Raw genomic sequence first — 124995 nt, forward strand, 5'->3', positions numbered from 1 at the left:
TGAGGTCTCCCCACAGTCTCCTCTTCTCCAGGCTGAACAGACCAAGTGACCTCAGCTTCTCCTCATACAGCTTCCCCTCAAGGCCCTTCACCATCTTTGTTGCACTCCTTTGGATGCTCTCTAGTACTTTAGTATCTTTCTTATATTGTGCTGACCAAGACTTTGGCTAATTTGGAATGACCACTATGAAGTTATAGCAGATTTCTGTATATGTAGAAAATACCAATTACATCCACATCAGCTGCAACACAACTTATTCCCAGGTTGCTGTCCATCCTCTTAGCTGGATGAAGCAAAGAAATAGAATACGTGTTCACACAAGGCTTCAGTCTGATGCATATGTAAAAGGGCATTAAATGTCCACAAGGCAACACTAATCCCGAGCATCCGCGGCTTGCAAAACGGTATCTGCGTCCTTTAAGAGGTCATGCTGCAATGAAGGTTGCAAACTTTTTCAGCTGGATTATACTTTCAAATTGCAAGTGATTCACAAATCAATAGCAGAGAAGTCAATGACTCCAAAAGCTTACAGACATGAGCTGAGAGGAAACAATTGCTTTGACAGGGGCTCCACAGATGTATTGGGTTCGAGTAGGAAGATTTTGGCAGCAGGAGGGGTCCAGGTGCGGCTTCTGTGAGAAGCTGCTTAAAGCTTCCTCCATGTCTGATAGAGCCAATGCCAGCTGGCTCCAAGACAGACCCACAGCTGGCCAGGGCTCAGTCACTCAGGAATGGTGGTGAGACCTTTGGGACAATGTGTTTAAGGGGGGGGAGGGGGCAGAAAGGAAGGGTCTGGAAATGTGGAACAGCAGCTGGAGGAGAGGAGTGAGAGCATGTGAGAGAAACAGTGGCAGAGAGGATGAGGACGAGGTGTTCCAGGTGCCAGAGCTGAGGCTCCCCTGCAACCCATGGTACAGAGCATGGAGGTCCACAGTGGAGCAGAGATCCACCTGCAGCCTCTGGAGGACCCCACGCCAGAGCAGGTTGATACCTGAAGGAGGCTGTGACCCCATGGAAAGCCCACGTTGGAGCAGGCCCCTGGCAGGACCTGTGGCCCCATGGAGAGAGGAGCCCATGTGGAACAGGTTTGCTGGCAGGACTTGTGACCCTGCAGGGGACCAGCACTGGAGCAGCCTGTTCCTGAAGGACTGTACCCCATGGAAGGGACCCACTCTGAAGAAGTTTGTGAAGAACTGCAGCCTATGGGAAGGACTCACACTGGAGGAGTTTGTGGAGGACTGTCTCTCATGGGAGAGACCCCACGCTGAAACAGGAGCAGAGTGTGAGTGTGTCCCTGAAAAAGGAGTGGCAGAGACAACCTGTGATGAACTGACTGCAATCCTCATTCCCTGTCCTCCTGCTGGGATGGAGAAGGGAGAGAAAACTGGGGGTGAAGTTGAGCCCGGGAGAACTGAGGGTGTGGAAAGTTGTTTTATTTCTCATTATCCTATTTGGAATTTGAATAGCAATAAATTAAATTGATTTCCCCGAGTCAAGTATGTTTTGCCCATGATGGCAATCAGTGAGTGATTTCTCCCTGTCCTTATCTCAACCTGTGAACATTTTGTCATATTTTCACACCCCTGTCCAGGTGAGGAGGGGAGTGACAGAGCAGCTTCGGTGGGCCCCTGGTGTCCAGTCAGGGTTAACCAACCACAGTGAGCATTTGCTGAAAGCAGAATGGTGAGACCAGGAATCATGGAGTCCATTACAGCACCTGCAGGAAAGCACTCCCATTCATTTCACCCAACTCAATCCTTCTTTCTGTTTAGTAGCGGTATCTGGCTCCAACCTTGATTTTTTTTTTTTACCTTTCATCCCCACACATCCTGCTCAGTCAGCAGGACACCATTTAAGCCTTTGTTTGCCCAGTCTTGGTCCTCCCTCCTATCATCTCCTCGCTTCTCTTAGTCCCCTCTACTTTCTTTTCTCTCTCCATGACAACCCTGATCCCACAGGTTTCCTTATCCCATACCACCTTGGCTGTAGTGTTACTGCAGTGAGTGACATGGTTCTTTTTTCCTCCTGGAGGTGCATGGGGTGGCTGATTTAGGACATGGACGAGACAGTTCCTTGCTGTCAACTGCGGCACTGTGCCCTGCCCAGCAGAGAACAACTGGAATCAAGAATTGCAGAAAGAGTCTCTTGAAACAACTCTGGTCAGACTGCATTTAGTCACTCTGTGGGACACGGGGCATTCAGGGCCTGATCACTGGTAAAAGCTCTGAGGGAATGCAGATTGCTCAAACTGGTAACACTTTGCAGTTCTGAGTCTCATAAAAGCCTAGGGTAGAAGAAATCGGGACATTTTAGCTGCTCAAAGGAAAGAATATTCCTACTGCCTGTTTTTTTGCAAATATTTATAAACTGGTGCAGAAACTAAAGGGAACAGTGAAAAACATGCTAGTGCAGAAGCCATGCCTTTTCCTCCTATTTTTTCCCACCTCTATTTTAAGTCCTAATCCAAAATATGAAGGCAAGAAGGCATTTCAGCAGAAGGGCTTCCAGTTCTGGAATAAGGACAAAACAAAGTGTTTTCTCCTACTCAGTCTTAGGAACAGATCAGATATTTTTGCTGTAGGTTTTGATGCAACACAAACATAAATCAGCCTGGCAGAACAAAACTGATGGGGGAAAAATTTAGTCCAAAGAGGAAAAGTAGCAAAGGAAAGAGGAAAGTGGTGCGTAGCAGGAAGTGCTGGCCAGCTTTTGCATTAGGAAGTACTGTTAACCCCTTCTACATTTGTAGTACATGTATCAAATGTGACATTAGCATGAATAACACACAAAGGTTCATCTACTTAACTCATTGCTTTGGGAATTGAATTTAGATCTCAAGTCTGCAAAGTTTTGCATAAGCCTTGACGCCTGCGCAGCTCTCTGTTGACTCAATGAGGCTGTGGAGACCTGTCTGCCCAAACCACCTACAGGCTGAAAACCCCATCAAAGGCAACATGTTACAGGTGGAGGGAGGAAATTTCAGACTGCACTTCTATTGTTGGGCAAACGTATCCCTCCAAAGGAACCTTGAAAAGTCAAGGGTCAAGTGGGAACTCACGCTCTAGAAAACTAAAACCTGGGCCAAGGTAGTGATATGTGAAGAGAAGGAAAAGATCTATGACTAACTGACAGAAAACACCCAAAAAGCTAGTTCACAGGGGCCCAGGCTTTTGTCAGAGTGCCTGACATTTTGCCTACTTGGAAGGAAATTAATTAGAGGAGAATGAAGAGCATATGTTGTCAAGTGGGTGTAAATCAAACTAAGCAAACAAAGGAGTACAGGGAGAACTCAAGCTGACATCAAGGCTGAGACAAGAAAAGGCTGGAAGAAGCAACAGCCACAGAGGCTTTTAGATGGACATATTTCCTTCAAATCTGCTTGTATTTCCACATGTTGATGAAAAGCTGGGAGAAAGGTAGCAGCAACCAATGTACCTGAGAAGGGACATTTCTAGCACAATACTCTCAAGTCGGTTGCAGTGTTCAGGATTACTTACCTGGTCCCAACTGGTGCTGCTTGTACAAACACATATGGCCTCTCAAGAGTGGAACACTGCATCACACATTCGAAGTCCTGTGAGTAGCTATGCCTAAAAAAGCGGTCTTGCTTTAGTACTAAGGAAAAGCACACAAGGCCTCGTTTAAAACCATTTTCAATTCAGCTTATTCCTCAGTTACTCTATAAAGCCCAAAGTGCTTTTTCTCATTGTTCTTTATAGCCTTCCCAGATCTTCTAGCCACAAACACGTCATTTATTTAAGCCACACATAAACAATCACGATTTACGTCAACTTTTCATTCAATGGAAAGCACATGAAAGAACTACTTTCCTTCTGTGTGTTACTTGCCTGCAAGGGCTGGAGCATGCCTTTCCAAATTCCTGGTGGTAACCCCAAGCAGTTGTCAAAGCTTGTTCCATATTTGGCATTTTAAGAACTTCCCATGAGTTTTTTCCATTACGGAATCATTCAGTCACTGTTTGGCACCTCTCTGTACCAGATGACAAGTGAAAGAACTTTATGACCTCAGAAAAAGGCAGACCCTTAACTGGACTTGATGTCAACCTCTTGTCAGAGTGCAAGACACATCTATGGCAGTTGCCATACAAACCTGTACAACACCCAAGTGAATGGAGTTGTAATTCAGTTTGCTATTCTGCAAGTGAATAATCATAAGGAGTCACCATCTCAATGACGAGAAAACCTGTGCCAAGATGGTTAAAAGCTGAATCAACAAAAACAGTCATATGAAACCAGTTAAAAAAAACTTTGCTGCAGTATACAGAAATAAATAAAACACCACTCCTTCTGCTTTTTAAAATCAGGGTTGGTCTCAGGCAGGAACATGCAGTACACTTGTCTCCCTGGCAGCATGCCCTGTAACAGAAGTAATTGAAATTCTCCAAAATCCCCTCCTCCCATCTAAGACCTGGCAAGGAATAAACACAATATTGATTACTGTATCTGAGGACTGGCTTACAGGCCTCCCTGCCCAGTGTGATTCAGAGACCTGCAGTAGCCATTCTAAGATTAGCAGACCATTCTCTAAAGAGCAAGCCTTCCTGATCTCTCTTCTGACAGGGTGAGCACTCCTCCCTGCACCACTGGTGCAAACCAGCTCAAATCAGTGTTATTCCAGGGAGTGCCCTACAACAGTCTCAGCTCAGATGTAGCACACCCTGACCTGATAACCCTCAACACCTTGTCCTTGCTAAGCGAAATCCTCACAGCAAATAGGCACCACAGCAGCTGGATAAGCATGGCCACCACACCACCACACACCTGGTGAAGAACAGGCTCTTTAGCAGCCAACCTAAAATGTTAAAGATTCAAACTACCTATTAGCATAATTCTAATTATTACCAAGAACACAACATGCATGCCAAAAAGATGTTCAGAATTTATGACTTTCTCAATAATTCTCTCACTTCGGTCTTCATTATTTCCTGGTGTCATCCAGCATTAGAGTCAAAGGCAACTCAAAAAACCCTCTGAAATAAATATGGATGACAAATAGAGGTCAGTGCACATGGCTTTCAAGTACCAAAACTGCATTAAAATGCATGGAAAATGTCTGATGATGGGTTAGGATGGGCTGTGACTTCATTGACAGTCTAGGGAAAGATGGAGTACTAACAATAACACAGACAATAATTTTAAATGTTTTCTGAATTTTGGTTGGGCTTTTAGGCTCTGTTGCCACAGATACCAAATATCATCATGTGACACAATGCAGGATTATGACAATGGAGCCCTCTTCTTGCTCAAGGTCTTTCAAATTCTGTAAGTTTGCAGTATTTCTGAAAATTATCCATTCTTCTGCTCTTGTGGGCCTTTCAAAGTACTTCACCTAAAAACTACAAGCTGATTTCGAATGTTTGTGTCTTCAAAGAAGGGAAATACAGTCATTAAAGAATATAACATAAAAATGCTCAGTACTTCAGTGTTTGGCAAGATGCACCCTTAAAGGAGTTAACAAAATGAAGATAATACCATGCTATGTATGTCTGAGAAATAAAGTTTATTTTCCCAAGTAAAAGCAATAGGAGAATTTCAGAATATTTTGACACAGTATCAAGACGTTGCCTCAGATTTTTGGACATTAGTAACTATTGCTCTGAAATTCATTAAATTGTAAATTCAAGGGAAAAAAACATCTACCTTGTTATAAAGCTGCATTTATACAGATAGATAACTTCTCATTGTTACAGCAAAAATCCAACCAGAGTCTTGTTAACAAGACATGGATATACATGCATATACATGCATATAGCATGACTAATTTATAAAATTCAGCTGAAGAGTTGCCAGCTTTACAAGCCATAAATCATTATGATCAAATGAAAACTACAAACCAAAGCAGACTTACAGTAGGAATGTGCATAAAAACAATCTTATTAGTTATGATATCACAGGAATAGAACACTGGAAAGCAAAGTTAGTTTTAAAAATCTGTATTATAATTACAGCAAGTATGATTAATTTAGTAATAACTGTAACTTTGTGTAAACACCAAGAATCACATTTACCCAGAAATCTCAAGGGAAACACACAAAACATAACTGGGCAAAAAGAACAATAGGTAACTGCACACCAGTTGTTTACAAGGCCTATGACAAGGAGGATGCAAGTGGTAGAGAAAGACACTTAAGTTTTATTAGGTGGGGAAGTAGAATTGGTTACATTCTGGAAAATGAAAGAAACATTCTCTTTTATCCTTTCAAGGAAAGGATCAGCAAGAGTCTGATGTTGCCCAGAGAAATGCTTCCACTGCATCAACTGTGACATGGAAAGTGGTTTCTTTGAACTAGGCTTCCCATGGTTTTGTTCAAGCTGGCAGCTTCTAGATATGGGAGGCTCTTCTGAGGAAGTATCTGAAAAAAATGATGCAGTAGACTAATCAGAGAAAACTAGGACAGAAAATTTCAGTGTGAATCAATAAGACAGTTGGTGATAACAAATGAGCACATATAATCATTCTGTATCAACAAAACCCAAACATATATCCACAGTAAGAGGGGGAAGGCTGTTTCTTGCTCAGTGATTGAGGTTATCAAAATCACCATATGCTAGCATAAAGACAAATCCTTTTATACATGGATGGGAAAGAAAATATCTTATCTGGCAATTTCCTTTCTTCTGTCTTCCTAATTCTGTGACATTTGGCCTGCTCCCATTCTTTAAGTAAATCTGAATCTAGATGTATGTTGCAGCAAAATTCACTCTAGTTTCAATTTCTTCCCAGAGGAATCACTCCAGCCAGCTAAGTATAGTTTGAGTAGCAGTTTAATTGACTCAGCACACTAGATCTGTACACTCTGTACATCCAGATTATGCCAAGTTGTTCAGTATACACAATACTGTATATCACAGTAAGGAAAAGACTATTGCTGTGAAGCACAGAGAGATTAATTCATTTTTAACGTAGGATCCTAAAGCTCCAAATAGTATCAGGTCATTGCAGTGCACATCACACATTGATGGTTTTATGATTCATCTGATGCATGGGATACATGAAGAAATAATTTTGTATGGAAAAAAATTGCATCATTACTGTTACTGGTTTAAAACTTGTCACCAAATATTTTCATAGCAGTATTATGTGCTTTTTAGGAAAGACCAGTGATGTGAGCAGCATGACTCAGAGTATTCCTGAGTTTTTTACAGTTTCTGAGAGCCCATAAAGACTCATATACACAAAACTTTCCTTTTGACTGACATATGACATTTGAAGTACATTTGAAATATATTTTTTTACTGGCCAGATGAAAATTTAGAATGGATGCATTTACAGACTCTGCATTCCTAACTCCTAAAGTACCCTATGATCAAGTAAAACAATAGGCTTACAGCTTTGTAGCTGATCTGAAGGCCAGCAGAATAGCAAGCAACCCATCAGTATGATCCATGCACAGGAAATTTCCTCCTTTCAAGTTTTCTAAAGAAGACCCTAGTGTGAATGGACCACAGGAGATGATGGTTGTGAGACCTGTATTACATTGTTTGGCTCCTTTTTAGTTTATCTTTTGAATCATACTTGCTAGATATGGAGGAGACAAATCAGTGAAATTCTTGGCTTGTCTGTGCAGCAGAATCTACCCCCAATAACCTGGAATCTGGTTCCTTGATGCACTAATTTGACAGTTTTCTGTTCTAAGGAAAGGCAAAGAGACCTTTGCAGAGGTATCTGCATTCTGGGGTGATCAAACATGAGACCATGACTCAGAACAATTTGACTGGGGAGGCAGTGAGACAGCTTGTCCTCTGCTCTTTAGGAAACCAAACCTTCCCCTCACTCAATCATTACCACCACTTAAGTCTAATAATGGCCTTCAGGCTTTTCCTTGATTTACTGCCAAAGGGTTTTGTTCACTGGGACCAGGACCTACCCTTGAAAAAGTCACAGAATCCAAGAGGCCAATGTTGTGGTTGAATTGATAGAACCAATGTGTGTTCAAAGCATAAGGTAAGAAGTCAAGATGTTAAGACAATTGCAAGCTGCTAAATAAAAATATAAGCACCAGTGTTCATCACAGCAGAAACACAAATATTCTCTGGATTTCTGCACTCCAGGAGCCACACCTGCCTCACTGCATACAACTGGGAAAATGTGGCTAACATTTAACACAAAAGGTGCCTTTCCCACACAGATCCTGTAATAGTACCTAAGTGGAGGATGGCAAATTTACAAGATTACTTATGCAGAAACAGAATGTCTAATTTTTCAATCATTAAAGAAAGATACAAAGATGATTTAATCAGCATATGGAGCAAAAATAAAGAAGATAATCAAATTCTTATGGCTACAGAAGCCCTGTGCTATCACTAGCCATGTCCTCCCCATTTTGGGTAGATTAATATGAGAAAGAAGCACAAGTCTAACCTATTACCTGGGAACATGCAAACCATCAAGCAAAATAGTAGTGGGTCTGCATTACTTCTTTTCTTGCTCCTGTCTATTGAGAACACACACTCTTGCACCCACTTCTGGAGTTCTTTTTATTGAGGTTTCTGTGTGCATTTAGACTACATCAGTATTGGTACCACACTATCACACCTGTAAATAATGTACATGGATATTTCATGCCCCAAAAAAGAAATATATCCAGGCAATAGACACTCTTTCCTTCAAGAAATTAGGTGAGCTATAAAAATCAAAATGGATAAGATGCAAACATAACTTATGATCATTTATTTTTTTAAATCCTGTTCCTAACTTAAACCTATATACCTGCACACAGCAAGGTATGAAAACAACTTTGATATGCCAAAAGAACATGAGACAGGTTCCTACAGAAAGGATAGATGTGAATATTTGCTACTTGGCTTTACAATTGCCAGGAAGTCTTCCAGCATGTCTCAACTATTTTAATCATCGTGCATCAGCTTTAGTTAACAGCTCAGAAATGAAGGCTTATATACAGAGAGTTGGCACAGACTTTCACCTGGTATAGCTGTCCTCAGATAAACTGCTTTATAACTTGACTGGGTAACCTTACCAGGTTTTCATTACTGTCCTTGAATATTTTGAAGCAAAATACCATATTGTGCCATTCGGTTGTAACAAATCATTAGTTGACTTGCACATAGCTAATTCAAGGACTTAAGAGGCATGATAAATGAACTAGTTGTTACTGCAAGGAATTAATCTTTCTTCACCTCATTTCGTGAAGGACTCCTATGGATTAGATAAATCGGCCACTACATGGAAGATTCCATAATGAACCCCTCCAATCCTCTTTTACTGAGCATCAAAGTTTTCTCCAGAGATAGACCATATATTAAGAATGGATTCCTCAGCAGTGGCTAGAGATAATGAAAAACAAACTCACTTTGATGGTCAATCTTTCCCATACAGTCGCACTCAAGCAAGTCATGAGTAACACAGCTGGAATCTTCATGAAGAGTAAAGAGATTTTTAAGCTCCTCAATAGAAAAATGTGTGTGTTCAGATGTCTTGGAAAGGTCTACAACTGCCCCAGAAAGGTCTTGTTTGCTGATCTGTCTTTGATAAATCTTTTCTTCTATTGAGCCTGTATTGAAAAGAAAAACAGATAAACTGGGATAATTTTTGACCATTATTTACAAAGAAGCCAAATCCATTTCTTCATAACAATATACATAGGAGATGTTAAATCACTATTCTCAGTTATTTAAGAAAAAGCAAACCAAAGGCAAGTGAAGCAATGTGATGTCTCCATCTTAACTGAACTCAGAACAAATATATATTTTTAAAGAACAAATAATACGTATTTTTAAAGAACAAATTATTTCCAAAAACACTCTCCCCCCTTTCTTTTATGGACAAAATGTCAACATCTGTCTCACTCTGAGTAAGTTGAGCACCATCTCTGACCTGTGGTTAGCAGCCTGTAGATATGAACAGTATGTTTCTGACCATCTCTCCACACTCTAGCCATTGCCTGAGAAAAGCAAGATGAAGAGCATTAACAGCCTGCTATACAAGGATACTTTAACTAAAGCTTGTAGCCTTCACTGATTGAATTACCAGTTCTGCTCACTTATTCAAAGAGATGTTGTCTGGATAATGCATTCCTCAATAACTCTCTGTGATTGTGTAAGTTTTCTGGTATTAATTGTAAACAGTTTTGAAAATATAATTTACTTTCTGCCATTTACGCTTCTCTACCTTTCTGTATACTAAAGTAGGAAAGTAGGTGTTTCAATTGTGTAAGTTTTCTGGTATTAATTGTAAACTATTTTGAAAATATAATTTACTTTCTGCCATTTATGCTTCCCTACCTTTCTATATACTAAAGTAGGAAAGCAGGTATTTCAATTATTTCCTGAAAGAAATCCTCTCTTCATATTTGTTTTCCAACCATTAACAACTATTTAATATTTCAGGAATATTGATCATTCTCCCCCATCTCCAAAATTGGTTTTTTTGCTACAATACATCTTTAAAAGTGACTTTCACATTTATTTCGAAATTCTAAAAATGGTTGTTTGCGCCTCCTTTATTTCTTAAACAAACAAAATGTAAAACTGAGTGCTGCTAGATGATCTCTTTTTTCTGAAAATGATTGGGTTACACCCACATACTCGGTACAAACACACACAACACAGTTTGCAGTCCCTGGCAAGCTGCAGCAATTCTGTCTGATTTAGCAGACTTTTTCAAGCAACAAGACAAGTGACCACATGAGGGTACTGATTCACCCTGGGAAGAGGAGTAAGGCCAAGAATCAGAGCTTATTTCAGGTATTAAGGACACAGCATTACTCTACAATAAAAAGTTTCTTACTGAGTTCAAAAAAAGATTTTTTAATTGTTATTTTTTAAGGACTATTTTAACTGAAGAGTCTTACGCCAACTAAACAATCCCTCGAGGCCAACAGTGCCTTTACAAGAATAGCGCAGCATTGGCTCTCTTTTCTTTCTTTTGGCATCACTGCCATGTGATTTTCTCATTCTTGCCATTCTGATCAGAGTCTCTCCCTTTTTCTCAGGGATTGCAAATCAACAGCAACATTTGCTATGCAATCTAATCCCATTTTCCTTTTCCTTTTAGAAACACAGCAACTCTCCAGATAAAAAAGACATCAAGAGACAAAGAAGATACGTGACTCACTCCTCCAAAGAAGCCAGAATTTAATCTTTTTATTTTTCACTGCAAGAGAGCTTCTAATGATCCCAAGATATATAATAAGACAGAGAAATATTTCTTCTTTTCTTAGAAAGTTTTCCCTCATTATTGTACTTGTCCAGATACTGTGTGATAATTGGTAGAAGGAAGACATGTAAAGCCAGGCAATTCAAAATCAGTCAAGAGTTCATTTGGTGCCCATCCCAACCCACACATACACAGTTGTTATCAGACCTGAATATCTGTAGCTGGATTCCAATCGATATCATACAGGATCAAATGAGATGCTCCAACCAGGTTCAGTCCTACTCCACCAGCCTTTGAACTCAGCAAAAAGATAAAAGCTGGGCTGAATTTACTGTTAAAAGTATCGACAATATGTTGTCTCTGGGAGACAGGAGTATGTCCATCAAGTCTAGTATAGGAGTATCCATAACGTTTGCATACGTCTTGTAATACGTTTAATGTCTGAGTGTAATTGGATACCAACACGACTCTGTCAAACAGTAGAACAAAGTCATCATCCTAAACCTTGGTAAAATTAAAGTTCAATAACAAATTACTGAAAACATCTAAGAAAATAAAAGTGAAAAATTATACATCAACCCAAGGTTTCTTTTTCTATTAAATAAAACATTTCCTATTAATTAGAAGCACATACTAGATCTGGATGCCTTATACCTACTGTCAAGCATTCAAATGTTAAATAATTAATGCCTCCCTTTGCAACAGAATTTGGCATAATGCACAGATTGCAGGCATTCAGAACCAATCACCAAGATTTTTTTTTAAAATCTCTGTTTATACAAAATAACTGTTGTTAAGACAGCATTTGCAGAGGATGTTGTAGGAGCTAATAAATAACATATAAATATCTCTACTTACTGATAAAGCTACTATGAATTTCTACAGAAAAACTTACAAAATTCTAACAAAAATCATAATGAAAGTCAAGTAGGAAAGCAGAGATTCTTTCCTGCATTTTATGGCTGAAAAGAATGGGGATGAAGACTAGTGAAAGATAGACACTGGGGTTTTTTAGAAGGCAAAATCAGTCTGATACCTTACACTAATACCAAGCTATGTTGGTCTATTTTCTCTGAAATTTTGCCTAAATAGGTTTCAAAGGTCTGAAAATCTAGAATTGCTATCCTCCCAGATACTGAGGATGATTCTACTAAGTAGACAAATATCTTATGAATTTAAGCCATAAGTAAAAGAATAGAGCATTTTCTGCCAGATCTCATTTGGAGGTCTTTTGTAATCTAAACTAAATGTAATACATTTCATTATTTTTTTTAAATAATTTTGATTAAAAACAAGTTCTGAAGAACTAGACTAATAATTTCAGGGGAAAATGAAAATATTAACATTTTAGAAGTGGCTTAGAATATTTTTATTATTACACTTTACAACTGAACTACATCCATGACTTGTTTGTAAAGACTTTGCAAGACTTTTTTTTGTCAATCAACACAACATTCACACCTTTGTTTTCACTCAAAAACAGAATATAAATTTCAGGTTAGGACTGGAACTGAGTCTGTATATTGCAAAAACTATTTAGTACCAATGAAAGCAGAGAAACCAAAGAAAAATAAACATGAACTGCACTGAATTAAAGCAACAAAACTTAAAGGCATGAAGTAATGCCTCAACTCAACAGTTCCTAAAGCACTGCTACAGGGAGACGCGCATTTTTCTGACATCCCTGGTTTCACTGACCTACACAAAACAAGGCCAGTACATTTAGCTATTCAGCTGACATTCGTTTCAATGGATGCTAAGTATATAAACTCCAGCAACAGGCTCAACTTTCTGATTTGCAAAAAGAGAATATCTTCATATTCCATTACATCAGTGTCAAGAGAGCTGCTGTTACTTCCCACTACTGAATTACAGTGTGTGCTATTTAAGCATGAGTTGAAATAAAAGTTAAAAGTTAAATACTTCCGGAATAGCTGGGCTTTAAGGCATGAGTCCATAAAAAATTGTCCTGGGGCACCAGGCCATGTGAGATTCCCACAAATCAGCAATCGCACAGAAATTAATCATGTGCATCCTATTACCCCATAATAAACAGAAGATTTCCTACATGTCAGTGGCATTTACCACAGGGGAAATTCGGGCATGTTCATCTGTTGAGAGTGGCTGCCCTGAACTTTAGAAAAGGCAGCAAGCAGTGAGCAGTTAAGCATAACTAAAGAGGAAATAACTTACAATCTAGTAATGAAAATATTTTAGTGCAATTTAATAGATTAACACATCTTCTCAAGAAGATACAAAGCATTGGAAAGCCTCTGCAAGTACAGGATGCAGCACAAGGGCGGTAGCAAACTATCTTACTTGCTTTACAGTGTAAAAAATACAAGTATCTCTATCTGGAAAAAATATGAAGAGCATCTTTAAAAATTATGTCAAATTCTAGTTCATAATTTAACAAGAAAGCCAGGAGTACAATGCATAAATTAATTTGGCACCCCTGCAAACAGCTGCAATACCTTTATTTTGAATGTTACACTCCCCTGTATTTGAAAAGCAAATCAATATCCAGAAGGTCACTCCCATTACCTCCCTTCTACCTTTCTTTCACACTTGCCTTTCAGAAGAGTTGAGCTCATGGATTGCTGCTAACAACTTCACCAGCACCTGCAATTTTCCTGAATCAGTTTCAGAGAAAGTGTCCAAAGTGTAACCTTGTGGGAAGACATCTGTTACACCTTCATAGAGGCTGGACTCATCATAGTCCTCAGACATAGGATCATGGCTTTTTTCCTATTGAAAATAAAAGGATTAAAATTCCATATCCCCTCTAACATAATTCTTTTAAAGATTGCTATATTTTTATCACAAAGACAAAAGGAGGCATAAAAAGCTGCCATAAAGCAATATATTATGTCGGCATGAGCATGACAACCTCCCAACACTGGATTGAAAGCAAAGTTTTAAAACAGTTATAGTGTTTATTTTAGTTTACACCCTTGTCCTGGGGTGACTCAGTCACCCTCTAATCTAAGACATTGTTTGCAGCTAAGTAGAAAGTTGAAATACTTAAAACTGAAAAATGTGTACACCTTCTCTAATTAAACAACCTCACAAATGTATTTCCACAGTAAAGACATATCTAAACCTTAGGAATGAGAAGAAGATCAATACACTGTTTATTCTTTCTAAATCCCATAGTATCTTATTATGAAACTTCCCAATCATTCACTCTGTTTAGGAAAATATTGTCATTAAGATTCAGTTATACCACTGGAAATGAAGAAAAGCTAGCAAGCAAAACCAATAAAATAGCAGAAATATAGGTAATATTTTGCTGTACTTAGAAAATCAATGTTCCACAAGGAGGAAAAAGCCAGACTACTCAAATGCCAAAACCACAACGGCAATAAATGACTTGCACATACAGTCCTTTCCATCCCTATATTTAATAAAGGCTCGTGGTTTTGCATATGAAAAGTTTCTAATGCTTATAATACTATGAAGTAAAGGCAATGAACTTTACTTCTCAGTGTTGAAAGTCACAGGGATACTGTACTGTGGATATTCCACCAAAGTGATGAAGTACGTCTTTTAAGAAAGATTTACATTTCCACTCACTTTACTTGGACATCAGCTAGAGGCCATGGAAGTTACTATTACCAAGTTCTAACTATCATACTAATTACCTATAGGAATAAGAACATTTCTATATATACAGTCCCAGGAGAAGTGGTAATGGAGATATCTAGTATCACAGACATCTCGAGCCTGCAGCTCCCAGTGTCATTAAGTTTGAAAAAGTGAAATTATCATGTGGACAGGGAGGTTTCAGAGAAACCAGTAGACAAAGTACATACAGTAATCTCTAGTTAACAGTGTTCTTTGTAGAAATCACATTTATATGTATTTTTACAAATATTCAGAGTCAAGGTTAAGAGGGAAAATACATTAAGAAAGAGAAAACAGCATAAGGCAATAGGAAACTGGTGAGATACCTTCCCTGACTACATTAAGATTTATTAACATTTGTGCTTTTGAAAGCAGACTTCCTAGAGCAAGTTGTATATGAGAGTATGGAAATGACCTTAAGCAACATGCACATTGACCATAACACAGTTTTAGTGACCTGTGTCTGCTGAAATGGCTAATTGCAGGCACACACCCCCATGCAAATATATACCTTTATAGCTTTAAAGAGAAGACATGGATGATTGCAAAGTTTTTTCAAAGCACCTATACACATTAGGTGAGGACTATTTTCTAGTCTGCCTTGTAGACAGGATGTAATAACATGAGAACTAAGCAGTTTTCGATACAATTCAAGTTGCAGCGCTGTTGGTCGGCAGAAGATTATGCTCTCCTTTTTGGGGGGCAGAAATTTGTTTATAACCTCCTGTGTTCTTCTTAGAATAAAGAGTCTAGTGAGGCGTGTGAGTTCTGCTGCTCTTTTTACTCCTAATTCCTTTTCCTCCTAAAAGAACAAAGCACAAAATTAATTATAATCTTGTATTTCATCAGAACAATGTTCTGTATAATTTTAATTAGGTATTTAAATAACAATTTAAAAGTATGATACCACTTTTTGACATGGCACTGTAACGACCAATTCTTCTTCAGTCAGTACCACTGCATTAGCTTAGTTCTATGTCTGGTTTCTAAAGTCTTAAACAAAGGAAAATAATGTCCCAGACAACATCCAAAGCTTGAATTATATTCTAGAATTTCTTGAGATGCAGTGAACGCATGCAGACCTCGCAGTACTGCAGAGAAACTAAGAATGAATGAAGGAAGTATTGTCACATGGCAATGCACATGGCATTTCCAGGAATGCAGGTGCTGGAAGCACAATTGTTGACTGATAATTAATAGGCAGCCGAAATGAGGTGATTTTAACATGTGTGTACTCCTGCTCCCTTTGGAAAACAAGTGACTTTATGTCAAATAGGAAGGTGAAAAGCTTCAGCTACTATTAGCAGTCCCGAGCTTCACTTTACTCTAGAGAATGCAAATTTCACTTTACTATGGATTTTCTTCTATAACTGGAGTTTTAACCAAATACCTCTGTTGCTGAAGGTTCTCTAGATCTGACAATTGGTTCCTCATATATCTTTCTATACGTGGATAGAGAACCGAGTATTCCTGGATTCACAAACTCTATTAACGCATAAAATTCTTGCAAGTCATTTTGGATCGGAGTACCTCGAAAAAGAAAAAAAAATTCTGGAATTGGTAATTTTTTCTTTGATGGAAGTACATTGAATGCAGGGTTTAATGTTGAGAATGCATCTTGAAAACAGATGTTTTGTTTCAATGTGAATTACTCTGAGTCCTGAATTGATCTAAAACTTTAACAGGAACAACAAGATACTGTACTCCTAACCAAACAGACTGCACATCTAATTGTTCTGACAAAAGAATTTTAAAAGTCAAGTTCTAAATCAATTTTATTAAATAACTACAATGAAAACATTGAGTCTATGCAGAGTCCTGACTCCCTTACAGAAGATCCAAGCTCCTTGCTTGCCCCTGAAGAATGACAAATTTTGCTTTTATGTTAAAAAAGATTGGGAATAACCTGTTTTTACAAGACCCGAGATTTCTTCATTTAATACCCATTTCAAAAATTCCCACTGATCTCCTGCTGAATATCTTTTTCTTTTACCCCAACCTAGCACTATCAACATAAAAAAATATTCAAAGTAACTATAGATACTAACCGGTAAGGATAATTCTCCTCTCACAAGACAGACTAGTAAGGGCTGTAGTTGTCTTAATAGTGCTATTTTTCAGACGATGTCCTTCGTCACAGATTAGGAGGTTAAATTCTACAGCCTGAATTTGATCCAAAGATCGCAGCAGCATCTCGTAACTGATTATCATAACTGAATAAAGTGGAGAACCGATGAATTCTTCTACTTTGTGGTCCTGCAGGCATAAAGGAAAATACATCATCCAACTATTTCTTTGGAGATCACATCCTTAAAAATCATCACATTCCTTAAAAATCCAGTAACTATAGAAATTTCTTCTTGCATGACACAAGGTATTTACTATCTCCTTCATGACTTCGGATTATTGATTCTTTCCTAATTTTCAAAGGAAATCTGATACAGCAATTTAGAGTTTTACCACCTCATTAAGAGAAAATTTATTATTCTTTTAAGCCTTCAAATCCTCGGAGACACATTACCATGAAGGTGAAAAGCAGGGAGCTCCTGTGACAGCTTCCCAGTGCTGGCATTTGGGTGAGCTTCAAATGAATAATTAAAGCCAAGATAATGGAGAGACACAGGTAGCTCCTTGTATATTCCCTTTGGATCTCAGCCTGGTAAAGTCCAGTGGGAAGTTACCACATTGTACCAGAATTCCCTTTGTAGTTTTTAATTGAATATTATATCATTGAATATGATATTATATTGATATTATTTAACCTAATGAATAGGTTCTAGGTATCAGATTGTAGAAGAGCAGAGTTCAGGTTGCTCAGAGCTCAGTTGGGAAGGATTCTGCAGGAAGCTTTCATGGAGGCCAAAGGAACTCACAAGTGCTGGGAGTTTTTCAAGAATGCTCTTCTGGAAGCATGAAAACAGTTCATCCCATTTGAAGATAAGAGAAACAGGTGAAGCAAGAGACCCCCTTGTCTTAACTGTTAGCTTCTGAGTCAAAATCAAAAGCAAAGTGTAGCAGCGATGAAAATGTGGATAAATACCTCTTGAGACCTACAAGGGCATTGCCAGGGCCTGCAGAGATGCAGGCAGAAAAGCAAAAGCTCAGCTAGAAATTAATTCAGCCAGAGACATCAAAAACTGCAAGAAACGGTTCTTCAGGTATATAAAAAACAAGCAGAAACAGAAGGAAAATATTGGCCCACCAATAAACAGGAGAGGTGAATTAGTCACACCACATTCTTTATCTCTGTCTTCACCAGCAGTGCTGGGTTCCCTGCCCAGGGAACAAAAATCCAGGCTGATGCAAATACAGACCCACCAGCATCAGTGAAGAGTGGGGGGTGAGCTATTACAGGAGCTTGACCCCTATGGATTAATGGGCCCTGGCATTGCCCAGTGGTGTTAAGAGAGCTGACTGACATCATTGCAAGGCCACTCTGCATAACCTTTGGAGAAGTCAAAGGAGAGCAGGGAATGTCCCAGAGGACTGGAAGGATAATATCACCCCCATCTAAAAGTAGGGCTTAAAGGAGGAACTTAAAATTATAGAATGAATCTTTATGGGAGCTCTCACTGATGCCTTTTCCTGGTCTTTAAAACCAAGAGTCAAACGTGGTTAAAAGGGAAAAAGGGATTTTACCTTGGTATTTATTTTAAGGATCCTTAGATGCACTACGTCCAGGTTGAATGCACCGAAATGCACACTGTAATGCACACCCACAACAGATCTGGTATAACATTATAGGTCTTACTAATTAGCATATCTATCAAAGATTCCCCAATGACAGGCTCGAGTGAGCCCCTCCTCCCCAAGGAACCTTCCTCTGGATGGTTCTATTTTATGTTCTGGAGAGGACCTTGGGGTCTGGGGCATATTGATCCCTAACTACAAAACTTCTAAAATGTTTCGTCTCTTAGCTTAACAAACAAGTCCAAGAATGTAGGCAAAAGCACTAAAGAATACGGAAGTTGTAAAAAGGTATAAAAGGGGTTTAAAAGAAAAGGCAAAAAATCATCATGGCATCATCACAATTCAGATGGAGCACAGGATTGGGAAAAGCCAACACAAACTCAGTAAGGACAATTTGAGCTTGACAACCCGGACCACCCTCTGTGACAAAGTAACCTGCTTGGTCGATGTGGGGTGGGCAGTGGACATTGCCTGCCTGGATTTCTCCAAGGCTTTCAGTATGGTTTCCCACAGCCTCCTCCTGGAGAAACAGATGGGCTGTGGTGTGGATGAGTGCTCTGTGTAGTGGTGGGACCTGGCTGAGAGGCGGCACCCAGAGGGTGCTGGTCAATGGCTCCTTTTCAAATGGTCAGCGTGGCACGGGTGGGGTCCCCCCAGGGATCGATCCTGGGCCCAGCTCTGTTTAATATCTTCGTAAGTGATCAGGAAGACGGGATCAAGTGTACCACTTGATGAAGTTTCCCAATGATACCGAACTGAGTAGGAAAGTGGACACTGTGGAAGAGAGAGCCATCCTGCAGGAAGATTTGGGTAGGCTGGAGAGTGGCTAGCAAGAATCTGATGAAGCCCAGCAAGGGCAAGCGTAAGGTCTTGCACCCATAAGGGAAAACATAACCCAGGTGTGCAGCACGGGCCGGGATCTACCCAGCTGGGGAGCATCTCTGTGGAAGGGATCTGGGGATCCAGGTGGACAATCAGATCAATAGGAGCAAACAGTGCTGTGCTGGCACAGAAAGCCAACAGGATGTTGGGCTGCATCCACAGGGGCATCACCAACAGAGATCAAGAAGTCATTATCCCACTCTGCTCAGTGCTCATCAGGCCACGCTGGAATACTGTGTTCAGTTTTGGTCCCTGCTGTGCAGAAAAGATGTGGACAGGCTGGAGAAGGTCCAGAGAAGAGCCACAGACCGGGAAGCCTGTCCCAGGGGCAAAGGCTGAGAGAACTGGGTTTGTTCAGCCTTGAGAAAAGAAGACTTAGGGGAGACCTTATAACCTTTAAAGTGAAGATGGAGACTCCCTTTTTACAAGAAGTCACATGGAAGAGGCAAGGGATAATGGGTACAAGTCACTCCTGAGGAAGTTCCAATTGCACATGAGGAAAATTTTTCACAATGAGAACAATCAGCTGTTGGAATAATCTCCCCAGGGGAGTGGTGGAGATTTGGCTGGACAGAATGCTGGGCCATCTTGTCTAGACAGTGTTTTTACCAAGAAATGTTGGATCGCATGATCCTTGAGGTCCCTTTCAATGGGGTATTCCACAATTATTCTATAATTAATTTTGTTACTAGCCCTTAACATTGATGGGTTGGCCAACAGGTAAGCTCACCCTGGGACTCAGAAAATAAGAGTCCATAAGCAGCCCCAGAAAACATGTCTGTCTACTGGTATATTTCTAATCCTTCTATTACCAGTCAGAAAATGACTGCAACTATCTCCACTCATATACCCCTCAAGCCCTTTTCCTTCAACAGACACCAAGAATTTTCATGTCTGCTGGAGGAAATGCACACACTAAATACTGTAATGGGACGGTGAGCTTCCTCCAAGAAGGTTTCCAGAAATAGCTACATTTCTGTGTAGACTTGTAAATGTACTAGGATTGTTTACCTGTCTTGCAATTATGCATAAAAATGGAAAAACCTACTGTGGGCATGTCCCTTACCTTTCCACGTGGCTCCAGATGCTAATTTTGTGAATGCTTCTTCCTATGTCCTAGCAGTGTTCACTAACTAAGCAAGCTATGGGTGCAGCTGACAAGCTGGAGAACCTCTTTAATTGTGAAAGCAAATCAATCTAGAGCCTTAGAAGGTATTTTTATTTCCAAACAAGATCAGTTACCAAACACAGACAACTAAGTCTGGAGCCAGATGGTGTAATACATTGTAAAAGCAGCACCACTTAATTATCACAGCCTTTAGAGCCTCCTAGCAGATGATTCAGATGAATCTATAGGATGACTCCAGCACATTAATCTCACAAAGTACCATGCAGTAGATCAGTCCCCCACATGCTGCTCACAAAGAGGCCCAGCGTGTCAGAGGAAGCAAGGATTACTAAGGACCAGGTAACAAGGACAAGCACCCATTTTCCCCAGGTGTTTGGAACTAGACTTGAGCTTTCCTGTTCTTTCCAGGACTGTAGTTAACTGCCTGTTTTCTTGTTGTATTTTTACTGCCATTTTCAAAACAGGAGCAGAAAATTTCCCAACACAGGAACAGAGAGACAGAGGAGCTCTGTAGGGAAGACCCAATGTTGTCCCAGCCCACTATATAGGCTCCACATTGCAGCCTTGAAGACAGAGGCAATGCCTCTCTGAATTTCTCTTGGGATGGTCAAGCAGCAGAAGATGCCCAGGGTTCAGAAATCATTTTCTTTTCCTACATTTTCAAGCTGTGAGCTGAGACTATGGGGAAAGTGCTGAGGCACTGGGGAACAGCCTCCAACATCTCTCCCCTGCTAAAAGATCAAGTGTTCAGGACAGTTTGAACTCCTTTAAAAAAAAAGCAGGAGAGTCCTGACTTATTACAAGCCTCCTGCAGCCAAATATAATGTATTTCCTACTGCATGTAACAACAGCAGTGGATGATGGATGAAAAATTAAAATAAATTTACAAGCTAATTTCAAGTAATTAATTCATATTCTTAACTGGCTGCAAGATATGTCTATATTATAGCCTCCATTTTAGCAATTACCCCAAGTGACTTGACAGGTTTAAGCAAGTTGCCTGGAGCCATGTATGGAGCAATTGTCAATCAGTATTAGAAGCCCATAATGTCCCAGACTTACTCTTTGAACAGACCTTTCTTTGCACTAGCTCAAATCCAATGTAGCTGGTAAAGTGTAAATTCAAAAATGCTGAATCATAAAGCAATGTAAACCTATAATTAATTATTTTTCCAGATATTTTGACTTAAAAACTGAATCTAAACCACTCCAGCAAGAAGTGATAACTCTGTAGACAGATAAAGGAATTATTCTCTCAAACACATCTCAAATGCTGAGAATATGAACTAACAAGACCTAAAAGCAACCTTTGTGGGGATGCCTGCATTTTAAAAGCAATGTTCTGTACATGGCATTTGCATTTTAACATAATTAAACTGTAATCACATTTTAAAAGCAGATCATATCCTGGTGTTTTAAAAAGTCTATTACTGAAGGATTAGGATCAGTTTGTGGTGTCTCAGCACGAAAGTGAGGAAAACATTTTAAAAAGTCTGCCAGTTCTTTGAATGCATTTCTTATAGACAAGAACAGAAAAAAATGTTTGAGACAAGTTCTTCCTTTTAAGTTATACTGGAGAAGTAACAGTATGGTAATTGCTGTTTTTCCAGAGGAGAAAGACAGTAAATTATTTTGAAATACCTCATTATACCCCAGGCAAGTCATACTGTGTCTTCCTTTTGCATGACAATATATTCCGTGGCATTTGGGAACACAATCTTTAAAGCTGCTGAGTGTCCCCAATCAAATAGGTCCAATGAGATGAGTTCTAAGTAAGAGTATTAAAGTTATTTAAACTTAAAGAAAATGAAAGCTACTATCATTTTGGGGCATAGTAACTGTCATCAAATTCAGGCTTTCTCCTCCCAACATTACTCATAAAAACTGCAAGAAAACGCTCAATTATCTCTAACTACCCTTTTAGGTTAAAATGTTGCCATATTATATTTTGCCTTGTATCCATTTCTTTTAGGAAATTTCACATCTCCCATCCTAACCTATATTATATTACAGTTCCTGACAAGTCAGTTTGCTTCATTTCCACAACCTGAAACAAGTTACTAAGAAAAGCAAACAATGCAAAATACACCTATTACACATGCATTGTCTTCAGTGGAAGATCAGCAGTTTCAAGAGTTTGGCAATAATGAGTCAAATTTGAAGAAATAGTTATTGTTACAAAATTTTGTACAGTCTACCAAAAAGTAAACTTCCATTGAAACTTCTGTTTCATCTGAAATACTCATTCTTCCATACAGACAATAAGCATAATGCAAGAAACTAAAGGCAAATCTGGTTGATGTAAGGATTGGATAACCTTTAGAATGAAGTACTATTTGTTTCATCAGTCTACCTGTATGGAATTTTTAGATTAAAAATAGTTTTGGAATATAAGTATCTTTATCTTTGCTGCAAGCACCAATGCAGGTACTGTAAGCTCTCCACTTCCTTTGAATTCGTGAATGTTAATACCAGCAGAAACAGCTTCACTATAGGAGAGGACAGGGATCAGCATCATCCTGCTTCTTAGTAAGATTTGTACTTGTCTGCAATCTTCTAGAGATGAGAGATAGTCTCATTACCTAACACTGAGACTCTAGGCCTGGTAACTCATGAGATTTTAAATCATCCCAACAGAGATCTAATTCTTGACAGTGACAGTAATGGGAATAACCTCCTGAAGTACCCCAAAATAGGCAGCCAAAACAAAACAGAAGTTTTCAGTACAGAACAAAAGCAACTACCACAGAAACAGAGTACAAGGTAGATGCTTTGGTATGTAAAGCAGGGAAGGTGTGCACTTTGAGAGACAACAGAAAACTCCTTAAACTGAAGAGGTACAGGGAGGAGCATGTCACCTTTTACAACTTCACAGGTAAAACCAGAGGAAAGGTAAGACAGACATATGCTACCTGTGAGCTTGAGTTATGACTGACTGCAAAATACCCATATGGACAATTATGTGAAGAAGAAATAATGTATTACAAATAAATATTAACAGAGAATTACTAGGCTTGGTCTCTAGTTTAAAAAAAAAAAAAAAAGAGGAAAAAAATCATAATTCCTTTTGGAAATAAATCTTACCTGATCAACTGTAAAGACTTTGATCCTTTCACTTCCCAACCATTTCTGAAATTCCTTTTTCCAGTTTTTCACCAGACTCCCAGGGGTGACCACCAGTGCTCGCTTTAGCACAGGTTTGCATCCATAGGGCCCTTGACGAAGAAGAGTCCAGACAAGTGCAATGCATTGCAGTGTTTTTCCTAAGCCCATCTCATCAGCAAGAATAGCTCCAAATCTGCCACTAACTCTGCAAGATGTAATGAGGCAGTGGTAACATTTTAAAAGACATATTTATAATTATTCACAATTGGTTTAGGGATTTGCTTCTGTGGTTGTTTTATGAAGTATAAAGAACCTATTTATACTTATTATGGTACTGTAATAAGTATACTGTAGGTTTTTATTCAGTTATACTACAAGATCTTAGAATGAAAATTCTCATTTTCCACAGTAACTCATTAGTCCTCTAAAACTAAAGTTTAAATCTGCTTTTAGAACTAAAATTATTATCCAATACCTTAAGGAATCTATTACACTATAATTTATACTTTTGAAAACAATGCTGTATTTTTTTCAACAGGTTGAAATAACATCCTTTTTATTCTAAAAGCCTGAATTATAAATTACATTAATAACTTTGAATTATATGAAATATAAATCCCAGAAAGCAGTGTTCTTCAGCATGACTTTGATTTTATCTGTGTTTATAAAACTTGGTATGTAGAAATGACTGGCCTTTTGGTGCACTAGCTTCTCATGACATCTGGCAAAATCATGGTAAGTGTGATGGTACATTTAGGTCAGAAAAAACTTGTGCAGCCTCTTTTGGGAGAAAATTACTAACATTAATCAACTGAACAATTGCTCAAAACTTCCCAAGATGTCACATTTCAAACATGGGCATGAAAATACTATAGGTATTAAAAGCCAAAAGGATAATTATTACCTTACCTCATTCCCATTACACATTCATATAGAAATATAATTCCTTCTTTCTGATGTTGGCGGAGATTATTTGCAATGTAAGGATCTACAACTACATCCACCACAGGTAAACCAGCCTTATTGAACATCCACTGATGACTTGAATTTGGTCGTGGCATAACTAGAGAATCTTGAAGTTCAAAGCATAATGAAGTATTACACAAAAGCATTACTTTTAGTCTGTTAGCAAAATCCGTTAGGGTTAAAGTCAATGATCTAATGACTGTTAAAAATACTGTTTAATATATCGACCATTCTCAGACTGAAAATGCATTTATAAGTACCTAGACTGACTTCTACATAAAAACATTCTTTTAAAGAGGTTTTCCAAATAGTTTGCATTCTTCTCAAAGGTAAAGGTGATAAACTGAGAAATATGACGGGTTTTTTTCTGATGAGGTGAAACCGCCTACCCAATAAAAGCTGCATGATGACTTTGAATCCAGAGTTAAATTAGAAAAAGTTCCAAAATACTTCTGAATTGAAAGTCTAAGAAAAAACCATAAACAATGACCTACAAAAAATCTAAATACTGCATTTCAAGGGGATATTCTTGTAGCTTCCCAGAAAGACTTCTCTGTCCAAGAAACAGAGAAGACAAGAAACAAGGCACTGATTTGCTAAAGAAAAATAAGGAAGGATTGAGCATGACCTGACAAAAACTGACACAGTGCATGAAAAAAAGAAGTTGACAGGTTTGAAGACATACAGAGGCAAAGAGAGAATGAAGTGTTGAGCAACATCTGAGTAATAGTTTTGCTTGCCATAATCTGTTTACAAACATCATAGTTTTGCTAGACAATGTCCATACTGGGTTGCTTCTGCTGCTGCTACATACCTTCACTGAAAAATTGGATTGTCAGAGGACAGAATGAGAAAGCAATTTATAGCTTCTGGTGTTTTTATGTCACTAGAGTAGATCTATACTGATAATTTATTCATGGGAATAGGTTGGTTGAAGGTTTGTATCAGTCAGGAAGATTTTGTTTCCTACTGACAAAGGGTTGAGTTCTGATGGATTAAATCAAACTGCATGTGTATATATTTAAGAGCCAGTGGTGACAAAAAGATAACCTTTCTGACAAAAATTTGGATGAAAATGAGGAAGAAACAAGGCTTGGATAAACACTGGACTAAAAACTTAGAGATTGTATGTGGAAGACGTAGTTCTGCATCTTTGTCACTGTGCTCTGTTCTGCTGGCTTTCTGTTTTGTAGAAGGTGCATTTTAATCAACTGTAATCATAGACTTCAACATGAAAACCTCTGACTGTTTCAATATCAAGGTCCTGGGCTTGTAAAGTATCCCAGCAACTTCTGCAAGAGGTTATGCAATCAGGCATTAAATAATGTGATTCTCCTGTGTAAGCAAACCTGAAGACTGAGAGAATCCAACCTATTGATGTGTTGAGGGCTCCCAAAATCTGATAGGAGGTATTCAAATTCACCAGAAGTCAGAGAAGACAACTAGAATAAAATGCAACTTTTTAACAAACTAGTGCAGAAACAGTAAACAAGTTAATTTATGTGCTGAATATATTGGCTTTTTTTTGTAAGAATGTTAATGGAGCATCATCTTGCAACCACAGGAAGGAACATTCTTAGATAAAATGTAATCAAGTTAAATTAAGACCAGAAGCTGGTGTTAATCAGGATGCCCTACAAAAGGGCCAGTGATATCACTAATTACCACTTGATTAAGATTTCATTGTTTATTTACATAGCAGCTAGGTAACAGCTTCAAAAAGTCCCATATCATATCAGGATATGAGGTAAGAACTAGGATGGAGGTATTATAGTAAGAATGTAGAAAAAGAGTATATTTTTAAAAATAAGAGTGGCTCTGCTTAGCAATATTTTTTACACTCATTATCTTCCATCTGAAAGATAGATCCACCAGCAGAATATAGTTCCTAAATGGTTTGTAGACAAAAGAATACTTCTGCTTAGATAATCAACACCACTTCCTGCACCTATCAAATGTTTATGGTGTCCCTCTTACACAACTGCTTAACCAGCCTGTTCCTACACAGTATGTGAACTCTCATGGCTCTTCAGCACACCATACTTCTAGCACTATAAAACTAAACATTTATTCCAAAACATATCTGGTTGAGTTTGAGTACTGTAGTTACACTCCCTGGATGAGATGGATCAGGAATTGTCAGACACAATTCTCTGAAAGTGTCATAACTTTTCTATTACTGATCCTCCTCTGCAATTACTGTGCTGCCCCAGTGGGAAGCTGGAACTCATCTAGAACTTCTAGCATGTGTCAGATTGTTTCTCTGATCAATAAACTCATTTCCCTTGGCAAAACTCTCAGAAACTACTCTAATGTGTTTCCACAGCCATCTGTAACAACTAAGAAAAACTTTATGCAGTGCAGAGTATTTTACTTGTTAGAAACACACATGACAAAACCCTAACATGATTGAACACTAGTACTATATGTCAGAAGTACTTCAGTAATACATGGAATTACACATTCAATATTTTTTGAGAGTCAGAGGATGTTTAAAGAAACTTTAAAATTTCAATCTTACTTGAAGCATTTGGATCATGGCGAGGTTTGCAGCTTTGAGAATCTTTGAGCATATTCTCTTTAGTACTGGGTTGACAGACATTTTTGAATGGTTTACAGAATGGTTTTGTAATAGTTTCAGATAATGCAGCTGGAACTGTGTCATGAGTCCCTATTCCAGCCTGAAAACACCTGCCACTGCTGAAATCATCTGCTGAAATTACACCCATCACTTCAATTTCTTTTCCACCAACCACCAGTGTTTGACCTTCATCGAGACTTTCTAGCTCTTTAGCTTTATATCCAGTACCTAAAAGAACATAAAAATTAATTAATTAGGACAACACAGCAAGTACTACTTCCTTAACACTAGTACTCATCTGCAGGAAGGAAAAACCGTGCAAAGGTATCTGAAACATACGATTGTTACACATAAAGCCCTTCCCTCCTTAACAGAGTGACATGTGAGTACTAACAATCAGAATTAGATAGCAGACTATATGAGCAAATACTTGGTCATCCTCATCACCAACTAAGTCTACTGAATGTCAAACAACTGCTCAAGAGACCTTTTAAAAATTAGCCCCACATTGTAAAATCCAGCAGTTTGCCTTACTAACCATCCTAGGTCCTTTTCCCTTTCTTTCATGCCCCCAAAAGAACTCTCCTAACCCCTCTCGCTATTGATCTAAACAGGGTACTCTACTTTAAAAATAATTCTAAATTTGTTTTTTTACACTTAAAGATTCAGATGCATCTGAAATCTTCACTTCTACATATGCTCTGGAACATGCTCTGATTATTGCCAAGATTTATGAGTAAGTTCAATAGTTGTTGGGCTCAGCCAGGTGGGCATTCTCAGAGCAACTACAAATACTACTGGTCTCATTACAAAATACAGCTACAGCTGCCACTTCCTTTTAACACAACAATGTAGGAAAGAGTGGGGGTTCCTTGTTTTAAAGAGCAGTCTACTGGTTGAAGCTCTCACACAAGAAACAGAGGACATATATAATTTATTTTATTAACTCAGAGATGTCAAAGCCACATCACTTCAGAATTCTTTATCTCAATTGTTGAATTTGTGTAAATTTAGATAAACAGGCTTGAATCCTTAGTCAGGCCAAAACAAACAAACAAAAAAGGCATGACTGTGTAGACCAGCAGTTAAATCACTCAGCTGTGAAGAAAGAAGCAAGGCCTCCCAAGGCACATTTTATCCAACAAACACCACATTTAAAGACTCCTAGAAGCTGTTTGCAAAGCTCAGGTCTGCCACTTCTAGGAATGTGAAAGGTTGGAAGGTGAAGGTCTGGGTTTGAATTCCTTTAAGAGGAAAAAATTACTGAGGTATTTCACAGCCTAAGCAAGTGCTGAAAAATAGTCTGGCCTAAAGGGAGACACTTTTTTTCTTTCCTCTGAAAGTATTCAGAAAGCACATAGTGAACCTTGTTTGGTTCTTGAAAGAACACTTGCTTTCAGGAAAGAGCTGAAGATGCCTGAACACAAGAGAATACATGTGTCTTCCTGAACAGGGTGCTTGGGGAGGGCATTTATGATCTCCTTTGCTCTGCATTTTTGTTTTCTGTTATTACCTCTACATAGCTTCAGGCTGAACATACTGAATACAGGTGTATCCCTGTGCAGATTCTGGTCAGAAGAGTCTAATTCTAAGACAGGATGGGCTTTAAGGGTAGATGGAAACTGGGAAGGCAAAAAGCAAACCTACAAAGCTCAACTGTTTATGCAGCTGCCAGAAATAACCATTTCTGTAACATACAGCAATTTACAAGACAGCACGTCCTAAATTCTTTGCAATGCATTATTAAGGAATTAGGACATTGCAGGGGAGAACAGAAAGATGTTCTGCTGCCTCAAAAATGAGCTATAATCTGTGCTGGTTTTAGGTTCCCTTGTGCCATCCTTGATCCAGCCCTGGTAAGCCTAAGGAAAAAGAAAATTCTTCCTTTGCCTTTTTCTTCCCATTTAAAAATAGTAATCCTGGAGCCTCATACACATTCACTATAAACTTCCCAGTATTACATACAATTCTGGAGGTAAGCACCACTACCTTTCCTTCTCACTCAGTGAGCTAAATAATTGCAGAAATTTAAAACTCACACTGCTTAAATTGGTCAATTTATTATTTTCTTAGAATCAATAAGAATTGAAAGCAACTCTGAATGGGCAAGTTAGCACTAATGACATTGGTATTGTTGTGCTCTCTAACACCATCAAACATGGTAAAAAAACTTTTACCAGAGAAAATCACAATGTTCATTTTTCTATTGTGTTTGCTGCTAATTCAAGATGACAGGACTTGAAAAAACACAAGAACAACAGGGTGGTGGCTGATGCATTCCAGGCATTACTCTCTTTCACTCTGCCTTTTTCAAAAACAAGCAAGTCTGTACATATATTGCTTTGCTATAAATAAATTCAAATTAACTTCTAAGTCACAGACTGATTTGCAAATCAAAACTGCCTGGTCCTAACAAGGCTCACAATGTCACAATTGAAACAAAAGAGCAGAGAAGCCATCTCTGACCTAAAATAAATCACATTATGCTTTGCAGAAACATTGTCCAATCCTACTCCCTTACAAAATATCTTTGGCTCCATTAGCAAAGTTAATTCTTGCTTTGCTTTCAGTAAAAAATTACTGCTTCAAGTTGATGGCAGCCTATGGTTTGCAAGTCTTATTTTTAACTCTGATATCAACCCAAACTATGTCTTACAGCAGCAGCTGCTGCTAAAACTACAAGACTAAAAATTGCTACACAGTTGACTTTGGCTGGGCTGGAAATGTTGCTGTTTGCCTGTCTTTCCAACAAAGATAATATTTTTAGCTGTTTGACTGGCTGAAATGTAGAGATCCAACCTCTGAAATTCCTGATTGCCCTACTGGTGACTGGAATATCTACAAGAAACTTACCTGTATCTTTTCCCCAGATTTTAACTCCTTCATTTCTGCATTATGTGAGCAACTTTAATCAACTACTCATCCCTCATTTGGCATTTCTGAATTAGTACAGCCATTGATTTCCAGATCCTCTCTTTGGACTAGCATTTGGTGTTTCTGTGAATAATGTTATTCAGCCTGCTCCAGCCTCCCCCATGCATCTGCCTTATATGTAATAAATATAAAGCTTTCTTGAAGTCTTCCCCCACCCCCCCCCCAAAAAAAAGACAAACCAAAAGCAAACCCAAAATCTCTACTGTTTTTTCATCCTGTGGTCAACATTGGTATGAAGAACTAAAACATCTAAAGAGCTGGGTCTCTGTTATTCAAAGCACAGCAATTTTCTGCCAGGTGTTCCCTTGAGCAAGTATGCAATTCTACAGTACCTCTGCCAATGTCTTTGCCTTCCATATCTTTCAATATTACTGACTTTCCTTTTATCATAAGAATAGCATCGCCTTCCCACTTCTTGTGCTTTTTCTTTGATGCCTTACACCACACGACACTGAAATATTTCACAAGGCAGTCAGGTGCTTCCTGAGCTGCTTCTTCCTTTGCTGTCCCTGATGTTGGCAAATACAGTGCATCTAAAAGGGAAATAAAATAACAAAGAATATCTCAGGTTCTCCTGATAAAGCGTACAGTCTTTTGCATTTCAAAAAAATCAAGGACAATCTATACATTTTGTCTTATATAAACAAAGTGGTGTATTTCTTGTCCTTATCGTAAGTTTGGATTGAGACAGAACAGCACATAAGGACTCATCCTGGAAAAAAAAGCAAAAACCAAACCAACATTCATTGTTTCAGAAAGTATGTACTTCCAGGGAAGTCAGATTACTTGTTGCACTAGTAAGTGAGCTCCTAATTTGACATACATACAAGATGATAAGAATGGAAAAAAAATTAAAGGAAAGGCTGAAAAAAAAAGCAAAAGGGAAATGACCACAAGAGAAAATGAAAACAGGGTCCTCGTGAGACGGTGCTGGGCAATGTTCTGGAAGCAAGGACAGGAACAAAGAACTCAGAAAAGGGAACAAAGGAGTCCAGGAAACAGACCTGGAGCTGAAGTCATCTGTACTAAGTGGTAGAATAACCATAACTGTAATAACACAAAATATAATTTCAACTCCTTTCCTTGCACCCTTCAAAAATAAGTAGTTGTGAAAATCTTGAAACGCACCATCTCTTGAGTATGCACCAACTCAAACACCGTTACTAGGCTTAGATTGATTCAGATTTGTCAGCAGTTACCTAATTATAAGTGTCATGGGTGTAAATACTAATAGGCAATATTTAGGTTAATAAGGTTAAGAAATGATAATAAACAGACAGCAATTGATTATAACATCTATTAAGAATAAACACAGGCTTTCAAGAGTTAGCAATCTGAGATAAGCAGTGGTAGAGAAGTCACCAGCATTACCTAAAGGAATATCTGTAGCATTCCTTTTCAGCACATGCACAGCTTCAAAGGGAGAATCAGACTAATTTTCATTAAAATACCCTCGCATGCTGGTTAAAAGCTTAAATCGGTTTGCTCCTTTGATTCCATCTGGGATTCAACACTATACAAATCTGTTACAGAAAAATGCTTAGGCCACAGAGTAACCTTTCCAAAATTTCCAAGTGTGCTGGTATTTAAAGGAGAAGCAGCAAAAGGAAATCCTTGCTCAGAGTAATGGTGCAATAAAGAAGCAGCTTCACCCCTTCTACACCAGTCTACATATTCTTAAAACTGCAAAATACTCGTAAGGTACACACCTAAAATGAGTGCAATTTTTCAGACTAGTATTTACTAAAAAGGTATTATCTAAATGAAAAATGCTGTATTTATTGAATTGAATTTTCTTTCCAAAACACTCTAAAAGTTGTATTGTTGTATAGAACTCTATGCTAACTCAGTGCCTAAAGCAAATAGGATTTTCCATACATAGATGTTTCTTCAGTGCATTAGCCAACATCTGTAGTTTCATGCAGCAGATGTGTCCCCATCTCCAAGGAATAACAGAGCAGCTACTGAACACTGGCACTTCACAGAAGGATAAGAATACGGAACAGAGTAACCCTTTTTGAAATGTAGGGAATTCTTTGCAAATCCTAGTAAATGAACTAGACAGTAACAAAAAAATCCTTGCAGCTCTGTAAAAAAGTTAAAAGGCTCTATTGGATCTTCAGTATTCACAAGTGATAAGATTTAGAGAAGTGAAAGAAAGGGGGTAAGAGAGAAAACCTGTACCTTGCAAAAATATAAAAGATTAATTTCATTCTATATTGAGCTTCTATTGCAAATTGATTCAACCGATAAATACAAGATGGTTTTCTTTTTGTTTTTCGAACTGATTCTCTTAGTTTAATCAACAACTACTTTCCTTATATTAAAATTTCGAACTATTGCTGCAAGAACTGGAGATTTCACTGCAGAATTTTCTTCTTCTCTCTTGAAGGATGGCCATCCATAAACAAATGACCATCTCTTTGTCTCCTCCACTGACCTCCTGCATGAGTTTGGTGACCCCTGAGATCTGTTTTATGGTCATTGCTCTTTTACTCAAATCGTCCTGCATGGTATTATCTGAATCACCAGTAGATTAAATTTCAAGTCAATAATAAGGCTTCAATAATAAGTCTTTTCTTATCCCTGCTTCATTTAAAAAAATTAGAAAATCAATAATTTGGAAACAAAAGTGGAAATTGCTAGCCTTTTGTAATACTGATTTTTGCTGGAAAAGATTTCCAAAGCAACCTGTCCCCCATAACAAGCAAACTGAGCACCAATATTCCATGCAATACTACCATGTTCCTATGGGGAAAATGAAAAATTATAGCCTCTGCAATGTTCAGATATCTTCCCTCAATTTGTCTTCTGAATTATCACAACTTCTGTTTATAGAAATATTCAATAACAATGTTTCTCTGCTACATAAATGATCTTCCTTTTACCAACAACTACAGTATAGTTTCAGATAAAAGTGTAAGGTGGGTTTTTTTTAATTAAACATTTTTAAGTAAAAATAATTGCATCCTCTCAAAATTATCTTCCATATAATTTCCTTGCATAGAAAACCTAAACCTGTTCAGCAACATTGCCAATTAGGCACTTGCATTCAACCTTCTTATTATCTTATCAGTTTTGTTTGTATTCAGCTTCACACCTATTTAACTTTAAAGATTACTCCAGTGCAATAGCAGAATATTTAAATTCAATAAATAGAGTGTCATGAGCTTTTCAGGAATTGAAACGAGACTGGTATATTATGCACAGGAACTAAGTTCAGTGTTTGATATAGGGGTACAGAGAGCAGTGGATTCAACAGAAACCCCTTGCTGCTCAGAGATCATAGACAGTATCTGAAACAGTTGGATTTGCTGAGACCCTGGAAGATAAATTGCAACTGTACCCTCTGAGCTCTGCTGTTAATCAGTTTGGAGTGAAAATAATAAGTAACAGCAACTTTGCATACACCACAGTATGAGAAACATCAGGAAATCATGCCCACTCATTTCACTCCCAAGCAGTGAACAGCCCAGCCTGGCAGTAAGGTTTGCTTAACCATGAAGAAACCGTAGCAAGCAGCATGGCTCTCCTCCCAAATGAAGGGCTTGGGAACTTTAAGGATGTGGCTAACAAGGATTTGAAAAGCTTCCACAAATAAAGCTTTCTCTCTCTTGTTGAGAAAACAAGGGCTTAGGTTTCAAGATATAAACCATAGCCTAGCTGATACAAGGAAAAGTTTCAGCAGCCTCAAGAAGGTGATGATTTACAGAAATCGGGATGGGATCCAGGAGAGGGGACGGGGAGCATTCCAATGGCAAACTAGTTTAACCAGTTTCTGATGAGCTGGATTTAGAGAAAATGCATCGATTAAGAGCGTTGGGTTACTCCCAATGCAGCAAGAAAGTAGCTGCATTATGAAAGACTACCCAAGGTAACTCAAGCGTTCATTTTCAGGGCACTGTGGGCTGTAGCACTGCAAGTACACGCGCGCTGCCGGGAGGAGTGAGCGGCATGCTCCAGTGAGCTGGGCACCGGCACCTTGGCCTGGGTGTGGTTTAATGGATGGCTTAACCCCATCCCACTGCAGGCTGCTGCCAAAGCCCACGAGCTCGCCTTTCCTTCCCTCTCTCGCTCTGCTTCTCATCCACCAGCTGCTAGAAAGCCAGCTCAATGAATCCCATCAGCAGCTACAGTCAATATAGAGAAGGGGTATGTGCAGTTTGGACCAAGGAGACTGGGAGGCTGCCCATTTTTTTGTAGCAGCTCCATACTTGAATTTCCACAGTGTAAGCATGTATGAAACAAGAGGTGAGTTTTCCCTCAGCTGCTCTGAATCTTCTCAATAAAATGTACTGTCACAATGCAAAATTACAGTTTAGAGAAGACAACTTTGATTCAAGTTGCGCTCTATAGCACTAAGAAATAATTAAGAAATAGAGGGAGGCAAATAAAAAAATCCGAACTGCAGTAAAAGGAGGCTGGGGATTTGAATGAATCACAGCCCCAACTCAATGGCAGTGCTCTGCTGTAGCCTCTGCAGTGACTCTGCTCAGGTGCCATCAGTCTGGTCTATGGAGCCAGCACCATCTCTTTCTTCTTTTGATTAGATGAACTAATCGAAAAGCTCCTTAATGAAATTAATTCATAACTTTTGAGAAGAGAGGTTTACATAGCAGTTAAATGTCTAGGTGCCTATGAAAGATCTATATGTCACACACTCCTAAGATATCCTAGGAATATTTAAAGAAATATGAGTCAGATAGCATCATCTTTCACTTGCAAAGCAATTTAAGTCTAATGATAAACTTAATACTATGCTAACATGTAAATGTATATTAGTGTGCCTCCAAGATGGAAAAATATGTAATAACTCTTCCCACAGCACTTCTGTGAGACTTCAGGAGTAGTGCAAACAGAAGGAGTCAAGCTAACTTGCCCTAAATCCACAGGAATCAATGACAGCTGGGATTCCATTTCAGAGTCATTTGATTACAGCCCAGTGCTTTGTACCTCTCTTTCCAAGACAAAATATATTTGCAATTAATTTTGCATGTATCAGCATAGATAGTAAACTCACCTAAAGACTGATATTTCAAGCAGGAATATTTTCTTTGGAAAACACATCATTGTTCGAAATCCAAAATTATTTTTAAACAAAAATGCAAATTATAAAAAAATTTTAATATTTTTAAACTTCAGTGTCAAAGTCTCTTAATAATCTGAAATGCCAATCAAACTAGCCTCTGGATTCCTGACCATGCAATACTACAGGGATTTCCTTCAGTAGATTTTATTTTACACAGCTAATAACTTTGCCAGGCCTTCATCAGTCCATAGTACACCTTCCATGCTAACTGTCTCAGTTGAAGCACATATATTCACACACATTCACAATGTCCATAAAAACTGGCAGTGAAAGAAAAATCACTGCTTATAAGAAAGAAAACACAGATTAATCCAGTTTTACCCACAATGAACTCTTACTCCTTGTAGAAGCTCTATTAACTCAATACTCTGGAGAAGAATCTAAAAATCTGGGGAGGAGATAACACTTTTTTTGCTAAGGTAAAATTTTTCCATTCCTGAAAGCTAAAAGCTCTTAGAAGTAGATACAGTTTGCACATTCTCTGCAGCTTAATTTCCTGAGGATTACACACTGGACATGCTCTAACTGAGGCCGAGAATAGGCTTCTCTTTATTCACCGTTTTCACTGCTCAGACCAAAGTTGGGCTTTTTCCATAGTTCCAGCAGGGAATTTTTCCATGGCCCTCTCCTTCAGACCATCATCCCCTCTTCCTGGCACCAAACACATAAGGATGGCAGAGAGGACAAGGACCAGATACAAGGAAGAGCAATTTGGGAGATGAAACCTGAAAAGAAAGACTATTGCTGGAAAGGAAGGCTGATGTTAAACCAGTGGAAAATTGACAACTGAGTAAAAGACTGGAAGTCTGAGCTGGAAGCTGAGTATGTAGGGAAAGGCTAGAAACCAGACAGGGAGTAAAAGAGTAGGAAGACAACATGATATGTTAGGAGGAGAGTTGGGGAGAACCACTCAGGCAGACTGGGACTGGGGTCCAATATAAGAGTCAAGGACCAGAGAGAGAGTTGGAATCTTCTGAGTAGGAGCTGGTGCAAAACAAAACTTACTGCCTCTCATCTCTGACCCTCAAAATGCAAGATTCACTAAGAAAATGTACAGCTGGAAAACACTGAGGGAAATCACAGGACCACTTGGGAGGAAGAAATGAGAACAGGAGCTGATTAGGCAATGACAGGGAAAATAGAAGTAGAAAATGACAGCAGTAGAAACCAACTAAAGACAACACGATACTTCAACAAAAAATGGCAAGCAGTTGAGCACAGAAGGGCACTAACCACACAAATACATGAAGCGCACTCAAATAAACACAACGTCCTTGTAAACAGGGCCCATTTCTCTTCCCAATCATTTAACTTTTCCCCCTAACTCAATTTTTAAGACTACCAAGGTGGTCTTAAAGGTAGTCAGCTTAAAAATACTGTAATTGTTCCACTATTCTATATAATTTTACAGGCTCAGGTTTGGTAGGTGCTCTACAGGTGAACAGGGCAATGGAAGATTTAGGCGCAGCGTAAGAGATGGAGGTAATTAAGCTCCTGAACTGGATCCATTTCACAGATTATTCCCTGCAAGACAAACCCAAATCCATTCTGAGTTTAGGACCAGCATAAGACACAGAATCAGACAAATAACTTCTAGTGGACAAGTTCACAAAGGCAAAGCAGGAGCTAAAGCTTGAATCATTGTATCACTTTCCTTAAAGTCCCCTCAGTACATCCTGCTCTTCAACTGAAAAATTTTCAGTCTTTTAATTTTTTTGCTGTCAGCAAGCATGTGCAAAACTCACTGGGCAAAAAACACTGCATGCTGTGATATTAATGGTCTACACTGATTTCGGTGATGTCTTAATGCAGTAATTTGCTTTATTACTCCAAAAGGGACAGATAAGGTTTTCAACCCTGATTGTCTTACATAGATGAAAACATCAAATAAATGGAATAATCTGTTTAGAAATATTAATTTGCTACAAAACCCAAGACAGCATCTAGAACCTTGTGGTACAAAACTACACTACCTACCTGCCCACCACCCCTATGAACCATCTTCCATCAAGTGAATAGTTTTAAGGTTGAGAAGTCAAGCAAAGTCTGAAGGTGTCAAAAATAAGGTATTCCAGTGACCTGATCTGCCCCACTGTGCATATACATTCATGATAAAATCTTTAGAGAAAACATGCTGCACTACACTGCCATGGGACCTCTTGCTCATTCAGTGCAGAGAACTGAACTGCTGGAAAGGCAGGAAAAGTGGCAGGAAAAAAGGCTGTTGCTGCCTCTGCCACCCCTGCATTGCTTTATTGTAAACTGCAAAAGGTGCGGGATGGAGGAGGCTGCAAGGACAGATAGTCCCATCTTGTTGTTAGATAAGCTGAATAATGCCCTGGAGAACTGGACTTTACTTGCATGTCTTCTGGAGTAATTTAACCCCAACTTTCAGTAACAAACATTTGTCTGAGTGAGTGCCTGACTTGTGATTCAGTCTCATTTGTATTAATAGTGAACACTCATGGGTGTAACTGGAAGCTGTGGTTGGGAAAGATTAAGTGTACAGTATCCTAAAGCACTGAGACAATGCAGTCCTCAATGATTCAGTCTGCACCTTCCATAAAAGTGGGGCTTTTTGGTGTTATTCTCTCTGTGCCTCAACTCGCGCTTTGTCTCCTAGAAAGTGGAGATTACACCAACTTTTTGTCTCACAAGGATGTTGTGAAATGTAATTACATCTTGGAGGCACTCAGATATTATCACAATGAGCACCAGAGGAAAAAAATTAGCTAATTAATTCAAAATAGTTTGAAAAATGTGCTGAGAACAAGGCGTAGCTCTATAACTGAACAAAGAGGTGGAAAGAAAATACTGAATAGTGACTCACTGAGTCGACACAGTCCATTCTGTGAACTGGCAAGGGAGCCTACAGAAATACAACCCTTAATTATGTACTTAATGACTGTACCCAACAGAATGTGAAAACTGGGTTCAGGTTGTGGTATTTGTGAGTTTTTGAATACTTGAGTAAGTAACCTTTATTTTCAAATAGGAAGGTTCTGTATACAATAACAGAGCTGGTAGATGTATTTAATTCGAACAAGTAGGAACAATCCTCCCATCACCATTTAATGAAACATTTACCTCTTAAGGGTATCAGCTGTAGAGGAGGGAGGACAGAGAGCACATACTTTCAAAATTACAGCTCCATGGCAGAAAACTATTCTTCCTAAAACTCTCAGCTGTCTAAAAATCCAACTGACTCCAGCTTTCACTGTAAAAATTTAATGAACTAAGCTGAAAGCTTCTATCAGGTCCACAGAAATAGATGTGCAAGTCCTATTATCAAAGGAAAAAGCAGCATCATTGAGAATTCTGAAAAGCTGCAGGCATCATTTGGTGCAGTGAGCCAGATCAGCTCGGTAAAACATTGGAACCACTCAAATGCCATCCAAATTGACTGTTTACTACACTCTTAATGTTGTCATCCACACTAAAAGTTGTTTTGATTAATTTGTCAAGTAAAGGGGGTTTTACTTCAAAAAATAAATGCAGAAGTGATACCCAAAAGCAAAATTTATTCTTGGGTTCTGTAAATATTGAATGTTATTGCCATAAATTATAGTGTATATGTGATATGAAAAGATTCCAAATATTTAAATTACCAAAAAACCCAAATTACTAAAAAATAGTTAATAGACTATTACACAATCACAGGCTAATTGTAGTCTTCTCAAAAAGCAATCATTTTTTGAAGCAGTTTGCAGAGATGTTAAGTGTTCATCCTTTTGTGTTTAAATGTAAATGGAAGGTACTCAGCTAAACCCATATGTGCTACTTTGAAAATACGTGGTTTGGTATTCTCTTAAGCATTTCTTATTACTTCTATCATCTATTTTTTAGAAAAATAAACTATTTCTGTACTGTACCAAATCTCTGTTTCTAATATGCAAAGACCTAGATCTGTAACAAAAAGCAAGCAGGCAGAAAGGAATTTCTTAAGATTACATATCCTTCATATTAACATCTGTTTTAATACATATTGGAAGGAAAACACTTTCAATGTCCTGTTTGTGTTTGTTAATGGCCATCTTTGATTTCCCTGGATTATAGTAAAGAGTCCTTAAAATACAAGTAATCAATAAAACCTATGCCCACTGACATAAGCACGAAATACAACATATTCCTATCCTAAATTATTTAAACAGGACTGTTTAAAATTTATGACATTACCCTGGGAAAAGGCACACAAAGGATGAGTCATATTTTTTAGAATTTTCATGTGTTATGCAGCAATGATTACTTGCAGAGTGGCTGACGAAATATTTGGAAAGGGAAAAAGTAATCTTTCCAAATCAAGTTATATAACTTTGATTTACATAAATGTAATCCATTCAGTAGTCCAACCAGAAAAGTAATATTTATGGCCCAAACACAAAAACCTAGAGCTTTAGTTGTAATTCTTACTAGGAAAGCAAAATAGAACCAGGAAGATGAAGGAGGGAAGAGAAGAAATTCATCATTATGGAGGTACGAGGTGTTAACTGTGCTGCCTTTTCTGGCTCTGGATGTAAGAAAACTCAATACGACTTAAATTGCATAGAAATTCCAATGCAAATTAATAAGATGATTCCATGCAGGAAGCCTTAAATTCATGATCCCTTTAACAGAGCCTACTTTATGTCAACCCTGCCTATTTTTGGTCCTGAGCTGACCACTTATATAAGGAAACGCTAGAAGACATGGAGATGTGGCAGCTTTCCATCAGCAGACCGGCTCTACTTGCTATTCCCAAAGTACTGCTTTGACCCTTGGTGTCACTGGAAAGCCTCTGCAGCACGTGCAGCTCTTCTTACCAACTGCCCCATGTGTATCTCGTTGGGTATACGTGTGCCATGAACATACATGCATGGGCACGTTCATGAGAGAAGGATGAGATTCAGAAAAAGATTAAATTTATCTCTATTTCATCTGAAAACAATCTTTAGAGATGCCCACTGGATCTTCAGAGCTAAAGTATCTGAAACTCTCCAAGTATATTTAACTTCTGCACTGCTGAAAAACATCTTCAGTGCCATCTCAAAGTTCACTTAGGAATTGTGCATTTTCCAAACTCAAGTAAAGCAAATTAGCACATAGCATTACATAACAAAAACTATTATGAAACGAATAGATTTTATCTAGCAGAAATAATTAGAACAGCAAAGGCTAAATTCCCTAAACAAACTTAGTTCAGTCCTTTTCTGCACACACACTATGCAGCACTCTGAATCACAGAGCTATATGCCATATTTTCCAGGCTATTACTGGTCTTTCTGCAAAAGAGATGGGCCATTACCTATCCAGCTGGACAGTCCAACAGCTCTGAAATCCTTATTGCCCCAAAAGAAGGGCACTTGTGCTTGAGATCCTTACTGCCATCTGCCACTCTCTGGATCGAAACAAAGTGGCTTCCTCACTGAGGCTGTCTGTCCCTTTACTGGCAAAACTACAAACACATTTTCTTGCTTCCATTCAGGGTGTGCACAGCTGAGAACTCCCTGATCCACTCTCAAGAGCGCAGTGTGCTCAGGCTGGACAGGCTTTCCTAAGAATCAGTTGTTATGGACTATACCCGAAGTGCAACAAACTTGTTCTGAAAATGACCACCTTCTGCGTTTGCTAATTAATTACAAATTAAGCCAAACTGAGTGAGGTTTTATAGGAATGGCCAAAGATCAGTTTGATGCCAAGTTTCAAGTACTTTCTCAAAAGCACAGGGAAACTGGAACACTACAAAGGAAAGATGATAAAAATACAGTATATGCTAAACAGAGTATTCTCCCTGCAATTTGTTTCACAGGAAAAAGATGAGTCATAAACAAACACAAACACATACATAGAACACAGACATTACAGCCCAAGAGGAGGTAACACAGCATAAAGTAGCTTGGCCACACTGATAGTTAATGCTACTAAGGTCATCTTGTCATGTACAACCGACTACCAAAGCCTCCTTACAATGCAAAGCAATGCAAACATCACTTGGGTGAAACCTTCAGAGTTTAAAAGTCAATTTTTTGGCGGGGTGACTTACAGCACAGTCCGAAACAAATGCCATGTTACAACAGAGAACATGGCAACAGCAATAGTAACATACATACTGGTTTTAGTCCTGTATCTCTGTTACGCACCACACATAAATGTTTTGACTTCACAAATGGTATTCTTAATAGTACCAACAAGTGGCCTATGTAAAATTTACCTGCAAACTGCTGCTGAGTTATGATAAATTACTTCTTTCACATGACATTTTCAGTGATTAATAACAAATAGAACTCAGCACTACTGCAGGTTTTTATCTGATGCAATGCAGGACACAAACAATACTGTAGCAACTAACCACAGGCAGTCCAACATCCCTTCTCCCCACCCCCAAACTAGATACATGTTTTGTCCAATTGCTTCTGTTAAATGAAAGTTAAAAAAAAAAAAATTAAAAATCAGTCATTTATAAACTGGTTTACTTATTTCAAGCATGCAGACAGTTCCAAACTTTGAAAATGCATAAATTTTGAGACAGCAGTAGCAATACAGACAAGGCTCTTACAACTACATACAAAGCAAGCAAATGGCAAACAGAATACTGTAAACTAAATGACTGAGCCTTAACCAAACTGGGTCCTGAAGTCAACCAAATCTGGATGGGCAATGTAATCCAATGTAAGCCACTGGAATTACCTTTTCATGATATTTATGTCAAATTATGCTAATTATTGTGCCTACCTATAAATGAAAATCAAGAGCCAAAAGGAAATTGCCAGGAAACAATGACTTCTTTTCAAAAAAAATATATAATTGCACATGTAAAATACAAAAGATCAGTAGCATTTTTCAAGTCTACAGTTTTGTTAAAGAGCAAATAGAAATCATAAATTATGTGGAGTAACTGCTGATTAAGCATTCAATTAAAATTATATGATATTTTTCTTGCGTGAGTAATTCAGAGTCAAACAGAGTCAAGGTGTTATACTAAAGAGATATTTGAACATACCAACAAATCATTCTGTGTAATCACTATGATAAAATAGTGTGAAAATCCCATAACTTGGAAGAAAGGCAGGGGCAGTGGGGAATGCCAATGCCTACAGATGGCTGAGATTTCCTTGGGTTCTCTGACCCTCACCCACCTTCCCATGTACATGAATCAAAAGCAAGGTTTTCAATAATTTTACCACTGAACTGCAGGTTTTACAAGGAAGATTTCACATTTTGTTAGTTAGCATTCAGTGGAACTTCAGGAAACTGTATCTTTATTATGGAGAAAACTTTACCCAGACAAACTGGGTGCCAATTAGGAGCAACCATCACTACACACAGGTTGACACCAAACAAACACTTTTGGTTTTAGCAGAGATAAAACACAGAAACACAGGCCACAGAATGATTGACATTTAGTCCTGTGTTATACAGTCTGCTAACTGACATTAACTACTGTAAAGAGCACTTTTTTTTTTTTTTTTAAATCTAAGATACAGACAGTAAGATTTCTTAAATGATTTAAGACCTGGATATCTAAAACAGAGTAACAGCCTTACTTGTTAGGAATACACACTGAGAAGCTATATTTAATGCATTTTAATGCTAAAAGTGTTCTTTTTAGAGGCTTCTTTATATTTTCATATGCAAAATGGAAAAGTAATCAACATCTTAGGAAAACAACATTTTATCATCTTCTTGAGTAACCTTTTTAATATTTAACTGAAGTTAAAATTGACATGGAAGCATCCTAAGCACTTAAGACATAGGAAATGTCTTAGCCCGGGAATCACAATTCCTTGTTTCGTACTCCCACTCAGAAACAACTCTCGTTTAATTATAAGGAACTTAATGGCTTTGACTATTGGAAATCCAGTGAGCACAAGTTTGCCCAAAGAAGACAGTATGCAAGCTCAAGTTTATGCATTTTCATTGTAAGGAGGGGGAGGGGCGGAAATCCCAAGTCAGAAAATGTGTAGAAACATAAATGAAAAGAATGAATTTAAGCTAGTGAGGTGGAAGATGTTAGAAAACAGGGGTATGACAAGTACAATTAGCTACAAGCAATCTCTCCTGGTCTTGGAGTATTCTCTCTTACCACTTTTACCTGATAAGAATTCTGATCTGAGGCAAGCATTCCACAGGAGTCAAAAGCTAACAGGGTGAAGCAGGAACAAAAAAAGCAAGATAATTAGGTAGCAAGGATGAAATTATAGACTGATTGTTAGACAATTACTTGGATTGATGAAATTACTCAAGATGCCATCACAATTACCACAAAGTTATCATAGTTACAGTTTTTCATTCTAATACTAAACATAAATCCATTAGATGTTTGGAATTAAATTACTCCTACAGCCTGTTTATTGCCGTTATCTTAGTAGAAGGACATGAACATATGGTAGAAATTTGTCCTTGCCTAAAATTACTCTGCTTGTACTCTGTACATTATAAACATGCAGACAGGGAATGGCACTGCCAGATGTAGTGAAGGGAGTAAGAGGATAAGAATGAGGGTGAAGGAGGGAAGGGCTTCCTACCATCCCTTTCACACATGCTAGTACAGTATCATTTGCTGGAACAGTAAAAATTAATTCATAGCACTTCATGGTCCAGAAGGACCAGCCACAGCTGTGGTGCATATACCCAACATTAGGAATACATGGAAAAAAACCAGGAACAAGCACGGAGAAGTGAGAAGTCTGACTCAGAAAGATAACCTGATACTGTAAAGCAGATGTGGAGTGAGAAAGAAATGCAAATCCACCAACACAGAGAGGTATAATACATAGGCAGCATCACACTGCACTGAGAGAGCAATATAATGGTACTGAAGGAGGAAACACTTCTCTAGTGAAAGGAAATAAACACCATCGCACTAGTAAAGAAAGGAGCAAGCTTCATGGACACTCAACAGATGCCTCCCCTTTTCCCAAGCTCCCCAAAAGTCAAAAGAAACAAAACTGAGAATACAGCAAATGAGAAGCATGTGACCTCTGAACTAGAGGTGCTGCTTGCAGGCAAGAATAAAAGTCTTCCACTAACAAGTGACACAAAGTCAGAACAATGAAACATGGAACACCCACTATAAGGGGACAGTGTATTTTATTTCTTTCCCTTTCCAACATCAAGAACACAAGGGAGACTTTGCTCGACGCAGAGTCCTATTTTTGTAACTAACTTGCCTGCCAGTTCAGAAATTATTATAAGCTTTCCAAGACTGGAAATTCATCTAGTCCTAATCCTCAAAATAAAAATACCATGCCAGTAGAAACTCTGGAAGTCACCTCTTCATCTAGCATCAAAAGAAAACATTCTAAAGTCTCTAGAGTATTTTGGTGGCCAGTGTTAAGAGTACCTATAATTCAAAACCACTGCAAGACAATGAGCCGTATGGGAATTATTTTCTGAACTACTAAAAACTTGTTCATTTGCATGACACATAAGAACAGAAATAAGACATAGAAATTAATTCCTTACCACTGGAAACCAGAATTCTGATTTTTAACTGAAAAGATAAGATCATTCATTTCCAAATTACAAGACAAGGGCAGATAATTTTGTGCTGTTTCCTATTTCTGAGAAGCAGAACAAATAAAATCCTTATTTATTTATTAAAGCCAGCATTTTGATTCTTGTAAACTCAAAGAAGTATCTCCTTGAAGCATTTCCAGCTACACAAAAACAGATCAACGTCCTTGAACTAAGAAACACAGCAGAAAGCCAAGGACCGTACAGGAACAAAGGCCACTTATCCAGGCACCATCATTTTCAGTACACACAAAGATTCCCAAAACACTTACAGTACTCTCAAGAAACGAACTGAAAAAGTATTGGGGAACTCCATATTGCCAACACTTGTTTTCACTGTTCTATACTTTCCCTCAGTTTGTAAACAAAAGACTTGCTTCCTTTACTTTTCCTACCTGAAACCTGTTAAAGTTACCTTGGGCCCTGACAGTCAAGATTATTATATCACAAAATTTAACTACCGTTCTTTAAGCTCCACTAGCTCCTCAGCTACACTCACATGCTTCCAGTCTTCAGTTTTCAGTAAGTACCTACCCCCGTGGTAGCTGATTTACTCAGAAGACCAACAACGAGGTGTGAGGCTTACCTCATTGAGAGTCTGCTGATGCAGACCAGTGCCCCATGCTTGCATGCAGAGGTTTGTGGGAGTGGAGAAAGAAGCAAATTCAGGAAAACAGTGGTGACAGGAGAGGAAGAAATAGTCTCCTTCCTATTGCTTTTGTTCATTCTGTTGTTGGGGCCCTCTGAGATGGGAGGCACTGGAGGAATTACATTTCCTTTGTTCTCTCTTTTTCCTTGATGCTGTCCTTCATTTCCTTTTCTTGCTGTAAAGGTTAGAGGAAGGGGAAAGCATTGTTACAGGGAATAAGGAGACGGAGGTCTAAGGCAGTTGTGGATCCATTCACAACAGGCAGGAGACTAAGAATTATGAAGAAATTAATCATCTGGGACTGATATTTTCCACATATTTTTCTTCCAGTTATGAACGTTGATCATTACTACAGAGGAAACAGCTGCTACCAGGACAGACAGAAGAATCAATTTTGTTTTCATTTGGGGCTTTTTATTTGAAATGAATCGAAATATCAGAACAGCATCTATAAAAGGGACCCAGAATAACACAATCTTCTGTTGACTTCAAGTCACAAGTTACTTACATACAGAAACTGTTTTATTTCAGTAGCTTATAGTCATAGTGATATTGATCAAAGGCACCTGCAACTGTCTTGGTTGCACATGCACCATAGTAATTATGCATGCAAATGAGCAAAGTAGATATTCATGTAGTTGATCACCAGTATAATTACTATAACTGAATACACAATCATGGTAACTGTACACACAAATTACACATGCATGCAGTTTTAAAAACCAAGTGTTGCATTCATTGTCTCTATTTTGATAACATCCTATGGAAACACTTCTCCACTGGAAACAATTAAAAAGTATTAACTTTTAAAAAGATGTACATTTAATCAACTGTCTACTGAACATTAAAAAAATATAACAATCCAGTAATTTTGTTTTCCAAGCTGACATATCAGCAAAATGTCACTACTGTCATAAGATTTAACAACTTGAGTAAAACATTTAAACATAGCCTCTTATTTCTCCTTCTTATATGCATTCTTTAACCTGCAACTGCATTAAGATATTAAAGGTGATTATTTGAAAAAATAATGCATATGATCAAAAATTTTAACAAGAGCTGAGCTAAATTTCCATTAGCTCATTACAACTCTAGAGATAAGTGGAAATATTTTTAAAGTTTGGATTTTTATCAATCTAAACACTTAAACGTACAGGATTTCATTATACTTTAGACCAGAAGAGTTGGTGCATTCAAACCCATACAAGGTATTTTTCTAAGGTACTTAAACAACATATGCTTTCATGTCTCAAGCCCAGATTTTGATCCATCCATATTAACATAAGAAACGATTTTGCATTTATTATTAAGTACTTCAAAGAATATGACGGAAGTAATAAAATATTTAGATATTGCTGTATTCTGGCAGATCACGGCGTAGTCGTATAGCCTTCAGCTTCTCTACTTTGATTTTTGTTCGCAATAGTTCTTCTTCCAGTTGCTGCTTTCTTTTCAAACCATCCCTTTTTTCTTGGACATAAAGACCAATTTTTCTTTGGTTTTCTAATATTATTTGATGCTCTTCTTTCAGCATTTGTAACATCTGTGGATCATAACCACACATTGGTCTAAAGCGTTCTCCAACCTCAAGCCTAAAAAACTCATCTCTTCTTGGTACAGGGGAAGGAGACATCATCACTCTCATATCAACTGAAGACACTGATGTTGAAGGAGACCTTTCCATAATATGCACCAGCTGGTGTTCTTCCTCTTGTTCTAAGTTCTCATTTTGCTGTGAGTCTATAATCAAAGAAGGAGGAGGTTTGACATCCTCTTCCGACTGCAAGTCCATCATGACTGTTGCAGGATGGTGATCCAACATTGCCTGTGGTGAACTGGTACCAGCAATTGTTTCTTTATCGATACTAGCACTAGAACACACAAAATCATATTTAAATAATCCATTAAAAACTATTTTAAAAGGCATAGCTGTAAGTAACCAAAGCTTCATTTGAATACTACTCTGCTATCTACGCCTGGGACTCTATTTCATTATCTAAACACCACTTGTGCCTCTCTTTCTTTCCACCACACACACAGCCCTGTCTTACTCCGATTTTATTGCTCTAAAGGCAGTACACCCAACAGAGAACTCATCTGGTAGGCCCCTCTGACACTGAAGAAGCAAGAAGAGCTATCAGAGACAAATGAAAGTATAAAAAAAGCAGCAGCACCAAGTCATGCAAGTAACAGAGGACAGAGTTTATATAATATAAAAGGTGATTTTAAAGGGACATTAATTTAGATGGAGTAGACTATGGCAGAAACACTTCCATATCCCAAACTTATCAATCTCCCCCTGTTTTAATGTGCTCCCTGTTTCTGATTCACGCACCCATGTATTTGGGGTTTTTTTCAACGTAAAATAATCACTAAATAAAATTACACAAAGAGCCTTGGGAAAAGAAACCAGAGCCCAAAAGACAACCCTTGCCAGTAGATTTGGGAACCAAGCTAATCCTTGCTCCTTCTCTTTGAATCGTTGATCTTAGCATTTCTTCTGAAGCTTCAAGACACAGAAATGCTTCCATTAAGAACAGCCTGTAGTTCTGTACATTTCTTTTTGAAAGAACAACACCCACTTGACTCATTTGTCTTTCTGTAAATCCCTGAGTCAGCAGCATCTCAAATGATGATTTGACATTGCATTGGCTTTAATGATGATAATGGCTCATGCTGTTCCTGACACTTGTCTACCATCAGTTGTGTTTGAAACCCTACGCTTCTGTACATCACTCCTGTATTCAGGTAATGCTTTTTTAAGCCAGATCAGCTTCTTGATCTATTACTGTACAGATCTACAAAGAATACTTGCAGCATGACTGGGAAGGCAGTATAGAGTTACATGGGAACAGGAATATATTAACTTAGGATTGACAGCCAAGTCAGTGCACCCTCATGGCTGGGACTGTCTAAAACAGAGGCTATAACTGGTGGTTGCAGACTCAAGACATTTCTGAACCCTTCAACGACTACTGCTAGCAGTCAAAGGCAGCAAGTGGATCCATGATTAACCTAACATTCACAGACGCTCCCCAACTCTGAAGGACTTGAGTCGCTGTCTTAAATTTGCGGGTGAGCAATGCAGTTTTTCTACACCTTAAAATGCCTTCAGAGCCCTACATGCCACACACTGAGAAACTACCTGATTATTAAAACACCGGACTGGTTAGTAAGAGATGTGGGTTCAAATTCCCAGAAGCAAAGAGAAATTTAATTTGTACATCCTGTTCTCATGTAAATGCACTAACTCCTTAATGAAAAGGTGGCATGATCATAATTTCTGGATGTCCCATGGTCTTCTAAACTCTTGGTTTAAAAGAAATAAGCAATCACAGTTGCAATTTCTGAAGGACCCTGACCTAGCCTGCCATCCATTAACATGAAAATGCATTTTCTATAATAAAAGCATGAAAGCTTCTCAATACTCAGTTGTAAAAATGCTCATCAGGGTCAGAGCAATATATTTTCCAAAAATAAAGCCTGTCAACCACACAAACTATTTAAACTAAAGATTCTTTTCAAAAAACCACCATCCATCTGAAGCAAGTATTGAAAACTGACCTTTCATTAATCCCCTGAAGAAAACACCAAGATAATCTTAGTTCTATTGACTGTTACCTGAGCTGCCTATGAAGTATCAATTATATCACCTTACTCACTTCTACCTCATGTGACAAAGCTTCACTTTTTCCTATATGCTTCTTTCTCACATTGTTTTAGTCCTCTCAGCATCAGAAGCATTATCCTGCACACAAATTTTCACTTGTTTTCCCCAGTGCTGAGTGCAATTCTGGGTTTCCCCCCTCTTCACAACCACAGCTTCTAATAAAGCTTCTCTCCTTCTCATTTGCTGGCTCCTGGCCAGCTTCTAGCCTGAGAAAAGTGGAAACAACCAGCAGGAGAAGCAGGTCATTCTGACAAAAGGAAATGGAGAGAGAGCAGAAAGAGAAAGTGAACGAGGTTAAATAGAAGAAAGATTTTGTCTAGCATAGACTAGAGCCTCCAAACAGTGAAAAAAAAAATCCAACTCAGTGTAATCCACACAGAACTAGAAAAATTAGCAGATCTCCAGGTAACTCTGATGAGGCTTGTTTTTTTTTTTTCCTTAGTCAGCCTCTTAAGAGGAAAACAATTAGACAGCAAAGAGAGAAAGAAGGAATTGAGAAACAAAAGAGCTGCCTGTATGGTGGTTACGAATGTTGTTTCTGACAACTTGACTGAAAGAAAGACAAACAACAGTTACCACAATTGGGGCATGGTGTTTATAACCCTGCAGGCACCCATGATTCACCAGGTTTTGTTTAATCACAGCGAGCTAGAAATTGCTTAAAGGTGCGATTAACAATTTGGGCTCGTTATAAGCCGTATTTCCCTCCTCCAAAACCTAAGTCACATCCTGGTGAGTTAAAACCCAACACTGGGTTTATAAAGTTAGGGTAAAATGCAACTCAGAGAACTATCAAGTAATGATGTATTTGGGCAGGGGAAAAAAAAATCTTTTAAATTATATTCTTTTCCTTCAGCCCACAGTGTAGTGGCTGTTCCTAGGAACAACCATTTTGGGTAAGCAGTAAGCAAGTCAGTGCTCCTAGACCCATAAAAACCTGAAAAAAATGTTTAAATTACAGGAGACAAACTATGGAGATCATTAGCTCTTAATCATTCACTAAAAGCGTCAGTGCTTTTTATAAGCCAATCTACAAACTAAAGTTCTCACACTATTTTTTTCCCCTCCTTACAAAAGTTGGTAGTCAAGACACTGCAACCTTTATTAGCACAATTAAAAGCCTCATTTTGTTCCAGAGAATTCTTTGGAATGGTTCCTCCAGGGGCATTCACCAGGAGCAGCAGCACAGCCCAGTTGCTTTAGACTTCTTTACGCAAAGGACCCACAACAGAATATTTTTAGAGCATCTGGCATGTTGGGATTTAGACAATTGTTACCATTCAGTTCAACCACTGGCACCATGAATCCAATTCAGCAAGTGTGCGCATGCCAGCTTTTCTTAGAGTGTTACGCTGCTGCACTCACTATCAGTATATCTGATTAAAATACGGAAAGTTCGCTTCCCATTAATCTGCTTGGGAAAATAAGGAAAACCAAAGCTTTCTCAAGGTTGCTGGGGAGTTATTTGACTTCCCTCCCCCACTCCCTAGCTTAGTTTTTGTATCTGGAGGAACCAAAACCTGACCCAGGCATTTTTTGATCCCTCGAGGACCAATACAGAACCAGCAGAGTGTTACAAGTCAGATATGAGGGGCATTAGCCAGCTGTGGGAGAAAGCCTGCACAGTGCCTGCCTGTATTATGTCTGGCTCAAATCTAGACAGTGTGTCTCACTTTACTGAGCAGTAAAAAAAAAAAGAAACCTTGCAAAAAAAAAAAGAAAACTTCTAGTGCTGTACCTCTCAGTTTCTCTCTGTATTTAAACTACCTCACGTACAACACAGAACTGCTTGGAGTTTAGACTGCAATTAGCTTTGCTCCAGCTTCAGGGAACCACCGTCAATGCAAGAAAAGTATAATTTAAAAAAAACATTTGCACTCACAAAGCCACTGCAGTCTGGAGAATCAATTTTTTTTCTTTAAAGGGTTGGGATTAGCTAAAACATAACATGCAAACACCAAAGTAAATGAGAGAAAAAAGGCGAATAACGTTTCTTAGCTCTGTGAACTAACTTTATTAAAAATCCTACATAAACTGGTAACAGTTCCATATGTTGCAAAATGACTGCAGTATTACCTTAAATGGAGGAGAATAGCCATCACTTTGCTAGTGTTTGAATAATCTGCCTATTAAAAGGTAGGGGAGGGGTAGAGGTTGGAGCTACTATTTCTCTTTGATTCTCTCTTAACCCTCACTTTCCAGAGTATGACAAAGACTCTGAAACAAGCTTTGAAAGAGCTGAAAAAAATTAATGCAATGCTAAGTCACCATAAAGCTTCTCATAAAACAAAAGCAGTATTATTTTTGTCATTGTTTCCCATTTGGGAATTTCTCTGATAAACACTTCCTTTAGGTGCCTGAGCACAAGCAAAAGCGTTACAAAGTAGCTAGGAGGCGCCATAATTTTCATTCAGTAACAAAATAAAAAGAATTGTCTCACCTTTGAACACCGCTCCTGTCTCTTAAACACACATTGGAAATCTGTGGAATCATCTCCACAACTTTCTTGGTTGGCTCGGAAATGCTGCTTTTACAATCTGAGTGAGTCTCCTTTTGCTGCAATAGCTCCTGTTTGGCATATTCTTTGAGCCTCTTGTACAGCGTGCGCAGGCCCTGTGCAGTACGAGGAGGGCGATCTACTCCGATGGCATTGTAGTTATCAGCTATGATATCCCAGCATTTGTTTTTTTCCACTATTACAGAATGCTTATTGGTATGTTCCTCGAGAATTTTAACATACGGCTTCACGAGTTTTAGCAAATCGAGCTTTTCAGATAAGGTAAAATTAGAAGATCTGGCCTTCCCAACCATTGTTATCTTTGAATTAAGGAAGCCGTTCCTGGAGCCACCATGCAGTCCCTAGCTCTGCTCAGCTCTTTTTCACAAACAGAAAAAGATCAGGCTTAACTAGGCTAGTCTCATTTAGGCCCACGCCTACAAGGGAGGGTTTATTAAAATTCCTTCAGCTTAAGCTGACGCAGGTTCAGGAAATCTGCTTAAGCCAAGCCTGACCTACATAAGGCTTCAGACTGAAGAAGGCGAGAAGAAACAAGCAAAATACACTTTTGTATGAAGAGACCAGACATACGCAGGATTTAAAAACATAAAGGTTTAAAGATTAGCACGTTACCCAGCTAAAAATTACCTAATTTAGCTGGAGTAACAAGCTCTGACACATCTCTCCAGCTCCCTCACACAATCTCAAACTGAAACCGTGCTGGAGATGATTTTACGTGTAACGACGTCTCCCCGAAAAAAGCAACAACTGCTTTGTGCGAGGCAGGGCGCGTTACGGGGAGCGGGAGGCGAGAGGCGGCGGCGCGTGTGGAGAGAGCCCCGGCAGAGCCCCCGGCGCCATTTGCATAGAGCTGGTCCTGCTGTCAGTCACTGCGGGGCGGCATCTCCCCCAGCCGGCTGGTTACGCTCGGACTTCGCCGCAAAGCTCGGCTTCTCCCGCACTTGGCAGCCGGCGACAGCCACCGGCACGGGGGCTTCTTAAAGAACCCGCTGCGCTCCCCAGCCGAGCTCCGGCACCGGCAGGAGCGGCGTGAACGCCTCGGTGCGAGCGGGCCCTGAGCGCCGCCACGCCGGCCCTGAGGCGGCTCCCGGGCGAACCCCGGCATCGCCCCTCGGCCGGGGGCTGCGAGGCGGCACCGCGAGGGCTGGGGCTGCCCGCAGTCGTGACAGATTTACCGAGTGCGTTACAGCGTGTGGATACTGGGGTTTTCATAATATCCACCAGCAAACAACCGACTTTTATTATATTTATCCAGGCGTTTTTTCAGGATTAAAAAAATCTGATTTTTATTAACAAGATGTGCCTCCATTTCTAATGTTTGCTCAACAACCTATCACCTTAAAGCAAACCTTCACATAAAAACGCGTGCAAGGCTTTAAATTTCTGTGGTCTAAACTAGAGCAACAAAACGGAGAAAGAGAAAAACCAGCAGATAGAAGGAAAGGTGTTCTCAAGTACAAAAAGCAAAAACTAAGTTTCAAAAATGACCTACTCCACTGAAAGGGTCCGGAGGGTGGGAAACAAACACCACTTTAGATAGTGGCAACAGCTTCCTAAGCTTAACATGTCCAGCCTTGAAAACAAGGGAGCCTAGAGCAGGGGGAAGGAAAGAGAAATAATTATAGCTTGAAATATCCTAAGGCTATGAAGATCTAGGTATAAACTTGTTTGCTGTAAGGGGAAAAAACGCAAAGCAGACACAAGCCGCATTCAAAACAAGAAATTCACACTAAACAAAGGGAGACTTTTAACTGCTAAGAATCAATTAGCATTTAGAACAACAAGCACTTTTGGAACCATTTCTAAGACTTGGCTCGTCAGTACCACCTAACAAAATTGTGACCAGTCCACTTCACTGACATTGCTTTCAAGCCAAGATTAAATAAAGCATTTTATAGTCTGAAGCCTATTACACTTGAATTTGAGAAACAAAATACTCTTGTGGTTAGAAGCACTGTACGAAAACCATTACTTATAAACACCTAATCCTTCCCTATTTCCCTTCACTTTGCACTTTACTAATATTAAGAATATAAAGCTGGTGGTTAGAGTTTTGGGTTTTTTATTTTATGTTCTTAGTTGTTCTTCAGTAACTGAAAAAAAAAACTGGATGTGCTTCACATAGTTTAGGCTCTGGCAGTATCAGCATTGAGGGGTCACAGGCAAACCTACACTGTACTCTCCACTGCTGAAGCAGTTGTGCAGTGCCCACCCAGGCACCTGACTTTTTAGTGACAAAAATAAGTCAGTGATTAAAGGCTCCTCCCCACAGACACAAAGAGCACAGATGAAGTGTCGGGCAGAGGTAACCCCAAGAACCCAAATGAAAGAAACCAAGCCCTCCAGTCCAGCTGCTCCCAGGCCCCGGGGGTGAGAGAGATACAGAGTCCACAGGAGAGGCTCTCTCTAGACCACCTTGCAGACTGAAGGAGGGGGTTACTGCCCACTAGGTATGGGACTCATTGTGAGATGCCAGAGAGAGTATTTTGGGATTGCAGAAGGCAGTACAAGATATTTAGAGGAAGAACTGATGGCAGGACAAGGAACAGTGAACCATGAAAGTGGTTTGGGAAAGAACAAGCATAGGAGGATACTGGGCAGGGGGAAAAGGGCTAAGAGGGGCCAGGTGCATGTAAACAGGTGGCTGCCCAGTATGGCTGTTCAGCCATGCCCTGGGCCTGATCACTGCAGATTGTCCTATCTGCTTGTTAAACTACATTTGTAACTGCTTTCCTGGGTGAGGGGAAATCTCCATTGGGTGTGACCACGTACAAAAACACAGATGTCAGCAACTGGAGTTGTACCACAGGTCACGGGCCTGGGCTGCTTGAGGCACCAGAAAGCAGAAGCCAGAGCCCAGGCACACTGCCTGGATACCTGTGTCAGTGTGTGACCTCTGGCAAACTCCAAGGCAGACTAGCCAGGCAGAAGGCTTGGGAGCTGAGCAACAATGAGTCTGGACCAGACACTGCAGAGACCAGAAGGTCTGAGATTTGGCTATTGGAGGGACACCAGGACACCTGGGGACAGGCCACTGGTCAGACCAGCTGCCAGAGAGACCCAGTGTGCGTTTGTGAGTCAGCTGGAAGACCAGGGGATCCAGGGACCAGTAACTGATCAGAGTAAGAATTTAAGACCACTTGCTGGAGGATCCATGTTGTATACATAAGCATTTGCCATAAACAAGCTTTTTTCACAGTCAGCTAGTGAATGGAAAGGCTGAGGCCATTGAAGCTGCTTGTGCTTGCATGAGTGCTGAACTTTCTGATGTCTGGCTGTATATATAGTGTGCGCATGTGCCTCTTGAGAATACATCCTTGTGGTCCTGGCCACGAGGAGCTGCAGCAGTTTCCTCTATAATGGGCTACCAGATGCAGCAACTCCTAATACTAGACTTACCTAGACTTGTATTACTCTATTACCTTCTTAGTGCTTAATGTTGCTAGAGAGACTAAGTTTCCACACTAATGTAATTATAGCAAAATAGTGTTATAAAGTTTTCTTTTGAGCAAGTGCCTGATGGAATGCCTGAATTACATGTTGTTCTGCATGAGTGTAAAATAACCCTTGTAAAAAACGAAGCTGGCTACCTACTAAGATTTTTTTTCTTCCCTTTTTTTTTTTCCCTTTTTAAAACAGCTCTGCTCATCAGCCTAAGGTCATATCAGTACTTGGATGAGAAATCAGAGAATGTGAAAAGCTTGGATATTAATGATACATACAGACATCTTTGAGCTAAAACAATAGGTGTAGCTCCAAGACAATTACAAAAACCAAAAATGTTGCCACAATCCACCCTTCATTCTACACCTTCCACCAACACTTACAGTTACGCAACACAGTGCACAGCCAGTTCAGCAAGATGATCTAGGTACAGAATAATCTATTTATTTTGCAAGCATAATAATTTAATATTAATTTAATAATTGGTTTAAGTCAACATAAATGTGGCACATTGTCAAAACAGTAATTTCTACCTCCCCCCAACTGTGTCATGTTCCTGCCCCTTCACTGTGTTGATATGAACACTCACAAATCTGGATGACTCATACTCATCATTTTTTTTCTGAGCTGGGTTAGTTTTAATGACCAGCAGTTCCCTAATCCAGTATGCCACAGGACAAATAACTCACAAAAAAAAAATATATTGAGAAAGCTTCTTCAGACTCTATCTGGATCATTGTAGGGTGAACTGCAAACCGTATTCCTAGAGACTTGTATTACCACAACTGAGGGGACAGCAAACCACAGGTAGCAGGAAAGAAATTCTGGTCACCACTGAAGAAAATAAACATGCATCACTTCACTGCCTTCTATACCTCCTGTTTTTGCTGTGAAAAAGTCTAGAATTAATACCAGAAAATTATACAAACAGTGCATCCCAGAGAACTATTCAGATGAATGAATCACAGCTATAATACAGTCAGGAATTAAAGTAGCCAAATCACTATGAATTGCTGAAAAAGCTCAATGGCCACAAGCTTTACAAGTGATAGGTTTGTATCACAGCCACTGACTGCATCAAGTGGCCCATGTAAATTTAGGCACATTATAAGACAGAATACCCTGAAGTGGAGAATGACTTAAATCACGGGAGCTTTTTGGAGGGAGAGGGAGGATCCTTTGTCACACAGGACTGAGGAAGAATCTCTCCATGACAGACTTAAAAATAAGGTACATGAGACAAAGGAAAAAAGACATCTGAGAGAACTGAGGATGCCCTAAGAAAGAATGTGTCTGGAAAGATGCAGTCTGGAACAGAGAGCAAACATGAATGCTGAAAGGAATGACACCAGCATAAGTGATTCAGGCTGGGACCTTCTAGTGCAAAAAATATCAGGTCAACAGATTGCTAAACCCTGTGAAGGTGCTCTGCCCACAAAGTGGTAGCCCCAGGATAAGTCTGAAGGACTTCTGTTCTTACTTAGTAATACGCAAGCAAATCAGCTCTGCAGAGACCTGGGGTTAGCATTTACAATCACCTAGGAGCCTGAAAATCCTCAAGAACAAGAGGATGATTGCAAGATTTGAATCAAACCTAAAATGGAACCCTGGTACCCGTGTGCTTAGAAAAAAATGTAGAAAGATTCAGCAGCTAGGATGGGGTATGTTACACACCACTGAATATAGTGGGCTATTATGGCAGTAGAAACATTTGGCAAGTATCAAGGCAGTTGCTCACTCTTGCAAATGACTTTGGCAGCTGCATAGGATGAGAGTGTCTATAGGTAGTAAGGGCTGCAAAACTTCCATTAGCTCATCATATAGTCCTCTACTGACATGACAGCAAGACAGTGCCAAGTTACTCGATCTGCCTGTCTTTAAGAGCCTGCTTGAGCAAAGGGTGAGTGAGAAAACTTTCAACTCCAAAGGTTTCTCATAGGGACAGTTGTTTCATGGGAGATCTCTAAAGCTAAGGGGTGCAGGCATTATTCACTAAGGAGGGGGTTGAAGAAGTTTTGTGAACCAAAAGTCATAATACAACTCCACCTGGAAGTTACAGTGCTTAAATACATTCACACCAGACCCTTTAGAAATAATACTTTTAGGTCATTCATGTTTCAAATGGCTTTCTCATGTCACTTGATTTTTTTTTCTCATCTTCATCAGCACTTTCACCATCAGTTTTATACTTTATTGTTCTTATCTTTGCTGTACCTGGATATCTCAGGCCACTCCTTTCCTTTCTCCTGCACAATTATTCCTAAACCTCTGTCCTGCATTGGAGGTGAGACAAATAAGGGAAAATTTTACCTCTTCTTTTTCCTGCATCTGTTTTTGTGATCAGCTTCTAGCATGTATTAACTTCCAACCCCTAATAGTTCTTGCAACTGCTGCAAGCACACGAACGCACAGAAGTTAACAATGCAATAATTACCTTTACACAACTCTCTTTAAACTAGCCTGAATTACATCCAGCCTGCTCCAGAGCTCTTATCAGATGAAATTCCAAGCATAAAAGATAAATACAATTCTGTCCCCTCTGCTGATACAAGGCATTCTCCCAACATCTAGCCCACTGAAATGGGGAATATATGAGTTAGCCAATTAAAATGCCCCCCATGCCAAATTTTAAAGAATTTATCTTTATCTCAGTGTGACATTCCAAGACCCACACATTCAGATCAGTAACCATCCTTCAAACTAAGTTTGGCTTAAAGCTACAGGACTCTAAATTATAATACTATGTGACTGTACAGCTCCATGAATTAGCTCTTCACTTTATAAGTCGTGTCCTTAAAAACAGAAAAGTAAGAGCCCCATTCTTTACAAATTAAGAACTGTGTCCATTCCTAATGCATGCTTATACCTCTCTGATCCTCTCTTCCAACGAGATTTTTGATGACTAATCAGAAGCAGCTGAGAAATACAGAAAGGTTTGAAAGTCTGATTTTCTCAGGATATTTTCCCTAAATTCTCACATCTTCACTAGCAAGATAACCCCTAGGAAAAGAATTAGTGTAACAGAAGCCAAGTTTCTGCAGTTCTCCTGTTTTGTTCATAGAGAGATTAAAATTTTGGAGATTATGCTTTTACATACTATCCTGAAAATACTACCCTGTGCATTATTCCCTGCATTTGACAGAGGAACAGCTTTCTCCATTCTTCTAATCTTGCTCAGCAGATATTTTGAAGCCAGTGAGATAACCATCTTATCACTATCTTGTTGGCTCAAGGAAAGTCATATTGTGACAAAGCTTCTGTTTCAGGGAAAACTTAAGGCCCAAAGCCAAAAGCTGGGACTGCACTCTAGTTAGGCTGGCATGGCAACAAAGGGGATCTAAACAATGAGCACAGCCACAGAAAGATTTGACAAGTAGCTTTGAAGGCATCCAGGCCTAGTTTGTCATAATACTCAGGCTAGCTCAAAATAACCTCCCAGTTCCCTTCACTAAGGCATTTCTTATCCCTCCACCTGATAGCTGTGTTCCCTCTTCTTCCCTTAAGCCCACCTTCATAGCTATTGGAGACAAGAGAGCTGGGAATATACACATACACCAACCCTTAACAATCCAAACTAGGACTTTCCAAAGGATGGGAGAAAGGAAAATAAAAACACACATGAGAAAACGTTAATAGCCGTGTATTTCTCTTTAGCCCATCTTACATTCACATAGCCTGATAACAGATTTTGAAAACTAAAAAAAAAAAAAAAAAGGAAGAAGAAACCGCTCCCCCCAGAATGAATGAGGGAACAGAAAGAATTATTACTGATAAACCTGAATCCTTTAAGATAGTCTCTATGCAGAGTATTTTCCAAGTTCCTTATTTTTAAAGTTACAGTATTAGCTAATTTCTTTTTCTGTATATTGCAGACTATACTCTGTGTGTTTCATGCAACTCTAGGAGCTGAATTGTAATAAATATATTGGGATAGTAAGTTCATTTCCCAACACATCCCCTGCCAGCCCTTGGAAAGGGGTGTTTGCTTTATATCTGCAGTTTCAAAAGTAGACCTCTCTTTCTGCACGAGTGTTTAAGCCTTTCTGCTTGTTTACAAATTTTAATTTTCAATAACTTAATAACTTCAAAAGAAAATGCATGAAAGATTATCATCTGTACATGGAGCACAGCTTTCTTCAATAACGGATATATCACTACTCAAAAGTAAAGAACCTGACAATTTATATTTTTCATTGTAAAGAAGCAGCCACAGTTACATTTAATAGACAAGCTACTACTGCGAAACTTTCATTTTAATCCCTCCAACTTCTTTGGGAAACGTTGAATATCTTATATTGAATATAATTCTTTTTCTTTATTTTCTGATCATGTAATACCCTTCTGATTTCTGGTTTCCTTCCCCTCTCCTTCATTATCTTCATTAGCTCAAATACAAAGCACACTTAACTGGGGCAAATGAAAAGTACCTTTCTCTGCCAGTTCACTGCTCTTTTCTCCCATGTGTGAATATCTTGGTTATACCATCTATACTTACATAAAGCCTAGTTATTCACACGGCAGCAAGATATGATCATACCAAATTATAAATTAGGTTGTACTAACTGTGGAAATATCCCACTAGAATTAAGCAAGTTTGCATTTGCATCAGTGTTGCAGATGGCTGCCCCATCCAGGAAAGCAGTTTTGCAGTTGCTGAACGTTATACGAGATGTTGCCTTTGGTGGTGAAGCTGCTGTAAAGTTCCTTCTTTCCATCTCACTCTTGGCTGCTAATTCTACTAGCACCGTGTATCTCAGCACTCAGCTGGGGGGCATCCCAAATTCAAGATGAATAAACACCATTAGGAATGTGACAACAGCCCAGGAGAACACCAAGTGTGCACAATCAGCTGGGGAAACGCTAGGGAAGGCCTTAAGACAGCAGCAGAGTAGAAGACATCATTAACACTGCAAGGAAGAGCACCAAGTAAAAGGTGTTGTCTTGAGGAGATGTCAAAGAATCCCAAAGCTACAGACCAGAAAATACAAGACCCACTGTGACTGATGGATAGATGAACACTTCTGGAACCAGCATCCAATCAGATACGGACAATTTATCTTATGATGTGTTTAGATCAATCCAGTTTTATTAACGAGTCCCCATCTCTTGAGATCAAACAGCCACAGATGACACCTAAACAGTAAAGAAACTATCCTGAATTGAAAATAAACTTGCCTATAAATTTGTCTATTCATTATTATAAACTATTCTGTGTAGAACACTGGAGGGAAAATGAGGACATTTTAAATCATAAAGATCTAGCAACATAATTTGATACTATTTTGAATAAGAAATTATAACAAAATTTATAGACTTGTAAAATCTTACTTGCAAACAATGCAGTAATAAATTACTTACAGTCAGGCATCCAGTCACCTCTTAGCTGTTCTAAGGGGTGCTTGGTAATTATTAAGAACTACACATGATTATGGAGTATCTTTTACCCAAAGATTTAACTGCTTTACCAGCTGTTTATAAAAACATTTGAAGGGCACACAGAACTGCAGCTACACATGCAGCTCCACCACTGAAATAGACAAACTGAAATATCTCTTCTAGTTCATCTGTGAAGTACAACAACAGAAATTAAACTAATACTTGTACTTTTGCAGATATCCAAGTAATTCTAGGAATAATCTGGTTCATTATGAGATGCCAGGTATGAATGTTTTTAGTTGTGTTACTAGAAACCATAAGTAGGCAATTAGACTGAAACTGGACAATATGAAAATCCTGAAAATAAATTTTTTTAATCCCCTGATTAAAAGTGATAGGTAATTGATTGCTACTATCATAAACGAACAGTGGATTTTCTCTTAATATTCACATTAATTGGTTAAAAGGATTTTATTCATATCAAGTGATAAAAGGTATCAGATAGACCTGTAACAATGGTCTAGAAAGATGAAGGAACAACATTATGAAAAATTAAGCTTAAGTGTACAAAGCATCCAAACCTTACAGACGAATGTAGTCAATAAACATTAACATTCCAGAGAAGATAGAGAAAATATATTCAAAACTATATGCAAATAATAAGTACAGTTAATATCATCAGCATGAAAAACATTCAGAAACATCTGCTTAGAGATATAGGGTGAGCACATTAACCCTGTAATGAAATACAATTACAATTTGTCCTCAGTGTTAGCTCAAAGATAGTATCTGAGTATGACTTCTGGCAAAGTTCCTCTTGGAAGATGCATTAGCAGATGCCACTGTGATGGATGAAAGACAAGGTACTCTTGAACCAAAAACCAACCAAACAGGAGGTGAACTGTAACAGAATAGAACTCTGTATCCAGTTTTTCTGTTCACCTACATCCGGTTCAAACAGTGAAATCTCAGTCTAACTGGAATGTTGCATCTAAGTGTTTAGGTGAAAGAGCTATCCATTTCCACACACTATATAGTAACCCGAAAGGCAAAACACAGTAACATTCTTCTAGATTAAAAGTACCAACAGAAAGCAAGCTATAAACTCAAATAATAAACATAAATCAAATTATGTATGCTTTTATATAAATGAAATAAATATATATTAAAATCATTAAATTGAAGGCAATGTGGGTAAAAACCTCAGTTCTTGCGAATCCCACTCACCAGTAACACTGAGGAGATACTAAGTATAGTTTAGGGATCTGCCTATTCATTGTTTCTTCAAATTAGCTGTAGTTTGAATTGTTATTGCTAATAGAACCTCAGAATGTCATGATGACAAGTAGAAACCAAGCACTTGAGAGGTGCAATAATATCCTTCAAAACACATTTATGGTTTTGTTTTCAGTTACTGGTAAGTAGTTTAGGAATACTTAAATAATTTTCATTTTTAAAGAGCATGCGCACTTAGCTGATAGAATTCTTTGGAAGCATGTGAGAAAAAGTATTAATGACAATGTCAAATAAATCACCTCTCTCCCAAAGATCCATTGTGTCAACAAGTACTATATTCTGAATACAAAACAAAGGTATCAAAGAGCTTGCCATGTTCTTTGCCTCTTAAAAACAAGCAAAATAATAAAGCAGTAGTAAAGTTCATTTTCCTAAAAAGATATGTAACATTATTTTCCAGTATTCAGAACTTACAATCACAAGTCATAAACTGTCGAATGAACATGTTCAATACCTTACAGTTCAAACACTCTTAAAATTACAACACTATATGTAGGTTTCATTCAACTGTAGCTACAAACTTATTAAATGTCTCTGGAAATACCTCATCTCACAGAATTTCAGAGTCTCTTGCACTTCACTTTTATTAATGACATTTTAGGGAAGAAGTTTTTTGAAAAGAAGCTTAGAAAAACAAGTATTTTTTTTAAGCCAGATATGCTATAATTTTTAGATTTATTCATCTAATCAAATCCTTACTCGTCTGCTCCAAGAAATGGACACCATGTGTCAGATAACTGAGTTTTTTTGAAAGAATGCACAGCATTTTCAGGGCTGGGTTTCAGAAAGATTAGGCCTATGAACAGTGCAGTTGTCCAGTGGTTCACAGGTGTTTCAAAAGAATTTCAAAGGAACCTGAGGTATTTATTTTCACATTCCACTGCTGCACTGGAAACCCAAACACAACAGCTTTGAGTGTGATATAAAACTATCAAACTGTTTATCATCTGCATTAAATGATAAGGAGACAATAAACTGAAATAATGCATACACATCAATCTTAAAATTATTTTAATGCCCCTTTAACAGAGAAGTATGACACTCCAGAGACTGATAGTCAAATATAATTCCATTATAATATTAATAATAAAAAAAACCCCAAACTGACTCTGGCTTTTGCAACTGGTTTCCATTACTTCTGAATTTCATACCAAAGCCAGCTTTGACAAAACAATTTAACTTCACACTACAAAGAAGGTTATGATTTACATAATCAATGTAATTGCAACACTAGCTGTAACGAATAGCAGACAAGTGACGTAAAGGGCAGAAACTGTCTTGGAAAATCTAAGTTATTAAGAAATTACTTAAGATTTAAGGAAGCCTCAATACAGGATTGTTTTCTCACTACAATGCTTGCATCACCAATGAACCTGAAGACCATAACTAACATTTACATTAGACTTACTTCCTTTATACCACATTTCAGGACAGCTCTTCAAAGCCTTGCAGGGTTAGCCCCATTCTGCAGGCATGGAAAGAGCTTTGGCAGAAAATGCCTTGTTCAGAAAGGCAACAGCACATCAACAGAAGTAGCTCACCCAGTTTCACTCCACAAAGTTTTGGTTATTTTTCTAAAGTCATCACAGAGGACCCACACCAGCTGCACCCAGAATTCACGATACTGAAAAGACATTTAGTATCTTTTCCACTTCACAACATTTTTTTGCTAGAATGACTGCTGACTTCCCAGATTTTTTGGAAATAAATCCACTACTTATCTTTCAAGTGCATGGCTAAGCAGAACTAGCAGATACAAATTTTAGCAGATCTACCTTATAAGGAAGCATGACCTATAGGGAAGCATGACCACAGACACTGAAAGTTTTCTTCAAGTGTAAGCTTCATCCTAACAACTGGAAGTTTCAGCATGCAGCAGATAAACACAAAAGCCGTAAGACTTAAAGACATACAAGGAAGCTGAATTTCCCCACATTAGCTCTGCCAAACAGAGTTCATACACTCTGGGTCACATACCATGCCAGTGGCAGCATCCTATCACGGCTATCACACCCCCATTTTCTGGGGCTGAAACCCAGGAAGAAGAGTGGGAAAGGCTCTCTGAAGCACCTTACAGAATGGAGGGGGTTTCTGCCTACCGGGGCCTGGAATTTGTGCAATCTCCAGATGCTAGAAGGGGCTTTGATGGAGAAAAAAAGAAACAAAAACCACAAAGACACGCAAAAGTGACAGACGAAGATGGTTCAGGGAAGAACAAGCACACAACAATAAAAGGAAAAAGGCAGCCACTTTTAAACAGATGAAAGTCAGTAAGCTTCCTCAGCAAGGCACTGCATCCTGTTGCCAGAGCAAGTCCCATCTTCTTACTAAACTACATTTCTAAATATTTTCCCAGGTGAAAGCTGGAGCTGGACCACACATAGGTCATAGGGCTCAAGTACCTGATATGTCAGCAAGCAGAGAGGCCAGAGACCAAGGACACTGACTGGATATACTGTGTGAGATTGCTAACAAATACCAACATGGACTAGCTGGCAAGTAGCATAAGAGGCTTGGGAGCTAAATATTGGAGCAGCCATGAGTCTGGGCCAGATACTGGGGAGACCAGAGGGTCTGAGAGTTGGCTACTGAAGGGACCAAGAAATCCATGCAAGTCACTCGAGAGACCAGGACACCCTGTGTTGGGGTCTCCTCCCCTGCCATGGAGCCCTGGGAGAGGGGCCCTCAGGGCACAGACACGGGGTTTCCCTGCCCCTGCTCAGCCTCGTTCCCATTGGTTGGTTTGTGTTCCCTGCGCGGGCAGAAGGACCCTTGGTCCCGTGACTGGAACAGTTCCTGGGCAGAGCCCCGGCCATGCGGCTGGAGAAATAAACATCTCTCTGAAACAGCGAGCAAGAATCCATCCATACATATTTCCTTTCCACGGGACTCCTGGTTTGGTATATGTATGTTGCAGGATCCCCACTGCAACATAATGGTGGAGAATTGTGAGCAGAACGATCCCCGATCCCTAAGCAACTGATTTGTGTGAGTAAACCCTGGAAACTTTGGATTCCTCTTCTTGGTTTTGCTTTGCTATTCCATATCTAAACTATGGAGGAACCGTGGGAAGACTCTTGGCTCTCAGAGCCGCATATGGACATTTATCTTAAACTTAAAATGATTCTTGAACAACGATTTGTAAATTTTAGCTTGATTCAAGCTCAAAAAGAACTGAAACACTTCCTGGCATGGTTGTTTAAGAACTTTTTCTATGTTTCTTGGGATTTAATTCTTACGAAGGGCTTTTGGAAAACCGCTTGGACACAGTTAATATTGGAGTCAAGATATATGCCGATGGAAGAATATTTTCGTGAATATTATTTAGTTACCGAGACTGTTGAGCAATGTCAGCTGTGTGCTGGCGAAGGGAAGCCTGGCGCAGGGACCGTGCGGCCCAGGCCACGTGCACCGAGTGCTCTGCGAGCAGCAGCGAGGCAGTTCCCGCGCGCGGGCGGAGCCACGCGAGCCGCAGTGTCGGTGGCGGAGCGAGGAGCGGCGGGGCCCGGCGGTGCCCACCCGGCCGCGCGCAGCGCGTGGTGGAGCTCGCCCCGTGAATGCCTGACCGAGAGGGGCGGCGTGCGGGCGGCAATGGCGGTGGAACGGAGCCGCGCCCAGCCGAGACGCGCGCTGGAGCAGGGCGCGGGGGGTTGTCGCTCGGGGCCTGGCCGAGACGTGGGTACAGCGCCCGGCAGCGGCAGCGAAGCTGCGACCAGAGGAGGCGACGCACGGAGAACTGAGCGGCGCGGCCCGGCCCGGCCCGCGCAGCCCCGAACGCGACCCCGGGAAGAGCGCGCAGGCACCAGCAGCCCCGACAATTCCAACACGGGAGCGACCGAAAGAGAGAGCAAAGACACAGCGAGACAGAAAACAGCAGCCACTCGGAAAAAGGAAAAAAATCATAGTAGCTAAGATCTTAGGGATAGTAAAATGGTATAATGTTAAGCAAAATTATGGTTTTATAATGGGGTGTGACAACCAGCAAGACATATTCGTGCATAGAACTGCTATTAAAAAGAATAACCCCGAAAAATGCATCCCAAGCTTGGGAGATGGAGAGGTGGTGGAATTCAAAATTATACTAGGTAGAAAAGGGTTACAAGCATCGCAGGTCACTGGGCCTGATGGTGTTCCTGTAAAAGGCAGTATGTATGCAAAAAAATCGTAGTCATGTTAGACAATATCTCCATTGTAAGCCCTCCCTACAGTCTCCCTTTCCTAATCCCACCTTTCCCTTTTACCCTATGTCCTATTACCCCCAGTGTATTCCCAATCTGTTTTTTCATCCATGGTTTCCCTCACAAAACCATGCTTTTGCCAATTGTTTCCCCAAAAATCCTTTCCAATGCCGAGTGGGGGATGAAAAGGGGGAGGGAAGAAGTTAAACCCTCTCCTGCCTCAGTTTCCCCACAAAGCATGCTCAGAGAGTTCTGTCTCCCTTCTGTCAGCCCTAAGATGTTCCACAGAATCTGTTTGGACATTTAAAGACTCAGGAGGGTGGCTTGTTTTGTTTTGAAACTGTTCTTGTTATGTTTATCCAGATGTTTTCATTCTCCTTTTATTAAAATAAAACGGGTGAGGTGTTGGGGTCCCTCCCCTGCCATGGAGCCCTGGGAGAGGGGCCCTCAGGGCACAGACACGGGGCTTCCCTGCCCCTGCTCAGCCTCGTTCCCATTGGTTGGTTTGTGTTCCCTGCGCGGGCAGAAGGACCCTTGGTCCCGTGACTGGAACAGTTCCTGGGCAGAGCCCCGGCCATGCGGCTGGAGAAATAAACATCTCTGAAACAGCGAGCAAGAATCTGTCCATATATATTTCCTTTCCACGGGACTCCTGGTTTGGTATATGTATGTTGCAGGATCCCCACTGCAACAACCTTGGGGGTTGGCTCCTGGTAAGTTCAGTTACCAGGCAGACGTGTTTGTACATGTGCATCTCTGGGGCACAAGGCAACTGGGAGATCACTGAAGCCAGGAGCCCACCACTAAGTAGACCAAGTGGCTAAGACAAGTTTGTGGCAGGGCCTGTAGCATTCTTGTACCTGTGGGAGTGCAAATCTGCAAACCAGCAACTGGAGTGGGAGCTGTGGGCCTCTGTGACTCACGTGCCCACAGCTGGGATGTCCAGCAAATCAAGGAGCCAGCTACTGAACAGACTGAGTGCACAAGGTCAGTTACTGGAGGGATCTGAAGTCTCTGTGTGCATGTGTATTTACATCTAGATACAGTGTATCTAGATGTAAATTTACATCAGATACAAGTGTAATCATTTGTTTTTCCGCAAACAGGCTTTCACCCCAAGCAGCCAGAGAAGGGAACAGGATGTGTCCACAGGCACTGCTTTTGCTTGCCTGAGTGCTGGGTTCCCTGTCTGTGGTGGCCTATGTTACCAGTCATGTGTATGTGTGTATAGGACATACGTAAGCCTATTGGGAATAATTCCCTTTTGGAAATTAGCCTCACTATTGGCTGGACCTGGGGACACGGAGCTGTATCAGTTTTGCTTCAATCAGGCTTCAAGATTTAAGATGTCTTATAATAAAATAAAATATGACTTTGTTAAAGCCTTCCAACAATTCAAGGTGGTAAGTGGCCCTGAAATGCTCTTTTAAAACTTCCCTCACTACACAAAGTATTATTAATAACATGAACCTTAAACCATCGTTATCAGTGTAATTAATTATGAGGAAACAACAGTGAAATAACTGTAAGACAGGTATTTAGAATGCCTGAGCTGGCTCCAAAAGGAGCAATTTTCATCCATCAATGTTAGTAACCCAGTTCAAGTGCAAGGCTTCCAAGATCTACTTGGCTCCTGAGGTCATACACTTGGATTCATACAACACAGAACTGTGCTGTATCTGTAGTCAGGGCACACCAGGACTGGGAAATGAAGACACTCAACCCCACAATGTTGTTCAGATCCATCCAAGTGCACTTGCTACAGTTCAGACACTTCAATGTCTTTGCAGTGCTTACTACCCTGGTTTTTTGGAGGCATTTATTACCAGGGCACAGCTGATGAAGTGCACACCCACAAATGAGCAAAGCCAGTTCTGCACTGTGGCTAAAGTTGGCTTGAGCCTTAAGTGCCCACTGGAGACACTGAAGAAAAGAAATCCTCATGAATTCTGAAAAAAACCTGAATTCATTCAAAATGGTTAGCCTTCTCTGTATGAGGTCATCAAGGTTTCCAAATTACAACACTTTCCCACTATTTAAGGTATCATAATTCTTGTATTGCCTTCAACTGTAGATTAGAGTGAGTTGGCTATAAGGCTCTTCTGGAAGACACAAACCTGAATAGCAACATTATCAACTGGCTTCCAAAACACCTTGGTTCTTTCCTTTTGTATTAAAAAAGTCATTTAACACTTGTTTCTTTTACTCTATCCAGTAGAACACCAAATAATGCCACCATTACACAGCCCTTGTAATAGTACTTCACAAAAGTTTAGTATATGCAGCCTATCATTCATAAGCTTTAAAATTCTCTTATCATACATGGTAGTAAAAAAGAAAGAGCATCTTACCAGCTTTGGGCACATTTAGCATTTTCATTTCTGCCTTGCTACACTTGTCAACACTGAAACATGCTTTTGTCTTTACTTTTCCAGTTGATTCCAAAGACTGTGTAAAATTTTCATTTTGATTCTGGACGTTTATTTTAGAAAGCAATGAAGCATCTCCCTCTTTCTCATCTATCTGCAAAAGAGAAATAAGTTCACAATAGCATTTTCTTCATGCAGGTGAAGAGAAATAGAGAAAAGAGCAACAAGAAGGGATCTCAAGACATTCTAATTGTCATTATCAAACTTGCTACATAAATATATACATCTCTACAAAACTGTGTGCATCACAACAAAAAGTATGTGCACACAATACCAAACACCTATGTAAACAGTTTATGAATTTAATTTAATACAAGTCTTCTGCAGATAAATAAAAATTGTGATGCTTTTCTGTGTCAAAGGTTTCAGAGAAAGTTCCTTTGCAGCAGAACTGCAACCCAACAGACTGAGACTTTAGTACAAGTATCCTGAGTTCTTAACTGCTTTTACAAAAAATAAAATCCAATAAAGCCCATGCCAAGATGCAATCCCCACCTCCTTTACACTTGAGAATAGCATTTGGGCTCAATACTGATTAATTTTATTTATTTGAAAAACATTTTTCGGCAACCTAACCTGAGAAGCAAGATCAAAGGTACTGAGAGCAAAGCTATCAAAATTTTTTCTGATATATTATTAAACCAGAGATTGTTTGTGGTGAGCTCAGATGTTATCTTTTAATCACAATACTGTACAAAATACTTTTTAGTGCACTGTTTGGTTTACCTCCTTTAACTTCATTTCTTGGTCCATCTCCTTAGTTTCATTCTTGAGACAAACAGGAATACACTTCCCTGGTGGTATAAACCTTGGCTTTTTGCCTGCATTTCCTAGGACTTGACTTGGAGCTGCAGATCGCCTCATATTTAACTGTACTGCTCTGGAGGGTGGACAGGAAGGAAAGAAGCAGATAAAGACAACTATAGTCAGGATAGGCTTTAAATATAAAAATATATCCATAGATGACAACATAAGCACTATTTCAAAATATAAGAGAGCATAAAAGATCTTCAAATAACAATATTCATTCACAAGCATAATAAAATTTAAGAAAAAGTAGTATTGTTGCAATGCTTTGTTTAAGTACTAAAAAGGATCGACTACAGCAAATACTGCAGCTGAACATCTCATTTTTCATTTTAAAAGCCACTAATGCAGTTCCAATAGCAATAAATGCTCTGGAGATGCACAGTATAGGGCTACTTAACAAACTTACACCAGTTTATAAAAAGAAAAATAATTTTAAGCAAAACTATTCTAAACACTTGAAACATAATTTTGAAAAGCCCATTATTAGTGTACAATGAACAATGAATGCTGAAGGTATGTCTCATACCTGGGAACAGCCTTTTACATTAAACAGTCAATTACATTGGTCATTCAGGTTCACCATAATAAGATTAACATTCAGCAGAAAATTATCTCAGAATTACAGTGGATATTATTGCTCCATGTTATGTCCACTTGAACAGTGGAAGGAATGTATTAGATGTTTTCCCTCAAAATGTAAGACCATTATTCCCCTGAACAACCTTAAGACAAAACCAAACATATGCCGATGTTAATATAACAAAGCTTACTCTGCAACCACTAAAATAACAAGGTATAATCTTAATGCTTCAAAGTAATAGACAGGAATCAAACAAAAGAAGAAAACTCCAATAGAATAACACAGCAGCTGAAATGAAGAAGGCAAGCACAACTTACAGTACAATTACAGTTTTAATTCTCCATTTACGCATGTTTATTTTAAATGATCCCCCCAACTACTAGGTTAAAAACAAACCATAATACAGATTGCAGAATCAAACTTCTGTACTATCTCAAAAGCACATTTGCATCCTGCTGCAAAAGCCAGTGTATTTCTGCACCTTTTTTGGTGCTACTCTGCACTCCAGTGGCTTCCTGCGGCACAACCACCGTTCTTGCCAAGGTCTGCACTGAAGCAGTTTGCAAACACGCAGGCACTGGTAGCAGGAGTACTGCTCTCTCCCCAGTATGAGTACAATTAGTATATATGTGATGCTGTTATTAGACATAAATCTTAGGGGCAAAATGGCCTCAACTGTTGTCACTTCCACTGTGGCTGTTATTAAAAATACAAGGAAAGAAGCCTCTGACTGTGTCTACAGCAGTGCACTTAAGTTAGGCCTACCTGACAACAGTGATACCATATGAATTTTAGTTAACCCTATGCAGTAAGGGAGTAGCTTGGTTTTTATAACAGGAGTATCTGTAGCATGAAAAGTCACTGTGAACACTGCAAAGGTGTCAAACCTTCTGGGGGAGCAGACTGCAAGTGCCAGTGCTGAGCACAGCCAGCTTCAGGTGCCATGTGAACCTGGAACAAGTTCTCTACCCAACCTACACTACACAAGAGACACTTGGGAAGACAACACAGGACACCCCATGGCTCTGCATGAGGACTGGGCATAGCATGGCTGCAGTGCTACACTAACCCTGCCCACTGCACTTCTGGTTCTGTGGAACGGGAAAGCTGCGCAATTCATAAATTGCACATATCCGTGCTTAAAGTGCTCTGGTTTCCAAATCCATTTAGACATTGCACTGTCATTTGGTCTTAAACCACAAAAACAGACTCATTAGGAGATTTGAAAATTACTAAGACATTTGAAGACACCACCCTTGATAACTCAGTAACTTCACTGTTACCAGTATTACCTACTTGCAACTACAAAGACCCTTACAGGTTTGTGGGTTTTAAAATGAAATATTGCATCCAGAAATACATCTTTGTCTTTAAAATAACAGGTTTCATAAAATGTAACAAAAACATGTTTAAAAAAATAATAGCCAAAAGGTTTACATTTTGTCCCTTTACTCCTACACAATAGAAATAGAACATCGCGGATGTACAACAAACCACTGATGCCAGATCTTTTAGATGAGATCAGAGCAGGTGTAGCAAGGGCAAGGAATAGCTCCACATTACAACTAAATGAATGAACATGCAAATACGCCCCTTCCTCAGAGACAGCACCGATACACCTGAGAACCTTGTACGTTCCTTACCGTTAGGTCTGGCTGCAGGGAAACAGCTGCAAGCAATGCAAAAAGCACTGCTCCTAGCTTTTATTAGCAACCAGGCCTGGCCAAACCCAGTGCACCGTGAAACCATAGCCCAAACCGTCTCATGGGTGCAGCTGGTTTGTCAGGCATTGAATTCGGTTGTACTTTTGTCCTTAAGGATACATTAATAGCTGCATTAAAATGAAACACACATACAAAAAATGCTTCAAAGTTTTACACATCCAGCTCAACACGGTGCGCACGGAGCTCTGCTAAAGGCAGCTACAATACCCATATCTCGGCCCAAACTTAACACGCTGCTCCTTGAGTGTTTGAAGAGGCACTGCCGGCACAGATGGAGAGGCAGAACAGCGGCTGTGGGCAACTTCAGAGACATGACACAGCATCAGCTTTTACTCAGTTAAATTGCAGGCAGAGAGTGCACCGCCTTGAACATCAATATTACTGAAAAATCGCTTCAGATCAGAAGAAGCTCTAAGGAATTTTTACAAGAGCATGTAGTTATAGGACAAGGAGGAATGGCTTCAAACTGAAACAGAGAGGGTTTATATTAAATATAAGGAAGAAATTCTTCACTCTGAGGATGTTAAGGCACTGGAACAGGTTGCCCAGAGAACTTGTGGATGCCCCATCGCTCAAGGCCAGGTTGGATGAAGCTCTGAGCAACCTGACCTAGTGAAAGATGTCCCTGCCCACGGCAGGGGGGTTGGAACTAGGTAATTCTTAAGATCTTTCCCAGGGTCATTTCCACCGGGACCCCCGTCCGTAGCTCCCGTACCTGCGGTCCCGTCGCCGGTCCGTCCCGCCTCTGCACTCAATTGTCCCGCCGCGCTCTCCCGGCAGCCCCACCGGCCGCACCGCGCATGCGCCCTGCGCAGCCTTCCCTTCCCGCCGAGCGCGCATGCGCCGGGGTTGTGCGCGCGGCCGTCCCGCTGAGGGGAGCGGGGGACCGCCCCTCCCGCCCTCGGGACGCGCTGCTCTGCGCGTGCGCAGTGCCGCCCCGCCGCTCCTGTGCCACACACAACATGGCGGAGCGGCTGCCGGCCGCACCGCCGTCAAGCGAGAGCGGCCGTAAAGGGAGCCTCGGCTGCGCGACAGCGAGCGGCGGCGGGCGGGGTGAGTGAGCGGGGCCGCGGCCCCGAGCGGGCCGGGGGCGAGCGGCGGGCGGGGGCAGCGGGGCCGGAGCGCGGCCGGGCCCGGGGCGCTGCGCGGGGTTTGTCCGTAGCGTCCGTCAGGGCCCCGTGCCGGGCTGGCGGCGGTATCGCTGGCGTGTGGGAAAGGGAGCGGTAAGGGTGTGTGCAGCTCTAATGTTTGTCGCTGCTTGAGGCCGCGCAGGTGCTGCTCCTTGGTGTCGGGTCGCTTCTCCAGATGTTTCCAGGCCAGTTCTGTGCCCTGTGCCCAGGATCGTTGTCTCTGCCTGAAGCGCCTTCCCAGGCCGGATCCGGAGGCCTTTCCCGTTCTACCTGTACAAAATTCCCCTCCCACAGCTGCGAGGGGAAGTTTCCTCTGCCCTGGTCGTGGCTCGGGGTAGCAGATCCCGGCCCTGCGCAGCCTCGGAGCTGGTCACAGAATTAATTAGGTTGGAAAAGACTTCTGAGATCATCAAGCCCATTCCAATGTCTGACCACCCTTTCCGTGAAGAAATTCTTCCCGATGTCCAACCTGAAAGCCAACCCCCCGGCACAGCTTGAGGCGATGTCCTCTCATCCTGTCGCTGGTGGTCTGGGAGAAGAGACCCTCACCTGGCTACAGCATCCTTTCAGGCAGACTGATAAGGTTCCGCTCTGAGCCTCTTCTTCTCCAGGCTAAACAACCCCAGCTCCCTCAGCTGCTCCTCATAGGACTTGTGCTCTAGACTCTTCACCAGCTTCATTGTCCTCTGGACTCTGGTCTGTGAAAGGCAGGTCATGGATGGCACTGTTCTGAGTAGGTTTTGCAGGACAGCAAGTGTTGTGTAAAAATGTTCTTCGTCAAAATAGTTAGTTATGTAGTTCCCGGTAGAGGCCTTAAATTGTCTCATATTTATTATATAAGTTTTTTCGAAAAAAAAATCAGCTGTCTGCATCAGTGTAAGGTGGTATTGCTGTCCATTTATTCTTACCCTCCTCTGTTCCTTTTCTTTTACACGAATGTTCATCAGGCTCCCCAGTCTGGGGAGCTGAGCTGAAGGAGTAGCTCTATGGCATCCTTGACCCGGGACTGCTGTTGTCTTTCTTCCCTTTCTGCCCTGGCTGCAGTTTCTTATCCCTGGTCATGCCCTGCTTATGCAGTCCCTAGAGCTTTTGCTGAGCCATCTATAAGAAATTCTAGCCTAGCAAACCGAATCAGGGAGTAGTTGTCTGTATGATAAGTCGCATGAGCCAGTTCAGGAAAGGGGCAAATTAAATGTTCTGACTGATTCAAAGGAGGAGGTAAAGGGAGGTTGGGACCACATTAATTAGTGGATAGATAGGCTTGGGCTACTGTAAGAAAACTTCCAAAGGTAAATTTTTTTCCCCCAATTCAGTCTTAAAACAGGTCAGTTACCCAGAGTGATCGATCACATCAAGTGCTTGAGAAACCACTTGTACCATCACAGTTGAAGGGGTGAATCTGCCCCTTTGGGCATTAATGTTGGCTTGAAGTGGCTTACAGTGCCAGTGTGGCATAAAACACGCTAAAATACTGCTTCTGTATAGCAGGATTTAAAGTACAGTGTGTCTCTGTGAAAATAAAGGCTGAAGGAATGTCATCTCTCAATGTCACCTCATTCCTGCGCTCTGCATAGACTGTTCCTCCAGTGCTTCAGAAGATGCTGTCTTAACCATGCACATTTGCAGTTCTGTCATGATTCACTCCAGCCCTTCAAACAGTTATGCTTTGTTTTGTCACATGGAAAAGAAGCATTTTTTAAAAATCAGAAGCTACTGTAGATGAAAAAATGAAGGTCACTAATTCCATTTCAGTGTCCTGACTTTCACAGTGGAATAGCTTTCATTAGTGCCAGGCATTTAGCAAGCTATGTGATGATGTTTTTAGGAACTATATCCAACCTGTATTCTCCCTGTTATCATATCCACACCAAATCTCTGTTTGAGGGCAGTGGAGTCCACAGCTCAAGGCTAGTTTTGGGTGTGCATCTGCCTGGCAAACAACATGGGATGACAACTATTGAAAAATTGCTTGATATCTGTGAAGTCTGGAGGAGATTTTTTGCTTGTCCAGAACTGCAGGGAAAAATAAAACATGAAACAATAAAAAGCAAATAGCATGTCATAGTTTGTGTGCTTTCTCTCCCAAACAAAGAAATCCCTGCACAATGGTACCCTTACATTGCACACCCTCCCCTGTACACTCTTCACATGGCCCTTTTAGTCCAGTGGTGGTTTTTGGTGTGGGGTCTTCTAAGAGCTTATTGGATCCTCTCTCCATTTCCGTGCAGGCAGGCCATTAACTCTTGTTATCTTGAGTTGCAGCTTCTGCTGATGACCATGAGCTCTTTATCTTCTCATTTGTGCTGCTTGTGCACCTGCTCCCCGGTAGAGCATGGGAAAGTAAAACAAAGTCCTAGACTTACGATAAACATTACTTAGCAACAACTAAAACATTGGTGTGTTGGCAACATTCTTCTCATTCTAAAGGCAAAACACAGCTCTGTACCAGCTACTGGGAGAATTGCTAAGGAAATTAACTCAGTTCCAGCCAAAAGCATGTCTAGGCAAAAGACCACAGCTTTCAGCCTTAGGCTTCCAGCAACCCAAGCTACGTATGCTAAGCAAGTAGATAGAAGCAAACAGCCTTTTAAATCACACAGCATTATAATTCTAAGTGACTCGTTCTATTTAGACGTTACTTGCTTAAGCTAAGCAACTGGTATCTCTCAACAAAATAATGTAATTTCTATGTGTAATCAAAAAGGGAGTATGACAATTGATGAATTGTAGTAGAATTGGGAAAATTGGTTTTGAGACCAAATGGAGGAGATTGTTCAGGGGATAAGCAGAATCTGAAACTTCATTTTGTGAAGATACTGAGTAAAGTGATGCTACGGTCCCGTGCCGGCTAACACGATGTCCCGGGCACCGAGCAATCTTCTGCCTGCCTCGAGCGGGGGTGGACGGAGACCGACCGTGGCGCGGGAGGGCCAGCAAAGCACCTGCTCGGGTTCGCCTTGCCAACCAGTGTCGAAAGCCCGCAAGGAGGGAGGAAAAAAGCGGAGGGACTCCTTCGTGGAGGAAGGCGTTTATTGCAGGGAAAAACCTACAGAGAGAAGCCAAAACTGTGTGGCTTGCAGCGAGTCCTGTACTTCCAAGGTCTGGGTGTGGAAAACACACATGGAACATAAGCCAGGGGGTGTTACCGAGGCGGGGAGAAGGAATTACAGCAAATGGGAGAAGGGGTAGGCGGGGAGGAATAACAAGGGCCAATTAACAACCGAAGAGCATAGAACTCTCTGGAAATACAACCAAATATGAGAAATAAGGGGAGGGGAGGGCTGCGGCCAATGGTGAAGCACGGATTTATGTATTTTTCACAGCCATTTGAATGCTCAGGGCTTCTGGGCAGTGGCAGCATCAAAACAGTGGACCTTTGGGTCTACTTGACCCGGCTGACCCTGGCTTTGGCCATGGTTCACCACAACAAAGTGATCTGTGCTGCTAGAGTGCATGACATTCTTCAGATGATCTCCCTTGGCTTATCTCTTGACTAAGGTGCATCTATTGAAGTTGACAAGAAGATAAAACATCTCTGGTTCTTCAAGTCAGGAAACTTCTACTGAAAAAGTCTGGGACTTCAGTAACAGCTATTGTATTAGGTCCCAGACCCATGGCCACAAGGGTTCTGGCACTGTGTTGTGCTGCTCCAGCACAAGTCTTGAAAACATGCAGAAGAATCCCCCTTGATTGTGTTTTTTAAATACTTTATTTTCACTCTTCATTTGAACTCCAGTCTGGCTGGGGCTTTATACATCCACATATATATATATTTATATACAGAGGCATACCTATATGATATATATTATTTTTGTTGTTGTTGCACTTCATTTCTCTCTTAAACAGAAATAAAGTTTTTGTTTCCCATTTGATAAAAATACTCTTCCCTGCATTCTGTTAGTCTTGCTAAACTTGCTAAAATATGCCAAAGAGTGTCTTGAAAACTTGGTCCTCGGGGACTAGCAGTGTTTGTGCAAAATGTAGCTCACAGCACCACAATTCCAATAGAACAGAAGCTCTAGGACAGTAAAAATACTTGGTTTTGTTCTCTTATCTGTCCTGTAAAGTTTTCTAAAAGCAGAATCCTCTAGAATCCACCAAACCAAATCAAAGTGTTAGGCTTACAGTTCATATTATCAAATCTATATATGCTGTTTAAGTCCTTAAATATACTGTATGTTTCAATGTTTTCATCAATACTGAGAAATAATACTTCACATTCTCCATACTGATGGTTAGCATTGTTCTCTGCTTTTTAAACTTTCCCTTGTAGCGCCTGCTGTCCTTACAGTCACAGCTTTGTGCCAAGATAATTTTGTTCACGCTGAACTAGCAAAGTCCTGAGTTTCCTGTCTTTGCAGTAGACCTGTAAAAACATACACAAAACAACGGTGTAAAAAGAATTGTTTGACATCTCTGTGATATGGTATTTTCTTAAGCAGATTCTTTTAAGACACGGTATGTCCATGTGGCTGAAGGAACAGCGTATCCCTGATACCTGTAAATTTAGCTTCCCTGTGTTGTTGGTGACAATGTAGCCACAGAAGCACAGAGCGAAATGCGGTCTGTAAAATCTGCTAGGGATGTGGTCAGGAATCTATGTGGAGTGCATTCCCTGCTTCTCTAGCAAACCTGTCAGTAGGTCACATGGCCAGTAGGTGTCCCAGCTAATCTGAAGCTAGCTCAAGCATCTCTGCAAGGCATGGTATTGGCTGTGTCGTAAACATGCCAGTAAAAACAAAACTTGGTATGGAAACCTTGCAGCAGATTATGTGTTTTGTATTTGGGTTACGTGCATGCTTGCTTGTGTTATGTATGCTTTTATTACAGCTTCTATTAACTTCACTCTTAGCAAATACCCTTTTAACACAAGCACGTTTCATAATCAGTGAAGATACTCTGATACTTAGATATATAAGAACTTCTAAATTCCAGATTTATGTTGTATTCGTGAAGAGTAATTGCAAAGTTCTTTTTTCCCTTCAGCGTAAAACTTGACCTTATTTCTTAGAGATCCTCGCAGTTGCCAGTTATCAACTTAAGGGATTTAAGCAATGACATTTTTTATAATATTTTAAGTGAGCAACCTTAGTTATGCTACATATCACAGCAATTATATTTGCCAATACAACAAACTTGATTGTAATAGTTTTGTTTTAAAAATGAACTGCCTGTCATGACCAGGTAAGAACAGGTTAGATAAGGAAATTCCACCTTTTTGAGGAATATAATTTTTACCAGGTTTCAGTTGCTACTTTTCAATAATACTGGATTCTGTTGTCTTCAGTCTTACAAACAAAACTGGCTTCAAAATTGATCATCAGCAGGGTGTTCAGTTTTGTGATAAATATCTGCATCAGTAGTAATTGAAACAGAGACTGGTGTTTATTTTCACCCTAATCTAGCCAATTTTCCTGTTTTGAATTGTAGGTTTTCAGTGGCTTGTTTTGGAAAACTAGGTTTAATGGTTAGGACAGCATCTCTTCAGTAGCTGGCTTGTTAGACATAGGACTCAGTAACTTAGGAAACACTACTGAGCCTTACTCTTGCTAATGTTTTTCATAGGCATAATAAAGCAGTGAAGAGAAACTGAAGGAAGTATTACATGCCTTACTGATCAGAAAACTGTTTCTGAAGTATTTGGGCAAACTACCTATATATGAAGTAAAATCTACAAAGGTAAGATCTCTTCCTTTTCTCTTTTATTTAGAAAACCTCACAACTAATGAAAACCTCTTTCACGAGTCTCAATGGCTTTACAAAAGTAACTTCGTATGTTGAGGAGCAAGGTGGAGCCTAAAACTTATTCTTTTAAGTGAGTTCTGTGGAGTCTTACCAAATTCCACAAGGCTTTTTACAGTAGGATTTGGATGAAGGCAGATTGCCCATTAGTTCTTCTTCACAAGGCTTTCAAATCCATTTAAAAGCTTCTCACTTTTATGAAATAGATCATGTAGGAGAAGACAGTAGCTCTTCATGATTTCAGGGTTAGCTGAAGTTTTGGCTTCCTTAACTTCCTGAGTATTAAGTATGTCTTTAGGCATGTGGAGATTTCATGCTGTTGCCTCTGAAATTGAGGTCTAAGTGAGAAGAGAATCTTTTTTTCAGTGTGAGAGCAACATCTTATGTGATGTGCAGTTCATAAATCCAGGATCTGCTAGCTGAAAGCGCCACAGCTATTGTTGGTAAGAACACTGTTTTGTAAGTTTGTTAGGCATTACACGAAAGTATTAAAACGGAAAGCAAACATTTGCATTTGAACTTCTGTGATGTTTCTGCTTCAGGTAGAATTCATGTAAATAGAAACTGTATGTTTCACAGTGGCTGCTACAATTATGTTTAATAACAGACTTCAGACTATCTTGATAGAAAATTGTGATTCTGACATCCAACAGTGCAATTCTCAAATTCCAACTCAAATCAGAAAGTCTCCTAAGTATGTAAGTGTTTGTTTGCATTCACACATGTACTTCTTTATTCACATTAAGGTCTCCATGTTTTTAGAATTGCTTTCAGGCTTCTTTGTGGATCTACCCATGCAGATTCAGCACAAAGACTGCTTTATTTCTGTGTTTGGGGTTTTTGAATAGGTTGAAGGTGTGGAGAGCATGGGTTATGATATTGAGCGCTTTGTGGGCTATGTTAATGAAGGGCTGTTGTGCTCCATCTGCCGAGACGTGTTAGAAGATCCACTGCAGGCTCCTTGTGAACACGCTTTCTGCACTGCCTGTATCCATGGCTGGCTTGTTCATCACAGTAACTGCCCTGAAGACAGACAAGTGATTGATGTGTCTTTGCTACGACCTCTCTACAGGTATCCAATAATCTTGCTGTGTGTTGGAATTGCATTAATTTAGGATTTCTCAGTTTTGCTTGCACAGCTTCATCTCCTGTCGATACTGTCACTCAAGACTGTCTTTATCCAGTATGCCCATGGCAGACACCAACTACTTGCATGAAAGCATTAGCATTTTCTATTTATTATAACTTAACTTTTAGGGTGTTAGGATTTCAAAACTGAAAGAACACTTAATTTGTTCTCCACCTTTTTATATCTTGAATGCTGATTCTAGATACCTGTCTGGATATTATTCTGAATGTTCTTTACAGCATCAAAACTTTTCCATACATGATTTTAGAGAAAGTCAGCAGAGCAACTCTTGATGACAGTCGCTACACACTCTATATCTCTTTTCTTTTCAGTCTTAGCTAGATGCTGTAGTGGGGTTTGTAATTAACAGTTCCTAGAGATATGAACCAAATTTCTGACCTTCAAATTCTTTTTAAAATAGATCTTTAGACATAGGGAATGTCTGTTGTGAGCCACCTTGTCATGTAAAGCAGGCTGTTTTCCTAAGTGCCTTCTATAACTGGTCAGGCAGTTGAACCAGATGATTGTTGTTGGTCCTTTCCAAACAAACTGTTCTATTTTAAACTGTCAATTCCTGCTAGTGTCAGCACAAAACAATTTCAACAGTAGACGCTGCTTGCTGTTTAACACGTGCATTGTCTAATCTTGCTCAGATAAATAGTTACATTGTATTTAAGGCCTCCAGCTACAGTAAATTTAACTTCATTAGTACTTACAACGTAATTTTTCATTAATGAGATTTTACTATCTGGAAGTTAGCTATGGCGTAGACAGAGCGCTAGAGTTTAATTTTTAGATTGTTTTGTCTGTACTCACTGTAGTCCTTTAGTCTGGCATGTTTAGAAACACAGAACTTAAATGACAGTGAGTAGCCCTGGTGTTTGGTATTGATAGTATCTGCTGAGCCAGTAAAAGGTCACAATTAGAAATTATTCAAAAATAAAGATTTCATTTGCACATTTAAATTTGGAGACTGGCTTTTCCATTAACATTGTTTCTTTCAGGCTGTTTTTTTCTGGTATGGTCACTTGAATTCTTCAAAAAAGAAATAAATTAAGATAGTCATAATTTTTCCTAATGGAGATTAGAATCTTGCTTTTTTTTTCCCAAAAGTTGAAAATAAAAATTTTTCAATAATGTTCCCAGATTTAAGAACAAATTCTTTTCTTTGCCTGTAGATATATGAAAAATGATTTAAACCGTCTTCAGCTACATTGCAGAAACAGGGAGTATGGCTGTGAAATGGTTTGTTCTCTGGAGTCTATAGACAGGCATGAAAGGGAGTGTGAGTACAGTCAGATACCTTGCTCCAATGCTGGTGAGTAACATTCAAAGAAGTTGAGTCCTTTATATTTAAAAAACATGTTTGTCATCTTCCTGTCGACAGAACTACAATAATAGCCATTATTTTCTAACAGAAATTCAAAGCTTTGGCATGATCTGCTCTTTACAGCAGTGTTATTGAGCAAAATATAGTACCAGTTTATGGTAGTTGTGATGATTAGCAACTGTTTCTTATCCAAAAACTAACCAAAATGAATATGATGAACTTCAAATGTATGAAAATGTAGTAGTGCGTTAGTTTTGCTTTCTGTCAAGTTATGAGTTTGTTTCCCAGTTCTGACTGCATGTTCTGATGTTTGAATGAATGCAGTAGCCCCTGCAGAAGACTTAGGGGTCATAATTTATTTATAAAACACCTGGTTGCCTGGTGCATGTGCAGCTGCCAACTCTGTGCCATGATTTTAACAAGAACGTATCTTGGAAGTAAGAATTATTCTAAGCTAAATTCCGATTAGAATTGTTCATGTTGAAGTTTTTATTTAAAACAAGGTTGCACCTCCTGAGAAGGAAACATGCCTCTAAAGAGGAACATACTGTTACAATTTCCCAGTTGATTTCATTTGAAATGTTGTATGATCCTAGATAAAGTTAATTTCTAATTAATGATGCTAAGGGCATAGTTGAGTCTGCCATTGTAATTAATTATGAGATGATTAAGGTGTTAGAATTGCTCTACTGGAAGTTATAATTTCTCTCAGAAGTAAGTGACTTCTGCAGATGCTTGATTCATGTGTTCTACTTCCTACAGAAACTGTAGTGTTTTATAGAGTTACCACGCTGGGTGTCTGGTGTTTGGGGTGTGAAGGCTCTCACATCTCTTGAACTCTTTCCCAAGAATACCTGGAATATATTTTGAGTACCACAATAACAAATCATTATATTTATTAGTAAAGCTTTTCTAGAGAACTCTTTTGTCATTTTCTGGCATGGTTTGTTGGGAAGTTTCAATACTCCATTGTTTCAGTTTCCTTAAGTTGATATTCCCTTCAAATTAAATGCAAGGGTGTAGTGCAACAAAGAGTGCCTCAAAGATTAAACTACAAACTTCATAAATTTGACTTCATAAGTTAAGACTACAAACTTCAAGTTTAGAGTTAAATGTAGCAATAGTTTATATAGTGTTTATTTTTTATTCTTTACATTTTACTTTTAATCACCACAGGACTGCAAAGTTGGTATCCTAGAATTTCTGTGGAAATGTTTATCTTTGTATGAGTTATTAAACGTTCATAAATAAATGTTCCAACTTATTTATGTGGTCTAGTACATTATGGACAAGACCATCAAATCGTCTGGAAAACAAGTTTACATTCCATCCCACCCACATCTGTCTTTACTACATCTTTGGACTTTTCCCTAAGTTTGATAGTGTAATATTTTTTTACACATGTGCATTCTTTATCAGTTCCAGTCATTGCAATCTACGTCGGAAGCACAGGCAAACTGCTAGTGTCTTAGCTTGGCATCAGGATTGTCATTACTGAAGTTAATTTAATGCCAGACCAGCAATAGAAGACTTTATAGAAAATAGCTCCTTCCAACCTTTCAGTATTTTCAGTTAATGGATAAGTATCTTAATGAGACTTTTAACAGCATTGTATTAGTAGCTACGTGTGTGTAACTGTCATATTTCATATTCTAAAGAAATCACTTTTCCCAGCTTCCTTTCTGGAGTGGTTTTGTTTGGAATGGCTCAAAATGCTTTTGTTGTAAATGACTGTCTTGCCTTGCTCTTCCTTGCTCAGGTTGTACGGTGCAGATTGAGCGGCGTAACATGGACGGGCACCTGGCGGTGTGCGAGTACCGGAGCCGGGAGTGCCCCAATGGCTGTGGTTACACCATTCTCAGCGCAGAGGACACGCAGCACAACTGTGTGGCAGAGCTAAGAACTGAGCTGGAGCTACTTCGGTACAAACCTTCTGTTCCTCTCGTGTTTGTGTTGGGCTGGGCTTAAAATCGCAGCATGAAGCACTTTGAAATACTAGCACTAGATTCTGGTATGTGTTAAATGGTCCATTAATTACTTGATGCTAATGGGCCAGAATTTTATTATGTGTCAGCATAGACTTTAAATTCTTGCTGGTTTGAGTCTTCTGTTGTTGGGTTTTTTTTTTGTCCAAGTTACTATAAATCTTAAAATACCCTTGCTTGCAGTTGAACAGAACTGTGAGCTTACTATGTAAAATGACAAAAAACCTAAGAAAACTGAAGTTGGCGATTTAATGTTTCCATTGGCCTGTTGTAGACACAAAGTCACATTATTTAATAATTGTATTTAGTTTATGTTTTTACAGATAGAGAAGATAAAAATCTGTAATTATTTTGGCAGATACAGGTAGATTCAACTGCTGAAGATCTAATTTTGATTTTTTTTAAAGTCCTGGTAGATTAATAACAGTCAGTGAATATGACTCTTCTTACCAGCATCCTTGTTTTCCTCTTATGTATGTTTCTGTAGCTTTCCCTTTTCATTATACTCCAGTTGGACTTTTTTTTTCCCCTCATGCTCCTTCCTATTTGTATCTTTCAGCTCCTAAGTGTTGTGCTTTTGAACACTGCTGTGAAGTCAGGCTCAAATGTGGTTTAAATGCGTTGAGACACAAGGGATTCTGCTACCTGGTTTCTGAACTCAAAAGGTTAATATAGTGCCAGCTGGTTTTGGCTGTGGAGCTGTGTGAGTGACTAGGCTGTAACAGTTTACTGCATACTGTCATTTTACTGCATGGTGTCCACCATAAAAGTGAGCACAGATTGCACAGAACCATGGAATCATTTAGGTTGGAAAAGAGCTCTAAGATCATTGAGTCCAGCAATTAATCCAGCACTGCCAGGCCCACCACTAAACTGTGCCTATAAGTGCCTACCATGTCCACACACTCAGGCTGTCTCACTTCCTTACCTGTTTAGTAGTACTATAGGATTCAGACTTTTTATCTTGGCTGCCTCTATTTCATAACACTTAGCAAGCACATACTGTAGGCAAGCAGCAGAAAATCACCTAAAGTCATAAATACACATTCTTGAGCTCATGGAATTACTTGAGGAATATGATATGATTGTCCCTCTATAGGCTCTTCATGGGCACTTCAGTGCCCCTGGGCACAAGGCACTTCTTTATGCCAGTTTTTTTTTTTAATTAATAAGTCATGCTTCTACCGGGGCATCCTGTAGAGCTTGATGGGAATCAGATCAGGCTGTTTGGCTGCAAGAAGGCTTTCTGGAATTTGAAAATCGTTCTTTTCTCTGCTTACAAGACTTCACAAGGAGAAATAAACTTTTTAGGTCAGAAATGATCTGCAGAGTGGAGGAGGCAAAACATGAGATGGAGTCAAGGTTAGATTCACAGAGAAGGCATATGGTCCAAAAAGAAAGTATTCTGCAAAATGAAATTGAAGAACTAAAGGTAAATACAAACCTTTTTTTTTTTCTCTCTCTTAACAGTCTAGCTGTTTGCTTTTCCCAGTAGCAGTTTCTTATTTTGTAAGTAAAGTCTCATACAGAGGAAAATGGTATTAAGTATGGGAAGCAAAACCAACAAAGCTTTGCCAGGTTAGTCAGCTCTATGGAGAAGCAGGCTGGATGCTGTATTGCTGGGGTTTATCTGCTTCAGGTTCACTGGAGCTCACCTGGGTACTCCATCAGTGTCTGTGCATGCGTAACATTGTCAGCAGATCAGTCTGAAACTGATTTCAGTGTCTAAATGTAGAGTATACATCACAAACTGGATGTAATTAAACATCCAGCTCCATTTTTAATTGCTGTCCAAAGTGGCTTAGTCCAGAGCTGACACAGAGTCCTACTGCCAACAGTGGTGTTTGCACTGTGGTCAGAAGGTTGGAAGGGTGCACAGTAAACGTCATCAGGCAACAAGCAAGGCTGTCTTATCCTCTTAGTCATCCTGTTTTTATTATATCACAGAACAATGATTTTTAAAGCAGTGGATGTGCTTTATAGTTTACATTTTTATTTTTACTGGATTTGACATTAAATCCTTGCAGAATGTATCTGAACATAACCAGAACCACATTTTGTTTGGATTCTTGAAACAGAAAATAAAAGCAGCAAGAGGGTAAATCAGCTGTTTCTTATCATACGTTGTAAGAAACTTTTTGAAAAACACGTTGGAATCTTTAGAACAAGACCATTCCAGAAGGCGAATGCTGGATTGTGTCTCAAATTGTTTATATTTGCTATCAAAAAATTATTTCCGTGTTCTTTATTCTTAAGACTCCATCGCCCTACGTGCATGGCCAGTTCAACTTCATTGCGCCATCATTAGAAGAGGGTTTGTTTCTTGCAGTGAATTTGTATTTGCATTTCAGAGTCAGATGTCACGAATGATGTCAGATGTGCGGTCTCTGATGGCTGCGGAGAGACAGCACCGTCAAGAGCTGGAGCAGGCAGAGCTGGAAAAACGGGAGTTAATGGAGCTGCTGAAGGGGCTGCAGAAGGACTGTCGATTAACTACTACAGAGGGAAGCAGGAAGTCAAATTTCCGTCCTTTGACACGACTAGAGAGTGTGAAAAGAAAACCTAGGGAAGTTACAGTTATCTAAATAGTACTAAGCTCAAAAAGCATTTTCTTCAAATACTGTCTTCTGGCAAACTACTTTCTTTGAATGATTGGTAAATTTTATATCATTTCTGATTTACTTGTTTTCTTTTAAAGTCTAAATTACAACTGTATTTCCTTTGGGGCCATAAAAACAAACAGAAGAATTTTTTTCTGAGGGAATACTGATCATTAAAACCAGTAATTGGAAGACATATTTTTAGCTAATGGGGAGGAGACTTGATTCATTCTCTCTTTACTGTATCACTTACAGGAATCTTTCAAGCCTGAAAGCTACAGCCTTTTAAAGATACGGACTATTATAGACCAGGAAGAAAACAACATTTAAATACCTATGTTTCAAACAAAAAAGCAAATGTGACCACTTGGGATGTACTTAATTTGAGGAAAAGTGAATAGTAGAATTAGTAAGTCAGTAATAGAAGTTAATAAGATTTTGTTTGTTTGTAGTTTGTAGAAGGTCTTATTTCAAAGGTTGAAAGCAAGCACTTTAAATTGTAATTCTTCTGCTATGTAAAGCTTCGGGTGAGATTGACTGTTGCTTTAGAGTTTCTTCTCATTTCCGAGGCTGATACACACTTAAGAGACTAATGCTAAAGCCCAAGGTAGTAGAATGATCTAAAACCTTTTAAACAGATGTGTGAATAACTTTGAGTTTGTGGGAATGGATCTGCTTCTTATTTAAAAATTTGAAGCTTTTATATGTGAAAGTATCAGGAATTTCTACAGGATCTTTTAAGCATAAGACCAGTCCATTTGGTACTCAATGTCTTTAAAGCATATATAAATACTTAGAGTATCTTTTATTTTCTTGTGGCAGGTTTAAGGCTACTTGATATGCACAAGAGATAAATATTTGCACAGTCACTTGGGCTTCAGACATCTGTGTTAGTGCTCAAGCACTAACACAGGGCTGCAGGGAGTGCCAGAGCCTGGCACTGGCATCTGAGGGTAACAGAACACCTGTGTGAGTGCGAGCAGGTCAATGATCTGCTCTGCTTAGTGCTACAACTCAAAGAGGAGATAGAAGGGCTAAGGGATGTTAGAGCATCTGAGGAAGAGATTGACTGGTAGAGCCATACTCTGCCTCTCCTGAGGCGAGTGTACCAGTCACATGCACCTCAGAAAGTGGAGGATCGCTAGAGGTGAACCTAGGGTGGCAGGCCTGTGATGGGGGCAAAAGCACTGGCCCGGCTAAAGTGCATCTACACCAATGCACCATGTGGGCAGCAAGCAGGAGGAGCTGGAAGCCATTGTGCAGCAGGAAGGTTTTGATGTTGTCACCATCACAGAAACGTGGTGGGATCACTCACATGACTGGAGTGCTGCAATGACTGGATATAAGCGCTTTAGAAGAGACAGGTGAAGCAGGAGAGGTGGTTGGATAGCACTGTACAATGGGGAGTGTTTTGATTGGATTGAAATTGATGATGAAGATGACAAGGTTGAGTGCCTCTGGTAAAGATCAGGGTGAAGGTCAGCAGGGCAGATGTCATGGTGGGAGTCTGTTAGAGACCACCCAGCCAGTCCAGGCTGATGACGCGTTCTACAAACAGCTGGCAGAAGCCTCACAGTCACCAGCCTTTGTACTCAGGGGTGACTTCAGCTTGCCAGATGTCTGTTGGAAATACAGCAGAGAGGAAGCAGCCTAGGAGGTTCCTGGAATGTGTGGAAGACATCTTTCTAACTAACACAACTGGTAGATGAGCCTAACAGAGGAGGGGCCCTATTGTTTGTGGGCAAAGAAGGACTGGTGGGTGATGAGATGGTCAGTGGCCATCTTGGGCAGGGTGACCATGAACTGTTACGGCTTTCTGTACTGGGTAAAGTGAGGAGGGGCACCAGCAGAATTTCCACCTTGGACTTTGGCGAGCAGACTTTGGCCTGTCTAGGGCATTCATTGACCAAGTCCCTTGGAAGTCAGTCCTGAAGGGCGAAGGAGTACAGGAAGGTGGATCTGCTTTAAAAAGGAATTATTAAATATTCAGGAACAGACTGTCACCACGTGTAGAAAAACAAATTGTCAGGAAAAAAGACCAGTGTGGTTAAACAGAGAGCTTAAGCTGGAATTTAGGGAAAATAAAAGAGAATATATCACCTCTGGAAGGAGGGTCAGGTAACTTGGGAGGACTGTAAGAATGTCACAAGGTCATGTAGGAAGAAGATTAAAAGGGACAAAGCCCAACTAGAACTTGATTTGGCCACTACAGTTAAAGACAACAAAAAAGTTTCTATTAATATTTTGACAGCAAAAGGAGGGTCAAGGAGTGGCTCTGCCATTAGTTGAATCCAGAGGGTGGTGTAGTGACAGGGGTTGAGGAAAAGGCAGAGGTACTTAATGCCTTCTTTGCCTCGGTCTTCAATATCAGGATCAGTTATTCTCAGGATGCCCAGCTCCCTGAGATGGAAGTTGTTGATGGGCAGATGAGTGAAATCCCCATAATCCAGGAGGAGATGGTTAGTGACCTGCTCTGCCAGTTAGACACTCACAGGTCTATGGGCCCTGATGGGATCCACCCCAGAGTAATGAGGGAACTGGCAAAAGTATTTGCCAAAACACTTTCAATCATCTATCAGCAGTCCTGCTCAACTGGAGAAGTTCCATCTGACTGGAGATTAGCAAATGTATCACCCATCTACAAGAACGGTTGGAAGGATGACCTGGGGAACTACAGGCCTGTCAGCCTGACTTCAGCTTGGGGCAAGGTTCTGGAAGAGATCATCCTGAGTGCCATTACATGGCACATGCAGGACAACCAAGGGATCAAGCCAGGCTTTAAGAAAGGCAGGTCCTGCTTGACTGATCTGATCTCCTGCGACCAAGTGACCTGCTGAGAAGGTGAGGGAGAGGCTGTGGATGTTGTCTATCTAGACTTCAGGGAAGCATTTCACACCATCTTCCATAGCATCCTCCCAGAAAAACTGGCTACCTGGGGTTTGGATGGGTGGACTCTCCAATGGATAAAAAATTGGCTGGTTGTTAGGCCCAGAGAGCGGTGGGGAACGGAGCTAAATCCAGTTGGCAGCTGGTCACTGGTGGTGTTCACCAGGGCTCAGTATTTGGGCCAGTTCTGTTTAACACCATTATTAATGATCTGGTCTTGGGGATTGAGTGCGCCCTGAATAAATTTGCAGACACCACCAAGTTGGATGGGATGTTGATCTGTTTAAGGGTAGGAAGGCTCTGCAGACAGACCTGGACAGGGTCGATGAATGTGCGAAGGACAGCTGCACGAGGTTCAGTAAGGCAAAGTGCTGGGTCCTGCCCTTGGGTTGCAGCAACCCCATGCAGTGCTACAGGCTGGGGGCAGAATGGCTCGAGAGCTGTTCAGCAGAAAGGGACTTGGGGGTGCTGGTTGACAGCTGGCCTAATATGAGCCAACGTGTGGCCAGGTGGCCAAGAACGCCAATGGCATCCTGGCCTGTATCAGAAATAGTGTGGCACTGATTGTCCCTCTATATTTGGCACTGGTGAGGCCACACCTTGAGTGCTGTGTCCAGTTTTGGCCCCTCACTTTAAAAAGGGCATTGAAATGCTTAAGCATGTCCAGCAAAGGGCAACAAAGCTCATGAAAGGTCTAAAAAGCTTGTCTAATGAGGAACAGCTGAGAGGGCTGGGTTGGTTTAGCCTAGAGAAGAGGAGGCTCAAAGGGGGACCTCTTCACTCTCTACAGCTCCATGAAAGGAGGTGTAACCAGGTGGGGACTGGTCTCTACTACTGTGCCTACAATGAGAGGACAAGAGGAAATGGCCTTAAGCTGAGACAAGGGAGATGCAGATTAGATGTTAGAAAAAAAATTTTCACTGTTAGGGTGGTCAAGCATTGCAATAGGGTGCCCAGGGAGCTGGTGGAGTCACCATCCCTGGAGGTGTTCAAGAGTTGTCAGGATCTGGGGCTGGGCAATGGTTTAGTGGTTTTGGGGTTACAGGAGTAGTTCTGGGTTGACAGTTGGACTTGGTCTCTTCCACCCTTGATGATTCTATGACTCAAAGTTTGCAATAGAATTTTTTAACAGACTCACAAATCAAGGAGGCATTTATCTGTAAGCACTGCATGAGAAATCTGTATAGTTCAAAGACTTTCTCCAAACTTCTTACACAGCCTGTTCATGTTCTTTTCAGTGCTATAACTAAGCCATATTCTCAGCTCATCAGTGGACTAACTATAGAGGTATCTAGCCTTCTGTTTACTGAATGTGTTAAATCAGTTTTGAAGGCTCAGGAAAATATGTGCAGGTTCAACAACCCGAATATGTTAGTTTTATAGTTTAGAAAGCAACTGCATTACTGTGCATGCCTTGCTGTCACTCAGAGCAATGCTTTTATAGCTAATAGCATAACCAAAGAGAGAGGCAGCAGTCTTCTTTAGCACATAGTCTACATTATGAAGACTTGTGGTCAGAGCTGTCTGAATTTCGGGCATTAATAAATCCTTCTAACTTGCTGTTTCTTTAGTACCACTGAGGCAGATGTGCACATATTCAGGTCTTAGTATTTAAAAACTGGTCTTGTGTATTTAAAAACTGATATAAATAGCTCTTCTGTAAAAGTGGGGTTTTTTCAGGGAAAAAAACACATTCAAAGTAATTTAGAGTATTTGGGACACTATAGCAGTCTCACCAATTCATGGCATAGCACATCTCTTAAGCAGCCATGTTTAATAATCTCAAACAGTAAACCAGTAGCTATAATTTGGGAAGACCTTCATTCACACTAAATGTTCAGTGGTCAGTTCACTTAATCAGTGTGTGTATTAAAGCAATAGGTAGAAAGTAAGAATGCTGTTACTCTCGTGTTCTAAACAAGCAAGCTGTGAGTGTCTGTGCTCTGCGTGACATTATTGCAGCATTCATGCTAATTTTCAAGCTTTTTGGCAACATCAGATTTCATGCTATTAGATTTAGTTAGTGCTTTTCTGTGTATCGTAACTGTGTGGTGGTGATGTGACTTTATCAACTTTGCCTAATGTAAAGAAGAAAATCACTTCAAAATCCTTTAGAACTCAATGAACTGGATCATCTTTCCTGAGTCAGAGGGCAGTAACCCAATCTTTTCTGTTCCGACCACAGAAGAAAGCAAGTTATTAGTTCTGTGCTTTCCCCATAAGGGGATCTCTGCATTTGTTTGCTTTAGAAACTTCACCCACTTATTTATGACTAAATTCCTCCTAGCATGGGAAATAGGGTTTATTTAATGTTTACTTAGTGTTTGGTCTGCTGTCTTTTCCCTAAGTGCTGGACATGAAACTGTGTGAGAAAACGCGTCCTGGGTGGTAAGGAAGGACTTTCTGCTGTGCAATCAAGCTCTGACAGTCTGAACTTCCAGTGTGAAAATGTGGCCCACTGGCTGCTGGAATGGGCTGTCACTATGGGTTTCCTTTAGCAGCAAAGAAGCCCTTTCAGAGATGTTTTAAATAGGTACACAGTAGCTAATGGCATCAGGTCTCTCTGGTGGCTCTAAGCTTTATGCCATTCCTCTGGGTTGGTAACGGTTCTGCACTTCAGATTTTCCTCTGCTAATGAACTTCTCACAGGGTGGCATTGCTGAAGTATCGTCATCATTTGACCTGTCTTACAACTGACTAGACTGACATGAAATAGCCCGTTACATTAATATTTCATCTACTTGCTTTTCCAGTGTCATGTATTATGCAGCTCTTAATAGCAGTTGGCAGAAGCAAGGGATTTTTTTTCTTTCTTTCAAATAGTCTGTTAATCCTTTCCACAAAAACTAAGACTCCAAATATTGTACTAGACCTGACAGAAGTTAAAGACACTCACTTGGAAATGCTACTTCCTTAGTCATGATCATATTTTAGAATTATATGAGAGACACTGCTAAAAGTGCATTACAGGAGGGTTCCAGCACGGAATTACTGGTATTATTATTCTCATACTAAATCACACTTTAATCAGTTCCATTTCCTCACAAGTGGAACTGCTACTCAAGTGGACCAGTAACTGTGCAAACTGTTGTATTTTGAGTTGCTGCTTCTAGCTCTTTGCAGCTGGAAGAGGGAGAGCAAAGAGAGGAACACATAAATGTGGTGTGACTGTTCCCTCAGCCCAAAAGTAGTGATGCAGCTGCACCAGCCTGTGGCACCAGGCTTACCAGTGTGAGCTGCCAGCGTGTGGCAGGGAGTTAACATGGCATTAGAATTAAAAGGAGATTAAGTCTTTATCCAGTTAGGTGGGTACACAATGTCAGAGTACCAAGCCTGGGAGATTCACAAACAAAACTCTGAGAGAGCAAGTGGTTAAGTAAAGTACGTGGAACTTTCATCTACAAGAGTTTCTTGTCAGCATAGAAGGGAAGGGAATTGCACACTCAAGCAAAATACCTGCTATAGTGATGTATTTTGACTGGCCAAAAGTGGTTTTATATGAAATGTTCTTAGGTGTTTGTATGAAGTAATGTATTAATAGACCCCAGTTGCAAACAGTTCCTAATTTACAGAAATGGGTAGCCTTGCAAATGAAATTTTCCATGTGCTGTCTTCTTGGATGTTTCTGGCATGGTGCTTCTCTACAGCCACTTTCCTTAGAAGTGCTGGGTAGTATTGACAGGGAGCAATACTAGCCTTGCCTTTCCCCCGTACTGTTGTCAGATGGAGTACGGTAGGTCAGGGAGATTTTACCACGTAGAAGATGCCTTTATAAACACCTACAATTCTATGCAACTTTCTATTAACAGAGTAAACACTGAACTGTCTTCCAGCATTATGGGTCGCTGCCAGTCTATTTACGTTTTCTACCTTTATATGCACAAGGATAAACCAGCGCTAAACAGATCTTAATCTCTAGGCTGTATAAGAAACAGTAACACTTTGTATCACTTTGAAGTACACTTTGTATAAAAGTTGAACTAATAAAGGGTCTACATCATCATTAACACACTTCGGTTCACTTCATTCTGTACCGAAGTTTGAGTACCCTCTTTATCAGATGGAATGGCAACATTTAGGTACACTGGCCTGCAGAGCACGGGAGTCATGAATGCACTACAGTTACAGGTTTGGTGCCCTGGAGCAGGTAAGGCTGCATTTTCCCTTGTAGAGGGAGCAGTAAACAAAGCAGGTGTTCAGTCAAACTATCCCTTCTCCAGGATTTCCCTCCTGCCTCATAGATGGGAGTTTCTGAATGGGATGAGCAGCTGCTTGGAAGGCAAAACACTGGCAAAAGTTGAGAATTCCTGGAGTATGGCACTCCAGTCCTGCAGAGACAACAGGAAAATGATGGGGCAAGAAGGGAAAAACTCATTCTCTGTCCATCAAATGCAGGGATCTCATCCATAATGCAAGTTTTTATGGCCACTACAAAAACCCAGGTGGGATATGAACATGTAAGAAGAGCAAAACAACGAGCTGTTGTATTTGCTTAAACATGAGCTATCTGGACACGGGGCACTCAAGCAGGAATTTGCTGCATGCAGGCCTCAGCCTTCACCATCTAGACACATTCTGTTACCCGATGGAGGAGCTACTCAGCAGGAAAAAAAAGGCTGAAAGCTAACATGGCACAACTAGAGACCAGCCCGGGAGCTGGCAGATAACCTGTTTATCTCCTACACCTCTCCATCTGCACCTGGCCCTCAGCCACATTACAGACTGCATTGCAGCTAAAGATTATGGAGGCAAAAAAACCCACACACAACTTGTCTCACCCTTATGCCAAACACAAACTGTGCTTTTGTCTGTCCGTGCTGCATTGGAGATCTCTTCTGCCTCACTCCCCCCCTGCCACTGTTCTGCTCATCAAGTAAGCACAGGAATCTCTAAAGTTAGCCACTTCCTGGTGCTCCAGTCAGGAAACAAAACCTGAAAATTTCTTTTTTTAGCCAGAGTATCAAAAGCAAAATTAAGCACTTTAAAGTGTTACTTACAGTAGCAATCCTATTTTAAAGGGCAAACCAAGTAACACCTGAGTTTTAAACAGCATTATTTCATGCTGAATTTATCCATGAAAGGAACCACTTTGCATTGAACAGTCACAGAACTAAATTCATTAATTAAAAAAAAAACAAAACAAACATGATATACACACACTTCTTTTTTCAAGTTTAACTAAATTTACAGAGCTTTCATACACCAATGTAACCAACCCTTTATTTCCTCCTAGTTTGAAAATTACTAATGTGACATGCTGTGTATTTTAAACTCTGAAGAACCAGTACTCAATATTTATGTATTTATTCCATGCTTGACACTTTTCTTTACTTTTCATTTCAAATTCCCTGACAGAAACCAAATGATTTATATCCCTGCTAGTTTCGAAAACAGTAAAATTTCTAAAAAAATAAAACCACCTTAAACACATGGTATAAAGGAGTGAGTCAGCTTTAAAAATATTTATGCAGTGCTCCTTAAAAAAATAGCATTAATAACAGTAATGCCTGTGAAAGCTCCACCCATTTTATTAATTACAATTATTAGTAAAATTACATCTCCCTGTTATTTTACCATTCAGAAAATTGTTTGGCTTCCAATCTAAATCTGTCCATGTTATTTTAAATAAGTTTAAACCCTTTATGAACCGATATTGTTCCCTGTAGGTGCACCCAGTCAATTCATGGAAGTTTCCCACTTTCATAGGTTTTTCAAATCACCTCCCAAGCAATGGGACACTGTCTCAGAGTCTCCACACAGAAAAAATACAGCTAATAGAGGCCTTCTATGTATCAAACGAAAAACCTATTCAATTTAGTCAGGCAGTATAAAGCTAAAAAAATTTCAATTTAACATAATACCATAATTCAGAAACAGTTAAAATAGGGTGTTAAAGTTCATGAGTCTAGGCAGACAAAATAAGTCAAAATCACGTAAAACAAGAACTGCACCATATTTAAGTAGAGTAAGACCCCTCCAAAGCACTTCTGTAATGTCAACAGACCAAAGCATAAGGGAAAAGCAAGCTAAGTCTGACAGTGGAGCTCATCTGCAAAGATTGCATATGGCCTTTAGGCAAGGCTACCACACCCCACCCAAAAATGCAATGACTACTGAGTATCTGTTCATTCTATGAAACCCATGGAGCCCAAAGGAATGCAAACACATAAAACCTTACTTCACTGAATTCAGTATTAAAATAAATTTAGAATTGAATCTAGTAGTGACATTTCTTTATGAATTCCAACTCCTCAAAGTTTTTCTTTTTGCACTGTATCTCAGTCTAATTGTAGGAACAAAACTCCAACCCAACTCTTCATAGAGAAGGTTTCACATCACTACCTCACTACATGATTGCTCAGGTTATACATCTGTGTCTCTGCCCTCTCCTCAGCTGTGTTGGGCAGAGGAGAGGCAGGCAACAAATTATCTCCAGATTCTCCAATGATATGAGTATCTTGCTTTTTAACTGAAAGTATACAGTGCTTTCCAATGAATAACTCTTGTGCTCCTTATGCATGGGCTGGAGTTGTAAAGTAAGTGACGGAATGTTGACTTATTCTCCCTTAAGTTAGTGAGAGATTTTATTCAAATTTTACCTGGTGTGGGACTTAGAAGTTTCTAATCTCATTACCCAAGAAGTACAACAAAACCTACATAAATTACATTTCCATTTGTATTCTTTAACAGATTAATTAATTTCAGTCAATTTTCTATCATCAGCTACTTCACCTGATGGCAGATACACTTCATTCATTAATAACCCAGACCGGCTAACAAAATAACAAAGGAAAAAAAGGGCTAATGGCTCTAAACCTGAGAGAAAAGAACAAAATTGCCTTACATACATATTTTTAAATTTTCTTGCAGTAATAAGTCACACACAAAACACTTGCACCTTTCTTTTGGCACAATTAATATTTAAGAAGTCCTTCAAGTCTTAACTCAAAGAGCTGCTTTACTGAGTATTGTCTACTGAAATCCACAAAAAAATTGAAACATTCTTTCAAAAGCAACAAAAAATTTACAATTGTACACAAAAAGTCTTGAATTTTATTGAAATTTCAAGTCTTGTATCAAACAAAAGCTTTTTCTTCAGACAAAAATATTCTCTTGGTGTCCTCCAGATACCAGAAACTCTGAATTGGTCCATTAGTGACGCTGCTTTCTTTGTCATCTTCACAGAAGTCCACAAGGTTGAGCTGTTCCACCATTAGGTCTTATTTTATCGTGTGAAGGAACGTACATGACGACCTCTTCCACTGCCTCCACTAACAAACTTTCCTCTTGAGCCACCACTGCTACTACTATTAGCACTTGTCCAAGACGGTCCAATTCCTCCGCGGCCTCTGGAAGCACGATCGCGAGGACTCGGTCGGTAGCCTTAAAGCAAAGAAAAGTATACTCAGTTGGAAAAAAAAAAAAAAAAGCCCTAGGCGGAGAAGCTGCTGCGAAAGCGTAAGAAACAAAAAGAGGATGAGATACAAACAGCGTCTGTTTCCTCCTTTTAATTTTCACTTTTCTTTTAGGCAAGCACTGCTGCTTTAATTGCGCTATGATTACCATGGAGGTACGAAGACAACCGAATGACAAAAGTCTGAGTGCAAAATTAAGATTCTGCGATCAAGTGTTCAATTCAGCAAGTTCTATGGGTTACAGGGCAGGTCGTATGAAAGCACGTATTTGACACAGTCTCAGTGACAACTGTTCATATATGCTTAAAACATTTGCTGAATTTCAAGGTGTCTGCAGCATCCTTGCATGGTTTCATTTGTAAAGCAAAAATGAAATTCAAGGAATTCTCTATAGTTCGATGCCCATATGAATACCATGTACCTGCTGAACTTAATGGTCTCAGTGGTGGCAGTGGACCCCTGTTAAAATTGCTTTGACCACCTCTACTGTCATTGTAGGTTCCCCTGGGCGTACTCTGTGCACTCCAGCTTGAGCCTCGAGCGCCCTCACGACGACTGTAATTTCCTAGATAGGGAGAGAAAAACCAACACACTGTTGAGCAAACATCACTGGGTTTGGGTTTTTTTCCATTTCAATCTTCACAGTACTCAGGGTGGTAACATAATATTTACACAATTTAAATAGATAAAGATACTCTGTATCAACATACCCACAGTATTCCAGCTTGAAGTCTACAAATTACTCTATTCTGCACAGAATCGGGGGAACAGATCTATTTATCAGGCAAGGACTCAAGTTTAAAAGAATTCCACATTATCTAGTGTATTAACACAGATTATACTTTCAGATTTTGAGGTGAAGTAAATCCTAGTATTTCTAAGTTTATAAATGGAAGCCTTTTCTGTTTCTACTTTGCAAGGACTTGCCCTAATTATGGGATGGAAGGAAAAGGAATGCAATCTTGTCTATGTATGAAAGAAACTTAACACTCTGTAGGCTACAATCTCCAGGTTCACTGAAAATTTCATCTTATTCTTGTCAGGATCTTCCATCTTTTTATTCCAAAGCCTCATTTTAACCCAGATATGTACTGTGTTGCTTGATTTCAGGAACTACCATGTCACAAAAGGCAGGGAAGCACTCCAACAGTTTCTAAAACAGATGACTCCTTTTGTAAAAAAGAGGCAGAGAGGCAGCATGGGAATTCACAGCCTTGTTTCAATTGCACAGCTTTGGAGGTTCTCACCTTCAAGAGAGCCTTTCCTAGTGCTAAACAACTCATTCCAACAACACTGCTTCAGGAAGATCTCACACTGGGGATGATGAACTGCTAGGAAATTGGGTTAGTATTACTGAAGCAATTTTAGCATGCATTTACTCCAGTTCTAGTACAGGAACCAACATACCTTTTGAAGCAGGTGGTGTAAAGAACCTGTTCTGACTGTGAAAAGCTCCTCGTCCTCCACGATTCCCTGAGAACCCACCACGCGAAGAAATCTTCTGTGACACTTTTGGTGGCCTTTTGGCTGGTGGTATCCCATCTGGAGCAACCACTTCTTTGCTCTCTGCAGCAACAAAATCATCCACATGCATGGAGGGTGGCCTGCTTGTGTTCTGTTTCCTCTGACGGAAGATATCGTGTGGTCGAATTCCTTGTCCAAATCCTCCCCTTCCTCTTCCTCTGGGTGGTGGCACAACATGAGCTCTCTTTGCAGGCTCTATGTACTCAGATTTCCCACTGTCATGACAAGCCATGAGTTAGTTAATGTAACACTGTACTACTGATGGTCAGGCATTCTCCATATTGGAGATGCAATTTGAAAGGTATTGGACATTTTGACAACGTACAAATCAGTGCTGAAGACACTGTTAACTCATTGAACTCATTTTACCTTGAAGTTATGAAGGTCTCATGCTTGTGCTTGCCGAGCTTGAAGCCTTTTGTGGTTTTTGTGCGTCCAGGAGATGATGGTTCTGACAAAAATGACCTCTCCAATTCAGCTTGCAAGTCAAAGTCACTGCAGCCCTTCTCTGACAGTTCAATTAAATCAACTTTTACCTTCAATGAGAGAATTTAGTTTTATCAAAACAGTCATTACTAGCACCTCCAAAAAACAAAAAGAGCAGCAGTAACAAAACAAAACAAGCAGCAGAGCTGCAGCAAAATTATCTTGACTGATCTGAACACAAAAGCAGTGAAGGGCATAGCTCTCAAATATGAACATCTGTCTTGTCATTTAATGACCTGCAGTGGGATAATTCTCTTGCTTAAGTTACAGCCCTATAAATTTATAAATGTCACTTGTATACAAGAATCAACCATTCTGGTTTTGCTTAAGAAATTAAAACACAACTATATTGCACATTAATTAAAAGAGTAAAACTAAAAAAAGAATAAAGGCAATGAAGTCAACAGAAACTGATTATTTCTCACACAAGAAATTAAGACACTGCCAACTCCTTAGTTTTAAAAAACCAAGAATGCAAATGTATTTTTCACTATTAGCTTTAAAGTTTAGATAATAAAAGTTTCAAAAACTGTGAAAAGCTTTTGTTCATGTAGTTTCATTTACTACTGCCATGTTTCCCACTTTTGTCACATCACAGCAAAGATTTAAATTTTAAAAAGTGTAGCTATCAGGCTTTTGTGGATATTACTGCAATGACAGAAGACAAGCAATGAGAAGAAATTAAATCACATTCTTTTCTACATTTAATACAAATTGATGAAAAGCCTCAACAGCAGTGCAAAAGCAGTTTGGGACTGACACAGAAACTGTTCCCCTAGGGTAGTGCAAAAGGTCCTGATTTTGTAGCTGCTTCCAAGTCAACCTGAAGGCATTTGATAGCCCCTTTACCAAATGCCAACCTCTCTATCTGGGTCAGTTTAGAAAGGTGAGCTCAGGGAAACAAACCATTTGGCCATATGAATTTCTGATGCTACTAGTTCAGATTAACCCTCATTCTTAAATTCACTTCAGATATGTTAATGAAGCCTTTTACCATATCCAAGTCAGTGTCTATTTCTTCAGCCTGAAAGGGTGAGAACCACATGGACTTCAGCTGGTCATCCATCACATCTGCCAACACGTATGTAGTCCTACAACAAAACAATGCCCAAGGCCTGTTTGGTTATGAACCACAACCAACTGCAAGCGTACACAGCACCACAGAACCTGGGGTGAACATTGCTGCCTTACCCTTGATGCTTACATGACATTCAATACATTGGGCCTAGTGGGTAGTAGTGACAACAGTGCTGTTTAGATCTTGTTTTTAATATAGTTAATTTATGTATGCATAAATTACTCCATTTTCTTAAGTAAATCACAGGTAAGCTGACACACTTAACCATTTTACCTGTTGTTAAACAAATTCTGAAGAGAGTCTGGTGCAGAAAGAGTAGGCTCAACATCTTGGTCACTCAGTGGACAAGAATCACCTGCTGATTCCAACATCTGCCTCACTCCAACAATGTTGTCCAGTAAGGATTCAAGGCCATCATCTTCCTTAGAACGATCCTATGTCAACACAGAACAAGTCAGAACTTTTTCTCCTCCTCAGAGAAGGAAGCACACTCTGCTTATTTATACAAAAAGGGGGAAGGTACTATACAACAGTCTATCCAGCCACAAATAGTGAAACCAAGACACCCAAGTACACAAACAACAGCAGAGAGCTCCTGGATGTGATATTATACCACGTCACCACACACACATTCTAGGTTTCATTCCCAGTTGATGCAATATCCGTTATAACAGTCCCAAGGAAGACATTGCCCCAGGTTTTATTTAAGAAGCTCTCTGTTAAAGCATTCCAATGTCTGCTGTTTCTCATTCAAAACAATTGTGGCTTTTAATCTCTTACCATAGATGTAGGCAGCCAGGGAAGGGACAGAAGGGAATATAGCACTGGAAAGGCATTTGTGATCAATAGGCTGTGAAGCAGCTGTTTCATGGACTCTCTTAAAGTAGCCATCTATTGCATGGCTGCCATCAGTTACACAGAATCAGATTTGAATATTAGTTTGCAGTTTTAATCACAAAAAGTTGGATGCATTGAATTTTGCATGTCCTCTAGTCCAATCCCCACCCTCACTGCTTGAAGCAGGACTATCATCAAAGCCAGATCAGGTCAGCCATAACTTTATCCAGCCATGTCTAAAAGAAGTGCCAGTGACGGAGAGCACACAGCCACACTGACCTGTTCAGTGCTTCACTTCTCTCTCAGTCATTAACTTTTTTTTCCCCCAATGTCAACCTGAACCTCAGAAGCCACAATCTGGGGGCATTGCCCCTCGATTTATCATTTGGAATTACCAAAAGAAGTTTGATTCCACCATCTTTGTTACTATCTCCCCAAATAGCTGTGGGAAACTCTGAAATAGCTCCTGCACCCTCTTAACCAGGCTAAACAAGCCCAGCTTCTTCCTTCTTTCTCTCTCTCTGTAGCACATGTGCTGTAGGTCCCTGACCACCTTGGTAGAACCCTCTCCAGTCTCCCCAGGTCTCTCTAGAACTTGTGAGAGGGCAAAGCTGGCTAAAGGTGAACACAACACTCTACATGAGAGGTCAGCAGCATCCTGTGGAGGGAGACAGTAAGGTCCCTGGAAGTGCTGACCATGCTCCTTCCAGGATGGCTCAGAACACACTCACTTGTTTCTAGTGACCGTGCACTGGCAGCCCACATCCAACCCATCAACCAACATAACCACCCAGCCCTTTTCAGCCCAGACTGCTATCCTCCTTTCACTGCAGACCTTTGCATTTTTCCTAGTAAGTCACACAAACCTTCTGCTAAATCAATCCTAAAATGTTTATTGAGGTCTCCCTGGATTGAGGCTTTGCTGTACGTCAGATTAGTCACCCCCCCATCCTACAAATTCACTGAAGATGTATCCATTTTTCAGGCTTCTGATGAAAACATCCAACAATATCCAGCCCCCAGTATTAATTCCACTTGTTACCACCAGTAACATCAAGTAACATCAAGCCATTGCTAAGCCAGGGCTCCTGTTGTTTATTACATTAATAATCTGCTTCACCACTACCCTACACCCTCTGCTGTTGGCATTTGCTGCCTTCCATGACACCATTAACTGCCTCAGATCTTAGGACATGCATACAGAAAACTGCAACATCAACCTGGTTATTTGAATTCTTTTACCATAACATGTTTCTCCAGATCAAGAAGCAGGTTTTCTGGGGTTTCTTCTTTGTTCTGCAGTAGATGTTTTAACTCTGCAGTGGTAAGACCCAGCGTTCTGCCTGGATGGGATCCATCTGTTTCCATAAGGCTTCCATCATCTCCACAACATCCCTGAAATATTTGACAGTTGGGGAGTAAGTACACAAATGTTGTATTTGTGGACTGCAAACCCCTTTGAATTCAAACACACATTAGAGCAAATCTAGTAAAATGAGTTACCTCTTGATTTAAAAACATATGATGTAAATTATTTTAACGAAGTACATTTCAACAGGCAAGTTTATATACTGCATCAAGATGAAAGCAACCCTTTCCCGTAAAAGATGAGGTCTGTATCACAGAATTAACAAGTATTTTATAGTCCTTTCTATACTACATATCAGTATAGCAACTCTCTAACAGGATGCTGTGAATCTAAAACTGGGACACCACAGCATACTATTCACTTAGGAAAGTGAATAGTAGGAAATCAGTATGAACCGATAGGCTCTTCTTCCCGCTGAAAAACCCTCTTACTAACTAAACATACATTCTGCCCAGCTCTCACAGATTTCATTAAAAACTAAATAAAGATGGCACTGACACTACTGATGGAAAAGCCTTACCCAGCAATCTGCAGAATCAACTGCTTTCTGAAATAATTGTTCCTGAACATGTCTCACACCGCAGGTTTCAGAGAAGTGCAGCTGAGTTTAAGTATTCAATACATATTCACTTACCAGCGTATCAGAGTTCAGAATCTGCCGCATAAAATCCAAAAATGAAGAGGCGAGTTCACCCGTGTCTTTGCTGAAACTAGTTATTACTCGCTTTAATACAGTGTACAGAGCATTGCTGTGTTTTCTTAGAGAGCTGTTTGAAAAACAAAGAGAGAAAATACTTTATTAGTACATACATTGTTACCATTCCACCATAACTAGTTATAAGGAAAATAAACTTGACAAATTTTACAAGTATCAAGTTGATCTTTGATTACAAAGCTGGAGCTTCACTATTTTCTCTGTACTAGACTCCCATTTTCACCAGTACCCTCTGCATTTATTTCAGACTGCACATACACAGCTATATATACTACCTCCAAAACATTCAAAAAATTATAATTTCATCTTCGGCAGAAAAGGGACTGAAGTACTGAAGTACAGAAATATGTGTTTGCACAAAGACCTTATGTATGAAGCAGGATCATGCTTGCAGCTACAATTTCACTGCATACCATGATGCCTAACTGCAGAAAACAAACTGTAAAGGCAACATGAACACAGAAATAGCAAGGCTGTGCACTGAAGCTGACATCTGGACACATGGGATCATAGAAAGAACAGCATCTGTAACTTGCTAATTTTTCATTGGTGGTTGTATGGCTTCTTACATCCAACAGCACTGCTTAAAGTGCTTTGAACAACACTGTACTGACAAGGCTCCTTTTTCTCTCTGCAAACCTCACCTTTTTGCCTCTGCACCTCAACTTCAGCAAACAGAAACAGGTCCAAATATAGAATAAATAATCCAGTGTCAAAATAACACAATATGGTCCAATGCACGTATATGTTCTGTTCCAAGTGAGTGGAGTTAACAAAAATAGTTTGGAAAAAAACAAACTCATTTCTAAGGCCTTAATTGTCTGGAGGTCAGAACACTCGGGGAAGTACAAACTGAATCTCCTAAAAATAGAGGAATTACAGACAGTTCTCCAGTGTTCCAGATGAGAGCTCTGTGAGTGTCTCAAAAAGGAACGAACAAGAGCACTATATCTCATTCGAATCCTCCAGGCTTGGAGTGGGGAAACAGACTGTACAAACCTTTTTTCAATGCTTTGTTTGCTTCTCGAAATAAAGTGCTTCTGTGTGCATACTGCAGAAATTACTGAGAGTGTGAAGGAAGACCAAAATACTGAGTAAAACACTGAGGTCCCAAAGAGAAACAAAAGCTTAGGTGCCTTATCCTCAACATTTTCTACTAAGCATGTAGGAAATTATTTTGCACTACAGAAGTTTTTAAACAATTTTAAGCTGTCAGTGATATCATAAAATACCATACCTCTTCAAGTGGTAGAAGCCATAGTCATGCTCTGTAAGGAACATCATTGTTCGGATGCATGTCAGCAGACAACTGTAACTGCTCTCAGAATTCATTAATGTTTCCATCAGACAGTCACAAATTAAGGGCATCAGCTCTTTGCTTGGTAAGGAGTTGGAAAGCTGCTCTAATTCAGACACAGAGCCTTCTGATGAACTTGGTAAAATAAGTGCAATATCCTAAAAGAATGATTATTACACACATAGTAAAAATGCATTCTGTATGCCTGTAGTAAGTATAAACCATACATGAAGTCAAAAGCACTGAGTTCTTTCACTATCCCTTTATCATCTTATTCCAGTATTTCAGTTATTACTGACCAGCAAAATACTAATCTAGAGAATTCTTTTTATGCAGTTCTGTTAAGGGTTACAAACCGTTATTTATTTCTAAAACATAAAAGATTCAAATTCTGAAATATTGTAGCAGAGCTACAAACAAAAGCCAAACAGTCATTGGGTAACATACACAGTTTCCTGCCTAGGTAGTCAATGTGTCCCTCAATCTCAAAACACTGGTCAAAACACAGGAAGAGGCTGAAGTCCCTTGGCTGGTTCAGCCTACAGAAGAGAAGGCTGAAGGGTGACCTGACAGTAATCTACAAGTGCCTCAAGGGGAGCAGCAGCAGGGCAGGTGCTCTCCTCCCTCTGGTGACCAGCAGGACACCAGGAAATGGAATGAAGCTGCATCAAGGGACGTTCAGGTTGGACATTAGGAAAAGGTTCTTCACTGAGAAGTTGGTCAGTCACTGGAACAGGGTCCTCAGTGATGTGGTTAGGCACCAAGCCTGTCAGAGTTCAGAGAGCACCTGGATGACACTCTTAGTCATGGTTTAGTTTTAGATATTACTGCAAAGGACAGGGAGTTGGATTTGGTGATCCTTATGGGTCCCTTCCAATTTGAAATATTATTTAATTCTGTGGTTCTGTGAAAATTAAGAGGCTGCAGACACCACCTAGGAAGTCTAGCACCTACTGTCACTTCCATATTTTACATAAAATAAAACAAGACTGATTTTCACAATGAATTTGTATGGGCAGAGAGATCTTGTTTATATGCAAATGGCTGATTATCTCTACTGACCAACAACATCCAAACGTCTTTTGTGTAACTGGGTAAGCACTAGATCAAATAAATACACGCACTAGTGACACAAATAATGACATGCAAATCTGTGCACACATTAATGAGAAACTACCAAGGCTAGTCTATAAATCAATTTTCAACTAACATTTCTTATCTTGCTCTAGAGAAACTTCTGCCTTTTTTTAATGGAGGAGTTTTATGGTACCAGCATAGCATACACATCTTTATATTTGGAATACATTTTCAAGAGGTTTCAGTTAGACCCCTAAGAGATATATATATTTTTAACTAGGTAAGAAGTGAACAGTGACAACTCAAGTTTTGTCAGTGGCCCACACGGAGAAATTACATCCATCTCAGCCGATCGGAGAGGCAATCTTTGTGCCATTCAGTTTCTGGTCTCTGATGAGCTACCAGAAGAGTGGAAGACAAGTCATGAAATGGAAAGCATTTACATTCAAGACCAAGAAGGCAGTAAATCTGCCAAAGCAGCCAACCATGCACACTTTTTCTTCTCGTGTTTTAACAATGCTGATTATTTTTAATTTTGGAAAAAAAAAAGGTACTTAAGAAACAATCTTATTTAATTTGTCTGCTACAATAATCAACACACATTATGCATTAAATATAGAAAATACCTGATCACAGAGGGACTGCAAAAGGGAAGTTACATATTCAGCACACTGTTGATGAGTGACATTGTCCCCAGCTGATCGCATCAAAGCCAAGAGCTCCTGGAAAACCTCTGCATATTTTTCATCTCCTTTATTAGTTCCATTGATAAGATGCAAAATAGCCAATTTACAAGCTTTATGTGAAGCCAGGGCATCCAATAAAGCGAGCAATCGAGTGGTCTGTCCAGTGTACTGTTTCTCTTTATCTTCTGTGTTGCTGAAAGGGTATCAGTGCACTGTGAAAAAGCTGTTTTAAAGTGATCTAAGAAACTATAGAAACAACCATCACAGGAGTCATATAATTCTGCATTTTAGAAAAAAATCCACCTAGTCTGCATACTTAAACTTACAGTTCCATTTACTTTGTGCAAACTGCTCAACTTTCACTAAAGAATTTCTGGTCACATCATAAATTAATTAATCTACTATGCATTTAACACACTGTAGGGCATCTAATTGAGTAAGATAAATACGCTTTTATATAAACAGTATCTCTGTGGATAACGGTGCTTTTAAAGGAAGAGCACTCATTGTTTCAAAACCCTCTGAATCTCTATCATTCAACTTCCTCCAGTTTACAAACATCTACACATATGTAATCCCAGTATAGCAAACCTTACTGGCCTACTTTTCTTATTCGTGTCTTACAGGTCCTTAAAAGCACTTCATAGGCGAGATGAGGCTTTGCAAGGCCAGCCTGAAGAAAACCTTCCTAAAATACTTACCACAAACACACAACATGAAACTGTCTACATCACAACTTAAAGGATGAGCTGGTTCTCTGGCAACCTTAAGCATTATCACGACTCAGCACATAGCACCGGACTGAGAATTCATTCAGCCCATAATGAACAGTATTTCCAAAAGTATTTTCCTCCTGCAAAATCTACTCCGCAGAAGCAAGGTGAATTTAACAGTTCATTAACGAAATCTTTGCAAGAGAAAACAAAAATACCTTTGCAGGTCTTCTACAATTAGATCCAATACCGTCCTCATGATGAGGAGAGCAGTAGGTGAAGCCAAGTCACACAGCTGAACACAAATACGCCTCAACATATGCTGAATGGGCTGGCAAGACGAACCAGAGAAGGATCGAACGATCTCCTGTATCAGCTTGGCCTGCACGTGGAGGTGCATACTCCACAGCTTCCGGGTGTTGAGTGCCACTGCAATATCATGGGCTTCTATTACCTGCAGGAATAGAAGGGCAGCAGGGTTTTTCCTGTTAATTTTTATGGTAAAACCTGAATTCTATCACAACGTATAAACAAAAACTAAGTATGAGTACTGTCCTCATTAAAAACATGGAATGCCATTTTCACTGTCACCAAACGACAGGACATGATGCCAGTAAATTAGGTATTCCTTCAGGAGCATGGGTTGTCACACACCTTTTATGCTTACTTATGAAGGATCACAAATCCAAGATCCATGACAAAAGAAAGAAGAGCCTTAATATACCAAGTTCAGCATTCAGAGTTAAATTAAAAGCTTTCAGAGACAGTCTAGATAATCTCACAAGGGACAAAAGAACAACATATGACTGCTAACTTAAGAAAATGCCAAATAATACCAATTTTGTTTCTGCTGAAAAAGACTTATCTACAAAGAATCTCTATGAGCACAAATGCTTTGCAAGAACTTTAATTCATCCTTTCACAAATCTGTTTTTTCCACCACTGCAAAAATGGTCAAAGGATTATAAACAATAAAAATTCTTTAAAAACTAAATACATCTAAATTATACCTGAGTAGTTTGCATCGGCAGTGGAAGAGGCAACAATTCTGAAAGCAGTATAAGTCCAGAGAAAAAGCCTTCAGGAATTCTCAAAATTGAAGAGAGAACTTCCTTCAGCATTAAAGACCAAGTATTGTTCGCCAAAGTTTCCTCAGAAATGGTAAGTTTTTCATTAACACCCTGTGTAAAAGTCAGTAAGATATCAACAATGTCATTCTGGATTTTTTGTTCATCGCTATCTAAGCGGCCTGAGAGAGGAATAGAGCAGAGGAGCATGTGTAAAGAAACAAGTGCTGCAGGAACACGCATGTCCTTGAATTCAAAGGATCCACCCCTCAGCAGTTCTGTTAGCATTGTCTTAAGGAGAGTAAGTGTGCAGCGGGCCATAGAAATAGTAGTAACTCTGTGCAGCGTGGTGCCCATGTTGACATGGAGTCGCCAAGGCTGAATAAGGATGCTGTTCAGCTTCTGTAACACCCGGATGAAGGTGTCCATTCCCTCGGAAGAGAAGAGCTGAATAACAGCAAGGTTCCATTTAAGGTCTTTCTGTTGACCTGTACAGAAAAGAAATAACATTTCTGCATGTCTAATTTCTCCTGTTTCTCACAGTTACACTTTAGCCAGGTTTAAGTAGAAGGCTCAAAGAAGTAAGGTTTGTACTTTAACCTGTACAAATACATCAGCCGTACCTTCTACCAGCGGCGGTGGACATGCAATATGACAAAGAACACGAAGTGCAGTGGGAAGACCAACTCCATCTGGGGTCATCAAACTGTCAATATTCTTTTAGGGGAACAGAAAAAGAAAAAAGGGAAGAGCCTGTATTACAAGGAAGGACTTTATGAGTATATTGCTACCTTAGTATTCAAATTCTGTATTTAGTTACTGTAAGTATATCACAAAATTTAAGTTTAATTATTTCGCCTTTTGGAAAGCAGTCATATATAAGGCAGAAACAAAAAAAAAGAGCATCAACATTTGCATTGTGATTTACAGGAAGCTAAAAGATTTAAATGACCTTTGCATTGTACATTTACCTTAGATTTTGTTTCAATAAATGTAACAATGCAAGACCCAGCTTAGATCATAAGCTTTAACAAAAACATCTATTTTGGATAACAGTATGTATTTTTAAATATCATATGTTAGTACAAATCTAAGACAAAATACCAGACTACAAAAGGTCTAAGCTTATAGAACATAAGTAAAAGATAGCATCTACTTGTATTTTACTGACCTGTTTGATATATTCAATAAGATTTGGAATACAATTTATTTCAAATCTAAGGTTTTTCAAAGGCTCAAGCCACTTGCTGAGCTCTAGGGAAAAAAAAAAGACTTAAGTCAGTGAATTCATGATCATAAAACCTTTTTCAATCAAAATGTACCTAATTTACACAATAGGTACTAAAGCCAAGTGTGAAATGTGTGAGGCACACTACCTCTGTAGCCAGCTGAAAAGCATCAACAAAAATAAAAGTTTAGAACAGGCAATATATGCATACAGACAAAATTTGGCTCAAGTCAATCTGAAGGCTCAATTAATTTTCATCTCACTATCTACATTATCTGTAATTAAACATTTTTTATGAAAGACACTAAGGGGCACTGTCAGCTAAAGAAAAGAACCCAAACACATTCCCCTTAATGTACAGAATAGGTTTTTTACAAACGGAGTACAAAACTTCTATTAAATGCCGACATGGAGCCAATCTCTGCTCTGTACTCCACTCATGCTAGAAGTCCTTATAGATTATCGGTCTCTCTCTTAGTCCAGAATAACCTGAAAGTCCCAGGTTTTTGGAACAAGAGATTTGAAGATTTAAAACCCATCGTTCCTGAAAGTATTTAAAAGAACATGAAGATCAAGTGGATATGAACAGATGACTCAGACTGTTTTCACAATTTGGTTTAATAAACTAGCCCTGCTTCTCATAAAGCGGTCTGATGATCAGGAGAGGAGTAAAATAAGAGCATGGCAGAGGAGAGATTCAAACTAAAACTTTGAAGAATTCTGATTTCTTCCAGTACATTTAAGTTTTGGAAGAAATTATTGGTATGTCTAAACAAGTAACCAGTGCAGAGCACAACTTTGGACATCAGACAACATTCAGATGTCAGAATAGGCCCCAGCAGGATTTTTCTGAGTGACCCAGGTCTGATCTGAAAGTCAACACAAGCTGACACCAAGACAGAGCTTGGATGTCAAAAGATGTAGTAACAGGGTAACATGGACCACCATGCCTGTTGACCTAGGTGCCTTAAAACAGTCCCAGGATTATTTATTAGTAAAGACCCTGTCAGACTACATCGCTGTCCTGGTTCCAGCTGGGATAGAGCTTGTTTTCCTCCTAGTAGCTGGTACAGTGCTGTGGTTTGGATTCAGCATGAGAACAACATTGATAGCACACTGATGTTTTGGTTGTTGCTAAGTTGTGCTTACCCTAAGTCAAGCACTTTCCAGTGTCTCATGCTCTGTGAATGAGGAGCTGCACAAGAAGCTGGGAGGGAGCACAGCCAGGAGAGCAGACCCAAACTGGCCAAAGGGATATTCCATACCACAGGATGTCATGTTCAGTATGAAAACTGGGAGAGTTGCCTGGAAGGGGCTCATCACTGCTCAGTAAGGGGCTGGGCATTGATCAGCAGGTGGTGGGAAATTACTTTATGTATCACTTGTTTTCTTGGATTTTATCTCTTCTCTCCTGTTTACTACAATTATTATTGTTGTTATCATTAGTATTATTAGTATATAATATATATCATTATATTATTAGTATTATTATATGTTACTCCTTTTCAATTATTTAACTTCTTATCTCAATCCGTGAGTTTTACTTGTTTTTCCCTGATTCTCCTCCTCATCCAGCTGGGGGTGGGTGGGGGAGTGAGCAACAGTGGTGTGGTACGTAGTTTCCAGTGGGGATTAAACCACAACAATAACAAGAGTGAACAAAAATAAGATTAGGCTCACTGACTAGCTAGTCCACTTTTACAGAAATTTGCTCTCCTATTACCAACACAGTTTGAATAACTTCAAACTTCCTCTAATTATCCAAAATTCATGGTAGCTATTTTACTTGCAAAATAATTTAAGTATAAATAATTTCCTATTTAACTCTCACTAAGAGAAAAAAAATTACATATTATCTCAGTGACTCAACTGATCAGATGCAACTGGAAAAGTAATTTCATTATCCAAACCAGACAACTGTGAAGCACCAATTATCCACATAAAAAAGATTTCTTCTATACATTCAAACAATTCAGTTGATAATTACACATACTGTACCTTGCAACTTGGTGTTATTTTCGTCTGCTTTACAAAGCTTCAGCAAAGGTGCTGAGTGCTGTTCCAGCATTTGGACATCACTGGAAGACTGTACCACCAGCAAAACAAGGATGCAGGCATAATTATAAGCAACTGACTTCTTAGACTTTGAGTCTCTGAAACAACAATAAGGAATTTCTTTAGATCTCAGCTAATACAACTGGATATCTGTTAGATTTTCATTATCTGACCCCTAAAAATCTATGTACAGAACTTCTACCTTCAACAAGGATTGCCCCACATAATTATCAATGAAAGAAACCCAGACAGTTTCCTCCTATGCTTTTTGGTGAGTGAACACTTTCTGCTACATTATACACATTCATATTTACTTCAGCATCAACAAACCATGAGATCCAGCCAAGTGGCATGCAAATATTTTTCTGTAACTTCATCTGTTTCACAAATCATTTTAAAATCACTGCTACCTAAAGTAGTACAACTGCCCGTCCAGAGAAAACAATGACTGTATTTAACATTTACAAGAACTTGAAGAATTGAGAGATCCCCACCCCAGAGTAGTGTATACTCTGTGTACCCAGTCAAACCTTTTGTTTCACAGGCAACATTTTATGCTTGAATGAAAACTGCCTACTTACTGATTTTTTCATATAACCAAAAGTCTGCCCTACATATATTACAAGAACTTTGTTGATGACCTACACAGATTTGGGGTATTAAATACTTGATTACAAATGACAGGCCTGATTTTGTATTACATTCTTCTACTTAAAAGTTGTTCTGGTTTTAAATAAAAACATCATGATCTAAAAGAAAAATATTTTAGATGTACTGAATTATTTATAAAAGATAGATACTTTTAAAATGAAAAAAACTACAGGAAATAAATAAATGCATACATTACCCTAAAGCTTCTTTGGAATAGTACTCCATTAAAGTAATAAGACTTTGGAGATTTTTTTCTAGACTGAATACATGAGCTACAGCAGATCTTCCTACAGGGTTAAAGGTGATCAAGTAAAGGTTGTGAAGTGTTCCCAACAGATCTGAGTGGTCAGTCTCCTCGCTGGCTGTGCATCGCTGGAAGTGGCAGAACAATTCTGAAATGCACTGTAATGTCTGTGTTGAATGCAGGAGCCACAGGGCAAAAGTATCCTCGTTGGCACCATCTGACTGCAGACCTTCCTCTTGATCTGGATCAGAAAACTGACAAAGTGCTCTAACCAACAAGTTTGTTGCTTCGTGCTCAGAAATAAAGAAAAGAAGACCCTTCTGTGACTGTGCCAGGAAACGCAATATATCTCGGACAGCTTGAAGCACACCTGGATGTGCACCTGTCACTGGAAGAGACAGCAGCAAAGTAATGCATTCCAAGAAGTGGTGACTATGAAGGTATCTGAAAAAAAAAATCAAACCAAAACCAGGAAAAGAATCAGCAATGCTACAAATATTTGTGCACACTGCACAATAACATTATATAAAACTACATACCTCCTAGCTTCAGTACTTATTGCTGTGTGGACTACAAGAAATAATAACTAATTATGAAGTAGTACAAAATTTAAACCTTACAAAACATAATTGCTATATTATTTACAAGAAATAAATCCTAGAATTCTGATCTTCATTAAAAAACCCCAAACAAAAAAAACCTCAACCCTATATACACACAAAACAGGACATTATATTTCATTAAATCTGCTGCATTTGAATTGTCATCAATGCCAGATCCAATGTTTTAAATGTGCTAGGAAATCAATCATTATAGCATATCTAGCAGTGATTTTTGAACACTCTTTGTGTGTAGATACTTGTATTCAGCCATGACCAACACAACTATTACCAAAGACATCTGTCAGCATTTAGAGAAATACTTTCCAGACAGAAACTTGCAGAGAAAGAACCCATGGGATGTTTTAACTGGCTGAAGGCAGGCAGGCCTCAGCTCCTCTGCCTGTGCTGTGTAACAGTGAGCTACGCTGACACAGCCGCATGACTTCTGAGTCTGGCTTGCATCTTGCCACCTCAACATGCAGACTGAGGGATTCCAGACCTACTTTATCCACACACATAGACATGCTCCAAAATGACAAATGAAATACCCTATGTTTACAACCATTTTCAAATTGGACAGCACCTAGCACAACTGGTCAGCATCTATGAATGCGACTGAAGGGCAAGCATGTTACCAGTAATAAGGAGATGCTGACTTCCGGCTAGGTGCATTCTAGGTTGATAGAAAGCCAACAAAATAACAGGTACATTAACTTATCGAACTCTCTCAGACTTCAAATGCACAATCTAGAATCTTCCAATAAAGAATTAAGTGAAATATCTAGCAAAGTGTTATTCAACAAAGTCACCCCTGAAATACATCTCTACCAAGCTGGAGGAAATACACTCTAGAAATTGAATTTGCAACTGCCATACCTAAACAGGACAGGGTAAGGATCATCCCTTTCTGGAGGGCCTGTAATGCGTGCCATGGTTGGGAAAGATTTCACAGGTGGCTGAATCATCGTATGAGGAGCAGTTTCCATCAAATGAAAGATCTCTTCAAGAAGACTAACAAGTTTTTCCATCTCTCCTTCACTTATATTAGAAGATTCCAAAAGATGATCCATGTCCATAGGAGCCTCCACATCATTTTCATATTCTTGGTTGGTTCTTTCAAGTCCTGCCAAGTCCTGGTCCTGCTCTGGCTCTGTGTGGTTAGGAAGAGGAGGAGTGTTCTCTGCTAACTGATCAACCACCTTTTTAATGTCTGACAGAATCTCGTAGAAGTGACATTTCTGGAGAATTGCAGAACCAGCTGTAACAACTCGCACAGTCTGATCTAACAGTATGAGTTCCAGGAGTTTCTGATAACCACTTTTTTCATGTACATCTGCGCCGCCTCTTAGAAACATTTCCATTCCCTCAGTCATACTAATGACACTATCCAAAGCTTTAAAAGCATTAAGTTTAAGGGAGGATGATACATGATCTGCAAACAACAGTTCAAACAACACATTAATAACTCCTGCCTGCAAGAGTGCCGTTATTCCTTGAGTCCCACATTCTCCTAATGAAGATACCAATTTTGTCCCAGCTTTGAGTTGTCGAACGTTCAAAGCAATGGGCTGTTTGAGAGCCACCTGAAGGTTTAAAGCTTGAAGGGTCCAGTCTACTAGCTGGGTAATATAGTCTTGCTTTGTGTCTTTCACCAGCAGGTAGCTCAATTCTTTTACTATTAAACTTGGAATTTCTTCTAATGCAGTGACCCACTTTGCACCCCTTTCCTCTTGATATAATTCCAACAGTTCAGTTAATTTAACTGAGCCTTCCACTGCCCCTGAATTTTCTTTTTCTGGGTCTTGGTCCTTTATTTTAGCAACTTCATTTTCAAACACAGTCTTGTAAGGGCAGCTGAAGTATAAAAGTGGTCCAAGCTCCTTTTCAAAAGGTTCATATGTCACAGGAGGCACAGATGCCAGATCCTCAGGAGTATATTCAATATCAAAGCTTGGATATTTAAATGTTTCACGTTCCAGATCAGCAATTACATCTTCATCACTTGAAATCTGCTCATAGCCATCGTCTCCTAAAAAGAGAAAGATTAAGTTACCAAATCAGCTATGAATAAACCAGATCATAACTTCAGAGAATATCTTCCAAATACAAAGTAATGGTTTATTTTATACAAATATTACTAGCTAGAGAACAATCACACTCTAACATACAAAAAGCCTTCTCTTTCAAGATACGAGTGAAAGCCCCATCTGACAGGTTTTTTTATGTAATAATGGAGTCATTTAAAAGAATGTATAAAGCAAAAAGTTTAACTAGAGTACACATTACTACAAGTATATTGTCCAATTTTCCTCCTGTGATTGCATCTATCATAAAACTTCCAACCCGAAATTTTTGCATAGACATGGGTGAGATCCTTAAGTAATACAAGAAGATGGTGACTAACTTTATTACACAAACAATTTCATTTGGTTTTTACTTAAATAATCTTTCACCCCTTTCCTACATTTTTAAACAAAATGTAACAAGACTGAATGTTCATTCTCACCTATACAACTGTATTTATTTTCCTCTATTTATAGAAAGTTTTACTATAAAACAATAAATATTCCACAGCAAAATACTGTTCTTGAGAGAGGTCAGGACCACAGATTAGGCAATGTTGCAATAACCAAGGGAAAAATATTCAGCTCCCTTTGCACATATTCTTCATGAAGGTGCTGCCATCAAAATTTCATAAACCTCTATTTTTTTTCTAAACTCTTTACAACTTACCATCACCTTCTTCCTCCTCTTCACCCTCTTCTTCATCTTCATCATCTTCCTCCTCCTCCTCTTCTTCCTCATCAGCAATACTCTCTACTGTATGACCATCATCATCATCATCATCATCATCATCCTCATCCTCCTCCTCCTCAACATCCACATCATCATCATCTTCCCCTTCTTCTGGTTGATCTTCCTCTACTTCTCCATCATCAGAATACTGGCTTTCTTGATGAATGGATGTTCGATCAGGAGAAATCGGCTCAAAGTAATCCTCCCTATGGTCCACATCATCTTCTTTTTCCCCAACCACTAAAAATAGATACAAAGTTTCAGAAATAAGAGGATTTGTCTGAAATCCAAAGACATCAAACAGGACTAGCCCTATGAGTGGATCCCATCTGGTCCCGTACACTTGGGCTGACCATTCCCTCCTTGATTATTGAGGGTTCATTCTCCTCCCCGTGTCTGTCTTCCAGCCCAGGGTACCTGGAGAATGATTGATCTTCCAACTAAAGACTGAGGCAAAGAAGTCATTAACTACCTCAGCCTTTTCCACATCCTTTGTCACCATGTATCCCCCTGCATCCAATAAAGGAGATTCCCCTCAGCCCTCCTTTTTTTTTGCTAACGTATTTATAGAAATATTTTTATTGTCTTTAATAGCAATATATATGTTTTAGCTTTCTGCATCACATATACCAGAGATGCAAAAAAGGCATCTTGAAAATCTTCAGGTGATTTGACTGAACACAATCACTTAGTACAGCAAGACTATGCATATGTAGAGTTCTTAGCACTTTTAACCAATACAGAGACTGGGTAACTTGGCAGATGCTGCAGAATAATGGAGAAGGACAACGGACAGCAGAGTCAACAGAACACTGATATAAAACATGAGCAGCATGTTCAACAGTGCATTGATCAACAGCCAATATTCTCAATCTACTGTCTTTTAAAATGATGCAATTTAACGGCCAAAACTTTTTTTTTTTCCAAATCCCTTTCCTAAAACTGAATCTGTCCAGCAGAAGTAACAGCAGACAGGAAACTTCACACTGGGAAGGAACACAGAATTCTGCCTCCTCTAAGCAATGATGTGCAGCAAATAAAACACAGTCTGTTCTCATTCTACCTGACACTGGCATAGGTTCATCCTCATCATCATCAGGAGGAGGAGGGCCTGGAGGTGTCCTTGGTCCCCTAGGTTGTGGTCTTGGAGGACTGCCATTGAATTGGTCTTCTTTCTCTCCATCAACTATATTTATTGGGAAAATAAAAACTTGCTTTTAATGAAACCACAGGAATAAAAGCAGAAAATTTTGGGGTTTCAGTGCTACTTTTGACTAGGGAACACCATTGCCCAGCTTTTATTTTATCTTTATTCTGCATTATGTGAGGCAACTTTCCAAAGCCACTTTTGATTAAGTAATTTTTGATGTAAACAAGAACTACATCAATAAACAAGCTTATTAACACTACTGATTTTTTAATATAATACTTGTTTAAAACTTACATGAGTAATTGTCAATTTTGGTTTTGACACTACTCATATTGCAACTCTATCAATAATATCTGAATTGCTTCTAAAAAAAGTTTACATTTTACTCAACTGGTTTTTACAACTGTTTTTTACTACACATAGTATTCAAATTTTGAAGTCTTCTAGCCATACTTTGAACAATAGTTCTAATTTTAAATCTAAAACCAAAATTGAAGCAGAAACTAGACCATGGATTCTATTCATGGCCGTTCCAAAACCAGTGCTGAGCACTCTTTTGTAATGTACTTTATACCAGTCAGATAAGCAAAGTTAACTACCACTGTGAAAATTTCTTGTTATGATTTTAATACTATTCTAATCACTTTTTTTTTTGATATTCCAATCATCATTTTGATGAGTTCACACAAGTTAAACTGCATTTTGAGTATCCAAAGTAACAAGCAACAGATCAAACGAATCACTCTCATAAAAACACTGGATGAGACCCTACTTAAAATCATTCAATATAAATCTAGAAGACCATATGAAACTAAAGACATAATAAAGAAAAATGAAAGCCACTATAATCTAAAATGTGGAAGAATTGGGGATTTGATTTTCAGATGGGATACTGTAACACTGATTTTTAAAAGAAAAAAGTCTCTGTCTTCCCCCAAGGCTCACCATGTTTTGGATTTCTTTTCAATCCAGGCTGTTGCTGGGGAGGTGGAGGTGGAGGGGGTGGTGGAGGAGGTGACTCTCTCTCATGAGTTATTACCCTGTCAACTGAGCCATATATTGCCAAAGTCAGACAGTTGTACCACCCTCTAAGAACCAATCCATCCGTGTTGACCTGTTTGTTTTTAGAAAAAAAAAAAAGAAAAAACACTTAAAGACAACTTCAAAAGAGTTACTCTAGTATCACTGCATCAATATCTGCATAAAAGCCAAAAGAAAAATCCAACATTAAAATACCTCTTTACCCCACATTTTGAAAAGTGAGAAAACTTTAAACACATCAATCATTGCAACAAATAATCTTTCTCTAAAAGCATTAAATTCCTTGCACTATAACTACTGCCTAGGTAGATCCCTAATCTACTACAGCCTATTAATGAAAAAAAAAAAAAACCAAAACAAAAAATCACAAGACTCTAAAATAAAGAGTATCTAAACTACAGGCAGGTTTTAGGAGAAGGTTTGAAACAACAAACACTTTACACAGTGCTAACACACCACATGCAACCATATTTATACCTAAAAGACAGATATGCAGGGAAAGAAGAGGTTTAAATCACACTGTATTACCTTTGCATTGGGCCTGAAAATAATTGAAGTGTTTTCATCATATTCAAGGCTGTTAAATAAAAGATATAAAGTCATGCTTCATTAATATTAAGCATGTTTACAGAAATAAAACACAGCACTACTAATCACACAAGCCAACAATAAAACACTGGACAAATACATACTATTAAAAGCAAGAGTGCAAAATCACTTATTTCTACAGAATTCTTTGCATTAATATATATGGGCTCTGTAAATTTAAAAATAACATAAGCTTTTCTTAAATTTTAAGCATAAACCTCTCTCCTTCGAAACAGATCGGAGGAAAAGAATAAGAGCACAAACTAGCAAAGTTCAAACCAAATACGAAAGTCATGGGAGATACAGGATTGTCTATTGTGCATTTCCTGCACTATAAAAATTTTCAGGAAGAAAAGGTAGATAATGAAGTCACACACTAATCTTGAAAGAACTTACCTTCCCAGCCGATCAAAAACAGGGGCACTTGGTTTGCTGACATTGTTGAAAAACAAGTCCAGTTGAAACGAATGGGGGGACGTCTCTCTAGAAACAGATTAGAAGTAAAATTGAATTAGATGGGTTCCTTATCAGAGTAAGCAGGACTACAAAGGAAAAAAAAAAACCACAACAAAATTATACTGTTTAACTAACTCCCCAAAATAATTACAAGTTCAGCAAACACATAAATGCATTTTACATTTTTATGTAGGAAGGTCTATTGAGATAGAAAAGTTCAAGAAAAAAATAAGAGGAAGATTTTCCTGAATCTGATACCTGGTATCTTTCACTTACCCATAAGCCCTGTTGTCAGGCAAACTTGTGTGAGCTCTCACTCCTGGAGGAATGACACGGACTTCATTTATGTAAACCACGCATGGAAAACGAACCACATCAATATTGGTACTTTGCTACAAAACAAAGAATAAGCAAAGTCTAGGAAATGTAAAACATGAACAACACCATGTACTTGTGTTCTCTACTAATGGAACTAAGGTTGCAATCTTAATAATAAAATTCAATTCTATAAAATGCTAAACACTGATACACACAGAAAAATTAGACAGAATGTTAGAGAGAAAAAATGTAATTTAATATAATGTGGGCATTTTTCATATATTTAACACTATTTTTTCATAGAAAATGTTACTGATTTATTTACTTAATTTACTACTTTTATTTGAAAGAATCTTTTAAACAGTAACAGGTTGTTTTCACCAGACAGAAGGTATGTGTGGTGTAATTCTAAACATTAACAAATATCATATTTCAAATATAATATTAGAAATTATAATGGTACTGTAAGCCAATTTTGCTAGACCTGTACAAAAATTCCATATGCTGTGTATTTTTCCAATTTTGCAACACCTGAAAACCTTTAGCAAATATCATTTCTGCTTACCACACAAAAACAGCAAGTATAAAGAATTCTTATACACTCCAAAAAGGTGTTTGAGCAAACTAGGAAGTTATTAAAGTTACAGTGGCTTTCCATGTAGCAGCTACCAAAAAATTAATGCTGGAAGTCTCTCACTAAATTCACCACATTAGGTCTTACTGCATTTATCCATCATGTTTACCATATATATGCCCATAAAACAGTACACATATATAACTTTATGTTCAGCTGTAAACATATAAAGACTTTCTTAGCAGAATCATGTTTCCAATTAGCAAACTGAATTAGCAGACTTATAGGAAAAAAAAACCCAAACCACTGATCTAAGTGTCTACTAACACAACTAAAAATGAAAATTACAAAACAGGTTGATCTGCAGTCGAAATGTATCTCTTTCACCACAATCAGAAAGCAAATGAAACCAGCAGAAAGCATGGAAGTACTAAAATTTTTAGAAAGCTAGTAAGCAATGAAACAGGTAAAGTGGAGTTTTAAAAGAAGTTTTTAAGATATGGTTTTGGGCATGTATTACTGCCTACTAACAAGAAACATCTATACAAACATTTTTTAGCACACAATGCAAGACCTTGGCCTATGGGCTGATGTGTTAGAAGCTGGATGGTGGAACCAAAGGAATCCAACTAGGACAGGAGCACAGACACAGGAACAGGGCGAGTGCAGGCTGCACAGAGTGAGGGCTGTGGGAGATCATCTGTGCCTCTAAAAAAGATCTGAGTCATGCGGGAGACTCGGATTTCTGGAGGAAGGGCTGCTGCTGGGAACCCTCATCCCCAGGAGCACCGCACAAATAAAAACAAGTTCCTCTTTAAATGATACAGGATTATACCCTGACAGCCATGCATCAACATCACCAAAACAGCAAGTGAATTCAATTCATTTTTCCTACTAAACCTTAAGAAAGACCCTCAACAGTAGTTAAACTGCATAGCTAAGCCAAATAAATAATTTTATTCAGAAACACAGCAGTAGTTTTCAGGAACTGTAAGTTCCAGTGCAACACTCACAATCCACATAGCGGAAAAATTAGCGTAACATAAAGGCTTTCAAGAAACACGTAAAATACAGAAGGTTCAGGTTTGGATAATGTCACTGGCAAGAACGAAAGTGACAGAAAATGATTAAAAAATAACAGGATTAAAAATGTTCAAGAGAATATAATGTCCTGGAGAGGTACAAGAGTGGCTACTGCTTCTACCCAGGGGAACAGCAGTGGCTAGTATTCCCTGCCTAACATTGTCTCAAATAGCAGAATTAAAAATACCCATGGGCCTAGCTGATCCAGACAGCTAGAAGACTCCTGAATAACTTTTCAATCGCATTTAATTGCAGCGTGAGCTCAAAATACTCCCTTTTCTTTCCCTAATGCCTATCCATGAACACAGTCGAGTTATTCTATGGCTCTGTAACATCCTTCTCATGTTCCAGTACACAATGACTTTTCCCCTAATAGTCCTATTCTTCCTCCCTGAACAGCACATCGAGTGGAACCCCGGGCAAACCTGCTGCAAAACCAGCAGTTTCAAAGATGCTCAGGATCCCAACAGCCTCAAAGGGGAATATCTGCACTATCTACCACTGCCAAAAAAGCTTGAAATACTCATTTTGTGCGCGAGGCACGTAAAGGAAATAAATCTAAGGGAATATCTCACAAACACACAAATATCTCTCCTCATCATCAGCTACACAAGAGCATCAGGAATCTCACAAGCGGCCCGGCACGGTCCTCTAGTCGACTTCTTTCATTACCGCCTCCTCGAAGCACGTTTATCTTCTTTGTTTCCCTCTCGCCTCTGCTCCCCATCACCTCTAAATCCTCGCTCCTTTCCCACCACCCTCCGCCCCCTGCCAGCAAGGCCAAGGGCTACCACGACAGCGGCTCGAGCAAGGCTTCGTGTCAGGCGAGGCGGGGGGGAGGCGGCAGCCGCCCCTTGACGGCACCTGCCCCAGGGCTGCTCCTGCCCGACCGCCACCGGGGCCCGCCCCAGAGGGGATTCCGCGCCCCGGGGGAAGGCCCCGACGCGAGCAAGGGGGCGTCAGCAGCAGCCCAGGAGAAGGGAGAGGAGGGAAAGGGAGGTGAGAGGAGCGGCGGACCCGAGCTCCGTTTTACCTCCGCACTCTGATGCTTGAACGTGTCCAGGAACAGCAGCTCGGTGGCAGCATCCGCCGCCATCTTGGCCGGGCCGCGGGAGACGCGCTTCCGGCGCGCGCGCGAGCGCTTCCGGGCCGCGAGGGGCGGGCGCGGCGAGGCTGAGGGCGGGGCCGAGGCTGGGGGCGGGGCCGAGGCTGAGGGCGGGGCCGAGGCTGGGGGCGGGGCCGAGGCTGGGGGCGGGGCCGAGGCTGGGGGCGGGGCCGAGGCTGGGGGCGGGGCCAGAGCGCGGGAGGCGGGGCGGGGGCGAGGCCGGGGCGGTGCCGCCGCCCGCAGCGGTGTGAGGGGCGGAGAGCCCGGGTGCCTCGGCGCTCACGGAGTTACAGAATGAGTTAGGTTGGAAAAAACCTCTGAGATCGTCGAGTCCAACCTTGTACCTACTAAAACTCGGGCCGCAGTCGGGGTTGTGAGCAGCGGCGCGGTACCCCCGCTCCCCACAGACCCCAGTCCCCGCTGGGCGTCACCGCAGTCTGCACCGAGCCTTTGCCTCCGCTCGGTTTCACAAGCTCGGTGCTGGCCGATTTCAGCCCCGCCTGAGAAATTTCCTTCGCAGCCTTTCCCGTGCTTAAAACAAACCCTTTTCAGGTGTAAGAAGTTGTCCCTTCTCTCAAGTTCGTGTAGCGCAGCTCCTTTCAACCTTTTCTCGGCGCCAGATGTACCCGTTTAGCATCCGTTGCCTTTCTGCAACAGCGATCAAGTTGGACAAGCACTGGGGACACCAGGAAACCAAAGCCAGCCTGTGGCCAGGAGAATGATGTGGAATTAGTCTTACGCAAGCGGTGCTGGTTACACAAGTTTTCTGTACGAGGTCGATGACAGCAAAGCTGCACCATGTGCCTTTGGAGGAAGCTGTAAAAAGATGTGTTACATCTCTGGATTGAAGCTTCAGCCGAATACCTGCACTTTCCTTAACGGTGATAGTTATGCCTTGCTGTCTTCATCTTGTGTCTGAAGCAGCTGCTTAATGAAATACACTGGTTTATGTGTGTATTGGGACTTCACAAGCCCCTTTTCTGTTTCAGTAGCTGAGCTTGCTGCTCTCTCAGCACTCCAAACTTTCACTACACGAGGAGCAGCAGTCCTCTAGGTTGTACTCCACATGAAAATGTTGCATCACTTTAAACAAGGCTGTGGTTCAATATATCCATTTGCAGTGGTGAAACTAGTTCAGGAAGTTCCTGTCCCCACAGCACGTGTTGGAGAGCTGGGCCACAACATGCAATTCCCCAACCAGTTCTACTGGCACACCTGAAGAGGTGTTTTGTGGCAGTGCAGGGAGACTCATCAACTAGAATTTCTTCTAGGTTCACTGAAAACATGGTTCTTCCCCATACTATTTGAACATTTGAACAGATGTAGTTAAAGCACAAATCCTTTTAAAGAAATATTTCAGAATTTGAAAACCAAGGAGCATCCTTGGCCATGCTGGCAGATTTGCCTGCTGTCGTTCTTGCCCCAACCTGGATCTCTCTCTCATCCTGATGAATTACCAGATCTAAACTCCTGAAGTAAAATACAGTATCTTTATGTAGAAAAAAACCCTACTCTTTATATGTATTTTACTGAAGTAGCACAACGCCTTTTTGACACTTAGCATAGCTGGTTTTGATTATGTCTGTGGGCTTTTTGGAGACTTCAGTAGGGCAGCAGCTTTGCAGATCTACTCCAAACATGGGCATCATCGTGTGTGCCATTGTGCCAGAGGAGCCGAGTCCCAGTCAAATGACTTCTCTCCTGGGGTAGCCTGGAACAGTATTGCAACCAGGTCAGCCAGTCAGAGTCATTTAAGTAACTGGCAGGGGAATTCCAGCCCTGCCTTTTCATCTGCAGTGACTCCCTCGCTGCTGGTAACAGCTGCAGCTCTGCATGTGAACAGAATCAGCTTTGCAGGATTAAATTCAGATGGCTCTGAATGCAGTGTCATTGACTTCAGCACATGGCTGGGCTTACAGGTCAGACATTTCCTTGCTGCAAGGTAGAACAGCAGTGCTTGAATGTCACACACAGTTGCACAACATCAAGAAGCAATTTGGGTATTTTGGGGGGTATTTTCTCCACTGATGAAAGTGGAGAAAACAGAATTTGTTTAGGAACAGCAGTAATCTTAGAGACATTTAAAAAATGATAGCAAACATGAACACATTCAAAAAAGAATGATACAGCTGATTCTCCAATTTCAGTTGTAAGAAGTTGATATTCTGGAAGGAAACTGGGGAAAAGTTATACAGGTGGGATACTTGTCACAGGCCAAAGGTCTGTGCAGGAAAGGATAACAGAGTTGCAGGTGGTATTGGGGTGAAGACCCTCCTGTAGAGGAATAGAGCAGGGCAGGAGATGCACAACTGGCAGAAAAAATCTGGACATATTGAGAAGTGCAAAGTCACCGGTTTGTTCAAACAAACTGTGAGGAAGGGGATCAATGGGTGAGAGAAGGAAGCTTCAGAAAAATGGGGGAAATAAATAAGAGGGCATGTGAGTTTCTTGCAGTGTTTGAGGGTGGGATGTTAGGACCAGCTCCTTGGCAAGAAGAATGGTGTGAGTAGTTTCAGAACTGTCCTGTTACAGAAAGTGGAACAAAGGACATGTGGTGGGAAATCACCAGAACTAATACAAAAAAATGACAGAAAAACAGTTACATTGAGATTAGCAAAAGGGCTGGGCAGACAGACAGCAAGCAGAAAAGAAAAGGAATGCCAGAGAGGAGATGAGTACAGCAACAGTGTCCTGGGAGGAGCCTTGAGAGGTCTCCTTGCTTCAAAGCACCCTAGTGCCTTCCTGTAGATAACAATACTGATGTCATCTGGAAGGTAACACTTCATGCAAAGACTATGCTTAACCATCCCAGGACTAAGAATGACCAGGGCCAAGCAACTGGAATTGGGAGTACACAAATGCCAAGAGTCTGGGCAACACAACACAGGAACCTGACCAACTGGTGCATGTTGTCAGACCAGATGCTGCAAGCATGCAAGAAAGAGGATGGAATGGGAACTGTGACTGGAAAACAGGTGTTTTAGGGAATGTGTTAGCCAAGAAAGAGAAAAACAAAAGGTAATGGCACTACAGTAGCAATTAGTGACAAGCAGCTTCATAAGCAAATTAATAAATAAAACAAGGATTAGCCAGTAACCCAAAAGACATAATGGGAATTAAAAATACTTTCAGGGTACAGTTTCACCTTTGAAAGGGGTTACTATACATAATGCAGCCTGCTCTAGCATTAATTTGGGGAGTCTCATGCTCCTAGATGGAAAGAGACAAGATAGGATGACACAATAAGGCAGAAAAGAGAAGAATAAAAGAAATGCCTAAGCCAGAACACAACAAATCACAAGTAAAGGAACAGGTGCCCATCCAAAAACTGTTCTCACAAAGACAAGGGCTGCATCTCAAAAGCCAAGCTGGCACTGAGGAAGAAACTGCCTAGGACAGATGATTAAGCTTCACTGAAAGACGAGCAGCCAACCAAGCCAGAACTCTCTGTCTGGCATGCTCCACTGTGAAGTAATTTCAGAAACGTACTTCTGGATTTTTGTACTAAAGTATAAATGTTTTTCTAAGAAGTTGCAGTAAACTAAGACCTGAAAGGGAAACTGCACAAAGAAATCCTATGCTGTTGAATTCTTCTGCTCCAGGCTAAGAAGACGTCACAAAGCAAAGTCCCTGTGTGGGGACTAACCCCACTCCTCAGATGCTGAGTACAGATCACCTGCAGCCACTGCTGAGGACATACACCCCAGACCTCCACAAATGTTTTACTCAATGCATCAAAAGTCGGAAGACAAATGCACAAAGAAAACCAGGTGCTCTAACTCTCCAATGAATAGGGCACAATTAGCTTAGGTGTTTCCTGATACCAGATTCGCATGGCAAATTTCAGCTGCTGCCTTAAAAAACTAGAGGGATTAATTTGACATTTTAACCCCTCAAATTGCAGTCTCTGCTACCAGTGAATGACAGTTTTGAAATCTTGGACCAGAGAGAGTGAAAATTACTCCAGCCATTGTGTGTCATGCTTGAATTTGGTGTCAGTCCCCACAAGGAGAACCAGGCTGCACTAAACCACAGTAGGGCAGGAAGAGGATGCCAGGCACTATGTGAACATGTCACTGGCCGACAGGATCCCCAGCAGTGGTGAAACACATCTGCTCCGTTCCTGACAAACAAGTGTGCAGGTGTTAATAAAAGGTGGTGCAAGCTGTGAACCTGCACCAGCACAAGGAGTGGTGATGAAGAAACACACAAGGGGCACTATCATCAAAATGTCCAGCACACAACTGATAACCAGGTTACGCGATGGGTGACCAGCTGGCTCACAGGTCAGGTACAAAGAGTTATAGTGAATGGGGTAAAATCAGGCTGGCAATCTGTCGCTAGTGGGGTTCCACAAGGCTCCATCCTTGGCCCAGTTCTTTTCAATGTCTTCATTAAAGACTTGGATGTGGGACTCAAAGGCATACTAAGTAAATTTGCTGACAACACCAAATTGGGAGGAGCTGTTGACTCCATGGAGGGCAAAGAGGCCCTGCAGAGGGACGTTGGCAAATTAAGAGAGATGGGCAATCACCAACTGTATGAAGTTGTCTTGGGGTGACTTTGTGATGCGTATCCCCTATCACTGCCCCATGCCCAGAAATTAATTTTTTTTTTTTTTTGCCTTTCTATGCCTTTACACTGAGCCTGAGAGGGGGAAGGAAAAACTGAGCAAAACTTTTTCAAAGCAGTTTGTTTTCATGTTCCAAGGTCACACAGAGATAGAGACCTTT

The 124995-nt window shown here is 39.9% G+C and overlaps 4 protein-coding genes across 6 annotated transcripts; 1 reads left to right on the forward strand and 3 right to left on the reverse strand.

Annotated features, from left to right (window-relative positions):
* Positions 1-5499: 5499 nt before the first annotated feature.
* RAD54B (RAD54 homolog B) lies at positions 5500-72125 on the reverse strand. Of its 3 annotated transcripts, none has more exons than XM_020584086.2 (15): positions 72021-72125; positions 68918-69071; positions 68114-68285; positions 30383-30583; positions 27057-27344; positions 24479-24641; positions 23549-23774; positions 16812-17019; positions 16154-16293; positions 15275-15565; positions 13709-13884; positions 11344-11605; positions 9856-9922; positions 9332-9532; positions 5500-6373 (listed from the first exon to the last, which is right to left on the reverse strand). In XM_020584086.2, the coding sequence occupies exons 2-15, from the start codon at positions 69053-69055 to the stop codon at positions 6147-6149; spliced, it is 2760 nt and encodes a 919-aa protein (XP_020439675.1). In that variant the 5' UTR covers positions 69056-69071; positions 72021-72125; the 3' UTR covers positions 5500-6146. The 3 variants fall into 3 exon arrangements, with proteins under 3 accessions (XP_020439675.1, XP_019144832.2, XP_020439676.1); XM_019289287.3 differs by lacking the exon at positions 72021-72125 and adding an exon at positions 69899-69960; XM_020584087.2 differs by lacking the exons at positions 68114-68285; positions 68918-69071; positions 72021-72125 and adding an exon at positions 40421-40527.
* On the reverse strand, positions 45673-52440 carry LOC104692743 (fibrinogen silencer binding protein). The gene is made up of 2 exons (XM_010404971.4): positions 51391-52440; positions 45673-47151 (listed from the first exon to the last, which is right to left on the reverse strand). Exons 1-2 carry the CDS (start codon positions 51759-51761, stop codon positions 46626-46628), a joined length of 897 nt encoding a protein of 298 aa, XP_010403273.1. The 5' UTR covers positions 51762-52440; the 3' UTR covers positions 45673-46625.
* Positions 72126-72252: 127 nt separating the features above from the next.
* On the forward strand, positions 72253-92118 carry LOC104692742 (RING finger protein 151-like). The gene is made up of 7 exons (XM_039548537.1): positions 72253-72358; positions 78001-78114; positions 79026-79249; positions 80485-80624; positions 82396-82558; positions 83933-84053; positions 84973-92118. The coding sequence occupies exons 3-7, from the start codon at positions 79044-79046 to the stop codon at positions 85204-85206; spliced, it is 864 nt and encodes a 287-aa protein (XP_039404471.1). The 5' UTR covers positions 72253-72358; positions 78001-78114; positions 79026-79043; the 3' UTR covers positions 85207-92118.
* Positions 92119-93256: 1138 nt separating this feature from the next.
* On the reverse strand, positions 93257-120296 carry VIRMA (vir like m6A methyltransferase associated). Its single transcript, XM_039548536.1, has 24 exons — positions 120191-120296; positions 117459-117574; positions 117123-117209; positions 116667-116715; positions 116043-116211; positions 115011-115133; positions 113885-114187; positions 112028-113180; positions 110502-110993; positions 109598-109752; positions 107543-107625; positions 106995-107088; positions 106315-106859; positions 105523-105758; positions 104532-104784; positions 102769-102986; positions 101451-101583; positions 100690-100842; positions 98884-99044; positions 98527-98623; positions 97416-97582; positions 96930-97261; positions 95944-96087; positions 93257-95490 (listed from the first exon to the last, which is right to left on the reverse strand). Exons 1-24 carry the CDS (start codon positions 120251-120253, stop codon positions 95333-95335), a joined length of 5484 nt encoding a protein of 1827 aa, XP_039404470.1. The 5' UTR covers positions 120254-120296; the 3' UTR covers positions 93257-95332.
* Positions 120297-124995: the final 4699 nt, after the last annotated feature.

This window comes from Corvus cornix, chromosome 2 (genome assembly GCF_000738735.6).
Source record: "Corvus cornix cornix isolate S_Up_H32 chromosome 2, ASM73873v5, whole genome shotgun sequence".
Taxonomy (NCBI): domain Eukaryota; kingdom Metazoa; phylum Chordata; class Aves; order Passeriformes; family Corvidae; genus Corvus; species Corvus cornix.

Excerpts from the sequence above, each read along its gene's own strand:
- LOC104692743 (XM_010404971.4), bottom strand. The coding sequence starts at position 51,761 with ATGGTTGGGAAGGCCAGATCTTCTAATTTTACCTTATCTGAAAAGCTC. Across the intron at positions 47,152-51,390 it reads GACAGGAGCGGTGTTCAAAG|TGCTAGTATCGATAAAGAAA; the intron begins GTGAGACAATTC and ends TGTGTGTTCTAG.
- RAD54B (XM_019289287.3), bottom strand. The coding sequence starts at position 69,933 with ATGCGTAAATGGAGAATTAAAACTGTAATTGTACT. Across the intron at positions 30,584-68,113 it reads GCTAAATGTGCCCAAAGCTG|ATGCACTGTATTTGCCAACA; the intron begins GTAAGATGCTCT and ends TTTCCCTTTTAG. Across the intron at positions 9,923-11,343 it reads ATCCAGCTACAGATATTCAG|GCAATGGCTAGAGTGTGGAG; the intron begins GTCTGATAACAA and ends TGCTTTTCTCAG.
- LOC104692742 (XM_039548537.1), top strand. The coding sequence starts at position 79,044 with ATGGGTTATGATATTGAGCGCTTTGTGGGCTATGTTAATGAAGGGCTG. Across the intron at positions 80,625-82,395 it reads GATACCTTGCTCCAATGCTG|GTTGTACGGTGCAGATTGAG; the intron begins GTGAGTAACATT and ends TTCCTTGCTCAG. Across the intron at positions 82,559-83,932 it reads ACTGAGCTGGAGCTACTTCG|GTCAGAAATGATCTGCAGAG; the intron begins GTACAAACCTTC and ends TAAACTTTTTAG.
- VIRMA (XM_039548536.1), bottom strand. The coding sequence starts at position 120,253 with ATGGCGGCGGATGCTGCCACCGAGCTGCTGTTCCTGGACACGTTCAAG. Across the intron at positions 116,716-117,122 it reads GTTTTTGATCGGCTGGGAAG|CCTTGAATATGATGAAAACA; the intron begins GTAAGTTCTTTC and ends TTTATTTAACAG. Across the intron at positions 106,860-106,994 it reads TCCACCGCCGCTGGTAGAAG|GTCAACAGAAAGACCTTAAA; the intron begins GTACGGCTGATG and ends TTTTCTGTACAG.